Source organism: Pseudopipra pipra, chromosome 1 (genome assembly GCF_036250125.1).
Source record: "Pseudopipra pipra isolate bDixPip1 chromosome 1, bDixPip1.hap1, whole genome shotgun sequence".
Lineage (NCBI taxonomy): Eukaryota > Metazoa > Chordata > Aves > Passeriformes > Pipridae > Pseudopipra > Pseudopipra pipra.
The window spans coordinates 61,463,868-61,608,046 of NC_087549.1; the positions used below are offsets into that span (position 1 = coordinate 61,463,868).

Below are 144,179 nucleotides of genomic sequence, written 5' to 3' on the forward strand. Positions count from 1 at the left end.
CAGTTGCATGGAAATGGTACAAACTGATGTATTATTTCTAACAACCATCCCTTGTCCTCTGGGGTTTCTCTGGGCATTGTGACCCACGATTGCTACCAGCAGACTGGATCCAATCCAAATATTCAGATCTAGATGTGACTACAATAATCTACTGAGTTATGTCTATCCAGTTGTTAGTAACTACTTTTATGTTTGACATCGTAGTTTACACATTTGTAACAGCTCCTTTTTCTGGCTGCAGTGTGATATTTGAGCTCTGGTAGGGGTTATTCCAAACCCATAAGTGAATGAATCCCTTCCACAAGAGTTACCCTCTTAAAATAATTATTGTAAAAAATGAAGGTGTAATCATTAGTCCAACAATGACTCTAGTGGAAGGAAACATAAATTAAGTCATATTAGTTCTCTGACACATTAGATTTAGGTAAATTAGGCATCTTATTTTTCTTTAGAAACCTAAATCTATAGTAGTACTAAAGCAGTGCAGTGCTGGATGTGAGAGGAAAATAACTATCAGTTGTGAAATATCTTTGGACTGTTTAGTAACATTACCATTCACAGCCACGGAATACATTATATTTTATTGTAAACTTTGTTCCTTAGAGAAGTATAAATCTTGAAAGTGTGTCAATACTTGGCAAAGTAAGCAGCCTCAGGAGGCAAAGAATGTTTAAGACCATCTATCAAGTATAAGAAGTTGATAGCAATTAAAATCAGGGCTGTTTATGTATAAACATAAATTGCAGAGGTAGCTTAAAACTGCCCAGTAAAAATCTTGGCTGGGTGGAAATTCCAATTGCAAAAGACTGCAAAAAGCAACATCTGAATTTTAAGAACTGTTTTTGTAGCATACACCTTTTCTTTTTTCTTTAGGGATGATATTTTCTATTAAATTTTATTACATTAAGGGTAATCCATCTATTTTTTTATTTTCACATCCAGGCATTCTTAAAAAAAACACCACAAGCAACAAAAAACAAAAATCACTGAACAATCAGTAAAAACAAGATATCTTAGATAAAATATTGCTTGTATTAGATGAGCACTACTCCAGATTATATGTCAGTGTTTACTTTTCCCCCAAAGTGATACAGAGAAGGATGCAGAAGTTAATCACTGTAATCATGATGATGATTTTTTTTATAAGGGGATGTGTTTACAATCTTTTTTATTATTGTGTATTTAAGTGGAATTATCTGTGTCTCTTTAACATATGAGGTCCGAAGGAAATAGACCATTGTATGGGCAGCCTGCAAAACTTTATTGCTTTTCATGGTGGTTACAACACTCAAAACTCCAGCGGAATGAAAGCCCACAGAAAGAGTATTGGAATGTCTTCCTCTCCAGAAGAGGAAAGGGGCCAACCTCCGTAACCAAGCTACTGACTACCTAGTTCCTGGTTTGAAAGGAATGTGTCGGTCTTGTTCCAGGTAGGCTGTCAGATCTTCTGAGCTGTGGAGTTCTGCCTTGGCTCATCCTTGCACTGTGTCCAGCAGAACATTGCTGCTGGCTGTCGCACACAGTGCTCAGTGCAAGTACACACAAGCTGTGTAGCAAGAATAAGCTGTGCATGTTTCCTGGTTTTGGATCATTCTGTTTGGGTCAGTCCTTGAAGAGGTGCAAGGAGCATAGGCACAGCACTGATTAATGGTGTGGTGGAGAGGATGTGTTGTGAGGTAGGTGGACCCTGCCCCATTTATAAAAACTTCCACGATTTTGGGGGTCTGTTAATAGGCATCCTGCATCATACGGTAAATGGAATCAGAGAGGCTGTCTTCTTCCTTAAACATGGGGAGGTGTCAATAAAACACCAACTTCAAACGTGACAGTCCTGAAGAAGCTTGAAGTGGAGGGGTACTCTCCCCACAGCGAGTTTTGCTGCAGCAGGCAACAAGGAGTGGTCTCCCAGCCCATGCCATGGACATGGGTAACGTTGCTGGGAGCAGGAACAGTGCCAGGCTGCTGGGTGGAAGGGAGAGGCTGTGGCTACAAAAAGTGAGACTGAATGCTGTTAAACAGAGCATAATGTACAATGTTTATTTGAAATTAATGATGCTTGCATGCCCTCCAACTGCATTTTAATATTTAAATTGCTGCAAAAGTAAATTATTAAAATAAAGTGTCCATGAATTATCACCCCCGATCTCCGAAGCTACAGTGCTAGAAAATGAGAGGGAAAGAGTGTGTAGGTCAGCTAAGTAAAGGAAAGATTCTCCCCTTCCCATTTTTAATTTCTTCCGCTGTAAGAGAACCTCTTTTCACTTCTGTTCAGCTGTGGAAAGGTTACCTCAGGTGGTCTTAAAATGGGATCCAAATGAGGAACTGGTACACGGCTGAGGGATTTTAGTGTTCCAGAAACTAGTATCTGCCACTGAGGGAATGTAGTGAATCCACTACATGAGTGGATTGATTCTAGCATTAGACAGGGAAGAAACATCCATGTCAAGAGCTTCCTCTCATCTTCCTTACTTCCAGAGGAAGATCAGTCCAGCAACTATTTCTACATCTCCTCCAGAATGGTGAAAGAGAGGAAAGATTTGTTAAGTGTTCCCAGCTTTCTTAGAGTCTGAAATTCCTCCCAGATTCACAGGGCTCCTGCTGCATGCACGTACTGTGGAGAAACCATAACACAGGTAAGATGGTGAGGCAGCATTTCATTGCAGATAGCTGTTAGACCTTGGATCTCTCCCATCCCTTGTTGGAAGAGTCCTTGGACAAGGGAATATTATTCATTCTTTTGCTTCCAAGAACAGAGCTGCTGTGGCTCCCTTACTAAAACAAAGAATAAAGGGAAGCCCTGGAAAATAACAAAATTGTTCTCATATTTTTAAACTTAGGTTTCTCTTACACTCTCTCCTCCAAGAATTTGTGAGAATTTCATAGAACAAGACTTGAACAAATCAACAGAGGAAACAGCATATAAACCACAATGCCGGAATTTATTTTCTCCTTGTGCATTAAATTACCCAATTAATGTTTCCTGTTGCCTTAGCCTGTTCTAATAAGGCTTGACTGTCGCTTATCAGCCCCTAATCTTCTAAATGATGAGCAAGAACTGCAGCTGGATTTACAAGAGCCTTTGGGGCACAATACCAAACTCCCAGAGTGCCAAAGATCCATCCTTGGAATTATGCTTATTAGGGTTTTTAATTCATTATCATTTACTTATAACAGATACCCACTAATAGGATCAGATTGACTTCATTATTTATTAAGTACTATTAAAATAGACTGGACAACCAACCTCTGTGTACAAATCATTCCTCAAAAAAATAAGACTTTTTCTTGCATAAAAATGTCATTTCAGATATCAATACTTCTTTGAGTTAACTGAGTTTGCCTCCTTTTTGGGCTTATTTTTCTTGAAATGTTGATCTATAGGTTCAAATATTTTGGGGTACGAAAAGATTTTCCAGAGTAAATGAAAGTGATTTTTATAGGCTGCGTGCATGAGTTAACAAATTAGAATAATGGTTGGGTAATGTTGGCTAATGAGTAACTTAGATGGATAAATGATTTTTAATAGACAATGGCAGTGGCTTCAGAATGATAAATACTTTCCTGTTGTATTATAATAAATAAATAAATATATTTTACTAAGAGAGACTTCTTATGAACTGTGAGGCCAGCTGGGGGGAGGAATAGATTCATTTAGATAAAATGCTATTAAATTGCCTGCACAGTGTCCTGTCAGACAACTATCGACCCCATCCCATGGGAGAAATTGATTTTTGTGCGGACAGCTATGCTGTTTTCTGCAGTGTCTTGCTCCAGCGCTATTGCTCTGGTAATCACACACGGCTGCCTCTTTTCCCTTCTCTCTCTTTCTGTCTATTTGTTGTGGAAAGATTGATTGAGAGGCATAAGGGATTCAGATTGCCATATTTGTTGTTATTTGACCTTTTCAATTATATTCTGTTAAATATGTAAATAATTCATTTGTAGTAATGTACATACGAGTTTGCTGAAGCCGTCTGCAAGGAAGGCTTCCAGGAGGATGCCTGTACCTTTGTTCTCCTGCAGACCTATTAGAGCTGACTCAGTGAAAGGAATTCAATTGCAGCTGAGGATGCTCCCTGCTTTGGTAAAGCTATCTAGGCTAGTTCTCAAGACAAGATCTAAAGATGGGAAAATAATTTAAACTAGTAACACCACAATTACATCAGTGCTGAAAAGTGAAATGGTACATGATTAAGGATCTTTGCTTTGGTTTCCTTCGTTTAGGCATAAGTACCTTCTTTCAGCTCTCACTAATGTGAGTCATTTTTTAATGAGACAAAAACACCTCAGGTCAAGTAATGACAACATCAAAGTTGAAATCCAGTTTTAAATCTCCCCCCTCTGAACAAGAAACAAGGTCTTTAATTGCCATGAAACAGTCACACATTTTTTCTCAGGTAATACAGCTTCAATTTATAAAATTGTTTGTCTGATGAGTTATGAATTACTTGACTTTTTCTATTATTTCTTCTTATTCTTACATTAGTTTCATTCTTATGACTCATTTTAGCATCATCAGTGCTAAGCAGCTGTTTGAATGTCTGCCTGTGGGAATCAAGGTCCCTGCTGTTCTCTGGGTCCATAACTTGGCATTTGCACATGGGGGAATCTCTGAATGGGAAAAAGCCAGGACAGACCTTGCTCCAACTCAAGCCAGTGCTAAGGGCGTAGAGGGGAAGAAAGATCTGCTGTATTTCATGGGCTGCTGCATTAGATCTTGGGAGGAAAGTGTAAGATGGTTTATTAGAGCCATATACTAGCCCAGACTTAAAGATCAGTGAACTGCTGGGTCCATCTTTGCATATATGCACCAAGGCACAAGTATCTGGATTCTCAGTGACTTTATTTTTATTCTGCTGGTTGGACAAAGCTGTAAAAGCTGCATCAGTGGTCATCTATAACAATCAATAAAGACAGGATGCACCTTCTCCTTTGCCTTTTACTTGCCCACATCCTTCAGTCTGTAGTAAATAGGCAAAAAAAAGAGAGCTGTTCAGTCAAAATCCCATTGCCTTACACTGACCTTATGCTCCTTTCTTCCTGTGTAAAGAGAGGACAGAACTTTGATGAAGCCAGCACTAACAAGGAACACTAAGTGCCTTAGAAAAATTTGTCTGTGCTCTTGGGCATGTAGCCTGCTTTCTCAACCTATACCCCAGTAACTCTTCAACAGAGCTGCCACAACCTCTTTTAGAGGTGACCTGAGGTCGTGGGGCAGAGTCAAATCCAGCAAAAGTGCTCCAACATAGCTCTCACAGAGGGCAAGCCAAGGCAACAGAGGAAAACAGCATCCTGTTGATGTCCTGCAGCAGTTGCAAGGTTGTTGCCATAACAAGGATGACTCAGAGGAGGCTTGAAAGAGGGGAAGGGGATGGCTTAATTGGAGGGTGTTTTGGTGGGGATGGTGGGAAAGACAGGTCTGTTATAAGTCTGTTGCAACAAAAATTTCATCAGAGTAAAACCAGTTGCCTTTCCCTCCCTTTCCCCTCCAGTGGTTGTTGACACCAGTTTCCAGATCCTATTGTTTGTGTCCAGCCAAACCTTTTGCCTTGTGCTTGGTGACTGGGGCATTCAAAGGTTGGACTTGATGATCTCAGAGGTCTTTTCCAACCTGGTTGATTCTATGATTCTATGTGTGGAAATCACTGCTGTAAAGACGTGGCCGAGATCTGGAAAGATACTAGAGGAAAACGGATGCAGATTAGAGGAAAGGCTGAAAGTTACATCTAAAATACGGTTTCAGAGCATGTGCCTCACATTTCTGTATCAAATTTGCAGACCCTAGAGTCTAGTTGTTGTCTGTGAATACTTCAATTTTTTGAATTGTTATTCCTGAATACTTCAATTTTTTACTTCATAACAACTTTTGGGTTTTTTTCATTTTACCTAGGCATGATGCTCTTCACTCCTTCTCTTTATGTGTTACAGAGTACGACAGCAATATTATAAGCAGATAGATACAATTAGCAGTAGATAGCCAGCATGTAGTAAATGAGCAAGGAAGCTTTCACATGAGTGTGAGCATGTAAACTACCACTCAAGTCAAATTAAAAGATGTCTGATCTTATATTTATAAAAATTACCATGTATGACTATGTTGCTGCATTTCCCTTGCAGTGAACAAAACAGCTCAAGATCCTTAACTATGAAAGCTAATGTATAAATATAAGACACCGCTATTGTGTGAAGAAAACTCTAAGTCTCTAATGGTACAGAAAGTGTGGGAAAAAAGAAAATGTCCATTCCTGTTGATGTGACAGTAAGTGATTTGTGAATAGTGTGTCTGCTCCCAGCAGTAGCACTGGCAGGCACTGAGATCTGCAAAGGATGTTCCTAGTCCCATCTTCACTGCTGAGGGTTCCAGTTCAGGAATGAGTATTTATTGGTGAATCTCTAAAGTAGAAAACTCTAAAATACATCATGACTTAGTATGTACTTAATGATCCAATGGATCCTTTTCAACAAAGGAAATCCTGCTTCAACATATGGAAATCTCAACTGTGAAAGGGGTGAAACTTTTGAACAGGTTACCTAGTATAACATTAGGGTTAACCCTTCCTCTAGGAGAATGTTAGACTAGAGAACTGCTCCCATTCTGGTCACACCAAGGCCTCTTTGAAATGAAATTTTTCTATGATTTCATGACTTCAGCTCCTGCTTACATTTAAGCATTTGCCCAAGATAGCTCCCTGCTTGGACAGCAGCTCCATCACATGAAATGAAGCCCTTATTTTTCACTTCCCTTTTAATGCTTTGCACAGCACAGCAAGCGAAGGTACATTCTTTCCCTCTTCATCAGTCTGTCCTACCTGTTAGCATTCCTCCCCTCATCAAAAAATTCAATTTAAATTTGCTACAACTGGAGGCAAGCACTGACTCTGCATGTCCATTCAGGAAGATGCCTAGGCAGCAGGGAAAAGACCGTATCCGAGAGCATAAGGTGCATGGGTACAAACATATTTCCCAGCTGTGGAGAGATGCAGCTGAGATGGGAGTGCTCAAGGAGGGTGACAGAAGTCGCTGGAGAAAATCACTGACTGCAGCATCACAAATCAAGTCAAGCCTCTCAACTTCTGGCCTGAAGGTGTGAGATTCTTTTCCTCCATCTTGGGATGGGGCAAAGGAAGGAGAAACTGCACTTTGTGGTTTTGTTAGAAATACAGAGGGAGGTTATAGGGCAGGGAGGATGAGGATCCAGAAAGACAGAAGGAATATGGAAGTGTGGGGTAGTATGTATATGGGAATTTGTGTAGGTAACAGAAAATGTTATTTGTATTTGGGGAAACATCATTGTACGAGTACATATGAAAGAAAAGAGTCAGGCGTGGGGAACAGGAAAAAGCCCCAACAGTGACAGAGAAAAGGAGGTCTCTTCCCTGTCTGTTCTCAGGTATTGGAAGTTTATAGGAGTAGTTTCAGTCTGACTGGGATGAAGATGAGACCTCTCAGCAAGCAAACAAACACTTGAAATTGTTGTGAAAGGGACCTTAGAAACACTAGTGGGATACAAATATGAACCGCATCTCTGAGTTATGAAATTTCTTGGGACCTGTTCTCATTTGCTTATGTGTATTTTTTATTAAGTAGAATTTAATTTGATAGCTTGTTAGAAGTAGATCTAAATGGAACTGCTGGATGTCCCTTACAAGTGTTTCTATGCTTCTCTTACACAACAGATTGACTTTTGCACTGTGATGACTTTTTGTAAAATAAACAAAGCAAGCTACTTGTATTGGGAGACTCTAGTGTTGCTAAACCCAAGATTTTCCTAAGACAGCCTTGCAGTCCAAAGTGCCTTAGCTTCCATTGGCTTGTCTTTGTATGTGCCTGTGCTTCAGAGGATGCTTAATCAAGGAAGGAACTGCCCCTCACGTCTGTCCCCACTAATTTAATGCAAGAATCCATCACTTTAACAGAAACTTTATTTGTGCACATGGAAGAGGCTTTGCCTTTTATGTCACGAGGAGAGAAAAGAAGAGGAGAAGTTGTCAAAGCTGTTGGTAAAGAATGAACTGCTTGGGGAGATTATTTCTGGACTGATGTTTTTCTTCAATTCAGCGTCTTCCTCCTTTTCCACCCATCGCTGAGGACAAATACAGAGAAGCATGTGAGAACAATTTAAAGCAACGTTGCAGTACAGGGAAACATTCAGACTATATAAGCATTGGTTAAAAATGTTCCCTGTTCAGAAATCAAGGGTCTGTGTTATGCTTAGAAAGACGCTTTTTTGAAATTAAGAACTTCAATCCTGTCTCCAATTCTCTTTGTAGCCCCATATGTTCCTGCTACCACAATTGGCTTCTTTACTGATGCGTTCACATACAGACTAGGCTCCCTCATACCTTGGTTTGTTTGATCTAGGTATGCACTGCATTAACCTGGCAGGGTGATGAGGAGAATTTTGGGCTTTTTTTCTGTCACTGGGTGTTTCAGATTTCTGTCTCTGCTGTCCACTCATACCTTTGCAACTTTGTGGCATAGTTATTTCCATTAATTCCCCAGTTTCATCTTCCCACCAACTTTAAAGCAACAAACAGGAGAAATGTTGCTTCAGCTGCAAAGCAGCCACTTCTCTTATTTACATCCCTTCATCTAGTAAATGTACACTTCAGCTGAAGTACTACTGACTTCTCAGAAGTCATTTGTTAATTCATCTTTCTCAGGAAGACTCTCACTTACAGATGGACAGGACAGTGGAAGTTGTACCGCCTCTGGGAATTCCACCTCCATGAGATCTGGCCTCCTGGGACATCTTGTTGGAGGCCAGGGATCCACTGGAGATCCCGTTGCTGGTAAAACCTGATGAATGGGTTGTACCTCTGGCACCTAAAATAGTTACAAAGGAGATGCTACTGACAAAAAAAGGAAGGAACCGTACAGGATAATTATAAAGTACTATATTTTAGAAAAATTTAAGGCTACCAAACATAGCAAAAGACAAGGTGAGTGCTCGTTACTTGACTTGTTCTGTCAGTATACTGCATTTTAGCTGCCACCTTGGCAAAGGACATTCTCAGTGCTTCTGTGGATGCTCCCAGAACACAAAGAAAATCCAAAACTCTTGCATAGATTGTTTCTGATAAACCTGGATCTCCAAAACAGTTTTAGAACAGTTTGTCTCTGCTGAAACTGCACTTTTCTGAGGAGCTGCCTGAGGACTGTGGAACAAACTCCTACAGAAACTAAGGGTTGTTGCAGACCTTACCACTTACTTTTGCAGGTGACAGACATGTTCCTTTCACTTCACTTTCACTAGCATAAACCTGTAATAGATACCTGTAAAATTCAAACACCACAAGCTGTAGTAGCCAGTGGCCAATTTATACGTATATTTTTCATCTCAGTATAAATAAGCCCCAAGTAAAATATTCCATTGCAAACTCTTCTTCTCCTGGGAAAGGCGTAAAGTATTAGTGATGACAAATGTTAGTGATAATGCTTAAAGCATTCCTGGAGGATGCTCAAATATTTTGGTGATGAGCTTGTTATAACATCTTCTGTAAAGTGATACTGAACAATACTCATGCCCTGCTGAAGAATCAGCCGCTCCTTCGAGCATGTTTGTTCTGGGGGGAGGAAGGGTTATAGTCTAAATGAAAAGGTTAAGAAGATGAGTTTGGAGAGATTTCAGTGAGCACCTGCGGAAATGAAATCAGGCCCTTTTAGCTCTCAATCAGGCAAAGAATGTGTGGCAAGCTCTCCTGCTGCAGGGAGCCAAAGCTCACACCTGTCTTGGCAATGTTACAGAGCTAGCATTTTCCACATGGATAAAAGCTCTTTTGGAGTATCTCCTGTTGGCATAGCTAAGGTTTCCTCGAGTCATGCAGATTTTTCTTCACCAAAATGGTGCTTTTCATAAAAGTCTACGGTTAATACAGACTTTGCAAGAAAAAAACTAGGCATGGTTAAATGTTTACTCTGCTTTTCTCTCTTATCAAGTCTTCAGTCTTTTAGTTTACAAACAACAACTTCACATACTCTATAAGGCATGACCACTGAAGTGTTTGCTACTGGTTATGAGTGTGCTGAGAACTGGTGTACCACCCTTATCTGTAACAGAAGGCAAGCTTGTGCAGCTGACTCTAGCATATGACTAGAGTAACTGGACTAGGGTGAGTAACTGTCATCTCCCCATACCAGGATTTCTGCTGCTAAGGAAGCGTGGTGCCTGAGAGCAGCTCTCCTGCTGTAGCAGGTTTCTGTGGCTGGGTTTTGGTAGTGGGGGGGCTACAGGGGTGGCTTCTGTAGGAAGCTGCTAGAAGCTTCCCCTGTTCCATGGAGCCAATGTCAGCTGACTCCAGGACAGACTTCCTGCTGCTGGCCAAGGCAGAGTCAATTAGGAGTAATAGTAACGCCTCTGTGATAACATATTTAAGAAAAAGAAGATTGTTGCGCAGAAGAAATTCCAGCCAGGGAGCCAGCCCCCTGCCCGGTGGGAGTCATGTGCAGTATGTCTCTAAATGATCCTTATATCACTGATTCCCTCACTGTCTAGGGGGCCTCATGCTATGAATAATATTGGTAGCAGTGTAAATCATATCTTAAAGAAAAAACAAAAACAAACAAAAAACCCCAACTTATTCCCCTCAATCAAGTGTATCACCTTTTTTACCATTAAAAGATGCCCCAAATCTGGACCCTGACCAGCTCATCTGGCCAACCACCAATTTTATGGCAGGAGGAGTCATGTTTAACTCCATCCTTCAGGAGATTTCTACCTGCTTATTATGGAAAGTACCAATGGTTGACCAATATGGCAGAAAATCACATTTATAATCAGCCTGCTAGTTGGCATACTTCTGACACATGGGACATGTGGGTCCAAGACTCCTAAGACAGAAAGAATTTTGAAGCCTTTATCCAAGATCAGAGAGTTAATTACTGTGCTGCTGGGTAAAGCAGAATTGTATGGGGCATTCTTCTCTGTTGAGTCCTGCCTGTTTTGAGGATGCCTGATGAATCAGCTCACAAAGGCAGGTCTAGCAGGGAGAACACCTTCTGCATGAATCCCGCTGGATATGGGGTTAAACAAGTGCCAAGCTGCTAAGAGTCATTTGGTCAGGGATTGCTCTGTACCAGCAACAACAGCAAATACCTGCAGAGTTAGCTCATGTGAAAGGCAGCTATGACTTATTTTAGTACTTAGATACGTGCTGTCAAGGATGCATATACACTCCCTTCATGAATTCAACTCTTGGACTGCAGCTAATTTCCCTCTGCTATAGCATTTGCATAAGGTTTTACGAGTTTTCCCTGTATGGATGTGTGGGATTAAAGAGCAAGGAAAATCTGATAATTTATATGAAATATAGGTACACAGATCATGTTCTTGCATAAGTGTGTCGTTGCTTATTGCTACCATGACTCTCCACATTATTGATGATTCCTGGTAGAATGAAGAGAGAACACAAACTTCAAATAAACACTGTCCAAAACCTCATGAATACCACATGTGTATGCGTTCATTCATGCATATGTGCATATACAGAAAACACCCTTAATAACATCGCACTCATAACACACAGTTAAACATAGGAATCTTATATCTCCAGTGCAATGCAGGAATGTAGGAGAGAAGAGATTATCTGGCAAGTTTATTTTCAAGGAGAAAAAAATTGTTTGATCCTACGCACTGAACCACAAAACCACACACTCTGAATTTCTCATACCCATTTCCTGGAGAGTAGAGGTGGGGCCTCCAGAATGCACACCTCCCCCAGATGCTTTCGCTTCATGGGACATCATTGATGAAGCAAGCGATCCTCGTAAGATCCCAGAAGGAGTGAAACCAGCGTTGCAGACATTCTTGTCAGACATTTTTGCTGTCTGGTGGTGAAAGTCCAGTGAAGCACTGCAAAGCTCAGTGCTCACTGCAAAGCCAGTCTTTTTATACACTGTCTAGCTAACAGTGAAGAAATGAAACTGCTGCAGTGATCAGGAAGAATAGAAACTGAAACTCAGCCGAGAAACGAAACTGAAACTCAGCCAGGAAACAAAACTGAACTTTATGAATAGACCTTTTTATTGCTGTTGCCAGGTTGAAATTTAGGCAAACCAACTAATTTCCTCTGAGGAAGTGATACTAAAGGAAACTAGTAGTGCATGAATCATTGTTGAGCAACTGATGTGGCTGAAAACTTTGTTTCTTCACCCTTTTGCATTGCACCCTATTGCACAGAATTGCACATGTTTTAAGAATTCATACAACTCTGAGTAAAGTCAAGAGACAAAAAGGCAGCAAAGTGGCAGCATGCAGAAACTGCAGCTTGAGTTGGTTATGGCACCCAGAGTTCAGCTGCGGTACAGCTACCCCTAAAAACTACTGGTTTACAGAGAGCTGGAAACCAGAACCCAGCTAACAATGGGTGATTGGAATTAATTGCTATGTGGAAGGAACTGTGAGGGGACCTTGCGTCATGTGAGCAGATTGACACAGATGTTTTGTTCTTCCCCATACAAATCCTGTTAAAGCAGAGCCTCCATCTTTAATGAACAGGCCTTTGCAAATGGCACACACTCCTTTATCGCAGCTTTTTTTAGCCAGTAGTTTGAATAAGACTCATTAAAAATCCATAGACCTCCTCCTTTAGGTAAAGAGGAATATCTGATTAAGTCGCACTACCACAGGAATGGTTCTCTAAGTGGAAATATACAGAATAAAACTATAGTGTTTCATGGTAGTATAGTATCTATATCTTGTACGTGGTGGGTTGTAGAACAAAGTATACAAAGTCCTTTCCTCTCTTCTTCCCTGTGCTATTTATTTGAGCAATAGGATATCTGACCCACATACCCCTGAGCAGCAGTGCTCTTTTAACGCTTTTCTTTCATTCAATTTTTCTTTAATTCATGAATGTTAGTTTCCTTCAATTTTAATGGGTTTTTTGTTTGTTTGTTTTCTAATCTGCTTGCATGAGGTCTTCCATAATTATGATGCATCTCTAACCCAATAATTTCTCAAGTCCCTCATTTATAATTTTTAATTACTTAATGCTATAAAATAGCTGAAGTTGAGGCTTAAATGCAGGTAAAATTCTGTGTAAGAATAGGACAATGAGTGCTATAGGCCTTCTTCAAAGTCATAATAAAATCAAAAATGCCACATATTGGTACAGATCCTTCCTTTAAAACTGGTAAAATATTTTGGTGCCTTGTTGATATGATTTATTTAATTTTCAAAAAAGCCCATTAGGAAATGATAGTAAAGTCTGGCAAATCCATGGGAAATGAAAGCTTCACAAGCTGCAGATGACATTTAACTCAGTCCAAAACCACAATTCATAATGGATACATACAAAGTTGTTTAACTAAAAATAATTAAAACTTGCAAGTTTTATTGCAAGCAAAGCGTCTCAAGGCAATTCAGATTGTTGGAGACATCAGTAAATAAGCAGGGAAATAAGAAATTACTAGTAGTCTCATGAAAACAAGATGAAGAAACTCAGTGTAATAAGGAGAGGGAAGGTACTGGTCAGGAAGGAGGTGGCTCTTAAATCTGCCATGTGGTTCCAGTGAGTTGGATGAGGCACGTGTGAGTAGGCACAGATGATACAGTGCTAAGTGCTAAGCTGAGTTCTGCTTACCTCCATGCTCTTACTGTAGTGGCACAGCAGATATAAGTTATGAAGAAATTCTGACCTGGAAGGTGTTTGGTTTTTTACTTGTTTTCAGCTTATTATGAAGACTTAGGACAATCTCTTGTACGAAAATGAATGAAAACAGTGTCAATCTCTTGTACCTGTGTCAGGGTTGAGTCTGCCACTAGGTCCTAACAGCTGTGGTCAGCCTCCCCTGCGACTTCAGTCCCTGCCTGAACAATACTGTCAGTGCACTTGTCTGCAGCTCCATCACAGCCATACTTCATTGATCCAGGCTGAGCTACAGCCTGCCTTCATGGCTTGACCTTGGACGTGCCTGGTTAGCAAGGATAGACTTGCCCAGCAGTCACTACTGACCATGGCTACTATCACCAGACCTGAACACGATTTTTTGATTCATGTTTCTGGCTTGACCTTGGACCTGTCTCTACAAACTTATCTGATGATTTGGACTCTTAGTTCAACCCGCTTATTGTCTCTGAATTGGCTGGGCTCACCTCCCTTGGTGGGACAGTATCTTGCTGTGCCCTGTCAACATGTGTCATGAACATCACAGCCTCCAATTTAAAAAGACTCACTGTCACTGCTGAAGTGGGACAGGGAATAAGAACACTGTCCTTGAGCCTGAAGCTTCCAGGAGTCCTCTCTCTCTACCAATTCAGAAAGACGTGCTTCTCCTTTCACCTGCCAGTTTTATGTGAAATATTTGTCTAAATGATCCCCTATATTTTTTTCTTTTTCTTTTTTTTTTTTTTTTTCGTTATTATACTGGCATTTTTAATTAGAAAGGGCAACTTCCAAGATGTTAGGCAAGCACAGTTGACATTCACCTGTATTCGTAAGGAGACTGGTACAGAAGCAGTAAGGCTTGTGGACTGTTTGCCAAAAATCCAAGCAGTGGTAATTTAAGAGCCAAACTGATGCAACTTCTAGTTAAAGTATGGAAGGAAAGAGTAAACAACTAATGTGTTTCACCAAGCCTGACATTATAACAGTAAATTAAACATGGGAGAGTATCCAGGTAAGCTAGCTTCCCCATTCCAGAAGGTAAAAATCTGAGGAGAGTAGATTGGTGCTGTGAGCTGACCTGAAAAGCATTCAGTGGCACTTCTAAGCCTGAGAGAACAGTTAAAGCTATGAATACCAAGAGTAGGACTGTCTTTATTTTCAATATCACTACAATTTCAGTAGCCTTAGGTGCTGAGGCACTTAAATAGGTAGCTAATACAGTTCGATGTTTAACTCTCTGAGTTTCGGGTTCAAATGAAATCCTTAGGTACAAAAAATCTAGACTGTGTGCTCTTTGAAATGATTTGGAAAAACAGGGACTTGATTGGAAATGCTCTAAAAATTTGAGCTATGGGGAACCTTCAATTAAAAAAAAAAAGTGTTCTAAGTTGCAAACACTTAGCAAACCAATGCAACCAAGTGTGCAGTCAACTCTTCTATATTTTGCTTGGAATGACCTTAGTTACTTGCATGTGTGGATATAAACTGCTGTGTCTCTTCAGTATGTTCTCCTTGCAGTTCCCACTAGCGTGCTATTAAGAGATATTTACCTTATAGTGAAGCCCAGCTGATCACAGACATTAATCTCTGCTTTTGGTAGCCACCTTTTTCATTCCAATAATATGTCCATTGAAGTCACTTTTTCATAAACATTTTCCCATAAACCTCTGTTTCAAAAGAGATTATTCAAACAGCTTTTAAACAATTACTCTTTTGAAGGGTCTAATTGAAGGAAATAAACCTGTAGAGAATCTGACTGAACCAAAGATCTTCAGCATCCAAGATTATCTATCTGTCACCCTCTGACCTATTTCGTTTACACTATTTTTTAATTTTTGTAGCAATTATAGTGTATATGGATAATACCTATTAGCATATTTATGGTCATTGCTTCATATTTATTGTCTGCACAACTCATTAATCTTCATCTAGTGTGTGAGGCTGACAGCTCAATCTATTTTGCAATCTCTGGGCAGCAGCCATATCCAAAAAGCTTTTGTTTCTCTGTAAATAAACTGTGTTCAGGACCAGAGGACAATGGTACATCATGCAGTGATTGACACAAGCCATGGCTGCTAATCAAAAGTAGATTTTATTACCAGCTGAGTCAAGTGCATTATGGGGCCATTGTTCTAGTGCTGTCAGGGCAAGAGCATACGTAGTCAGTCACCTTCTCAAGATGGGTTGATTGTTCTCCAAGATTAGACAGAGTTGCCTTATTATCCATCCCAGACAACAAGGCATCTCACCCAAACAGACGCCTTTACAGAAACTGCCTGTACATTGAATTCATTTGAATTGCTAATGCATAATCTGTCCAGCACAGATGTGCAATGAATATTTGGATGTTGTTTTGCATGTCAGTTGAGAAGACTGAATGATGAGGTGATGATCGTTCAGTGATGGGTACTGGACATTTGCCAACAATTGAGTTTGAGCACTTTCCCTGACAGTAATCAGATCAGCTTCCAAAACGTCTTTTCTTCAATTCACTGACAATTTATGTTAGAAGATAATGCAACTCTCTCACAGTTAACACAGTTGGCAGCAATTTGCATTTTTTTCATATAATTAAATTTTCCATTTCACCCAAGAAGAAATGCATACAAGCCGCCTATAACTGATATACATATTCCAAGACACTTCCAAAGTAACTCCACTTGAATAAGAGGCCACCTAGATAAGCCAAAAATGGTAAAACTCCCTATAATGGAGTTAGGTGGCAAAAATCTTACCAGACGTCCACTGTGCACATCCAGATTCTAGTCTGTACTCCTCAGCAATGTCCCCAGCTGGATCCCACCCCACACTGGCACCTCTACTTTTGACCTTAATATTATATCGGTGAGCAGAGTCAGTCTGGATGTTGTAGCTTATGCTAGGACTCTACTCCATACTCCAAACATACCAAAAGAGACCCTGTTCAAAATAGACTCTGCGGAAGAGGGAACAGTCCTGCCTTGAATGCTTAGGCTCAGAGGATTCACCCAGATCAGGACTCAGCCCTTCAAGAGTGGTACCATAGGAACCAGGAGTAGAAGTACCACTCAACGGAGTAATGTTCCCATTTGTTCTTTGTCTTCATGGAAGTCTTCATTATTACATTGGGCTTCCCACTGATTCTTTGATTTCCTATCCTGAGCTGCCACATGCCTCTGACAGACTGAAATGGAAGCCTGGGCATTATTCTCAAGGCTGTTAGTTTCTGCTGTAGAGACAGTGGTACTTGAAAAATGTCACAGAATAGCCTATGTTTGTGCTCTTAGTGAAGTGATTTTTTTGTTCCAAAGACATTTAACACGAACCTGCACTGAAGGATCTTTTCCTTAAGTTTAAAAGTCTTATTTATCAAAACATGGAAAGTTATTTCAGCTGACAAATAAGTGTCAATAGCAGGGTCTTTGATTTTTGGAGCCTGAAAATAGAGGTAAAGACAAATTGTTCCCTTATATATTATTCTGTAAAATGAAATGCATACATAAGTGACAAAACTGTGTCATCTGCTGAGTTAGAGTTCCATTTGATCTTGAGGTTACAGTCTTCCTATGTACAGTTATGTTAACAAAACCTCAGAATACAGGAATACAGACTATTCTAGACTGTGGGAAACAAGAGAGTCTCAATCAGTTCACACAGTTTTCAAGATGTATAGATGTGAGGGAAAATTTTAAGTCTTTCTAGGCAGCATGTTCATGAAGACAATAGATGAAGTATATAAGCCACTAATAGGTTATACCTCTCCCTTTAAAGGAATATAAAATGATTTCTTTTTCTGGAAGAAGTGTGGTGAAAACAAAAATAAGAGGTAAAGAATTAGAATTAATGGCCAAAGTGCTATTGTTAACAATACCGAGTTCCCAGTGCTATTCAAATGTAATCACAATTGCTGCCTTAATAAAGCCATTTCAAAACACAAAATCTACAAACATTAAGTATGTATATATAAGTATGGGAACCTTTTCTAGTTCAGGGATACCACATGGATAAACACAGTATGTGCTCCAGGGTAAGTGCTGAGCAGTTCAGAATGGCTCATATCCCTCAGGGCAGCTGCTCCATCAGCCAGGGAACCTGATCCCCCAGGCGCTCCCAAGGGCAGGCCTGGTAGGTTCAGTTCTACACAGGAGCAGCTGGCAGGAAAGGAGGCTGTGATGCCTACAATCTATAGTCTGAGACAGAAGACATGAGTTCAGTGATGGTGTCAGCTATGTGAGTTGTCAGCTGTCTTCCTCATCTCCCATGCTGCAGCTTCTGCATCCCAGGATTGCACTCTAACCATGTGAGTCTGGTCGGCATTGCAGGGTCCAAGTTCTGTTTTCAGAAATGAAAGTGGAAATTGTGTCAAAAGATGAAAGCTGAGCACAGAGAACTTAAAATATATGGACTTCTCCTTGCCTGTATTTTCCTATTGCCAGGCCACATATATTATGCTACTCAGGCATTATGTTAATAAGCATAGTATAAGCATTTAATATAGACAAAGAGGTTTCAAATGCTAATTCAAGTGAGTACCTATGAAAGCATAAGTGCTGGAAATACTTTTATGGGTGCTTTGAAAAACAATTATTGACAAAGTGGCCAATCTATTACATGGGCAATGGGGCCTGAAGAGCAGATGGCCTGATTTACTTCTCAGTTCTGCAAGATGCATGGATAGGTTCCAGGCATGCTTAAAAGGACTGAGAGGTTTCCTTAGAAGAGCAGTAAGATTGGCTGCTTCTTTTAGACTCTTCTAGGCCTTAACAGCCTGTTTCAATGTTTTTTGGAAAATTTTTGCATCTGAAGGATGTTTGGATTTGGCATTAATCCAAATCTTTCCTGGTTTGAGAATGCAGGCTACACGTTTACGTGACTTACACCTTTATGCTGAAGAGTGAATGCCATCTGATTGGAGCTGGTGAGTTTACTTACTGTCATTGCTACAAATAAATGTAATGCAGAATCTGAGTATTGTAAAGGATGAAGCAGCCTGAGTAAGGGTGAAGCACAGTGAGAAAAGCACGCAGTGAAAGCCCTCTATGTAAAGATCATAGAGCTCATCATCCATAACTAAGCACGTGAAAGGTGAGAAAGCAATCATCACTATTCAGCATGGATTTGCCAAGGGCATGTTGTCTGTGGCCAATCTGACTGCTCTTTGTATCAAAATGCCTGATATCCCAAGTGCTGCGGAAGCTTTTGTAACAGAAAGAAAATAAAATTTTGGAAAAAAGAAAAAAAAAAAGGTGTTGGTAAAGAAGTTTGCAATTGTAAACAAAAGAAAAAGCTTCCTCATCTCTACAGTATTTAAGGAAACATGTCTGCCCATGGATAAATGCCTTGAAGCAAGAGTGGCTGCAGCAATTAGGTAGCTTTCCTCATTACAAAGACGTCTGTAAGCTTCTGAACATCACCCATTTATGACAACATAAGGCAAGCCTTACGGAAAGGTTCATCAAGCAGATCTAAATCCTTGTGGCTAGTTCTTAAATGGGAAAGAAAGTGCTTCCCTATTTATAATGCTAAAGCTGCTGGGCAAGACACAGTGGAAGACTTAAATTAAATGTCAAATCACGAGGCACTAACAATAACTAATGAAGAGATTTCTGTTGCTTGTGGTGGCTGCAGATAAAACACTGGATAAACTATTTACTGAAGGTTGGTTGAGCTGTCCTGGATGGATCATTCTGTCCTAGACAGATCATCCGTGTGTTTTGTTACTTGGATGAGTGAGCAGACTGGTCTGAGCCTGTGCTGCCCACATCTCAGGGCTTTTATGGTCCCAGGCCCTGTCTGTACTGTAAAGTAGCTGGGGGTGTGCCAAAATTTCAAGAGCAAACCCCTCTCACCTCTTCTCCTTAAGCAATATAGGCCCATCTACTGCACTCGTCTTCTCTTTGTGCCTGCATCATGTGATGATGAGAGGGGCTACCGGGAAGTCATCCTGTGGTGTGGTTCATCTCTATGCATCAGCACTGGGTAGACACTATTCTGGAAAAAAGTAGGCTGTAGGTCCTGTTTAGTTGCAAGAGATCACAGTATCCACCAGTGTATGCTTAGTATGTGACTGTGAGGGGAAAGAAGCTGGAAATTTCCCCATTGGCATATGGACACCATGACCTAGTGATACCTAAATTTATCTGTTTCTTATCAGTATCTTCCCTTTGTGCCCAAGTCCACACTTGTTGGTTTGTCCTATTAAGACAGTGGCATGAGAACATTGACGTTGCTTCTTGGGCTCAAGAATCTGCACAGAAAACCCAGTCCTGATGACAGAGCATTGAGTAACTCTTTATTCCCCACAGCAGAGTGATATTTAGGAAGGTGTCTCCATGGGGAAAGACATGAAAAATTCAGTTTAAATAGCAGCTATTCTAAGTGAAAGAGAGAATTGGACATGCTTACAGAGTGCCAATGAAGCAGCTGAGAGGAGTTAGTGTCATGGGAAAAAGCTGAATAAATGTGTAGTATTTGCTGGCTCTTCTTTGGTACAGAGGAATAGGACTTGAAATCTTATTTGTTCCACAAGATTTTGACACTTGTCAGTTCCTGCCATGGTTATGTCACAACTCATGTGAAAGTGAGTTTCATCAGCTTAAATGAGATGTTGTCTGAAAGTCTATGGATAACTTTCTGGCTGTAGGCCCATCTCCATCCATTTCTCGTGCTCTTTTCCTCGGTAGGGGTTGAAATATTCTTTGCAAAGAATTAGCAGTAACTCCCTGTTACAGAGGGAATACAAACAACATTGCAAATTGGAAAAAAATGGTTTTATCCTTCCTGTTCCTGTTCACCAAGACCAATACCAGTATTATGTGTACTTTGAATATTCAGGGAAAGTGAGATTTTCGAATGTAAACTTAGTTACTTTGCTCACCTTGTAAAGGCCTGTCATTTTGCAAGCACTTTAAGAATCAATTGCTTGGCTTTTTGTGCATCAATTTTTAACAGCACAGTTCTAAGGTGAACTTTGAGCCTAGAATCACTATGGTGGAGGAATCATGTAGAGCCTGATTAAAAGGAAGTGTTTTTCTTGAAACCCACTGTGGGAGTCTATCAGACTCAGATCCTGCCTTAGTTTTGTCTGTTTAGCCCTCTTGAAGTTTTTTTAACTTGCTGAAACTACAGCCTTTGTTATTTGTTCTAATCAATTTTCTATTGCCATTGTAAATGACCTTGTTCTTTGCCTGGGTGAGAGAATCTGATATAAAAGGGTTCTAAAGGAGAGAGCTGAAAACTAGATGAATCCTGCAGGCAAGAGAGAGGAGATTTGAATTAAGTTGTAGAAGGAGTTGATCTTCCTACCTGTTTATCATCTGCTTATTATCCAGAGGAGCTCCCATCCAAGCAGCTGCAATACTGCAGCGACTATGTACTGAGCACCAGGGGCTCTTTTTTTCCACATTTATACCATACCGTTGGAAGAGGTCTCATGGAACCCAGTGTATTGTAGATTTAATCTTTCTTTCACTCTTCTGCAGGGCTTTCACGTGCTTATAAGAGAATAGCATCTCAATGCCACATACAATTACAGGAAGCATTAATCACAACAGACAGCAGTTTCTGCTCCTTTCTTCTTGCACATGGTGACCATGCAGGCCATTCTAGGATGAAGCTGAGATGGGGAGAACAGATTCCTGAGTATTTTGTAATAAGAAGGTGCCTCTTGATACAGAGATAGAGAGATTGAGGAAATGAAACCTGATAAAGGCAAACAGTAACTGTGTTGCATGGGGCGGGGAGAGAACATGACAGATAGCGAGCACAAAAGTATCAATGCCAATATAGCCACTACTTACCACAGTGCGACTCTGGACTTGAGGTGTGGCTGTGAGTGATGATACATCACGTTCTAGATGAAGATAGGAAGAATATTACTGTATCAGCTGAGTTCATAAGAAGATCTGCTATTAAATATTTTCCTAAATCAGAATATATTTATCTACTTGGAATTTAGGTTGAAGAGGATGTGCTGTCCTCCAGTTCATTAAAATGACCCAAATATATGTACACACATGCATATAGATTCTGATTCATATTACTGTGAAGAAAATTATGTGTAATTTCTTATATATATTGATGTTTTTACTCCAAATTAGTCCCTTAAGAAATCGGTAAACACCTTAATCAGTGGTTAAGACCTATTTTATGTCTGATTGAGAAAAATGCCTTTTAAGAGACTGTTTCAAGGAGGAAGCCACCTTCACCAGACAAAAGCACATTTCTTGATGAAAATCCTACCATTGTTAGGATTGCCTGTGGAAGTCTTGGTTTCTCCTGAGTCTCAGTTTGAAGAAGATCCTGGCAAAGAGTGTCCTGGCACAAAGGCCTTTGCATGTCTTCCTAATCCTTTTTATTAGATATTTATTTTAATATTTTTTTGACTGCTTTGTGATCAGTGGATCTGCTTCAAAATGGATCTTTCTTTGAAATTTGTTGCTCTTCTGTGTACAGTGGTCTCAGGATTCACTTTCTCTTGACCTTTTATAAGGATTGAGAGAATAATGAATTATTTTGTGGAAACTGAAAGGTCTGGAGTAGACAAAACTCTCTCCTTTGCTCAACTATAGATTTTTGATTTAATTTACTTTTTGGAGAAATACTCATTCTTGGAACCAAATAAAAATCAAGGAAGCTCCTACAAACAGAGGTATCAGATTCTTTGTACCTTAAAGGAAGGAATGTTAATGCTTCTTCGTTCCTATTGGACTGATGCATGTTTTCTAATCCTTCTGGACTGCTGCCTATTAATTTTTAAAAATTCCACCTCTATTATTCCTCATCTTTGAGATGACCATAGTTGACAGTTTTTTTCATTTATATGTTGGAGAACCTTTTCACCTGTATGAGTCAGAGTGTGTTTTTCCTGATTTTAAACAGGTACATAATAAAAATCTCTTCTGTCAAATATAGAAGTTTGTTAGAGCTGCAGGGTTAGACGACTATGTTAACGGCTCACTGCAAAGAACACTTCAAATTCAACTCTAATTAATATCTGCTTCAGCCTCTAGAAATGTAGTCTCACTAACAACCCCATAACCTCGAAGTTCTAGGAACTGACTTCCCTTTAAGAATATATAGGCAGAAGGTAAACTTATGTCAGCATTTTTATCCCTATGGAGGACAACCTGGACTGGGTCTCTGCATTCAAAAGGTCAGATCTCCACAGTGGATTTGTGTATATACAAGTACTTAAAACTTGAGCATCCCAGATTATTTATGAAATATAACAGGAATGCAAGATAGGGAATTTTACCCTCTCACCTATCATGAACTTTCATATAGCTTAATCATCAAAAATTCATAGACGATGTTTTGCAATACTATTCACTTTATTCACAGTAAATCACAAATTGGTATATTAATTTAAAAGTGCCAATTTCTTGTCCTCAATTCCAACTAAAGTGTTAGAAGAATACTTCTATGCGGAAAATTAGATGCTGATGGAATAGGTGATAAAGCACTATTTATTAAATAATAAATAAACTATTTAATAAATACTCCTTTAAGTATTATTAAATCACACACTGGCACTGGGTGAATGGAACATCCCCTCTCAGTAGAATTCTCTTAGAATATTGTTTTATATGACAATGTATACATTTTTCCTGAGACAGGAACAGTTTCAGGAAGGGAGTTGTCTATTTTCATGTCCTTCGAGCACTCTTTGTGTGCTCTTTGGCTGCTTCCTTGATTCATTTTTCCATGGTTTGGTGCACTTAGAGATAGAGAGGTTCTGCCTAAGAACAGAAGAGGTCCAAATATGGATCAGAGATCAGATCAGATTTATATTCTGTTTTCAGCAGAATCTGAAAGGAGATGCCTATGTCTAGTATTATTTGTGTTTTCTAATAGAGTTTCCAGCTCCTAATTACCGATTATTGATGGACTTTCTAAGAAATTACTGTATTTGGACCATCACTTTCATTGTTTGCATTTTATACTCCATATTGGTCTGAGCTGTGCTGGTATATTCATACTGTTTTTATTAAACCAATAAAACCAACAGCTACATGGCCAGTTCATTCACCCAGTTGATATAGCGATTTGCCTGGAGCAAAGGCTACCTTCTAGTTTCCTTTCTGGTAAGTTCACAGCTGGGCAAAAGCTATGCTCAGTAATCCACACATCTCCAGGCCTGCCCTGCTCACCTTGCCTGAATACTGTGGGATGCCCACCTCATGGCACACAGATCTTGGCTCCCTGTCCTTAGTGACCAAACAGTCTTTGCTGCTCCCTGGCAGTTTAGCTCTATCCTGACTGGATCCAGACAGGTGGTGAGAGGTAAGAGAAAGGTTTGACTGGAGGTAAACTAAGCTATCTGGGGATGGAGATGATCCTGGATTTCTCCATGACCTCTTTGAATGTCATTTCCTTCATTAGCACTGAAGATGGTTTCATTCTCCCTGACCACTGCTGAGCCTCCACTGGAGCATCAGGTATCTTCATTCAGCAGCTGTACTGCCTGCACTGCTCTGGTAGGAATTCTGCTTGGATCTCTGTCACTTTGGTGGAGGGTCAAGTGCCCTGCCAAACTCCAATCATGGCCCTTTGCCATGTTAGGCTTTTTGGCTTTCACTTTTCTAAGAAAAGGAGTTTAAGAAGGGGATGAAGGAGGTAAAGAGTCTGCCTCATGCAGAGGTGCTATAAGAGGGGTGACAATGAAAGGTATATTCCTGCTAGATTTTATGCTTCCGTAGTTCTCTGTCCTCTTGTCCTGTGTTCCTAGAGGAGGTGATGGTCAGGATCAGCTGTAGGTTTGTTTACAGGGCTAATCCTAGGCCAGGATGAAGATTAAAAAGAGTAAATCAGACAAGATTTTTGTCTTTTACAAAACTTGCTATACAGTGCAGGAATTCTGTGCATAATTGTGAGGGAAAAGTTCATTAAGTCAAAATATGGTGTGTACCTGTAGTTGTACAGTAGGTTGTTTGAAGACCAGTTTCCCAGAGATGGATTATTTTACGCAAGGGTTCTTAAACTAAGCAAATTTTGCTCCCTGTCTTCATGTAAAACAACTCCAAATGATTTCTATTTCCATTTCCTCAGTCATTATACTTTTTCTGTCTTTCAGTGCACAGGAATTGGAGTCATAAAGATACTGTAATGTTAATAGATCTGTCCCAGAGTTCATGAGGTCAAACTTGTTGTTCTTATCATATGACTAACAGTGCAAAAACCTGGAGTCAACTCATTTAATCTTGGGCATAAAATAATCGGCACTAAAGAACTGCATATCCATAAATCAAGAGACTAACCTCTAATTCATTTCTTTTTGGGTCACACGTTCTACTTTCAGCACAAAAGCAGATAAGGTAACTATAATTAAAACGTCTATTTCCTTCCCTACTATTTGTGTTAACATTCATGCTATTGAATATACCCCTTTCATAATGCTATATTTTTTCAGTATTCTACAGTTATTGTTTCATTAAAAATACCCCGTGATATTAACTATATAATAAATTACAATTCAAAATAAAATATCAGCCATTTCATCTATGAGAGAGAATAATAAAGCAGTAATAAAAAATAATAAAGTTTAGCAATATGATAATGTAGCATGAGGTTTTTATAGACTCCATGTAAATATTAAAATCTATAAATTTTTTATATTGTGTAAAACTGTAAAAAATAGTAGCGAAGGGGGAAGGGAAAGGAAAAACAGCAGCAGTAGCAGGCTGGCTTAAACATGAAATTTTCTGATTTCTTTTTATAATCTGAAAAGTAGTGTATAAAAATTACGCTTATTATTTGTTTCTGGCCTATCTGATTGACTAGAGATATTAAATGTGAATTGAAGAAGGAAAACTCCATCTCTGCACTTTCCAGCCCACCGTATCGATAAGTGAAGAAACTCTTAAGCCCAATCACCTCTCTCCTTGCCTTCCTTTGCTCACACCTAGTACCCTTGTACATACTCTGCCCTTATTTTTCCAACTATGCTTTAAACAACTTCTTCATTTGGTTTCTTTTTATGCATTTGGGATTTAACAGAATGTAGCAGATTATGCAAATATGGGAAGAGGAGAGGAGAGCAGAGCAGAGCAGAGGAGACATGAAATCCTCCTTGCAACCATTTTCATCTTGTTGCATCACCCTTCACACCACACTGGTGGGATATGAATTTAAAGCCTTAATTTCCTTGTAGACTAATGATAATTTATTTAATTGTACTAGTCCAATACTTAATATTTCTTCTGACAGCAGATTGCACATGACATATGCAATTTGATTTAAATAAAAAAACTGTCTTAAATGTTTTTTATTTAAATAAAAGGGGAAGGAGGAAAGATATACAAAAAAAGAGTATGGATTTCTGAAACAGGTTCAAAACAGGTACAAACAGTTATCGTTTAAAAACCTGCCTTTTTGGAAACTTGACACTGGTCAGCCTTGTTTTCTTGTATTGTGTTGGTCTAGAGACAGCACAACAAAATGTACTTGATATACCCTAGAACATGCTAATTAGTAAAATATGGGGGGTAAAATATGGGGGTACTGCTTCCATTCAATTAACAGGCAGCTTGTCACTGACAAGGACATCGTGGACTCTATGTTCATAATCACGATTCTTGTTAAATTTCTAGAAAGGAGGAGAGAAAGTAGAGAGGAAACAAAGCTACACTGTCATAAAATAAGGAACTAGCTAAGCATCTGCATTTCTGAATCAAGAAGTCTCTTTCTTCTGTAAGCTTAAAACTTTGTTTACCATGTGTGGGTCTTTGAAAGAGCTGTATGGAAAGTCCAGGTTGGATGGGGCTTTGAGCAACCTGGTTTGGTGGAAGGTGACCCTGCCCACAGCAGAGGGGTCAGAACTAGATGATCTTTAACATCTCTTCCAACCTAAACCACTCTATGATTCTATGACAGTATGAGGCTAGATAAAGAGATGCTCAAGGGAACATAAAAATAAGAGTCACAGCACATAATCTGAAAACATTTAAGGACAACCACAGACTTAATCTCTTGTTCTGCCACACTACCTCCACTGCCAGTATTCCATACTTTTTGTCAAAAAGAAGTATGGGGGTTCCTAGTCCTTCACAGGAGCCTGCCAGCTTAAGGTGGCTTCAACCTATCTGGGACCAGCATGCCAGCAACTGAGTTCCACCAGGCATCCCAGGAACTCCACCTTGTGCTGTTGAAAAGAGTCGATCTCTGGGGGTTGGTATGGAATCACCACTGCTGCAAGTGACTAAGGCTTCCCTGGCATTCCTGTTGTGCCTGTTGAGTGCTGGAGGACATGAAGATGCCAAGAATGCCACTACCCAGTTATCAAGAAGGCTCTGCAGCACATTATGTACAAAATGATGGAGGTGGTCAGAGACAGGAGAGACCAAAAGGTATCACAAGATCCTCATAGTACCTGTATCTGGTTCAGAAAGCAGTTTTCTGCTCGTACCCTTCCAGCACGCAGGAAGTGCAGAGTTTGTTAGAATTTGCCAACTTCTTTTGTTGATTCATAAGAGGGCTTCCCAGCATCATGGCTCTCATAACAGCATCTACTTGAAAGGGGCTTCACTTCCTATGGGCATGAGAAGCGCATGCAGTGCCTGAGGGACAGTCATTCACCACAGCTTGCGTTACTGTCCTGCTGATGTCTTGGCTGGGATTTCATTATGGAAGCAAATGTCTCTGGGCCATAGGGCTCATACTCTCCTAGAATCTGATCCAAAGCAGGAGCCATGACCCTATGTTTTTTTTCTTCTGGGCAGATCACTCCCACAAATAGGAATTATGACATCCAAGATAAACAGCACCTGAAAATCAAAGTTGCCTCTGAGGAGTGGTAGCGCACTCCTGAGGCAGCAGCAGAACCAACAGTGGTGCTGACCTATCCTCAGAATACAACTGAGGGATCAGCTGCTGCTCTCCTCACCTTGTCTGATAGACTTCCCTCTCTCCATAATTTAATTGTCCATTAACTGTCACTAACTTTGGTTTCCAACCCAGAAGTCTGCCAGCCCCAGCAGCTGCCTCATATGTGCCTGCACCAAGTGACTGTCAAAGCAGGCAGTCTGTTGATGCAACCGACAACACAGTTGCCATTTCTACCACAATAAAGCAACTGCATTTTCCCCATCTGTGTTCTCATTCTTGGGCTGAGTGAGATGGGTGGTACCTATGTCCATATCCCCCTCTTCTGTGGACAGTATGGAAGGTAGAGCAAAACATGATGGAGATCTTCCAAAGGTCTACATATGCTCTTCCTGGCAGAGACAGGTGCTTCTCCAGTGACAGGGCAGCCTGGTAGACTGCCCCAAGCTCTAGGGTAGGCCAGTCCTAGCCATTTCATTTTGAGGGTCACAGACAGACAGACAGACACGGACCTTAAAGGGCCCTAAGGGGCTTGCTCTTCAGACCTATTTTCCAGAGTCAACTGATTTATGTATTTAGTGGCCAGCTACTCCCCCTGATGGAGTTCCAGCATTTCAGTGTGCCAGGTCACTGCACAGTTGTGGTCCCTCCAAAAACTGCTTCGAAGCAGTAAGTCATCTCATTTTGGACCACAGGGCCATTGTCTTCCGCATGGTCACAATCCACTCACAGGTTGCTCTGGGAGATTGCTGCTGCTGAGTACCTAATGTCCCTTAGCATATACAGCACCTTGATAGGCTGTAACAATTAGCCACATCTAACAAATAAATCCCAGTACAATTGCGCACTCCCCACTGAATGGTTCTGCGACCACTCAGTAACCACAGAACCATAGAATGCTTTGGTTGGAATGGACATTTAAAGATCATTTAGTCCAACCCTTCTGCCATGGGCAGGGACATCTCTTACTGAGGTTTCTCAAGACGGGGAGCAAGAGATCTTGAAGCAGCCTTCAGTGCTGTGTCATAGCTCTACATACTGCAGGAATCTGAGGTTAACCTGCAGACGATGGGGAGCCTGAAGGCCAGGTTCCATCATAGTCAGCCTAGGACTTGAGGCGGCCCATGCTACCTGCCACGAAGCAGCAAGACTGGGGCTGTTCTGCAAGGGATGACAGTGAAAAGCTGGAGGAGATCACATCACAGGACAGTGATCTCACCATCCAGGGCACAGCACCCAAATAGGGCAGTCTGGTGACAGTAGCAGCTGTTGACAGTCCCAGGGATCACCAGGTAAATGTGAGATGGCAGGTCAAGTCTAAGTGCAATCCATGAAATCCAGTGAACAGAAGCTGCAGGGTACAGTGTTAGGCACATGCCTGCCAGCAGCACAGCTCAGGAAAGGGCTGGAGGCCAAGGCTGGAGCAGAAATGGAGCTACCCCTTGCAGCTACGCTGGTGAGGTGTACTGGCATGTATCTTAGGCTCTAGGTTAACTCCAGTGTAATCAGGAGAGAACAATGTAACACAAACATCACCCCAGCGATCTTGCACCTTCTCACTGGAGCTTAAAACCCAGACCAAACATGTTTTGAGGGCATTCATCTGACCACAGATTATCTTCACACTGTCTCTCCAGGTCCTTCAGTCACCCATTGCTACACCCATCCTGAAAAAGTTGCACAAAGATTTAGGAAAACTTTTAAGGGGTGAGGAAGGAGAAGAAATGCAGGAACAGGCAAGAAAGATGATAGAATTCAGGGTCGCCAGTTCTGACATAAACAGAAACACTGGAAATAGGGCCTGTGACGCCACCTGCTCCCACTCCATAATGAATAAGAATTATAGTATCCCAACTTCCTGATTAAAGACAAGGACAAACTTTGTTTGTGGATTTTTGTTTGTTTTACTTCAAATAAAGGCCCTAGAATTATACTAAGACCTGGGTTGCAGTCCTAAGTAACAGAAAGAATGGTCTCTCTGTTGTGAAGTACTAAATGCAGAAATGCCCCAAACTACCTTAAATAGAAATTGCAGATTGCAAATTGTATTTCATATCAGATACAAATTGTATTTTATAGATAACACTGGATTTCAAAGAATGAGGAAACTGCAGTTACTCAATCTATTTTCAGACTTAAAATTCAACTGTGCGGATTATGTAAGTATGTCATAAACAAACAGAACAACCAACTAATAAAGATGTTTTAGAAGAGAGGCAGATGGAAAAAAAAAATAAATGAAGATATTCCTTCCCCCAGACCAACTATTACGCTTGGGAGGAAAAAAACCAAACACATTACTGTCACATGTACACTCACTGCATTAGGAGAGCCTCAAGTTACCACTAAATAAGGCAAAATAAAATGTCTTTATTGCCCGTTCCAGATTAGGACCTTTTCAAAAGTGTGCTGCTGTTAAAAATGAAATGTTAAATATAGGGGATATCATTTCAGTCTCTACAAACCAGAAACTCTCAAAAGTAAAACTACATCTTTAAGCACTGCAGATATCGAAGAAACAGAATATCAGCACTAAACGTTTTTGCCTGAGGTAGTCTGATATCCTTGCTGTTACTCTACTCTCAACTTCCTTCTGCTCACACACTTGGATGCTTTTTTATGACACCCAGTGTAACTACATGATGCAATTTCACAAGTACAGTAAAAGGTTAATCATTTTAAAGCCATACCATTCATATCTCTAACAGTGTTTGTTTTTTAAAACGCGCAGTTGGTTGGACTGTGCAATTCTGTCCTTAAGTCAGCTGAGACAACTCTTTAGGAATTACTGATGAACATTTTAAATACATAAAGCTGTGCCTGTCTTATCTGTACAGATCTACATTTTGGAAATTGAGTCAGCCATACCATACCATATAGTAATAAAGTAAAACATGCAGTAATTTCCTAGTAAGTTACTGCCATTTAACAATGCATTTTTCCAAGGCACAGTACACAAAAGAACTCCTGCAATGGCAGATCAATGTACCACATGAAAATTTTAACCTTCTAATGAGACAGTGCGACATGTTTTGCTCATTCTTTGTGTCAAGTGACATAAGGCAGCATAAGCAGCACAATGAGGAAATTCAGACATCCCTGGTTCTTCATCATAGTCACAGTGAATACTGGTCGTCTACACAAATGAGAGATACAAAGTTGTAAAATATAGGAATATAATTTTATTCTGTTAATTTGCAAATGTATTTGTACAGCTGTTCTGAGAAAGCTTCTGAGGAAAATTTTTCCATAACTCTCACTCTCCCAGCTGCTCCCATTGCGTCCTTTAAGATAGGATCTCTCACAATTTTTTCCATTGCTTCAGCGAATTGGGTTGGTTGAGGATCACACAAAAATCCTGTAACACTGTGCAAGATTGATTCTAAAGGACCACCTGAATTAACTGCTATAACTGGACATCTCATATACATTGCCTCCAAAGGCACAATACCAAAATGTTCATTGCTTGGTGTATAAAGCACACATACACAGCTACTAAAAAGGGAGACTTTCTGTTCATCTGAGAACGATCTCAGAAAAGTCACATGCTCATTAACACCAAGCTTGGCTGCAAGTCTCCTCAGCTCTTCGTAGTGCTCCACATTTTCCAGAACTCGTTTATCATAACCACCTGCCATAACCAGGTGAACTTCATTCCACTCATGAGAATCAAGTCTTCCTCGAAGTTCATGCAAAGCTTCAAGAGCCAATGCTAGATTCTTTTTTCTCTCATACCTATTAATGGAAAGAAACAAGAACTTCTTCTTTTTCGGTATCAGGTCAACTATGTCTGCAGGAACGATTGTTTCAAAGCTATCGACGTTGAGTGATGGGTAGAGGACATCTGGGTTTATGTGAGACAGGGACTTAAATGTGTCTTTGAACACGCTGGCAGTAAACTTGCTGTTCACAACAATACAGTCTGCCATGCCAGTCGTGTACTCTTCCAGCCAGTCGAGTGGCCATCTGTAGAGACGCTTCAGGAAAGATTCTCTCTTGGTCAGAAGCTGGTCAGGAAAGTGACAGTAAAACAAAACCTTCTTACGGGTTCTGGCCAGTCTAAGTATGGGAATGCAAGCAGACACCTAATGCAACCAGAAGAGACAGGACAAGAGGAGATATTAATTATTTGTGTTAGTGCCACCGGAGCGTACACGTGATTTCAAAGCCACACCCTGAGGGTCAGTCCTTTGCAAGCCAAGTGCCTTCTCCCTCTCTCTTCCACAAGCACTCCCTCACCCAGGACCTCTTGTTGAGGCCCTAGATCTCCTTCCTCACAAAGACAAGGCACCCTGCTCCCCACCCAGGCCCCACCAAGCCTCAGGACTTCTCCATGCACTTCCTCCCTGCCACTACCACAGGAGATGGGAATGGAGCCCAAGCTGCAGCAGCATCCTCCCTCCAGCTGCCCTAGAATGCAAGAGTGTTGCATAATGTGGAATATGTCAAGATTATCTTAGGTGAGGACATTCTTTGATGTACAGTCTTTGTATACTCTCAAGGCTAATCAGAAAGAATGGAGACCTAATCACAGTAACAGGCAGAAGCCAGCATCCCTTAGTGGAAAGACATCCCGGAACTAACAAGCTTTATGGATGTAGTAAATCAAGATGTTGTTGCAGGAGAATAGAACAGATAGCAGCTAGCATCCCTTACACAAGGACATCCCGGAACTAACAAGCCTTAAGGCTGTAGTAAATCAGGATGTTCATGTATGTCTATGTCATTGTCATTGTTATGTTTATGCCATTGCTAACGTGGCAAAATACTCAAGGTCTTATCGCTGAACTGTTATGTTCATTATAATACTAAAAATCATGCCTACAAGACAAAAAGATCCCTACCCAGGCAAAGATCCTTTCCCTGAGCACATGTAGAAGTTAGCTGGGGTTATGTAACTTGTATGGAGTCACAGAATCAATTAGGCTGGAAAAGACCTCTGAGATCATCGACTCCAACCTATGACTGAATACCACCACGTCAACTAGACCATGGTACTGAGTGCCACATCCTGTCTTTCCTTAAACACCTCCAGTTACCTCTCCGGGCAGTCCATTCCAATGTCTAATCACCCTTTCTGGGAAGAAATTCTTCGTAACGTCCAACTCAAACCTCCCCTGGTGCAGCTTAGGACTATGCCTTCTCATCCTGTCGCTTGCTGCCTGTGAGAACAGGCTGACACCCAGCTGGCTACAACCTCCTTTCAGGTAGGTGTAGAGAGTGATAAGGTCACCCCTGTGCCTCTTTTTCTCCAGGCTAAACACGCCCAGCTCCCTCAGCTGCTCCTCACAGGACTTGTGCTCCAGACTCTTCACCAGCTTTGCTGTCCTTCTCTGGAAATTACTAACCAATCATAATTGAGAGGCTGCACTTGGAAAGTGACTAACTGAATCTCTGTATAAATAATGGTGAGGAAAGCCCAGTGGGATGATCTTGATTTGTGGAACACCACTAAGCAGCCAGCCTTGCACAACTCTGAAATAAACAATCAATGTCTTTCTCTCTCTCGTGTCTAATTATTGGCTTGTTGCACACCACGTAACAAATACGATTTTGTAGGGATTTGATGCTCCAGAGGTCTGGAGCATCTCTCTTACTAGGAGAGACTGAGTGCAGATCTGATTAATGCATATAAATATCTCCAGGGCGGATGCCAAGAGGACAGTGCCAGGCTCTTTTCAGAGGTGCCCAGCGACAGGATGAGGAGCAATGGCCACAAATCAAAACACAAAAAGTTCCACCTCAGGACGAGGAAGAAATTCTTTAGGCTAAGAGTGGCAGAGCACTGGAACAGGCTGCCCAGGGAGCTCGTGGAGTCTCCCTCTCTGGGGGGCACTCACCAACCCATCTGGACTCATTCCTGTGGGTCGCCTGCTCTAGGTGACCCTGACTGGGCAGGGGTGCTGGACACGGTGATCTCCAGAGGTCCCCTCCAACGCTAAGAATTCTATGACACTGTGAACAACCTGCCGGGCCTGCGGCGGCGGTGCGCCCGTGCCCGCGCCCGTGCCCGCACCTGGTCGCAGACGAAGGCGTCGCAGCTCTCCCCGCTGAGCAGCAGCACGTACAGGGCCAGGCAGGCCATGCGCAGGGCGGCGCACAGGGCGTGCCCGCGGCCGCACAGGGAGCGCGGCACCCAGCCGCCCGCGCTGCGCACCGCCAGCCCCCGCGTCTCCGCGAAGCAGCGCCCGGGGTCGTAGTGCGCCGTCCAGATCTGCACCCGGCAGCCCCGCGCCCGCAGCGCCAGCGCCGCGTCCACCACCAGCCGCTCCGCGCCGCCCAGGCCCAGGTCCGGGTGCAGGAACAGCACGGTCGGGCCGTCCCCGCCCGCCTCCTCTTCCTCCATGGCGCTGCCGGGCGGATGGGAATCGCATGCGCAGCCCGGCAGTCCCGGCGGGACACGTCAGCCTTCCTGCCGGGCCTTCGCGCCCGCCCCGCCCGCCGGCGCCGGCGGCGCTGCCCGGCCCGTCTCTCCGGCCGGTCTCACTCCGGTCCGGCCGCTGCGGGACAGCGGGCGCAGCCGAGCCGTGGCGCGGGGGAAGCGCGCTCGGGAAGCTGCAGCTGAGAGAGGGGGAAAGGGATAAGGGGCCGGTGCTGCTCAGGCATTATCCTGGGAAGCCGCGCGGTGCCGGGATGCGCGGCGCGGGGGCGGAGCCTGCAGCGGGCAGGGACGTGGCCAGATCTGCCGTAGCGGAGCGTGTGTGAGACCGCGCCGACCCCGAGCCAGCGCCGCAGCCATGGTGAGGGGCTGCCCCGAGGCGGGGGGCGGCTGGGGCGCCCCTGCTCCCCCGGCCGTGCCCGCTGCGTCTCACCCTCTCCCGGTTCTTTCCTCTCTCCGCAGCCCGGGCCCAACCCCAGCGCCACCAGCGTCGGCTCCTCCGGCCGCTCCCCCAGCAAGGCAGTGGCTCCCCGCGCCGCGGGATCCACCGTCCGGCAGAGGTGGGTGCCCGCCGCGTCTCCGTAGTGGGGGCAGCTCTGCCCTCCGTCGTGCCCTCTGCTTTCCTGGCTGCTCAGGCTGGTGCCCTCTGCTTACGTGGTAGCACAGACTGATGCAAGTCCAGAGCTGGTGAAGGGTCTGGAGCACAAGTCCTATGAGGAGCAGCTGAGGGACCTGGGGTTGTTTAGCCTGGAGAAAAGGAGGCTCAGGGATGACATCGCTCTCTACACCTACCTGAAAGGAGGTTGTAGCCACATGGGGATCGGCCTGTTCTTCCATGCCATGAGCGACAGGATGAGAAGGCATAGTCCTAAATTGCACCAGGGAAAGTTTAGGTTGGACATTAGGAAGAATTTCTTCACAGGGCTATTAGACGTTGGAATGGGCTGCCCAGGGAGGTGGTGAGGAGTCACCATCCTTGGAGGTGTTAAAGGAAAGACAGGATGTGGCACTCAGTGCCATGGTCTAGTTGACATGGTGGTGTTTAGTCATAGGTTGGGCTGGATGATCTCAGAGGTCATTTCCAACCTAAATGATTTGTGAAGTGTCTTGTTTCTGTAGAGTCTCTTTGGGATGCCTGGTGCTAGAAGCTGGCAGATTGCTAATGTGTTTTGTTCGGTCTTTGTTTCATTCTGTTGTCCCTTAAAGGAAGAATGCCAGCTGTGGGACAAGGAGTGCAGGCCGTGCCACGTCCACAGGTACTGGTGGGATGTGGCGATTCTACACTGAGGACTCACCGGGGCTCAAAGTGTAAGTTGGATTAATGTGTGGTGGCAGACACAGGGTCTGTAGAGTTCTTCTGTTTATATAATCTTTCAGTCTGTGAATTACTAATAAACTATCAGTATCCTGGTGTGCATGGGAAAACATGCTGAATTGATGGCTGGGTTGACACATTTTATTTATTGTGTAAACCTGGAGAAGCACTTTTTAAATTTATACTGGTTTGAAAAAGGTAGGTACAAGTTATATTTTGTAATTGCCTAGGCTTACTTTAAGTGGTCTTTGAAGACTGCAAAGTTGCAGTCTTTGAAGTTGAAAACTTAGGCATCTGTGTGCATGTTTTTGTTCTCTTTTAATTAAAATTTTTGGTGTTTTCTTTATTAGTAGCTATATTGTGATCCTCTGCACCCACTTGAAAATACAGTATAACTGATATACTGTATGGTTGCATAATCTCAGGTGTCTCTATTAAAAAGCTGCAGATAGACAACTTTAGCTAAGCTTGCAAAGCAAATAGCATTCCGATACCTTGTATATCATTGCTTTTACAAGATAATATTCCAAGATTATGGTCAAATAGCTGGTGTTGTCCCTTAAGCTCTAAAGAGAGCCTAAGTTTTTACTTTTTTGGGCATTGCTAGTCATTCAGATCAGTTTCCCAAACAAACTTTGCAGCCTAATACTTGGGTAACAAAGGTGGAATGTGTATTTCAGCTGATGAGTGCACGCTAAGTCATACCCTGAGTGGGAACTTTTGCTTCTTGTAGAGTGATACTTCATGGCCTCTTGTTCTTACTGGGTTGAGAAATCTCAAGACACTCAGGGCTGTTTCTTGGTTTGTTGTTTTTTTTTTGGTTTGTTTGGGTTTTTTTTTTTCACAAATCCATTAGCATTTACTTTTGGAGCTCTTTAAGAGGACTTCTGCTGGCTGCAGAAACAGAACATTTGGGTAAGGGTTGGCGATAGTCTAGTTAACAATAGTTCCATGAGTAATCCTTCTTTTGAAGTTGTCTTATGTGTTTTCATATGTACTTGACACTTTAAAAGCCAAAACCTATACAATAAACAAAGTAGTGATGTTGTCTTGCTTTCTCCATTCTGAACCCAGAGAGGAGACAAGGCAAAGAAAAGACAGTGAGCAGCAATAGTGTTCTAGAGCAAATCTGTGCAGATAGGAAGGGCAACTACTTTCTGTGTTATTTGGTTTACTAAAGCTCAATTTAAAAAATGAGTGAAACCAAACTGAGAAAAAAACAGAAGGGGGCTACCATTAGGTAGATTTTTAAAAAAATAGATGTGTGATGCAAACTGTCAAAGCACCTTTAACAATTTTGATAAGTTTCCTTGTGAATCCTTTGGTTTCCCTTTTGATATTGAATGACCACTGAGTTTAGTGGCCATTCAACATCAACTTGAATTCAACATCAAGTTGCTTGTACTGAGTTTGCACTCAAGCTCAGTACAAGCAGGTCAGTAGATAGATTTTCCCATCTGTTTGTGTTGCAATACATTGGTTTTCAGTTTTAACGCTTTGGAACACTGCGAGTGTTTCTTGGGTTTTTTTTTTTGGAAGCTGCTGTGGGTAGCTGCATGGTCAGGCTTTTAGTGGAAGAATTAAAAGTAAAAGTGAGTTGGTTTTACAAATCACTTGCACATTAGAAGTAACGTTTTCTGAACCGTGTCTTGGGAGCAACTTTCTTGCTTACAGCTTTCCATGTATTTTTCTGTATGTTTTTTTCCATAGCAACCAATTGTTATGATCTCTGTCCTATTTAGTAGGCTTCAAGATGAAAATGGCCTGTAGTGGGGTTGTGTTTGCCTCAGGAAAGTGCTTCAGCTGAAGTTGTTTTTAAAAATGGTTGGGATCACTACTGCATGATGTAATGTGAAAGCTTAGCCTGATAGTGGTGAGTGGTTGGTGTTTTTTAAAATTTTGTTTAAAATATGAGGTCCTTGCTATGAAAAAATACATAATCCACCTGAGAACAGGTTAATTCATACTAGCTAAGATCAGGAGAATTTCTAGAAAAAAAAAAGTTCTATATTTCATATTTTGCGTAATTATACTGATGCTTCACTTATTTATTATCTGTATGCAACATCCAAAACAGTAAATATGTTGAATAGGCAAATTGGTTTGGCCTCAGGAAAGATCATTTCTCTGTAGTACAAGATGCTATAAAATGTATGTCTTCAAAAGCAGTATTAGCAAAAGGGAGTTGTGGAGTGTCTGGATGAGAGTGGGATATGACATTTTTCTCTTTAAAGCTCAGATCAAGCATCATAGGCTCTGGAAAGAAAACTAAACCCAAACTTTTCGCTCTTTTTGTGGCACTTGGTACTTGTTTTCCTGTATCTTGTTGTGGGCTTTCTTGCTTAAAGAGGTACAGACAGTGTTTCCTGTGGATAGGGAGTCAAATTAGGCTTGTGGTATAATATGCAGCCTTGTGAAAGATGTTCTGCAAATGCACAGTACCAAATCTTTAGAGGTGCCTGAATCCATTTATTTATTTAAACTGCATGGTGGGCTGAGAAGGTGCAGGTGTATGGAGGAGAAGTGCAGGGTTTCAGCAGGTTATCTTTGGGACTGAAGAAAATGAGGTACATGTGTCTGTATTGGAGAGCTGGTTATTCTCTAGGGGTTCAATGTCATCCGCATGTGTGAAAAACACTGAACACACAGTAAATCCCCACTATTTATTTTCATGTGACTCTGTTCTGATTAGTGGTGCTCCTTTATTCCTGTGTGCCTTTGGCAGAGCAGCTTATGTATTCCTACTGCTACAGGCTTGGATGAATTAAGTAGTAATTCAGATGCAGTGTAAGGACTTCATGCACTTGATATCATTAAGATTTACATTGTGTGGGATATAAACTTCAAATATGTATAGAATGTTGGTGATTGAGAAGTGCATTTTGTTGCTCAGTGAAAGATACCCCTTGACAGGGGTTGCTTATGTAGTCACTGTGTGTTCAGACTTTGTTTATTTTGCTCATTTTGCTATTGGTTTATTTGCTAAATACTTTGTCTGTGTTCGGGGTTCTCCCTACTCAAATAAGTCTGATAGATAATAATTGAGTTTTCAAACTCAATGTAAGATTACAGTTATGACCATTTGAAGTTTGTAGACCATCTTCTCATAGAAAAATGTGTCAGTTACTTCCAGTCTTTTCAGTTTCTTTCTTTACTTTCTAGTCAGATAACATTTACCTGCTTAAAAACAGTAACCTGTAGGGTAATACAGGCTGGATAACAGATTTCATGGTGTTTCTCCCAGTAGCATGTTGAAAATCAGAAATGAAATTGTATGAAGTGAGTGGTATGAAGCACTGTTGAGTGTGTGTAATTGTGTAATAGTGCATGTAATTGTGTCTCAGAACAGCATGAAATAGCTGGTTTAATCTATCGACATGCACCCTAAGGTTAACCTGTTTTTTAAAAACATCTCTATACAATTTCTAAACAATATATAAAAGTGTGAAGGAAAAAAAAATAAGAAATTTGTTAATTATGCATTTTAGGTAAAGATTTAATGTTGTTAACTTTCACATTTCATGTATCTTTTTCAAGAAAAGAGAAGTCCCTGTCTCTCACCCACTGCTGATGTTGTTTTCAAATGAAATAAAACCTTTAAAAAAACCCAGCTAATGCGAATTTTATGCCAAAATTTTAGTAGCCGCTAGAGGACTCTGTTGGTTTTTGTATCAGAGTGTATCTCTGCTCAGGTGGCTATCTGAGTAGTAAACACGGATGATAATTTTCCAGAGATTTTCACAGCGATGTGTAATAATGAACCATTAAGGGCTTTTTAAATAAGTGGTGTTTTTGTTACTCTGTTACGCTTTATTGTGTAACGTTTAGGGTACGGAAGACTGTATCTTTAAAAACAAGAGCAGCAGCAGTTTTGAATAGAGATGGCTGTCTCATTTCTATGTACTTTAAGTTATTTCTGTGGGAATGGAAGGAGAGTTTTCTTGTACAGTTGCTTATGAACTGATGAGCTCACTTGGCTGATAATGACTGGCCTTTGGAGAAAGCAGATTTTTTTTTATGTTAATGCATTTTTTTCTTTATTTGTAGTGGGCCTGTTCCAGTTTTGGTCATGAGTCTTCTTTTTATTGCTTCTGTGTTTATGCTGCACATCTGGGGTAAATACACTCGTTCCTAGACTCAGCTGCCAACTTAAAGCATACATCTTGGACCAAAACTATGGTGGATCCTGGTTGTTCTTGGAGAGAGACTGGGGAAGCTTCCTATCACCTGTTGAAGTCCTGTCAACTTTGGCTATAATACCGAATTAACTTCTCAGTTCACTGCTTGGGCAGCTTTCAAGTCTGTCATGGGTCATTTTATATTTGTATCTGTACACTTAGAATACAGGTATTGCAATAAAAGTTGTATATGGAAATAGAAACAGTCTTAACTGTATTTTTTCCTCTTCCAGCATACCACAACTAGCACATTATACTTGTGGTTTTCATATATAATCATATTTCTGAGTAACTGTCATTTGACAGTTCAAGCCAGATTCTTCTATACTATACATTCCTATATAATTTTATACTAGAATATCTTTTTTTTTGAATGGGAGAAGCAAAATCAGGTTCACAAACACGTGAAGGTAACAAATGTACTCGTTGAAATAAAACTGAGGTACCTGAGCTGAGCTGGTCATGTTCATCTGTTAACTCCAGGAAAATGGCTGGATTTATTTATTTCCTAAAGGCAAGTTAAACTTTAGGCAGTGCTCATACATAAAAGTTATCTATGTATGCTTGTTTTTTCAAACAGTGCTTGAGGAACAACATGAACTAGTACCTAACTGATTTAAAAAAGAATAATTGCATGGCTGTCAAAGACATGTTTCGCTTTCAGGCACATGGTGTGATTCTTAGGGCTGTCCTGTGTGGGGACAGGAGTTTGGACTTCAGTGATCCTTTTGGGTCCTTTCCAACTCAGGATATTCTGTGACTCTGCAGGTCCAGACTCTTTCAAGGAGACTTAAATGGAATGGGAAGACTGGAAAAGCAATGACTGCATTTTAAATAACAGGACTTGTGAACATGTTGAGATACAGCTAAGTGGCTCTTCAGATAATCACTTCAGTTTACTTCTGGGTGTTATTTTCCTTTGAACAGTCAGACATCTCTTCCTTCTCTTTTTAAAGGTATCTACGTGTTTTCACAATAGCATTTCTCACTGCCAGTAAGGTCTTGAAGTTGGATAGAATTATTTTAGCCTGTTTTTCATGTTGTTTCTTGTTTGACTATCAGCTTGTAATGGCAAAACAATATTCTTAGTTATGCAGCCTTGATACAAGTGTTGACTGCATGTTATAGGAGCAGCCCCTCTTACTCACCACCTTCCTTTAAAGCATTTCTTAAATTAGCATTACTTCTGAAAAGACCAAACTGTTCAGAACAAAACCAAGAATAAGAAATATGATCTTGAGGCTAAAAAGATAATCGCTTTGAGCTGTGCTTATGCCAGGTACCTAGTGTAAATATAGAGGGAAAGACAGAAGACTTGGAACAGAAACTGAAAATTATCTTACAAAATGTAATAGTAGGAGAGTTATGTTTTTAGAGGGTTGGAAGTTGAGGAAGAGGGAATTCTGGTGACTCAAAGGCAGTGGGGTAGCAGAATACATTAAATTGGTAGAAACTGAGACAAATAAATCGTTTATCAAAGGGAAAAGGATCCATAAATTATTTACCTCTATGCATATGGAAGTTAAAACACAAGGGAAAATAAAGCAAGTAAGGGGGTTAGCTCACTGCTTCAGAAGGTGGAAATAAGTATCTCTTACTTAAATGCTTTGCTTAGCAAGAAAACAAAATCTGTACAGTCAGCGATTTCATCTTAAGGCAAGAAAATGCTAAGAGAAGACCAAATGCAAGTCAGTTGTTCTGCTGACCATGTGAATGGACTGTGTTACTTACTTAATTTGTGGGGCTCAAAGAAAAAGGAATAAAATATTCTAAAATAGGGTAAGGGTAAGGAATAATAAGTAACAGTAATATCAAAGTATGTAAGCTCTTCTTTCTTATTTTTTCTAATGCTCTGTTTAACTGCTTTCTAATACAGCAGGCAACAGTTTTCTTTGAAACATTTCCAGTCCTTAAAAGCTGTTTTCCCACACCAAATAATTCAATTTAAAGCCTTCCATATTTTTGCTTGTTTGGTATCCTGCTGCTTCTAAAGATCAGTATCAATGACAAACTCGGAAAAGTGATGGGGGACAGATTATTGCTGTACAGCCTTTTAGTATGTTTTTAATGCATTTAAATACGTTTTAATGCATTTAATTCAACTGAGTATAAAAATGTTGACAATTTTGACAGTGCTGTCCTTGCTTAAATTATTTGTTTTCTAGAATGGCCTGTATCATACATTTTTGTATGCAGTGTCAAAAGAGTTTAATGTCTCTAGTTTTGCAAAAATTAGCTCCCACCCCTTCTCGGCTTTATATTTTGTGTCAGCTTAGCTGTGGTGATACTTTAGTTGGATGCAGCTAGGTGAAACATCCATAGCTTTGTTTTATATTCATTGTACTTGATTAAAACACAGATTTCTCTATTGTATGTTTTCAATTTGGGATTATTTTAATGATTAGCATAAACCTGTTGGATATTCATGCTCATAATTTTAGTATTTTGTGTGCACGAGTTGTAGTGCAATCTTGCATTTGATATTTATCAAACTTCAGCTCCACAGAAGTACGGACAAAGAAATGCAGGTTGCAAAGACTTACCAGAAGTTTGGCTGATATTGAATGTGAAATTCTGTTTTACCTCGGTTAATAAATTATAGCCATATGAATAAACAGTAGCTAATTCAGTGTAAATCTGAACCTGATGCAGTTGTAGGGCTTGGTAGACCTAGCTTTCTAATTTTGTTCCATTATTGTTTCCATACTCCTTGCTGAAAAGCTTTTTTTAATTACCTTTTATGGTGTTTTGGGAATAATTTAAGAAAGAAAGAAAGAAACAACAAAAACTTTACAGAAGGTTGAAGACTCATCCATGGAGGAACTCACAGCAGTGGTAGAGTTGGAGCCTTTCTCTCCTCTCTTCTAGTTGGAATTAAATAATACTCATCTCTCTTTTGTCTGTGTGCAAAATTACCTAATGATAGGATTGCTTTCATTGAATGAAAGAGTTTGCAGAGTGAGAATGTCTCTCTTGTTTCTGAACTTAGAAAGAACCTCACAACATCTTTGGAAGGAAGAAAAATGTTATTACTGGTTCTGCTTCCAAGAATATTTTCCACTTCCAAGCTGAAATTATTTCTAACCACTTTCTGCCGCCTGGCAAACTCAAGAACAGAAGAGAATCAGATAGGGCCTCTTGCCTCAGACCACTGCATGAAGATTGACCACTTGGAGGGGAAAACTTTTCAGTAAAATGACTTCTTGCACCAAACCTTATAGCTCTGTTGTTTAGACTGTTGTAGCTATAGCAGTGTAACTTCTCTGAAAAAGCATCTATGTTCTGCAGAAAGCACAGAGGTATTTTATTTGTCCTTGTGTCGAAGAAAGGTGGTTCACCTGCAGCTGTTCCTGATATTTAAGGAACAACACTACTTCACACAGTGATAACCCTTTCTCTCCATTTTTTCCTGGCTTTTCTTGAGGATAGGTATCTTGATGAATTCCTTTTCTCTGTGTGAGTGACACTGAAATCTCTCCTCTCTAAGGTGAGATTTATCTTCAGATGAGTTAACTTTTAACAATGTGTCTGCTAATCCTTTTGTGCCTTTTGTAGGCAGTGGTGACAAACCTGCATTTCTAGCCTTTAGTTCTGCTAACCTGTTTTATTGTCAGGTGAAAAGGTGCTATATAGGAGCCTGTACCTCCAGGCAGTTGAAGAACTGTGGACAGCAACTCAGAGTAGTTGGAGCATTTGTCAGTGCTATAGGTGTCAGATTGAGATGAAATCCAACCCTTCATCCCAGCTGCTGCTGACAGAGCTACTGATCTTTAACTGTATTTTGGTGATGAAATGATCTGAGAACATCCAGTGCTGCTGAAACTCAAAAACCTCATGAAGTCACACTTGGCAAGTTACATTCATCAACAAAGACTTTACGAAGAACAAAAATTATAGCTCTGCAGACCCCAAGAGCAGTTTTGGTGAAAGCAGGCAGCCTTCAGAAGTGACTTGGCAGGAAAAGAAAGATGGCAGTAGATGTCCCTTTCTGCTTTCTGAAGGCATAAATAAATAAGGCTGGAAATTGTTCTTTTTAACCTCCCCCACCCCTTTCAACCACTGGAATCTGCTTTTCATCTGCCTTAGAAATTAAGGCCTCTTAGCCAAGCCTTTTCACAGGAGAAGTAGAGAAATTGTGAAATTGAGAAGTTCTGTCCAAAAGGATGACTAGAAGATGTTTTCTTCCTTAGAAAAATGCATTTAAATCAACAGATAATTAACAGTTTGATGAAGGATGTTTTCATGTTCAGTAGCCTCAATTTTTTATGTCTCTACTGCACTCTCAGTAAATAGCCATGAAAAGACAGAAGGTTGTCACAACTTACAGTATATGATAGATTGAAATAAAATAAGCCACATCTTCCCCCAAAGCATGTTCACATAGTAAAAAAATTAGTCTTCTTCCTAAAAAACAAAGTTAGCACATATGCATGCTATTTATAATGCTATTATAAATTTATGATATTTTTAAAAAATCTATGTATAAAATTAATTAAATGTAATATTAAATATATATTTTTAATTTAATATGCTTAACTTTATATAATCTCAAAGCAGTCTTTTTTTAATTTTTAATTTTTCTGGGTTTGTTTTGGTCAAAATTAAAATGAAAAGTAATTCCCAAATGCCAACATTTTCCATGAACTGGAAATTCACGTTGGAAACATCACTTAACACTAGATAGCTAAGACAGTGTGAAATAGTATTGGAAATATAGGTGTAGGTCATAGCAAAATGTACTTTGGTAGGAACTCATGATTGTCTTTGATCTAGGCCCCTGCTCAGAGCATCAGGGCTTGATCAGGTTGCTGAGGGCCATGTGCAACTGCATTTTGAAAATCTCCAAGGGAGGCGATTTGAGAGTTTCGGTGTTTGCCTGTCCCTGTGCTTGACCACTCTCCGGTGAAGATTTTTTTGTTATGTCCAGTTAGAATTTCTTTTTTTGACCTTGCAGTGATTGCCTTTCAACCTTTTGCTGTGCACTGCTGGGAGAGCTGTAGCTCCATTTGCTCTCTAACTTTGGCTGAGGTCAGCAGTTAGTGTTTTCACCTTAACCCTCTTGAGCTAAACAAACCTGGTGGCCTCTGTCCCTATATGTCATGTGCTCCAGCCTCCAACCATCTAAGTGTCCCTCTCCTAGATTCTGCAGTTTGTTAGTGTTTCTTTTGTATTAGGGCACAAAACTAAGTACAGTTTTCCAAATGAGTGTCTAATAAATGAGTATCTTTACAAGTGCTTCCCTTGACATGCTCGTTGCACATCTTGCTACGTGGTTAGCCTTCATTGCTGCAAAGGCATGCTACTGGTTCATGTCCCACTTGTCTGATAGGACATTTTATGGAATTGCTCTCTGGTGATTTGGAACCTGGTCTTATTGCATGGTGTTGCTCCATCCAAGATGAAGAACTTGGCATTTGTCTGTCCTGAGCTTCAGGAGGTTTTTGTTGGTTTATTTTTCCATACTGCTAAGGTTCCTCTGATTGCTGTGCTATTCTCCACTAGCTACCACTTTCCGAAATGTGGTGTCCTCACAAGCTTGCTGAAGATGCAGATAAAGAGACAATTGCCTTCCTGCCAGCAGCACAACAGTGAGTCTGCATCACGGCAGGAGTGCTTTAAGCTTCTGTCCCTGTTTATGACCATCCTCAAAAAAACCTGATATGTCTGGGCTTGAGTGTAAGCCTGGCACTGAGATACTGGATTTCACATAAGGACAGGCTCTAGCCTCATGCATGGAGGATGCAAGTGAAAACTCAGACGTGCCTGAGAGTGCCTTCCCAAAATTCGCTAGGCACTGTTCCCAGGCCTTCTGCTTATTCATTTCTCACTCACCACCTGTGCATTCAGATCTATCTGCTGGCTCATAAACTGATTTATATAAAGTTCTTACTTCTCAGTAGTCTGTACCATTTCTGTTATGTGTAGATATCACACAGACTATCCTAGAAGATGCCTACAGCATGCACTAGGTGGCCAGACCAATATGTAAAAGTTAATTTCTGGTAAGATTTCAGTAAAAAAGTGTGCTTTTCTGAATTTCCTCTCAGCATTCCCAGTGATCCCAGTAGAAGGAAGAAAAATTCCAGTTATATACTCGTCCTTTATTCTTCTGTCAAACTAATTCTCTGAAAGGACTCTAGGAATACAACTGTAACCATTCTGCCAGGCACTTCTGTGCCAATAAAAAAGGGGTTTTAAGATATTTCATTGAAATGAGTTAAAGCCACTGCAAGCTGATACCTGTTTGTTCAAATGCTCCAGCTGGTGGACAGCTCCTCTTCTGTTTGTCTCCAAAGACACAAATTTTTAGGTAACTGTACCAGTGGCCCTGTCCCCCATAACTCTTATGTACTCTCTGGCTTAAGAATTGGTCCCACCCTATGACAACTGCTTCTGAAACAGGGCATTAAGGGGTGTGTTCTTTTTTCACATTAATGAAGAAATAAATAAATGTTTGTCTCAGGTCAGACTTGCTGAGTTTGGATGAAACTTGAATATATATTTCATGTGAGATGTATGCTGTCCTTCCATGGAAGCAGTGTAGAAAATAAAGAATTCAATCTTCTCACAGCACTTGAGTGACACAAGTCAGGCTAGAATTCAGGATTTCAGGATATCTTAAGTTATAGATATTCCTCTATGTAATGCTGTTCTTGGCATAGAAGTATGAAGTCCATCTGAGTTATCTTATGCATGAGCTGTCAACACTAGGAGATGTGGGTACCAGAGAGTAGCATTAGATGACCTTTCAAGGTCTATTGCAACCTGAATTTTCCTTTGACCATATGACTCTTGTGGAGCCTTTTTGACGCTGACTTGAACGCATCCTCTGAAACTTGTGGTGTTTCTGCTGCACAGCAGTTGATGCAGAGAGCTGAAGGTAGAGCAGAACCTCAATAAAAACCTACTTCAGATTTTCAAAGGTCTTGTAGAGTTGTAGAGAATAAGAAGATTCTTAGTTTTATCTGTTATTTTATTCAGTCTTTGGAGATTGAATTTTTGATTGACTGAACCAAGTAGAGATAGTTTCATGATATTAACTAAGAACACAGTATTTATTCCAAATAAATAAAACCCATGTCTGCAGGAATCATCAAAACTGTACATACTACTCCATCTGCTGGGGAAATCAATAAAAACTTCCAGTATTTAGAAGGTGGAGACATTCTTCAATCACAAAGGCAGAGTATTTCCAATCTGTTTTGTATTTGTAGGCAAGTGTCTTTGCTTTTGCAATGCTCACACTACACAGGACAGACAGGAAATCTTAACTTGTTTGGAGAAATTTTGGTTTTTCAAAAATTCTGCAGGTATAATTACTAGTTTTTCTCCTGTTCCCTTTATTTCAAGATGAATAGCCCAAATAGATGTGTGTGGTGGTTTGAAACTCCCAAGAATCTAATTTTTAAGTTCAAGCCCCCCCCCCCCCCCCCAGTTTGCCCCTGTGAGAGGGTTTGGTGATGGTATGGACTTGATATTTTTACCCCATGTGGAGAGTTTTCAGACAAAACACAACCATTAGTTATTGGGGGAAGGGGAAAATATTTACAAAGGTTTATTTGCACCCACATATATATTTACATTAAATTAAATTTCTCCTCTTCTTCAATAAAAGTACAAGAAGAAAAGAGAAAAGTCTTTCTATCACCTCTCAGGCCACAGTTCCTTCATTTCAGTTTTTTGTGGCACTGGTTAGTGTCCTTCATTTTCCTGAGGCAGCAGATTTACGTATGGCAGTCAGGATTTTTGTTCTTACTTTGTGGAAATTTCGAGCCCAAGCCTTCGGGGGATTTCCTTGTAGATCTTCACTCCTCTTGGGTTAGAACATTGAAGGCAGCTTTCAGTTCAGTCTTACCAACACTCTTTTGCTCTGTCCCAGCTCGACAGCTTGATAGAAACAGCAACAGCAGCAGCAGAGGCCACGTCCACCTCCTCCGCATTCTGTCCTGGCTCAGCTCTCAGGACAAACTCCAGGTTTTCAGCTCCTTTCTCCCTCTCTCTAGCTGCTGCTGCGTTTCGGGACTCCCTAAGGGTTTGGAAGTCCACCCCTCCTCTTCAGAGAGTCTCTGGTTTTGGGAAAATAATACAGTCTTACCCCAAACCAGCTCTGTTGAGTTTACCTCTGTTTTGTTGCCAGCTCTCCCTCCTGCAGGAACATCTCTGTGTCTTTCAGCCGGCTTCACATTATCTCGTTGCTACTGACTATCTTTTGGCTTTTAGCCATCGCTGTTCAGGACTGCTCCAGTGCTCCACTGCTCCACTGCCGCTTTCAGTGTCTTCTGCTGCTGCTGACAGTAAGGAAACTTCTCCAGCTCTTGATTACAGGACCTGGTCCAGCTTTGACACAATACCAGGTCTCCCATAGCCTCGGCTGGGGTCTGGGGGCCCTTGGCCCTTGGCCCCCAGAGGGGCTCACTGGCCCCCTGCCTCCTCGTGGCTCAGATCATGGCTACCTATCTTCTACACTATCTTCACTACCTTCTCTTCCGTTTCTGTGGGTATGTAATTTCCGTAGGGTGCCCATGGACTATTGATTGGTCCAGTAAGAGTATTATCAGTGGGGCAAACCATTACTACCTCAAAAAAGGTTTTTCAAACCACCACAATGTGGTTGACAGTTTTCAAATAAAAGACAGTCCTGAAAAGTTTGGTCTTCTCTTTTTTGGGCATTGTAGACTCAGAACATGAGAATGTTTGCTAAAATATCCAGAGCAGATCTCAGAAGTCAGTCTTTGTGGTCCAGGATTGCATTCTCTCTGTTTTTGAAGGGCTTAGCTCAGTGGTCCCTGATAAATACCTCTCAGCATCATCAGCTGGAATTTTCTTTTCCAAGTTCTGTAATGACTCTGCATAGGGGTAAATGAGAATGACGGTGTTGATGGTGCCTGAAAATAACATGAAGCATGTTAGCATGAAATTAAAATCTCGTATGTTTTTGGAAGGTAATAGGTGTAAAGGTCTTGCCTCTTCCTTGAGCTATGAGATTCCATGTCTGATAGTAACTTCTCTCTTGAAATAAGAGAACCTTATAAGAAAAAAAAACGTGAAGGAGTAAAGTTATGTGAATTTCATTACATAGTTATGTAATTTCTTTACATAATCATTAACAACCATTTTTTTCAAAGTAACACACACATTGAAATGGAGAGAAAAGTTAGAGACAGTGAGCCACAGTCTAAATCTGCATTTGTGTTTGGATATGCAGGCAGAGACTGAGGATTATCTTGACTGTCCTGAAGACTCACATCTACTGTTTATTCTTATATTTTGAACTAGAGGAGTAGTGAGCACCTTTCAGGAGTATGATCACTTCATTTTGGTGAGAAATGAGCTTTCATTTGTATTGAAGAGGGTGTTAAAGTGCTCTTCGCAACCATGAAATCTTCAGTTTTGCTCTTCTTTTGCAATGAATAAAAATGTGTGTTTGTTTCCTGTATCATGGCAAATTTGTAATTCAGACATTTGTCATAGAGACTGACTGATAAGTAATGAAATCTAGTCCCTTCTAATCTAGTCTGAATTGAATATTTGATCTGGAAGAAAAAGGGTTTGCGTCACAGTCCCTACCACTTGCCAGAGGCCCACTTGATCTGAAGACATGAATTCTTGAGAGGTTTTTTCAAGCTCAGAATTTCACTGGAGACGTTTCTGTTGTAGACTTTCAGATCTCCTTCATAAGGCCAGCGTTCCAGGAAAAGCTGTAGCCTTGTAGCCAAGTAGAGATGGTCTTGCGTTTATTGTAAGATGCCACAGGCTTTGTCTGAAGTTAACAGTGGAGACCTCTGAATCTATTGGGTTTTGTATGGACTTGTCTTGGCCTGCCTGTAGATTTATTTTACCTTGTTTACCTGTATTAGTGACTATCTAATGACCAGGTAACTATTACTTACTTTGTTTTAGCTTTTGACCACTTTGTACAACTGTGTGGTATAACATCTAGTGCTATATATTTTTTCTAACTAATAGTTATTAATAACAATTCTCTGTAGAATGAACTGTTTGTGACTGATCCTAGAATAAAACACCTCATGAATACAGGGACAGGATGATACCAGAGACCCCAGGGCTATGAACAACTCACAAAGGTCCCTTGTTAGCAATCAGAGGATGGCAACCTTTAGAAATGGGTAAAACCAGTTAGGGATAACAAGAGAACATATACTAAGTATCCAACAAATGTAATACACACCATATGTACACGTGTAACATAGAGTTGGAGAAGATTGAAGGAAGACTCAAGAAGAAGAGCACATTAGAAAACATGTAAAAAGGACTCCAAGCAGATTCAAAATTGAGGAGGAAGAAACCATCAACATCATACTGGCAAAAGAATTGAATACTAAAAGCCCACTGTTCCCCTCCCCCTGCACTGCAACTATAATTGTTAAGACCCTGAGGTGCAGTGGAAAGGTAAGCACACTGCCAAAAAAACGGGTAGGTCATGCAGCAGATCATCCTGAGTGCCATTACACAACATACGTGAGACAAACGGGATTGGGCCCAGGCAACAACCTGGATTTATGAAAGGCACGTCCTGCTTGAGCAGCCTGATTTCCTTCTGTGACAAGGTGACCCACTTAGCAGATGAGGGAAAGGCTGGTTTATCTAGACTTTAATAAAACCTTTGACACCATTTCCCACAGCATTCTCCTGGAGAAACTGGCTGCTCATGGCTTGGACAGGTGCACTCTTTGCTGGGTGAGAAATGCTCTATATGGCCAAGCCCAGAGAGTGGTGGTGAATGGAGTTACATCCAGCTGCCAGCAGGTCACAAGGCGTGTCTGCCAGGGCACAGTGTTTGGGCTGGTTCTATTTAATATCTTTACTGACAACCTGGACGAGGGCATTGAGTGCACCCTCAGCAAGTTCACAGACAACACTGAGTTAGGTGGGAGTGTTGATCTGCTGGAGGGCAGGAAGGCTCTACAGAGAGATCTGAACAGGCTGGACTGGTGGGCTGAGGCCAACTGCATGAGGTTCAACAAGACCAAGTGCTGGGTCCTGCACTTGGATCGCAGCGACCCCGTGGAGCACTGCAGCCTGGGGGAAGAGTGGCTGGAAAGCTGCCCAGCAGAAAAGGACCTGGAGGTGCTGGTTTGCAGCAGGCTGTGTGCCAAGAAGTCCGGTGGCATCCTGACTTGTCTTAGAAGTAGTGTGGCCAACAGGACCAGGGAAGCGATTTGTCCTGCTGTAGTCAGAACTGATGAGGCTGCATCTCAAGTACTGTGTCCAGTTATGGGCTGTCCTTTCAAAAAGGACATTGAGGTGCTGGAGTGTGTCCAGAGAAGTGCAGCAAAGCTGGTGAGGAGTCTGGAGCACAAGTCTTATGAGGATCAGCTGTGGGAGCTGAGGGTGTTTAGCCTGGAGAAAAGGATGCTCGGGGGGACCTTGTTGCTCTCTACAGCTCCCTGAAAGGAGGCTGTAGTGAGATGGGTGTCGATCTCTTCTGCCATGTCTCAAGTGTGAGGATGAGAGGAAATGGCCTTAAGTTGTGCCAGGGGAGGTTCAGATTAGATATTGGAAAAAAACTTTCACTGAAAGTGTGTTTAGGCATTGAAATAAGTTGCCGAGGGAAGTAGTGGAATCTCTGTCTCTGGTAGTGTTAAAGAGGCATCTGGATGTGACACTTGAGGCTATGGTTTAAGGGTGATTATGGTGGTGCTGGGTTGACAGTTTGACTAGATAATCTTTAAGGTCTCTTCCAATCATAATGATCCTGTGATTCTGTGAAATTAAAATGTTTGTGTGTATACAAATTTAACCAATATAATTTGAACTGTGAAGCATTAGTGTCATTGTAACTAGATGAGTAATTTTTTCATTAGGCTGTTAAGATTTCAGCTAGACTCACAGTAAATTTATGGCTTTGTATATATGGTGTGTTCCCTTTGTCCTTAACTTTTCAAGTTTATCAGACTGATGGGAATTCAAGCAGTCTGTAATATAACCTAAATGCAATGATTTGGTAGCAAGGGTTAGAAAACTGTCAAGAGCTGTATATCCCTGACTGATATAGCAAAAGTATCTTGGGATGATTTGCCATGAAGTGGTACATACCCACCTTTTGTGGATATGTTAGCTGGAGCAGATGAATCTGTTTCCAGGCAGAAATGGGGAAAGCTGAACTCCAGGAGGGAGTGTGGTTATGTCACAAGTTGATCTCATCCTAGAGAGGCAAGCCTTTAGGAAAACACAGCTTACACGCTTCTCCAGATGACACTACTGGATTTGGCTTTCATGCACTTGACCCAAATATAGTGAATATGTGGTTTAATTTATGAGATATTATTTAAGGGTGGTTCAAGCAGTCAATATCCTCTGATACCAGTATCTGCCATCTTTCAAGAAAACCTTTAAGTGCTTCTGGAATCAATCTGGTGAAGTCATCTGCTCTTGAGGCTTCCTAGAAAGAAGGGAGAAACCTATTACATTTAGAGCTTATTTACTTTGTCATGCAGTGTGTACAGTGATTTGGGTCATTACATTTCAGAAGTTGTACCAAGACAGCTTAGCTTGGGAGCAGATCTGTGAAGGAGAAGGGTCTGTGATGGTATTTAAAGGAGAGTATCAAAGATAGAGGAAATTAAGCTGTTACTGTGTTGTTTTAAAAGACTGGAGAACAAGCCACACCAATATTAAAAGGAAATACTGTAAGCTGCATACATAGGCTGTTTCCTCTGAGGCCAAAATGCAATCCCTACAATTCAAATTGCTCTTCATATGTGTGAAGGACAGATTTAGACCCACGAGGGAAAGAAAAGCTGTGAAGAAGAGGAGGAGGGCTAACAGCTTACTTCTTGGCTGTTAACATTGAATAATTAAGAACTAACAGCCAAAAGGAAAGCTGTTGTTTTCCTAGTCCAAATATCCAGCCAGGAATAAAACATTAAGCAGTAATACAAATTATGTCTTTCATTTTCTTTTCATAAAACAAATGACTAAGTTAAACAACATATACTTTGGATACATGGAATATAAGTGCATTTCCTATAGACAGAATTGTAATTTCTGAAATTTGTGCTTTGCATTTCATAGGTAAACTGAACATTGCTTAGTGTACTGAGTTTTTTCCCTTAAAATTTGTTGTGCATCTGTGGAAATTAAGGCTAGTGTCTGGAATGCTAAAGCTTTAAACCATGAGTACTTTATGGTAAATAAGCCCTTAAAGGGCTTGTGTATACAAAATCTTACCTATTTTGGTTTTGTTTTTTCCAGCTATGTTATTTGGTTCAAAAATTTCATTATTTACTAACCTTGTCCTGCTTCCAAAAAGTGAGTCCTCAGTCTGTGGTTTTACTGATGGAGGGTCTTAAGGTGTTGTGGCATTAGGCTCTGACCCCTGCTACTTTTGTAGTCTTCTCAACTTGTAGCTTAAGCTTACCAGAGAGGAGAATAAAACAAGTTATTTTACTGGTAGCTTTTATTGTGCCTAAAGCAAGAATTGTAAAAATTTGAGTGAAACAGAGACACCACATTCATGATTTAAGAGTACAACCCATACCCATTCACACGTTTTATACTGTAAGAAAACTCAGAAGAGGAAAAAAAAAAAACTAAGGAAAAAAAAACATATGAAATGAAGGAGATATGGCACTTAGAATCCAGCATGTCTGACAGAAGAAATAGCCCCCAGAGCCAGAAAATTGTCATCAGGTAGCAATGATATCAGTCTAGAGCTCCTTCCAGCTTTGGATCACGAGGCCCATCATCAGAGCTCCCTGTATACAGCACCCCTTCACAGTCACTCATCAATCAAGCAACTCTGAAAATAAAGACCACATGTCATCAAATTTGTGGAATTCTTCTCTTCCTGTTTATGCAAGAACTGCCAGATCACTTATGTTCTGCACTAGCTTTCTGTCCTCAGAGAGGTGGGTGATTTTCTTTTCTTAGTGTCAATGTAGATAAGTCCTTTCACTTCTGGTGTGAAAATTAAATGTTGTTGTTATAAGAAGCTTTCATACTACATGGGACACGGGACTTGGTAGGAATGCAAAGGTAATTGCTTTGAAAGGCTTTTTATTCACCTCTGTAAAAATCCTCTGCCACCAAGGATAAGGAGGAATAGAAGGATGGATCCAGAATACCCCATTTGCCTAGGAAAAGCCTTCATACTTTTTTGTATTGGTTGGATTCAAGGGCTGGAACTGGCAAAGATGCAGTGTGTGATTGTGTGAAGGCCACAGGAGCAGTAGAGAGGCTATTGACCTGCATTAGCTCTTGAAGCATTACTGGAGATTGTGATGTCAGCTGGCCTGGGCCAAAGCTGTGCTAGAAACCATGCTCATGCTTTGATGGTAAGGCTGATTGCTTGTTGAAGCTCAGGCCTGTGCCCATACCCTGTTCAGTTTACTTGGATAGATGCAGCAGGTATGGGACAGAACAGTCCTATTTCAGTGAGTTGTCCCCTGTATGTAGCTCACTACAGCTCAAGCTACATCTTCAAAGGTGCCATAAGAAGCACAGATCACTCCTTGTAGTAACCATCACTCCTTTCTCTAATAAAGCTGCATAGATAAGGAAAAGGTTGAAATTCATATTAACAACATTCAAAAAATGCCAGTACTTTTGCTGGCAGTTTTCCCAGCAGACCATATGTCAACCTTTTCTGGTCAACGTGAAATCCACAGTTAACTGTTACAGAATTAGTGTCTCACCTCAGATACATCACCCTATGCTTTGCTCTCTCACTGATGCCACCCTGCTATCCTTTCCAAGTGGCTTCAGGCTCCCTTTGTGTGACCTTTTGCTTGAGGCTATCTCCAGTGTGTGTTCTCAGAGAAGCCATCATGGGCACGCAAAGCACAGTCTGTCTGCATGTCCCCCAAAGCCAGGATTTCATTTGTTCCTCTGCATTGCCGAGGCTAGGGCCCTGTTTTTCCAGTGTTGCTTGTCCAACCTTAAAATTTTCTTTACAAAGCCTTTTTTTCTTTAATTCTAGGTTTCTTTCTTTGATTATCAGAGTAACATCCCCTTCCTCTTTCACATCTGTCTGTGTTTTCATTTTCTTAACTCACAAGACAAATTTCAGAGGGGTCTCTACCCTCCTGGCCCCTGAGGACAACCTGATGCCAGTTCTTTGCTGGTCTTCGATCCGTATGCTGAAGAGGAAGGCTTTGTATATTTTTCAGTGTTCTCCCATAGCATTAATTCTTTATATCCAGTATGAATTATTGGCAGATTAACAGCAATCTGGAAAAACAGATGGTGCTTTCCAGACCTCCCTCCTCCTTCCCTGTCATGGTTGAAAGGAAACTAACATTAATTCAGCCCCAACCTTCAGTCAGAGCACAGGCCTACTCAGTGTGCCAGGCTGCCAGATATTTATGTGCAGCTTCATCTCATGTACGTACATCCTATCGCTTCTGGATATAGAAAGAAACCTCTAATATATATCAGTGTTTTTATACTGTGCTAAAATTTTATCTATAGTTAGATGCAAATATAAAACCATCACTTAACTACGTCCATGTATAATCGCATAACTATGTATCAGTGGCTCTGCATTTGTACTCCTAAATATGTGGATGTGTATCCACAGAAATACATATGTATGTATGTGCATACATGATACATCAGGTGTTTACTTCCTAAATCCCTGGGGCATCAATATTGACATGTTTCTCTGTGGATAGTCTAAAATTTACATCTGGTTGAAATTTGTTAGCATGTCTTGGAATGGCAAATGTCCACCAGCTACTTATTAATCACAGACATCTTCCCTGACTAGAAACAGATCCTTGTATCACTTTCTCTGCACAGTTGCACTGTGTCCTGTCTTTATGCTTGTATCATGTTTGGCAGTTTTGCAGTCTTCCTCTGCTGGACGATGTTCTTCAAAGATTTCTCATCAAGCAAATTCAGCATACTGGTTCTATATGTGACCTTTCCTGTACCACCAGTATTATTTGTCACCAACTGTACTCTTAACAATGGATAAGAAGTAGTTTGCATGTGCACTAATATACCTCCAGCTCTTTCTTCAACCTTCTTCCAGGAAAACATTAATTGTTTTTAACAATTCTTTCATTTCACAGGAGATAAGAGTAGTATGAAATGCACTAAAACCAGCAGAAACTGGTAGCAAATAATATACACACATGCCAGGCAGAGGTTTCAGTCTGAGACATGTAACCTCCTTTGGACTGATGCTTTCCTCTTGTCTTCAGTGGGCCATTTTTTGACCATCTTTTCTCCCAGCCTAATATTAATAAAATCAGTCACCACAGACAATGAAATTGTTTCTTCTTCATTCTTTATCATTTTGTATATTTGTAGTCTGTGCTGTTTCCTACTGTGTTACCTGTAAGAAGGATTTTGATGGAAACCTTTTCAAGACAGAAGGGATCCAACAGCACTGGTTAATGAAGCCTGTGGTACCCTCTTAAATTCTGCACTTCTGCACCACTTACGATATTTATTTTTCAGGTTTTTATGAAGAGTAGTGTTAAGTCACTTGGTCACAGCTCCCTTACATTGAATGGCAATGGATATGTAACATCAATGAGTACAGCATCTTTGATGGAAAGCACTGCTGGGATGTGTTGGAATTTTATGAGGTTTTGTTGTGGTTTGTTGTTACTTTGAGTTTGTTTCTCTGTTTCATTTGTGACATTCTGGATGTTTCGGAAGTATCAAGTGTACTCCTGGCCAATCTTAAAAAATAACTGTATTTTCCTCCATCCGCGTCCAAGTGACATCTCACTTAAGGTCAAGCACATTAATGTAAAGTTTACCAGGAGAACTTGGAGCCCTGTAATGGAAAGCAAAACTTATTTATTACTAGTGGCTTCTGGTGTCATTTCAGACTGTTTCATGCTCGTCATATAAACAACCTCTTACATTTACTCAGCTATATACTTACACTCCAAAAGGAGTAGCATATGGTGTGAAAACCAGATGCCCCTGCCCACATAAAAGCTCTATACATTTGTTTGAATGTAGTCAGGAAACAGTCACGATCTTCTTCCCACTCTCAGAGGAGTCAGCTGAATGCAGCCAAGACCCTGTTTAGCTCTCTGTGACTGCTGGTGTTGCCTAGGCTCTCCTGGGGGATAATGGGATGGACTGTCTTGTCTCATGGGAGCATTTCACCATGCTTCTCTGAACTTCCTATGCTTTATGAGTTAATTCTCTCTACTGACATAATTTTCCTCTTCCCCTAAAAGGCTGTCTGGATTCCTCCGCACAAACTTATTAATCCGTCCCTCTCTCACATCTAGCTCTGTGTCTCATTCTTTGTGTCCATGGAGCAGTTAACATCATCGGGGACCTCCTTCCCAATTGCACTCTATATACAGCGTTGGCCTCTGCTTCCAGAAGCCAAGTTTGCATCCTACCTAAAAGCTGTCTTTAATTCCCCATCTTTTTAAATCAGTACTCAAAATGAGAACCCATCACAAAGCCTGTAATAAGTCACAGATTTCAATTCTGTTGCATCTTTACTTCTGACCACTTTGTTCGGAGGTCAGTATTTATGTCAGCCACTAATTTTTCATAGGCTCCTTTCATCTGCCTTGCTCCTACAACTGTCTGGCACGTGCAATTGTAACAGAACATGATGCACTGAATGCTAACACGGGTCCCTTCCATGTGGCATAAAATCTTTGGCATGCTTTGTCATGAGATGATGGGTTTGTCAGTGTGCAGTGGAGGTCTGGTTCTGTGCTCTGCCAGTGACCTGCCATGTGAGGGCAGAACAGCTCCACCTTGGAACATGAAATTAGTTCTCCCAAAGAGCCGGTGACTACAGCTCCTCTCTCCACAGGAGCAGATATTCCACTGAGGAAACCTGCAGGATTATCTGAGTTGCCTGGAAGACCTTTAGGTTCATGAGAGTCTCATCAGTCTTGTGTTGTTCTTCTTCACATTTGGAATAGCTGATTTGGCTGCTCTTAGTGTAGTCCCAAGTCATAGGAAACCCACAGTTATGAGAAATTTCATATCTTCTTCTGCACCTCAGTTGTCAAACAAGCCAAATTCGGCTCCAGATATTTAGTGAGGATCAGAATGAGCCAACAGTACACATGACTCTTGTGTGCTGGAAGCATCATTATGTAGTCTGGGTCAAGCGTGACACCAGTAGGAATTGCATGTGCAGAAGAACTGCAAGGCATGCAGCGGTGGTCTCCAGTGTAAGGACCTCTGCATCTCCCTTGCAGACTCCAGTTGTAAGATATGCAGAGGCACAGCTTTCTGGCAGAACCTATATTATTTTAATATTCTACCTTTTTTGAGATTTCTGGGCATGGACAGTAAATCTTCAAAGACATTGATTCTATTTTTAATGATGCTATTCTGAAAGTCTTCCCTGCAGAAACTGCAAATACTATTTTAAAAATTCTCTACAGCTCTAAGTCATATGAATCACAAAAAAGGGGTTATATCTTTCTTTTTAGAATTAAAAAGAATTTCTTTCTCTCTTCTGTGCTCTCCCAGAAAAACTGATGGGTTCATTCTTTCATTCTGGCTAAAAGGTGTTGTTGACGGCCCTTTGATATGTTTTTCTCATGTACATGAGATAATGCAAGTAATGAATGGACAGTACTGTACCTGATGTTTGACTTCAAAATACCATTTAATACTGGGCTCAGACTGTCATTTCTGTCTTGTTGGTGAAGCTGCACTTACTTCATGCCACTTGATTCTTCTTTGTTGCATGTGACTTGCCATTAAAGGCCAGAATTCAAGCAAAGAATCTTTTTATTTTTAATCTTTTATTAAAAAAAAAAAGTCTTATATGGGCATGGAGGCCCTCCATGCCTCTCTCCTCCACTTCCATCTAACTAGGAGCTTCCCTTTTGAACTGAGCAACAGTAAATTTCTGGTAACACCTGAATTTCCTGCTCTGGGAAAACTTCCCACTGAAATCAGTGAAAACTGCTAAAAAACTTTTTTCGAAAACCTGCAAGAAGTAGTGCAAAGCCTTTAAAAAAAATCTGAGTAAAATCCAATTCTTTAAATCCCTGATGGAAGAAATCTTATTACCTTCAACACTATTATATACAGGACAAAGCCTGTAAGGCTTTGCAGAGAGATTGAAAAAGGCAAATAAATGACAGCACTTGAAATTACCTGTAATTATCAGTGACACTGGGTCAGCATCATTGCAGTGAGAGTCTCACAGAGTGGTGATTCTGACTGGTTTGGGACTTAGACAAAACTGAAAACAAAACGTGACCTCCACAATCAGTATTAACGTATCTCTGGAGCATTTAAGCATCTGAATTCACAATCCACTGTGTAGCTGCTTTCATCTTTTGAAGAGCAGTTAAATTCTGAAGGGTCCCGAGCGTTTTTCTGGTCAAAATCACCTCTCCTTTCCCATTCATATTTACTCAGGCCTCTCTCTTCACTGTCACTGTCACACAATGTCTCTTCAGCAGCTATATCAACTGCTTATATGGAAAAGTAATAATAGGAAGGCGTTTAATGAATTTTAAGCTGACTTTAATGTAATTTAGCAGCTGGAAACAAGGAGAAGAGCCAGCACAGTGTGACCTGCCAGCTCTCTATGGATTGTCAGTGGTCAATGTAGCACATATTTCAGCACTGCTCTCCAGGGTATGCTGGCAATGTTTCTTTTCTCCAGCTACATTCCTGATTTCAATTAAATCAGCATCTGAAGTACTCTTTCTGATATAGTTAGTGCCTTCCAATAAATGCTCCTGGCTTTGTTTCTCCCCAGACGCTGTCCTTCCTCACACTTCTTTTCTCAGTGAGTGAAGCAGACATCACCTGAAAAGCAAAGATGGTTTTTTTAGAGAGACTAGAAGTCTTGTCTTGAGAAAGCAGGGAAGAAAAAATAGTCCTTTGGTTACAGAGCCATAATTCCTTCGTTCCTGGGGAACGTCTCCAAATCTTTCTTTTGTTCTCTCTGTGTTACTATTTCAATATTAGATCTGGAATGTTGTTGGTTTTTTTACTCTATCTATAACTATAAAGGAATTTCCACCATAAAGCCAGTCATCAAACTATACAGCTGAAGTTTTTAGTTTGCAGGGACCAAATGTACCTTGAAGTTCTTTTCTCTTTATTTTCCACTAAGTATATGAATCAAATTGTTAACAGATTGACCCAATGCCTTTGAGGCATTATAAGGCTTTTTATGACAGCCTACAATTAGTATTATATGGTTTCTTTTGAAGGAGGCTTGCAACAGGTGTCTTAGCTTTCTTCTCCTTGTTTCCGTCCCCTCCAGTTCAATGAAAATATGCAGTTTACCACCTTTTATTAAGATTTCCCTTGCTTCCAGTTCAGATGTATCTGTGCTAGGACATGGGAGGAAACTGCAATTATACACTAAGCTGGACAAAGGACTACATTGGCCTTCACTTTTGCAAAACTTTATTTTGATACGAATGCATTTTTTTCAGTTTTCAGCTGTTTTGACCTTTAAAAAAAAATCACAAAAACAGCTAACCACAAAACCCCTCTGTGACATTACTGTGATGAGCTCCACAAGCAGCTCTTTGTGGTGACCCTACTACTGAGATACAGAACAGCGCAGAGAGTTGTGCTGGTGGCATCTGGAGCCATTCAGCTTCAGAGCTTCGCAGAAACCATCCCAAAGAAGACGGTGACCTTCTGACAGTTTCCTTTGCTTGCTATGGAAGGGTCTTTGCAATGACTTCAGTCAGGCTCATTTGGCCAGATAGCATTATAATCCTTCATTGCTTGTTGACACTCTCAATTTGCCTGTTTGGGTGATAACCCAAAGCTGAGTGCAGCAGATAGCTGTAGTTCTAGGGATTTGACTGCTGATGACCACCATGTCTCCAAAGGCGTTCCATCAATTGCAGATTGTACTAGCTGAACATTTAAGGTAGGGTGAGGACGCCTGTACCTCCCAGCCTTTACAGATTTGTGTGTTGTATGAATCCTAAATGCCGGCAGCTGTTCTGCTTACAGCTGTGCATTGGGCTATTCACAGCCATATGGCAAAGGTTGCTCAGGGTTTCTTTGTACTGTAAACCTAACAAAGTGTTGCTACCTCCAAAGTGAGATGCTGGAGTAGGACCCATGCTGCAGGAAAAGAGAAGGGAGGAAAAGGAGCTGGCTCAGAGAGAGCGCACAGAGCCTGGGGAATGCAACTTGTTGCCACTGTTAATTGGGATAAGAGTGAAGACCTCAGTTGAAACCCCTGACTCCATCCCCTCACTGGAGTCAGCAGCTGTATTGGCATGGCTCTCTGTAGCTCCAGTGTATTCAGAGCAGGCATCAGGGCTGTGGTCATTTGTCAGTCTGCTGCCTAAGGCAGCTGCATCCTCTCTGCTTAAGATTGGCCCTGCTGTGCTTGGAAGTTGAAGGCAAGCAGGCAGAGATGCCTCAGTCCCCAAAGACAAGGTATGTAAAGGCCATTGAGCTCTGACCTATCATTTATATCCCTTCACTGCACTTTCCTGGATAATTTCACAAGCTGTAAAGACTCAGGCTGCAGATAAACAACATTTAAGTTGGGACACTGCTGACTATCCCTTCCCAGTTACACATTCTTGTCACTTCTCTTGTGGTGTCTCTGGCACTCCTACATAGAGTCAGGAGATCAGAAAACTGACCATGTAACAGAAGTGAACCCAAGAGCAATAGTATGACACTTGCCTGAAAAAAACCCCCAACAAAAAACCAAAACCCTAAACCATAATATTTCCATTCCCTTTGTCCTTTTGAAATTGGCCCTCTCTCCCCTGACATTTCCCTTAAGCATCAATAGCTTGTTGACAGATTCAATGATTGTTGTAATTAGTACCTATAGCTGGAAAAGAGCTTGATGCTTTCAAAAAATCCTTGTGATTCTGATAGTTATGCATGCACATAGGAGTTCCCTGGGAGATTAAAAATTCCACATGCAAATTTTGAGAACAATTGATTTCAAAGTCTGTAAACTTATGCTATCTTGTACTATTACTCAGTCTTGATATATTCAGTTAATAGATGGGTTATTTTCTAAACTATATACTAAATCGTGAGCATCATGTTCTAAAAGTAATTCTTATTAATATGAAAAAAAGAGAATGTTTGACTAAGCCTGAGGGTTCCTAAGGAGTGGTGTCTAATTGTCAGGGCTATAAGAGCCTAAAAACACCGCTCAAAGCCCAGAGCTGAGGTGTGAAACACATCACTAAGTGCTGGGGAATTCATAGTTACTTGCAGACCACAATGTGAGTGGGCAGACTTATGAGCCTTTCTGAAGGGAGGCATGATGCTTTGATGTGCCCAGTAATGACATTATGATTTCTAATTGATGTAAGCAGTAAAGAGAGAGTGCCTCATGGCATGGAAAAAGAGACTGGCAGATACTACTAGTCGTTTGTTGTGCTTTGGTAAGAGATTGTCCAAGTGAACATCTCTCCATTCAATCACATTTTCCACTGGAAATTCCTCTTTCCTTCACATATCTTTTAACATATGAGACTCTCTGTGGGCTCATTTGAATACGTTGCCACACAGGTACACCAGATGAAACCACAGGCTGTAGCCTCAAAAGGAGCGGAAATACTATTTTAAAGATCTTGTCTCTCTGTGAGAGTCAGGCTGGCACTCTCTGTTGCTTTCCTGCTTTTACAGGTACTGCCCTAGAACAAACTTTAAGGATTTAAAAAACCCAAGTAAATAAATAAAAATCACTTTCAACACCCAAAAATGTGCAAACCAAAATTTGCTGTGGTTGTGCTGTAGCTTCTGAAAATCCAAGGTAGTTTTATGAAACCCTGCATGCAAGAGGTTGGACCAATGTTTAAAGCCTGAGATGTGACATATGTCTAATTACTGTATCTGTCTCTGCATAACGGTGCCAGCTCTGTGTGAGCAATTGGGGCAGGAGATGGTGTCTAAAATCCCCTTTCAGACATCACACAGGTGAGGAATCGGTGACAGTGTGGGAAACATGACTCACATCGGTAGTGATCGTTGAGATTAGACTAGAGAACAAACCTTCCAGCTACAGTGCTGGATGGTGACAGAGGGATCTCTATGGCATTTGGCTCTGTTGTTTGCCAGCTTAATAAATCACCTTTTGGGGCTTCCACCAAATGCTGGGTAGGAAAGTGGGACAACACTATTCATCTTGGCAAGAGCAATGAAGAGCTCTGCACAGAAACCACCTGCTTACCAGAACTGTATCCCTGATTATTATTCCTCACGATGAAGACTAAGGAGAAAAAGTGAGGTGAAAAGATGCTTGGTTTAGGCAACAGAGTGAGAAAAGAGAGCTTACCAGAGGTACAGATGAGAGTCAGTAATGGCTGTGACAGTGAATTCTTTCATCATGTTTGCTTTAGTGTTGCTTCTTGAAGAACTGTGTTTTAATAGACTTTTTACAGTGGGGAAACCAATTGCAACTTGGCAAAAAATATGAACTGTACCATAGTTACATCTTGGAAGCTTGTAAGAAGTGAATTAAAATCTCACTGTTGTTTTACTGCTTATTGGGTCTGAGAAATGCCCTTCATAAAAATAATGATCCAGGATGCAACAGTTCAGCTGGATGGGTCATTGCTGGCTCAATAAGAACTTTCTCTGAAGCTGACAAATGCCCTCTCCTGTCCCTAACTCAGGTCGGGGGAGAAGAGTTGGAATGGGAGGGGAAGGTGAGCGTGGGAGGATGGGTACAAGAAGAGGCATCACTTTATGAACCTGCAGGCCTTATGGTCTGTGGCCTCCTCGATCTTGAAATGCACACCTGCCAGCAGCACAGGATAGGGAGAAGTCAGCATGGAGCACCTGCTTTCGCCCTCTGGAGACCACAGAATTGTTAACTCCTTTGAATATTCTTTGAAATTTCTGTTCAACAACAGCCAATAGGGCATTCTGTTGGAAGATTAGCGCAGAAACTTTGGTGTCTTTATCTGGTTTTGTCCTCTTAGGTCTCATAGAAAGGACTGTAGGATGTAATCAGTGTAAGTAAAGGATATTTTAAAATTAACTTTTGGCTTCAGTAAAACATTGGCATAATTATTGCACATAATTTTGTAATGAATTTTCAAGTAAAAGTAGTATAATTACGGTCTATTCACTCTTCTTGATCACCTACAGATCTATCTCCCAGTAATTTGAATGTATTCAAAATTAACTGTTTTTCCTGTTCCTAATAATGATAAATGACTACAACTAGATCACAGAGTTTTTCTTTCATTTGTAAATTATGCTAAATCGTTCTGAGTCTTTCAAGGCATGTTCATATTTTTTGAATTTGAAGAATTGCAAATTATGAGTACTGGGAACCAGTTACTGCTCTTTTCCTGCCCCTCAACACTCACCGCAGTTATATTATGTATCACTTTTTAAAGGATAATTGTTACACTAATGCCAGTGAGAACAGGAATTCAAGTGTATGGAATACAAATGTAGAACGAAAGCTTAACCCTAAAGAGCTGAAATACTAGATTATAGGAAGAGGTGATGAAGAAAAGATGGAGAAAAAAGTGAAAACAGAGCAGTAATATTTTTTTGTAACACTGTCTTACACGAAACACTTGATATGCAGACTTCTGATGGGAGGTCTTGTGAAACATATATGAAATATTGTGTTAGATCCTAACTGGAGTGGTCTCATGACTGAGCACAGGCTGTTTAGGGAAGATCAGTGGGATTGCTGTGCCCTCTGTAAAGGTGCTCCATCAGTTAGCAGAGCTCTAGCAGAAATCCAAGGATGTGTCTGCCAACAGTCAAGGTCTAAGGGCAGAGTGCCACCAAAGATGCTGTGATGGGGTCTGACCAAAATGACCTGATGAGATTCATCTGACAGTACTGAAAGTGTTACCTCCTGTCTATCACATGTGAAAAATCAGGATGATCTGCAGAAGTCCATGAAGACTGGAAAAAGGCTAAGGGCTAAAACTCCTGTCTTTTGTAAAGGCAGAAAGGAGAATCCAGGGAACAAAATGATTGTTATTGTCACCTCAGTCACTGAAAAAGAACATCATCTTGAAATTCATTTTCAAACATAGCAAAGACAAGAAGGCAGTGGCCTATATGAGGAGGCAGATGGCACCGTTAGCAAATTTGCAGACTGTGTTAAGTGGGGGGGCGTGATTGACACGCAGAATGGCAGAGCTTTAGTCCAGAAGAATCATCAGAAAGTTGAAGACTGGGACAACAGAAATTTCATAAGATTAAGCAAGAAGAAATTCAAGTTTCTGCACTCAGGGCAGAATAACTCCTGCACTGGTACAAAGTGGATACTGGCTAACCAGCAGCCTGGATGGAAAGGACCTCAAGGTTATGGTAGATTGGTTGATTCGTATATGGCTGAGCCATCATTCATTGTAAAGTAAGGTACCCACTGGTCTAGAAGGAGCATACCCAGCAGGTCAAGCAAAGCTGTTGTTCTCATCCACTTTTACTTGGCACTGGTGAGGCTATACCTGGAATCATGTATCCCACTGTATTGGCCCTCCTTCCTCCCATCCCTGTTCAAAGAAGGCTATGAAGAAGCTAGAGAGGGCCCAGAATAGGGTTGCCAGGATAGCAAAGGACCAAGAGCACATGCAGAGTTCAAGGGATTAATCCAGTGAAGACGAGGCTGTAGGGTGATCTTAGCAATAGCCCACAGCAACTGGAGAGGGAGCAGCAAAGACAATCTAGATAAACTCTGCCATTTAGTGGCAAATAATATGACAAGGAGCAACAGCCAAGAACTGCAGTTGGAAGGTTCATGTTGGATGGCTGGGGAAACCCATGAGAGGGGTACTGCAACCCTGGAACATGTTACTGAGACTGACTGTGCAATTTCTACCATAGGAGATTTTCAAGGGTTGGCCAGACAAACCACAGCTTGATGGGAGCTAGTGTGGGGGATACCCACAGTATCAAGGAGGAGGGTAGACTATTTGATTTCCACAGGTCCCTTTCAAACAACTTCTCTATGATTTTCTATGATAAACATCATCTGTAAGTAGTAGGAGATACTTGTGTGATTGCACAGATGCAAAGGCAAGTATTATCAAGATGAGACAGACGGGCTTCTGGGTCAGGGCAAGAGCAAATATCTCTAGGAATGTTTTTAATGATGTTGTGTCTTTCTTTTACATGTGTCCTGTCAAAGGAATGGTCATATTTTTACTCCCTTCAGGAAATGTTTCCTGAAGCATTGCTCTTTCTGTTCCTGATAGACACTGAGAAGAGTATTAGTCTGCATATGGTCCTGTGCAGGGACCATAAGGATTGGACTCAATGATCTGTGTGGGTCCCTTCCATCTCAGCATATTCTGTGATTCTGTATGATTCTGTGGGTCTATGATCTTGTCTGTCTACAAGTTCTTCTCATGCTTCTTCAGGGAGTTTGAAGTCACTTCTGCTGAACTTTTCTTTGTTATACTCTTGTAATATCATTGGGTACCTGAGTCATAACTCCTGAAACTTTGTCTCGATTTTTTGCCTTTGAGTGTCTTTATTGGGTTTGGTTGTGTTTTGTTGCTTTTATTGGTTTTAACAACCTTTGTCCTAAGATCATACAACTTAATTGAGCATAACTTATAAAAGTCTAACTTGCTTCAGTTTCCTTCATCCTAGGGAGTACACAGTTCCTGTCCTTCAATAAAAAGAAGACAACAAGAGAAACAAAACCAAGCCATTTTTTTAAGCAAAAAACCAACTTGCTTCAGCTAATGTGTTGCTTCTCTGAGCTCTCATAGGAGAGCAGGCTGTAGTGGTGCTACCAGAATTGTACATTTTTTGAGGGCTGTGAGAGAGGAGGAGCATGAAAGTAGATGCAGAATAGCCGTCAAATTCACTGAGTATTTATAAATATACCCTCTGCATTTCAACATAAACCTGAGGCAGTTCAATAAAGTTGCAAGTGCCAGCTCAGCTGAAACTGGGCTTTGGCCTCCCTAGTCTCCAGACAGTACCTTTTGCAAAGGAGTGTGTGGGGGACTTTCTCAGGCTTTCCAGTTGCGTTGGTTCTGTCTTGTATTAGTAGTCACTGAACCACAGAAAGACTGACTTGACTTCCTTCATATTCTTGTTGTGAATCAGGCAGAGCTGGGACCTGTGTTTGGTTCTCTCACATGTGATGTGAATTTCCTGGCATTCTTTTCTTCCTAGTTTTGACCAAAATTTATGGCCCTCCTCTTTGATACTGTCTTATTTTCCCCCAGACTTTGTATTTGACTAAGTAACATTTTCTAACAATAGCATTCAACAGATAATTTGCCATCAATTTCTGAAGACAACAAAGAAACTGCAATGTAGGGTATCCTCTTCAAGAGATCCAAAGATGTGTGATTTCAGGTCTTAATTTTACAGTAACTTCTTGAGGCATACTGACCTCTCAAATGTCCTTTAGGGTTTGTTGAACTTCACCTTTAGCTCACTCTTTGTAAGTAGATTTTTTTGTAGCCACATATCTAGGAATCCTAGCAGGTTCTTTGGGTTATTTGTACAGAAAAGGAACAAAAACTATAGGAGACCCCAGATAGAATTCAAAAGGCTGAAGCAAGGAAAGACATGGAGAGTGTGTGTGCACACATGCATAAGAGGGGAAGGATATTGATGCAATGGTGAAATGAACACAGAAGATGGGGAAAGTTGTTCTTTGCTTTTGTTTGTCTTTCTACCTATCCTCCTTTTCCCAGTCTGTCATTGATAATAAACAACACTCTTTGAATTCAGCTTCCAAATGTTGTATAAAGTTTTCTGGAACTGACTTGGACCTTTGCTGGGATTATGAATATTGTTATCTAGAATTTTCTGTTACAGTTGGTGGTTTCTGCTCCTTTGTGTCATTGTTACATTATCTTCCTTGTTTTTTTTCTTATGTGCTTTTTCATATTTGAATGAGTGCTCCTCTCTCAAGTGCCATCTGATTCTGTCCTCTCTGATCTTTTTTTTTTACATATTTCTCCACCTTCACTTTCTTTTGATTGGCTACAACCTGGATTATTGCTTTCCTGAATTAGTTTCTGTTAATGATTTGAAAGTTTGCTACCACGTTCAGCTTTTTCAGCTGCTTGTTTTGGTTTTACTTTGACACTACTTCTCCACTTTCCCCTTCTATCCTGAAAGAGTCTGATCCTGTAGTGACTTCTGTGATTCAGCTACAGAACAAATATTGCTGTCAGTGATACTGAAAGCAACCGTGGTGGTATATTCAGAGGAAAAAGAGCTGGTCTTAGGCAGCAACTACATGGTGGCCTCTCACTTCACTGTGTGAAACTAAGCTCAAGTATGGCAGTAAGTTCTTACCTACTCAAGCAGTCTCTCCTTGACTCCAGCAGAAAGCAGCAAGATAGAGTTTTAATTGTGTTTGGCTGCTCTTTTGAGCGTGCATGTGGACCGTCAGTGGGCTTTGCACACTCCAGATTGGAAATCTCGGTTTTAGAAAAGCTGGCAGAGGAGTGCTGTAAATTTTGAACTGAAGTTGCATAAGGAGCTATTCTTGGTTCAGCATTGCTCAATACCTTTATCAACAATTTGGAAGGAAATGTATAATCGTCACATAGATGCGGATGATATAAATTGTGACCCAGTAGGTGGATGCCAGTGTTTAAGACCTTCTGGCCCTGAGTTCAGCTTGTTCTGTTCAGAAGAAGGGAATTGTTCAAACCACTTCTCTCATCACTCTTTTAAGGGCAAGTGGTGAATTACATAGCTTGGCATTCCCCCTAGCCCCTATCTATACTGTTCTACTGGAGATTACTGTACTTTCATGCAGTGCTATTTTATGAAGGAAAGGGTTGGCTTCATTTTGTGAGATCTAAGAGACTACAAGAAGTTCACTCTCTGCAGGTGCCAGTGGGCAGCCACTGGCAGGCAGCCAGTATAGGTGGGGTTGTGGATTCTCCCTTCCCTTCCCTACTTTAAGAAATCTAGTATTGCCTGTGGCTTATCCACATGTAGGCAGAAGCAATTTTTCATGGGATCAATGCTGCAACAGAACATAGCAGAGCCAGAGGGCAGGATGCTGTTCACACTCTCTTCTTTCCCTTCCCTATTATAACACACACAGCCAAGTGTGGTTTTAGTTCAGTTTTTTCCTAGCAATTAATACCCTCTGGTTCTGGTAACCACTCACCTATAGCAGATGTGATTATGGCTGATTCCACATAGTAAATCAATATTTAATGTCAAGGTATGGATGGAAAAATGTAGAAGCAATGGAGTGTTGATCCAACAGTATAGATATAGCTCATGAAGCATCTAGTTTTCATGTGGATCAAGCAGCTTAGTACATTCTCTAGGATTAGATCTTTCAGAAGATTTGGCTATGTTTGCTGTCAAGTTTTGTTTGCACAAGCAGAGATTTCTGGTGGCACAGTACCATTATCTTGACACAGCCCAGGAAATATTTGGGTGAGCTCTGCATAGACTTCTTACACTCCCTCACATAGATTTGTAACTAGGGAATTCTCTGTTTTGGTGGGCAGTTTCAGCTAGAAGGACATCTTTAAAGGAGTTTGTTTCTTCTTTGGCAAACACAGAAAGCAATGTGTTGCTCTGAAAGAATAGTACAATCTAAGCAAATGGATGGGAATTTAAAGCCTTATGAGGGCAGAAGAGATAATTGTAATAAGACAGAGGGCCCTTCTTTTCCCCTTCCCCTTTTTATCCTTTCCCTCATTGTAATGTCAGGCATTCCATAATAAGGTGGGCAAAACATTTCTGCTCTTTTATTGCTACTCCCATCCCTTTGCTTGCTTGCAACGTCTTATCTGACATTCAGTTACTGCCACATGAAGGAAAAGTTTGATATCTTTTTACCTCAGTTTGACTGTGACTTTCCTAGTGTCTGCCTTTATATCTAAAAAAAAGCTAAATAAGGTGTTAATGTTCATCTATACTGGGCACAAGTTGAGTTTTGCTTAAGGTTAATTAAAATGGTGGTTTACCTCTAACCTAATTACTATCTTTTTCCAACTGGAAGGATGCCCAACAAATCTTTACTTTTTAAATTTTGGTCTCTCTTTTGTTTTATTTTTGCACTGCTCAGTATAATAAGTCTCTGATATAAATCCAGGTTCCACTAAAATATTAATGTCATTTCTGTCAAGAAAATCAAACAGTAAATCAAGATCTAACCACAGAGAAGTCAAGGTATTTGAGTGAGCTTTATAACTTTCCTGAATAATAACCATGCATCTAAATGTATATTTTAAAATAAAACATTGTGTCATGAAACGAGAATTCTCAAATGCAGTTCAGAATATAGCAGTTCAGTTTTAGCATATAAAGCTGGCATTGAATCTAACTTCTTTTCAAGGTGATGAGTGCAATATCAAAATATTAATATATTTGTGTGGATAATGCAGACAGTTATTACTAGCCCACCTTTTGTTGAACTGCACAGTCACTTTGTGAATCAAATGTAAAAATTTGGTTTAGTCAGGAGATTTTGCCAAACAATGTATTAGTAATAACTGCTTGTCATCTTGTAGTGTTTTGAAACTGTAAAACTCGTCAGACACCACATTAATCAGGACCACTTACCAAATCCCCTCTCACTGCACGCTCTGAGCAACCAGCTCATTTTTTGTCTACCTGGGTTCACACCAAACTACTCTTCAGCAGGCAGATGGTATGGTAGTTATGGCACTGAGGAAACACTGAGAAACAAATTACCCATAAGAGAAGAGCAGATAAAAATCTTTCTGTGACATTTCCCATGCTTTCCTCACTCTTGTTTCTCTGCACACATACAGGCACACACATGTGTGTTTGTGTGCCCCACTCTCTGTGTCCAGTGCCCTGCTGCCAAGCTTGCTCCAAGACAAGCAGCTGGCATTTGCAGAGTCCTGCAGATGGGTCATGAGTGATACAGACACACACAGTGCAGCTGTCTGGACCTGGCACTCAGGTGATTATTTGCTAATCAACCAGCAGCTCCATTAGAGTGGAGTTGGAGGTTTGGAGAGGGTGATTAAATATACAGAAAGAGAAGCTGTTGTGTAGTTGTGGGTGAAATGTTGGGTGGTAATTGCAAGAGATGTAAGGATTGTTACTGTAACCAGGGCTGGAGCAAAAATTAAATCTATCTATTCAAACTGTTTGTCACTGAATACCCAATAGCAGTTTCCTAAAGCAGAACAAAAAAACAAACCCTCTCTGTTTTGCAGTGAGAATGAAGAGGTATCTTCATGTTTGCATTAAAAAGCTGCAGTCACCTGCGAAAATGATCAAATTTCAAACTGAATCAAATATGCAGTTTCTCACAACTGCTTGCAAAGGACGTCAGGAGTTATGTGTGAAAAGAGGAGTGAAATCTGATAACTGTGTGCTGCTCAGTTCAATTAGTTTAGCTAGCTGACCAAAATTGCAGGTATTAATTCTGCAGGTGCCAATTGGGTCTAATCAATCTGTAGGTTTTATCTGATGCTTAGTGTAGCTCAGCTGGCCAAGCAGCAGGCTTAATGCCTAGGTCACCTGCTAGGGTATCATTTTTTGCTGTATTTTATGCAGCTTGTAATAAAACATAACTCTGTAATTCATTGTGGGTTTATATGAGCATTTTACCTATATAGAATGAGGAAAAAATCCTCAAATGATTTTATCATCAAAATACTCAAAGTGACATCCTGAGGTCATTGGTTTTGACCTCTGTAGGAATGGAATAGTGTCATTAATTTTGAGTAAAACGCTCCTGTGCTTTGGGCATGTATGTAACAGTGAGGTGAGCTGAGGGAACTGAGGGTATCTGACCCAGAGAAGAAGAGGAGAAGGGGAGATGCAATTGCTTTGCTCAACCATCTAGAACATGGATTACAAAGAAGGTAGAGCCAGACTACTATCAAAGTTGCTCAGCAAAAGAACAAGAGGCAATGGTCACAAGGTGCAGCATGGGAAGTTCTAACTGTAGGAAGGAAATTCTTCACCAGGAGACTTAGCCAAATGCTGGAACAGGTCTCTTTGAACTACTGTGGAGTCTCCATCCACAGAGACATTGAAAGCCTTCTTGCAAGGCCACTTGCTCTACCTTGAAGCTAGCTCTGCTTTGAGTAGGTGGTGGAAGTGGAGACCTCCAAAGACCCCTTCTAGCCAAAATCTTCCTGATGTTCCAGGTTGTACTTGGCCTTGCTCTTGTCTCTGATCTTTCAGAAGGAGATGGAGCTTGTCCTCACCTCAAAATCCTGTTAAGAAATCAGAAAGGACAGTGGAAAAGGCTTACTTAGAAAAAGAAGCTTTTAAGAAATGATTGTGGCTTTGTTAATTTACTGTTTCTAATTGAAAGCTTATGAGGAGTATGGTTTTGCTTTCTAGTGGTTAGCCAGCTGACTCATGTGCTGTCTTTTGTAAGGACCACACAGGACAAACTGCCCTGAGTTATGCTCGAGACACCTCATAGGCTTCATCATATTGGGTCAGCAATAGGGGCTGTGAACAAATAACTGGTTCAAAACCACTGTTTGGTTTAAGTTAAGTAATTCCAGAGGTTTTGCTAAATAAACAGCACTTGTCCCTTGGGTGCTTGTGAAAGCAAGAAGGCATCTTGGAATTGGAGAGAGCCTGTGGAAGCAGAGGTTATCTGTCCCCTCCATTGACTTACCGAGTCCTGCCTTCAGCCAGGAAGTGCAGTGTCATTGATTGGGGTGTCACTGGGACTCCCAGGAGGTTTAGTTGGCCACAAAGGAGACAAGACTTGAGGGACAGAGAGGCAGTCATAGATGCATGTCTTTGAGAGCTAGGTGAGGTTGTTGTTGGAGTTTATCCTGGCAGAAGGAGTGGAGTAGTGTGGCATTAGACACAGTCTTAGAGAATGCTGTTTTGCCTACTCTATAAAGATTATTTTATCACACATGTCAGGGCAAGGTGAGCTTTTGATGCTGGTTCCCCTGGCGTTTCCATTGTCTGCGGTATTTTCTGTGGTGCTGCAGGTGTGTATGTGCAAAATGATGGTGCACTGGCCATTTTAACATACTCTTTTGCAAGAGAATGCATGAAGCCTAGACACTCCTGGACTCACATACAGCCTGCCTAGTGCTGGAGTCACTGGTGTCCAAGGCAGTATTGTTCACAGGTTTCCTACAAACTTGCCTGTCACGACACTGCAAATAAGCCAAATCCCGGTTCCTCTTGGGCACTTTCAAAATTAGTGACTTAGGTATATATGGGGGAATTGCAAGATGTTTAAAAGACAGAAAAGGAGCTGCACAGTTGTACATTAACTTTGTATGCCTTGGTCAGACCTTGCTCTTCAGCTTCCTCTGCTTTGCTCACAAAGAGGAAGACAAGCCATCAGCATGCCTTGAACCTTCCAAAAAGCTACCTCTGTGTGAGGGCCCAGGAGCTTATATGTTCAACTCACCTGCTTTAGAGGATCTCTTCTTCCTCCTCAAACCTGCATGCTCCTTTTAGAGAAAAGAGCATTTTGGCCTTTGGTGGCAATGAGATGATAATAGATTGAGTTACTCTTGCCCCAGCCCTGGCACACCTGCATGTGATCAGCTAGCTCTGCCTATGTGTGATCGTGGATAGCACTCAGTAAGGCAGAACCCCTTTTTAGGGCTTCATGGTGAGGTTTTAGCATGTCTGTGGTGCATTTGCCTTGAGGATGAGGTGACTTGAGCACCTCCATGATGGATCCCTTCCCTCTTGAAGGGCTTTGGAGATTGACTTTAGGCCAGAGAGCACAGAGCTGGTCTTTGCCTGAGGAGGTATTTGGGGCACCTGAAGGCCTTTAACATGGACGGAGGTAGGTTCCTCTACTTCAGGAAAACCTGAGTCAGGCAGTCTTAGGAGCAATCTAGCAAGGCTCTGTAGATGCAACCAGTGTTGCTTTTCCTGGCTTATGTGCACAGCTATGGAAACCTCTTCTCCTATGTAATTCTTCTGCATGTTTCCAAGGCTTTTGCACCTTGCAAAAATTTAAAGAGGTTTCTCTGCACAGGCTGATCTGCTTGGGAGGCTAGATTTGGGAGAGCTACTAGTGAGGCTCCAGCCCCTCTGCCTAACTGCTGTGCCTGCAGTCAGCCCGGGAGCTCACTAACAGCATCGGGTCCTCCCAGGGCTCAAGGAGCCACTTTCCCTGCACACATCTTCATTTAATGAGCAGTAGCTTCCCCCCATGGACAAGCCATCGGGCTGCAGCAAGCGGCCATCTGCTATTCTGTGTTTGTAGGATGCCTGGCAGGGCCTCGCTTTAGATTGGTGCTTAGACAGTATTGTAGTAAATTATAAAAGATCCTCTCTTTGATGCCTTGTGGGAGAAGGCACTGGCCCTGATTTCCCCCTGCCTTGTTCCTTGTGTTGTGATTCGCACAAGATGCTATAAACTGCTACCATGCTGATTTGGTAACCACTTTGCCGCAGGTATAAATTACAACCCAAGGTGCACAGCGGTGGGGGAATGAGGCCAACCATCTCTAAAGGTCAAAGGAGCATTCATCACACCGCCAAGTCTACTGTGACTTCATTGTGAAAGTCTACTGTGACTTCATTGTGACTTCGCATCAAAGTGCTGTTGTTGTTAAAGAATCTCAAATCAATATAAAATAAATATTTTTTTAAAAAAGCCACACTTTCCTTTTCTGCTCCTTTGTTCTGCCCAGAAATGTCTTGTTGTCCTCTAGTCTTCTTAAAAACTGTTCCTGGGTGTACAGGTTACGGATATAAGTGTATTTAGTCAGAATCAGAGTATAAAGGGATGGGATCATTCTCAGCCAGCCTAAAATAGAAGGGAGCAGCGGTTAGAAACAATTGCTGCATCTGTGACTTCCTCAAACAGCATGGCTCTGATGTCAGATACCGGGAAAGAGGAAGGAACGGTTAGCATGCGTGTTGGTTTAACCAAAGGTGCAATTTGTTCCAGCTTTCTGATTAAGTCTCTCCCCTGTAAAAAGGAAATATGAGAGGAGCAGGCAGAGTACTGTTAGAGCTCTCCAGCTGTACAGAAGTAAATGAGGAGCAGATTCTGTCACCCTCAGCTGCCTGACACCGACTGCAAGAGCACATGCTCTCAGTTCTCTCCTCATATGCCTCTGCTTTGATCTGGAGAGAGCCTGTGCCCCCCCCCCCCCCAAAAAAAAACCCCAAACCAGAAACTCCTACTTAACAAGGTTAAATTACAGTTCCTAAAAAAATTTATATATGAAAGAATATAAAAGCTAAGATTATGCTATGTTTAATAACTGGATCAGGATTTTTATCTTCTGGTTTTGTTTGAATCAAAGCATTAAGTTTCCTTTGTTCAGTTTGTTACTAAGTTTGAACAGCTTACAATTGCTGGGTTCTGGGTATGCTCCATTTACCTGAGAGAGCTGATCATGAATCAATGTCTCATTAAATTTTTTTTTTTAAGTTAAAGTAGTGGTTAAGTGAGAATGTACTTAAGAAATTCTTATGAATTCTGCATTTGATGGTGCACATCCAACACACATACTCATCCCCAGTGTTTCTATTGTGTTTCATTTTGTTGTTAATTAGCCATGATCTAAGTCTGATGTTGGTCTTCTTGAGCAGCAGGTTGGACTAGGTGACTCCCAGAGGTCCCTCCCAGCTGAAGTGTCCCATGCCCACGCTGGTGATGGCTGGCAGACCAGAGTGGCAGGCAAGAGGATCTGTGGTGAACCTCACTGTTGCTGCTCTTGTGACCCATGCTCAGCTGATCCTGGTGCGTGGTCTGCACTCATTAATACAAAGGAAAGTGAGAAACCTGAAGCTTCCTCTCCATCAGTCCTATAGAATTACATTTATAACAAAGTGCAGACAATGGTAATTTTCCTGTGGTGTTTATCAACTATGTGATTGTGTTTACATGTTTTATAGACCAGTTGTTTGGGAAGTTCAACAGAAAGGAGATCTTTCAGTATCAAAACATAAAATCTACTGACTTGTCACAAGTCTCTGTGTGATCACATTGATCTTATCCCTGCTACGTTCCTTAAGACTCTTAAATTGGCTGGGCCTTCATGACCTTCCAAACAACTGAAGCCATTCTGCAATGCCCAAACTGGAGGCAACAAAACATGGCTTCAGTTTCTAGTAGTCTGTTTTAACACGCTTGCCTGGCATCACCTCTGATTCTTTTCTCTGCAGCAATCTGTGTGTCTGGATTATGCTCAATGGACAACCAGGGGACAGTGACGCTGATGTAGTCACATGCTGTGAATGATACAAAAAGGGTTAAAAAATAATTCAGTAGGAGATGGTAAAGAGAAGAAAATTGTATCAGCAGTTTGTCAAGCATCTCTGTTTTCCTCCTTCCTTCCTCTTGTCCGAGGAGCCCTGGCAAGAACTGTGTTCTCTTTTAGGCATGAAAGTAATGCTGGCCATAGGACTGATGGACAGGCTGATGTGCCGTCAATGGAAGGGACCACTTTAATTTTGGGAATGCTTGGAGCACGCATTGCTGCTGCGTGGAGTCTGTGCCCTAGAACTGGAATCTCACTCTTCATTCCCATGAACAGTCTTGTTTACCATCAGTCACAACTTTCTAGTGGGCTAACCAGTCATCCCCGCTAGTTGTGTGCTGCCTGTTGCTTACTGCCTCCTCGTGCTGTAGCATCTCTTACAGCAGCCCAAGTAGCTTTTGAGAGAGTGGATGGTAACAGCAGCAGAATTGAATGAACTCCCTGCTGTGACAGGTGTTGTAGAGATAAACTAACAGTTTGTAAATCCAGAAACCACAAACATGTCAAGGAATGGAAAATTTCTGGCAGTAGTTTACATGTGGGGAGTTGATATGCCTTTGCAGGAGCTCTGAAATCCCCCTGCCACGGAAGACCTGCCCTCTCCCTGGACAGGCAGAACAAGGAGCCCAAAACTGAAAACTGAGTTCTGAGGGACAGTAAGAGAGGATGAGGGATCTCAGCTTAATGGCTTCTTTTTCTTCATTTCTATGAACACCTCTTTAAATTCAAAGCCTATTCAGCACTTGGTACAAAAGGCAAACCTAAAACTAATCATAGAAATCATAGAATCATAGAAAGGTTTGGGTTGTAAGGGACCATAAAGATCATATAGTTCCAACTCCCTGCCATAGGCAGGGACACCTTCCACTAGATCAAGTTGCTCAAAGCCCCATCCAGCCTGGCATGAACACTTCCAGGGATGGGGCATCCACAGCTTCTCTGGACAACATGTTTCAGTGCCTCACCACCCTCACAGTAACAAATTTCTTCTTAATATCTAATCTAAGCCTACCCTCTGTCAGTTTAAAGCCATTCCCTTTGTCCTATCATGACATGCCCTTGTATTGTCCGTCAAAAGCATTTCTGATGTACTTCTCAACATAGCATTTAGTCACCTGTTGCTCATTTATAAACGTTTTAAATGGAGTCCTGGCTTGAATTAAGTGGGGCTGCAGGCTCTATTGCCTGTGAGAGTTACAGATGGAGATCCATGGCCTTTTGATGAAAATTAAATTGACATATTTTTATTTAAACTGAGCCATCATTTATCCAAGATAAAAGCTACTCATCCCCAAGTTTGGAAGCTGCTGGACTATCAGACTTGCAGTCTGTAATAATGACTTCTCCATTCTCCTATGTATGATTTTAAAAAGGTACCTGCATTTTTCTACCGATGTGAAGCCTCGGTTTCATAACTCAAAGACAGTGTAGCATGCTATCATGTGATGTTATAATTATCAAAAAATCATGCATAAGGTTGAGAGAAATGTGCTGAGTGAACTGGGACATTTGGAGTCCATAGGCACACGGCCTTAAGGCTGCAGGAGATTAATCCTTTTGGCATCACACAGAGCCAGTATTATGTTCATGCTGCGGTAGGGATTTCTTTTTCCATAGACCTCCTGATTGTAAAAGGGGATTCCAAAACTCACATGCAAGCAGCAAATGTCTCCAAGTACACTGTGGCACCTGGCCAGGAACAGAAACCCCCATTACTGTCTGCTGCCACAGTACACTGATTGGAAACCAGATAGCCATCTGAGCGTGGTGTATCACGGCATTCAGGAGTCATGTGAGAGAGACATCAGGAAACAGTAGCTGACAGTCACATCACTGCCAGTCAGAAAGGGATCGGTGCTTAAAAGGAAGCCCTGGATGCTTTCAGCATGACTGAACCCACTGCTAATCTGCATATGTCTGGATTAGAAGTCACACCATCATAAAGATGCCATGAGCCAGGCAGTACCCATATGTCATTCGTGTGGTGACAATTCCTAAATATCCCATCCCACACAGCTCTATTCCTAAGCGTAAACAACAAACAGGAGGCAAAAGGCAGAGTGCACAAGCTGTAAAGCATCCCTGTCCTGATCCCGGGATCCTGTATCATTAGGATCGCTAGGTTTTTATACTTTGGGTGTATTTGCATATCCTCTTCAACATTTGAAAGAGAAGATTATTGCATTTGCCAGTAGTTTTTCATTTTAGTCCTAAAACAACATTATTATGTGGGTTGACAGAATATATCATCCTTAATCAGATGCAGAACTGCATACCCTACCTTCCTGACAGTGTTATGGACCACATACCATTTGATTTAGTCTAGTGACAGGGTTGTAAATGTGGAGCCATCAAGCTCCCCACCAGGGTGGTGCCTCCTATTCCAGCCTGAATGCAAATACTACTGGAGGTGGGGGCTTGGCTCAGAGTAAGCAGAAGATGATGATCAGTGCCAGTGTGTGTTTGCGTCTGGTTCTGAATGCAGGTGTGAGCTTGGGACAGAAAGGCAGACAATTTTGGACAGATTAACAGGGATCATTTTGGCCATGTGGCTAAAATGAATCAAAGGTCAAATTTGATGAATCCAGATCTGTGCATAAGGGATGAGCAATATACATGATACTTGGTGTTTTTTCAGTGCATTGACTTCTGGGGAAGACCTGTGTGATGTGACCTCCCAAAATACTTTTCACATGCTAGTGATGAGTTCAGTGGTGAACTGTGATTTCTACATCAGATTGAAATTAAGAAACACAGAAAGGCTTTTGTTTAATATAACAATTAAGGCAAATGAAACTTTCACCATGAAGACAGCTGTACTATGCATATATGAACAAATACTTCTTGAACCAGAACTGACTTTACTGAAAGTTGTACTTCTTGCAGGTCTTCATTTTCTGCTGTGGCAGAGGTAAAAATCTTTGTTCAAGAGGTTGTTGATGAAGATAGTCTCTGGCAGTGCCTGTGGAGTGGCAGGCAAAATGATGCTGAATGAATCACAGCCCACAATTTTGTTAGCACTCCCAGGTACAAGGCCTCTGGAGTGTAGCTTCAGGTTTCAGGCTACCTGGCAGAGGTACTCCAGGTTACCAGGGTGGGAGGGGGGAACAAGTTGTGGAGATGAGGGGGGAACAAGTTGTGGAGATGCAGAGCCTTTCTTTTTTCCTTCTTCTTTCAGAAACCAAGTACATGAAGCAGCTGTTCCAAGTGCAGGTGGTCTCCACTCATCAATCCCGCTTCACGTGCTTGTTGCTGTTAGTGTGGGGGTGCTTTGAAGATGCTCAGGCTTCAGTAAAATAGTGCTGTTGGGTCTGAATCCACGATACAAAGCATATGGAACCAAAGCTAAAGCTGAGTCAGTATGTCTTGTCTGGAGCAACTCAGCTGTTCTAAGCACTCTCATGTACTAGGTACTAGGTAGGCTCTAACCAGTTTGGGGAAGATTTTTTGTTTGTTTTACTGTGTGTCTGGGCAGACCTCATCTGTTATTAAGGCCAAATGTACCAAAATTCTTAGTTTTTCATAGATGCTTGTGGCAAGGGTTCCAAACATGACTGAAGAAATTAGGTACCCAACTCTTAGTGATTTCATGAAAGCAGCGGGAGTCAGCCAATTGGCCTGTTTAGTCACATTTGAAAATCCCACAAGATACCTATCTATGTCTTTCAGCAGCTTTAGAAACCTCTCTCCTAGTGCTTTCTAGAGTGTGTTGTCATTAATATTGAAAGGTCAGTCAGGGTTGCAGAATTGTTTGGACAGGACTGATGTGTGTGGAGTAGACACATTCACATCATACAGGAAACATGAGGACTGCACTGGAATGTACAGCTAAGGCTGTACTGGGCTTAGCTCTGCATGGCTTGAGGCAGATGGGCACTTCTTGCTGGAGATAGAAATGTAGACTGAGGGTATATGATTTAAATACAGGCATAAATCCTGGATCAGCACCAAGATATTTCGAGCTGAACTAACTGATTTGACTGTATACTCTTCTTTTTGAAGTACAAATCACGATACTGGACGCGAAGTTTGCTCTAAATTATTCAGCGGTTGTGGGCCCTAGTTATGATTACAAGGTAACTAGCTTTCCTGAACTAAAGTTGCTTATTCTACTTTTGAACAAAACTAAAAAATTAATTGTTACAAGCTCAGAGCTTACCTTGTTTGATCTCACATACCCTCCCTGCTGTAGAGTTGCAGCTACAGTGACTTTTGAGCATGGGGTACAGTGCTTGTCTAAACTCATGAAGATGAATAAAAAATAATATATGTACATACCTCAAGGACACACTAACAGGAGGCAAGCAAAGTCACCATGATGTTGATACAGATGCTCCTAGCTGAAATGACATTCCTGGGCTTAGGCATTTATGTTTACTTTATGGGCTGTTAAGCAAGTACATAATGTTTTGCCCAGAAAATAAAGACTTACATGAGCTGGATTGCTCATTCTCTGTCTGCCAAGACATCGGACAGCTTGAAGGAAACAATGTTTGGGAACCTTTTGACCTGTCCTTTCCATGACAGCCATCCTCTTAACCCCTCTCCTCATTCTCCATGTTCTCTACTTGATTCTTGAGAATTGCTTTCTCCTCCTTCAACCTTCCAGTGTAAACTTCCTATGTCGGAGAAGGAAGGGTGAGACAATATGCATACATGTCAGAAGGAAAAATAGTATAAAGAAAAGGAAGGCCTGCAAATTATGGAAGAGTGGTATCCAGGAAGAAGGAGAACCACTGGACAGCAGAGAAGGTGACAGGGAGAGTTGGCAACATACAGTTCTTAGCCTAGATGGACAACAGTATCAGCTGTGCAGAGTTTTGTGCCAGAGCAACTCAGACAGCTCAAGGGTGAGCTCAAATTTTCATCCCTCTTGACTTACAGAGTCATAAAATGGTTTGGGCTGGCAGGGACCCCTAAAGGTCATCTTAATCCAACGCCCCTGCAATTAGCAGGGACATCTGCAACTAGATCAGCATAAGGTCTCTGTATCTGTCTTAGTGGTGCATTGCCTACCAAACCTAATCATAAGTATACAGCATATATCAGGATATGCAAATCTTCCCTTGTTAGCATCTCTCACCCTGATCTGCCTGTACATTTACCATTTGTTTTCAGCACCTCCGGGTGGTCCCCTGAGGTCAAGGTACTTATCTGTGCATTTTTGGACAAAGCGCATGTGGGATGATGGGGTGTCTGGTCGTACAGCAGGGATGGTAATATGCATAGAAACCTTCGGGAAGAGCCCCGGGGCCGTGCTGGGTGCGGGCTTGGTGGCAGCAGAGGGTGCCCGCGGCTCGCTGTGCTCTGCTGCCGCGACAGCCGCCTGTGTTGGTGTAAGTGAGCATCCCCTGCTCTACCCCCGCACATTCCCTGGCTGCATCTGTGCCCCGCTTAGTGCTCCAAAGGGAGCTCAGCTTCTCCTTTGTTTTGTTTTTGTTTTTGTTTGTTTGTTTGTTTGTAGTTTGTTTTTGTTTTTAATATTTTTTAATACTTTTTTAATAACTTTTTTCTGAATACTTTTTTAAAAAAAGCTTTTTAGAGTTCAGATAGTTCTTACGCCAACCCCTCTCCCCTGCCTTTTCTTTTTTCTTTTTTCCTTTTTTTTTTTTTTTTCACATGTCCTGGAGGTTCTCCCTCTTCCCTTCTTCCCCAGGGACATCAACAACCGCTAGGGAGTTAGCCAGGAGAATGTGGCAGAGGACAGAGATGTTTGGACAATTCTCTTAATAAAGTAATCAGAATGGCTGCCTTTTCTTTAGCATGTTCACAGAAGCTCTTCCATCTTTCCAGAGCTGGCCCGTATAGCAGAGCCATCTTCATGCACACTCTGTGTTCACAAAAGATCAGCTTGTTTTCATCAGGCATCTTTTCACCCAACTGAAAGGCAGTCCCAAGGAAATGGGGAGGGGGTCAGTCACTGGATTGGGGTGTCCTAATGTCAACACCCGGAAAAAAGTAATGAGAGAGAAGGCAAAGGGGCAAAAATGTACAAGGAATAAAATGGAAAATGCTGAGTACACTGTAGCTATGAGATAATGGAGGAAAAGTTATTTGCTAGAGAAATGTGGAACCTGAGGTTAAGGGGTAGCAGATGTTAAGTAAACAAACACATCTGAGCTTATATTCTTGCTTTTCTACCATCCACTGAAGAACTAATTAATGAAAAATCTGGCAGCTTGGATTTCATTGTCTGGAGAACAGACCACAGGAAAATGTGTAAAATTTTGGCAATGTTTTAGTTATAAGGTCAGTCCAGGCAAAGGAATACTGCAGCCCATTTAGTTACTTTGGCTTAGGAATTTACATTAAAATTATCTGCATTTTTAACAATCAGCAGAGCTGAAACTATGCCCTGTGTTCAGAAGGTCAGAAATCGGCTCACAATTCTAGGGGGTTTTTCACCTTATACCAAAATAGCATTGTAGCTCTCTAATAAAAATCTGGTTTTGTTTGTATTTTTGAAGCACTCTGGTAATATGGCAAGAAAGGAGAAATAAATGGGGGGATATGTAAACAGGAGAACACTGACATATTCTATTAGTGGAGACAGTAAATGCAAATTGTCAGCAAGTAAGAGCAGAGGCAGCATAGAGATCTCATATTTAAACCTAGAAATGAGGACACATTATTAGACCAGTTTTTGTTATAAGCGCTTTCTCATAGTTTTAAACAGTAATATCTTTTTTATAAACTATCCTGTTGATTTTGCCTGGGGGAGTGTTCCTTAAAAATGCCACAATGCAGGCAAAAGCCGCTGATGTAAAAAACCTCCACCACTGATGTTCTGAAAACCGAGGTTACTAAATAAAGGAAAAGGAATATTTGGGGGAGTAACAGAGATACCATTACACTGTCCTCATTGTTAATCTTGATATTTATTTAATTAAACATATCCTTTGTTGCAGCAGAAAAGAATCAGTGGCAGAATTGGCTTTTGCCTCCACCAGATTGTTGCAGAACCTGGGAACTTTGCCAGTACAATTGCAGTGAAGTTGGCTGTGTAGTATGTGAGGCCTCAATCCCAAATCTGGATAAACTGAGGCATAACCACATCCTCAAGAAGAAGGACAAGGCAGTCTTTCCAAGCATATACTTACTGTAGAATTTTCAGTGGGAATTGCAATACATTGTCTTTGCTCAAAACATTAAGTCCGAGTCCAGGTGCAAGGTGCTGCACCTGGGCAGAGGCAATCCCAGACATGAGTACAGGCTGGGAGAAGAACTCATTGAAAGCAGCCATGTGTAGGAGGACATGTGAGCTCTTAGGGACAAATTGCTTAGAGGCATCTTCTTATACAGAGGAAGACACCGGGATGGAAAATCCATGTATTAGCATCTAAGAACAAGAAAAATACATTCAGCTTCTTCCATAACACACTGTGAAGACATCCCTGACAGGTGAGAGAAAGGGGCATGGGCAACTGCAGGGCAAGGTGTTCTCAAGCATTACTAGAGTCGATGTTCCCTAATAATTTAAACATTAAAATGGAAAACCCGAGGTCATTCTCCCTCTCTGTGGTGTGAAGCAAGCGGTATCGCTATGTTTCTGCTCATTTGCTTCCAGTTTTCTCAGTGAACGGCCCACAACAATGATCTGATGCTCTCAGTGTCATTAAAATGGAATCCAAGATATTCATCCCTCATGTGCACAGGGTCACATGTTGGTTTTGGGACACCATGGGTAAGGTAAAGAAGGACAAGCCTGAACAGACTGCACAGCTGAAATACAACTCTTTGTGATCATATCCATCACATGTTTTTTCCAGGGGGAAAGGCATGATCAGCAGGGATGCTAAGCTTTTTAACCTTGAATGACATCCTGTGATAAGCCCAGGCACACAGGAAAAGAAAGAGGCAATGGCTTCCACCCACCAGAAGTCTTATGTTTCCACAGTGCTGAGGCTGTGATAATTATGATACATCCAGCTGGTGCTATTATTCAACCATTCCTGAAGGAGAGGGTCGGTCTTAAGCAGCATAAAGACTGCCACAAAACTTCATGGTGGCAAAAAGTTAATTAATAAAAAAGCAGATAGCTATTCATATGAGTGGCAGGAACAACTTCCAGAGCAATGTGATTATATCTGCATTCAGTTCAGTGCTTAAGATGCCTTGCTGGTGGGCCAGAAGCCCACTGTGCTAAGTGCTGCATAAAATGGGTGAATGGAAAAAGGAGAGAACAAACTCGTAGTGGCAGTTGTCAGCCTGCTCTTGGAGGAACAGTTGTTGCAGTTGAGCCAGTGCCAGTATAATACTTGCAGTGGGAAAAAGGGGGGAAAGAATCACAGCATCAAGAGAGCATCAGCAAAACTGTTGATAGGGGGAAAGGACAAAAGGATGGGTGCAAGTGCTGATGGACTGGAAGATGTATGAATACCAGGTGAGGGTTAGTATCTGAGAGCAATGGATAATGCTGAAAGAGACTTGGTTACAATAGGAGGGGGAATTTAACAACAGAGGGCACAAAGAGATAACATGGTTTGATGAGTGGCCTATTAGGTAAGAGGGAAGGTGGAGGCATGGCTGCAAACAGTAGAAAGACACAGGTGTGAAGAAACCGACACCTATAGGTCTGGCTTGTCATCAGCGCACAAGTATCCACATTCGAGGGTGAGTGAGGGAGGAGAGTCATGGCTTAGACATGGAGAAGGAAAAGAAGAAAGAGAAGGGAGTGTGAGAGAAGAAGAGGCATCTTAATGTAAAGGTGGCATTAGTGACAGTGGCAGTGACAGGAGAAGAACCTGTCTCTGTCAGGACTGGGAGATGATGGAGAAAATGGTTAGGCTGTCTGCAGCATGGTTAGAAATGGTACGGTCATGCAACAGACAAGAGGTAAAAACTGAGTAGACAAGCATGTGGGGTGGACGGGTTGCCATGAAAGGTTATAGCAGGAGAAACTTGTGATGGCAGCAAAGAGGAGCCTGGAGATGGACAGGCAGCCAGCTTGGTTCAAGTGTCATCAGAGATGCGACAGAAGAAGGCCAAGGTGGGGTCTGGGTTTGTGTTACAAAGTGAGGTGAGAGGTGGGAAGAGCAGGAGACAGAAGTGTGAGTGGAACAGAAATCAAAGAAAAGGACTTAAGCAGAGCAGGCAGGTGACTGCTGCGAGTATGTGAGGAGAGCTGTTTTAACAAAAAAACTAGAAAGCTGAGTGAGTCTCTTCTGTGGGGAAAGGGGAGCACTGTGAAGTTTATTCTAGTACTTGTACAGCCAGAGGGTGGTATTTTCTTTGTAAGGAGAATGGAAGTGGCATAGAGTGAAAGGGGTAGTTAAGATTTCTTAGCAGGGGTATATGAAAATTAAACCTGAGGTAATAAATAATATTTGATCATTTAATCTTAACTGTATGTTTTGTTACATGCATCTTTGTGGAAAAATTGTACATAGTGACCTTTTTTACAGTCTCCTGTCCAGCACTGTGCTTTTCGAGCTTCTGGAGAAAAGGAATGAGGCTTAAATGGACCACTCCTCAATGCTCTTCTGGGCTTCTGGGCTGTAGTAGGATGGATGGCTGCATTTATTTTTAGATGATGTACAGATTCACATTTCTTCAGCTGGAATTTCTTATTATTAACCATGGTTTTCAGCCTTACTAGATTGTCAATCTCAGATCTTCCCCAAATGCCTGCAAATGTTCTTAAAACATGCTCTGAAGACTTTTCATTGATCCCACTGTTCATACAGCTTCTTCTCTTTCTGCCTGTAGACCAGCTGTACTGGCTAGGATGTCATTATAAGAATCATCACACCAAATTTCTGTTAACACTCATAAAAATGCATGTTCTGTCAATGACTAAAAGTGTTCATTTTCCTTGCCTTTGTGTTCAGACAGCTTCCTACATTCATACTTTCATTTTTCTTCTAAATCTTTTGCCTCAGACAGAGTTCATTTTTTGTCTTGCTTTTTATGTTAGAAACACACACCACGTCATTGGAGTTAAACAAAAAAGTCCCCTTCTCCTCTTCCCCTACGCTGTTTGAATAGAGGCCTGTGTAAGAAGCCCTGCCAGCTTTGAAATGGGAAGGCTGGTAATTTTTTTGCTTACATGGAGATCATTTTAATCCAAACAGACTCTCATTTCGAAAGATATAAAGGACATTCCATTGCTTCTTGAGTCCAAAACACTTCTAAACTGACACATTTACCACTTGGTCTCAGTTTGCACAGCACAAAGCACATAAGAGTGCTTTGTCTGCAGTGTTATAATGCTGTTCTTTCAGAAAGCTGGTAATTCTCTAGCATGAGCTTTGGCATGATCTCACTAACAAAGCTCAGCACATGGGCAATAGGGTACATATCTGAGGGATGCCTTGTGTCAGAGGCCTTAGTTTGTGATAGCACTAAGTGACCCTTGTCCTTTCTACATGCCTTCAGCCAGTTCGAGACAACGTGAGCTACAATCACAAGCATCTCTTACATGCCAAGACTTCAAGCCCAGATTACTATCATCAACGAATGCTTGAAGAGCCATTGCAAGCTAATTGGGCTGCAAACACTACTTTCCTATCTAGAGGAGCCTGAGAAATTCAACCTCAGCATTAAAGAAAGGCCAAAACCAAGGAGGGAATCTGCTCGAGACACCATTTGTCTAATCACTAGCCGGTCTCTCCATGTTATTAATTGTAGTCTCTAAGAAGAGGATTATTTGGACTGGGCAGCAACTGTCAAGCTTCCTGAAGAGCAGAAATAACTTTGCCTATCTGAGGGTAGTCGGTAGTTTTTTACCTGACATTCATACTCGTGAGACGGTGATCCTGCAGCTGTCTGCACAGACTGCTCCAGCAGTTTGCAACCCTTATTAGCACATAGAGTATGACACATATGTGCTGTAGTTGCCAGGTACTTTAGCTTTTGGACAGCATACAGCTTCTGAACCGTACCAAGTGAGAATGTATTTGTGAATTCGATGAAAGCATATGGCTGGAGAGTAGCTGACAGGCCATCTCCCCTTTGAGATGTGTGAAATACCTACCGGTCCTGTAGATGGGGCAAGAACTATTCATGGAAGATCTGCAACAATGCTCATTCTGAGTGGTGTGGAAATGTGGCTGAAAGACCTTTTAACTGACCTTACCTAAGAAGTATGAGCTTAGTTTGAGGGAGGATGTTTTACTCCTTCACTTCAAGCATTAACGCATTCTGAGCCGGTTTACCCATGTGGCATGGATTTCAACCAGTTCCCAACCTACTGCATTAAATGAGATGACAATCAGGCTTTGAAACATAGAATAAAATATTTTTTTATCTCAGCCACTCCCTGTGGTTTAAGAGTAGATGGATATGGTTCAAAATGTGGATTGAAATGGAAAAGAGAAATTTTCACAGACAGGACACCCCAAAACATTGCCTCCCACAGTATGAGTTAGATTGACAGAATAGAGGCCAGAAAACAAAACTGTGTTGAGAAAAGAAAACAACCCTGTGGTTCTCTGAAAGGGGCAGTCCCCCCTGATAAAGAGACTCTGGAGGCAGCTGTCTCCCCTATCTGTGCCATGAGTAGGATGCACTCCTACTTCCTGTCTGAACGACAGAGAGATAACGTGAAAAAGCCACCGTGACATTTGACATTTCTTTTAGTTTCCCTTTTTATAGCCAAACAATGTGATTCACTGGGGTTCTTCTTGAAAGTGGAGAGCTGTGAAAAGAAAATTCAAGCATTGGACTCAGATGTTGAAAGGTGACATTCCTACCCTTATGAGTGCCTCCAGAAGGGCTGAGGGTAGGTCCGGTTTGTAGCAATTAGTACCTCATCTTCTGCTCCATCATAAGAAGAAGAAAATTCTCTTATGATTGCAGTTCTTCTGCTTTGTTGACTCTTGTTGCATGGGTGTCTAATCTAGGCCAGACATATAGGAAAAGATGGGTGTCTTGGTTTTTGTTCTGGTGCATTTGTTTTACAGTGCTCTGGAGCAAGCTCGGCACATGCTCTCTCCTTTCAAAGCTATAGAAGGGGCAGATGAAACACTGGAAGATGATGAGTTAAGTGGTGGGCTTTAATAAAAGAAGCCTACAGAGGTTCCACCAAGCAAAGCTTTTGAGTTACATACAATCCTTTGATGCATATAAAGTATTTAATTTATCTAGGTAGATCTTAAAGATCTAGTTAAGACTGGGCTGGGAGACCTCAAGTATTCGTGATAGGTATGTAGCTAGAGGGAATTTCAGAAATTAGAATAAGGTCATTAAAACTCCTAGTTGTGAGTGATTCCCATATGCAGCATGCATATCCATCACATAGTACCTCATTCAAGTCCTTTAAACACCAGACAGGACGGGATGAACTATTCAATGCCCAGTGTGCTGAGATTATCAGAATGTGGAATGGCATGACCTGTGTGTGAACATTTCTGTGTCTTTGCTGCTCCTGCATTTTGCATGAGCATGTTGACAGATCTGCCCAGTCAGTGCCATGTGCAGCCGCTCTGTCTTTGTTCCAGGCCACATGCCCTGTAGCTTTGCCAGAGATTTTCCCTGTGTAGACAAGCTGTGGGTGTGTACATGGAGCTCCCGAAATGTTTCATTAGTGAGGCGCAGAGTATGTAGCTGATGAGCTTATGAAATTGTACAATAATTTAGGTTGGATGTGACCTCTGCTGGACACAAGTCCAACATCTCTTTCAAAACTGGGCTGGCCTCTGAGCAAGGTGAGGTTGATCAGGTCCTTGTCCTACTGCATTTTCAAAATCTTGAAGGATGTAGATTCCACAACTTAGCTGGGCAACCTGTTTGACCATGGTCCAAGTCTTTCATCTGTGTGTGTGTGTTTCTGTGTGTGTGGTGTGTGTGTGCAGAGAATAGGGGTGGCAGGAGGAGGAGGGAGTGCACTCAGAGGTGTGTATGTGCTTGTTCATGAACGGAGCCGTGTCCCCAAATTCTGTTTCCTCTTTGGCAGGTGAAAAGAGCACACTGCCACTGGCAACCAGGGCAATATCTGGATGACTTTTAGAAAATCTTCACATTAAGCAGAATTGCATGTTGTGATCAGTGAGATAGTTTTTTAGAGAATATGCTTTTAGTTTGGGGTTAGTCTTGCAGTTATGCAAGGATTCACTGCTTTTAAATTACTGGAAAAATTAGTGTCTTGAATCTCTTTCACTTTTAGATCTATTGTCAGTTTATTAAATTCAGATTTATCGCTGACTTTCCTAGCCAAAAAATAGCTGTTAGCACACTATAACAGAGCATAAATTTGAGTTCACTGAATCAAAGACATTATTAAAGGAAAAAAATTACTTAATGACCTGTCTGATCTAATAAATCCTGCCATTCGCATAAAGAAGATGACAAGAATTTATGTCCGCTAGATGTGTAAAATGAAGGCAGTCATGGCTGGGTCTTGAAGTGGTTTCTTTAGCCAGCTGGTCTTTACTGTAGAATCTTGTAGGTAAAGATGAGGTAAGGATTGAAATGGCTAAGTAAGATGCTATTGAGATGATCAACACATTTTCTTAGGTAGCATTAAAATCAAAGTAGCCAGATGGTTTGAGACTTCTGAGGTTGTCTGCGGGCCACCATGCTTCATGCCTGGCAGAATCCCCTTGACAAAAGACCTGCTTTTAAACTTCAGGCTTACAGTGTGAAAGGGAATTATCGTAGTCTCCATTCAGGAAATCCCATTTAACAGTCTGACATGAATTTGCTGACCACCAGTGCTGGGTGCTGGTAAATCTGTAAAGTGACTTTTCTTCTTATTTACTCATGGATAATATCTGAGTGGAGATGTCTGTTTGTAACCTGCCAACCACTTGCCTTGCAGCTGCTCCCTCTAACTACTGTAGGGGCCTTCATTTGTGGAAATAGAAACCACCTTAATGACAGCCCGTTCAAAGCCTGGCTGAGATTTGCCTTATGCTCTGCTCTGACCTTCAGTGAGCAAAGAACACAGGGTTGTCGATTCCCTCCTATCCTTGGTAAGCTGCCACTTTCATGGCACACACAGGTTCACATACACTTTTCTGTAATGAAGTAAAAATAAGAGAATGCTTTTGCGTCTGCCATGTACTTTTGCATTTACCAAGCACCTATCATTCGTTGTCAAGTCAGATAATTAGCTCTGTAGTTTCATAATTAGGCTTGATGATACAAACATATGATTCAGATTCCCTAAAATATGCGTGTGTATATACACACATATATAAATATTATATTATATATAGGGAAAAAGTAATTCTGAAGACCAGTTTCTATTTAGTTACAAAGCTTACATGTGCCTAGAAAATTTCATACACCCATGGGCCATGCCTAAACTTTAGAGTCAAGCATGTATTTGTTCAGACTCAGACATCAGTCTTGTAACAGATGCCACAGAGAATCAAGTGAGTCTCTTCTGTTCTCCTGGAACAGCATTGCCCCAGGGCCATCCTTGGAGGCATCAGTAGAGATCCAAGTTTCTTTGTTTGATTCAAAGCATATCAGCATATTTTCATTGATTGAAATGTACTTTGGTTCCATTCATTCCCACTCACGTAGTGCTCCCTCATGGCAAGGACTTGTAACTATGGCTCAAGCATTGCAGTTTCTGCTATCACATCTGGGCTGAATTTTCTCAGGAGCATAAACACTCCAGGATGGGTTTCCTAGCATAGCTTCAAAGTGGGCACTCCCATGACAGCATTTCAAAGCACTTTCTTTTTTTTCACCCAACTTCTGTGAGCAGCACAGTAATTCTTTATCCCCTTAAAAGCAAATGTTGTGCAGCCCTAAATGCTTCATCAAACCAGGCCCATGGAGTTTTAGCATGCTTTCCATTTATTCCACACTTTACAGCCTTCAAGAAGACTAATTCATGTGCATCATCATATTCTCTCCTCAAGACTCCTGTGTGTATGTCTGTGTTGGCATGTTGTGCCTGGGATAAGTGTAATGGCAAATCAAGGAGAAGGGATCTGCTCAGAGGGAAAATGAGAAAGAGAGGAAGTAAAGCACTTTTGTAAAGAGGCACAGCAGGTAACTGGACTCTTCAAGGCTGGGAAGAAAGGGGAAGAAAGTGGATAACTTGGGTTCAAGGAGACGGTGCAAAAATATCTCCACTTTCTTCAAGAGTGTAGGCTTTTTATCTGGATGATTCCTTGCAATAGCTTTATTGCTTCTAAGGCAGGGCATCCCCCATTTGCCCTCTTTACTTGCATCTATACAATCCTGTAGGACATTTGGGAGTAGAGGAATTTTCCACCCATAAGAAAAAAGCCCAGATGGCCTGGCAATGTTGAACTCCCTTGCCTCAGGGGCTGCATTGCTCTGTCTTTTCTGGTGATAATATGTCAAAATGCAAATATAGTTGGATTTCAGGCCCCCATGTGGAGCTTTTGCCTAGGAAATGTAGCTGATGCTCACATCATACTTTCATGTATTTATTTTTGTTGGTAAGTTTGAACATATTTTCCTCAGCCTGTGGTTCTCTCCCTGCTGGTTGTACACATGTAGTGAATAATTCATTCCCGAGAATATAATTTCGCTTCCTTAGTCCTGATGTTTTTCTGCTACATATCCAGATGTGCTGCTCCATCAGTTAAGTTCTTCTAATATTAACATTAATGATAATAGGGTTTGCCACTGATGGCAGCTGCATCTGCTTGTTTCAGCTTCAGGTTCTATCAGTGGACATCTGTGTGCCTTGAAAGCATGCCTCACAGGCAGAGATGTGATTTTAGGGTTATACTGGCTATCGTGAAATAGGAGACTTTGGGGAAAGAGACCAGTTAGCCCTCTGTGGCTTTCTCATTTGAGGTTAAGATATGACCAGCTAATAGGTCAGTGTTGTCTTTGTCCAGTTAGTTTCAGCATGTGTCTTCCTATGTTTGAATGAGATGGGGCATATCTAAAGCTAAGTCTGTGATACATACCAGGACAGGGTAAGCAAACTCATTTTAGGAACTAACTGCTATGAATTTTCAGTTGGTGGAAATGAATATGAGCATCTAATTTTGAAAAAACATAGCCCAGCATCTAGTCCATTTAGGTCTATTCAGCTCTTTGCTGGAGCATCTGTAAATCTTCATAGGCCCTGGACACAGGCTCCATCAAGCATGGTACCAACCTTAGATGGCCCCTAGGCTCACCCTGCCAGCAGCAGCAGATGGAGAAGTTAAGGAAAGAAGAGATTCTCCTTGAAGGGAGTCTATCAGGTGGCTCTACAAAGTAAGAGAATGCTGACCATGAGAACAAGAAGATTCTGAGAGTTGTCCCCCATCACAGAGGCTTGTCTGGCTGGGCTTAGGGGCAAATTAGAGAAAGCACCTTTGAGGGGTTCCTCTCTTCCTTTGGTGATCTTGAAGAAAGCTCTCATACAGATCTGGCCCTCTTGACCCAGTCACTGGTGGTTGTTGCCCTGTTATAAAAAAGAACACTTTCACAAATTAGAAATAGACCCCCCACTCCCAAAAGCCATATTAATTTTGTTTCTTTGTTCCCAAAGTTGACTGTGCAGCAGGATTCCTGGGTCAGATCTACATTTAGTAATGTATACGTGTATACTAAAAATACATTGGTATAGCTTGATTTTTTTGTGAATATAGGTTTGCTGTTTCTGAGGGAGCAGGCATATGGGATATAAGGAACATACTGTGCATGAAACATGAGTAAAGAAAGCTGCCACCAAGAGTTTTAAGACTTACCACTTGGCTGATTCATATTCATGGGGTGATCTTTAACTTTTAATGAAAGTAAAAGCTCTCGTCCGGAATTATCTAGTCCTCTAGTTAACAAAAACCATAGGAAATGAAAGGAGAAATGTAATGTGTTTAAACAAGAGTGCACACAAGCTTTGTGGGTAGCAGTCTTCTCTGGCCCTGAGAGAAAGTGGCTGGTGGATGCAGAATACAATAAACATATATAGAATTGTATAAGTACTGGCAAAGGAAGCTGATACTGTCTGAGAGTCTCGGCTGCATCCCCTACACTCACCATCACTCTGTGTCTGAGTGAATTGAGGTGTTGCCTGAAGAAACTGTGCTAGAAAAGACTGTCACAGGAAAGATACATGATAAATTGAAAACACCAGGTTTTACAAGCTTGTACCAGTATTCCGGCCACTCAGGCTATCTAAAGAGTCTCTCTTGCTTTAAAAAAAGAACCTCTATTAAGACATCTGAGTTCTCAGATGGTCCATGCAAAATATTCAACAGAGTAGGGCTTTGCCTTTTGAATCTGGCTTACACACTATGCTTATGGCATACTTGAAGACACCCTGTACATCACATAATTCATTTGATATGACTCCATTTAGGCTGTCTCACACCCAGAGACACGCAGTTGATCAGGTGCTGAATATGCATTATACCAAGAGAAACTGCAGACATGTCACACATCTAGACAGCCTCCAAAGAATAAGTGATGAAAATTGCATGCAAGGTCAGATGGGGGAGCAGTTGGATCATGGGCAGCAATTAGAACATCAAGAGAGGAAACAAAACATTCTTGTTGCAGGTCTCCTGTGTGGTTGCAGTTGATCTGTGAAATTCAGGTCACTTGCCAGGTTTGTGTTGCTACATTAAACAGCATTACAGGAGGAACAACACTGTACTGCACAAGGCTTAAAAATGAAGTTTGTTGCAATACAAAATGACTGTGAGAGCCAAGAACGAAGAAAAGGGACATGTAACCTTTTGAAATAAATATATGCTCTTCATTTCTAAATTAAAAGCAAAACCAACTGGGAGGAGAGTTTAAATTTGCCTTTCCCCCTCTTTCTGGGAGAAATTCTGACGGTTTGGTGGGGCCCAAACCTGGACCAGAAATGATCAAAAGTAAACTAAGGAGCATATGCCAAGCCAGAGTGTATCCAACGGCAATCAAGCAGTAGTAAAGGAATTTAAAACAAAAACTTCCAAAAAGAAAAGGGAAGACAGCTGTGTCCACTGAGCACGGCATTAAGGGAGAAAGGCTGTGAAATTGGAAGACTCAAATGATGGTGTACCAGTGTGTGCAGGGCTGGGTTTCCGAGGGGACCTGACGGCAGGATGCTGCCCTCACAGCAGGGAGGGAGAACAGGAGTGCGGGCTCTGTCTGCTCAGCACAGTTGAGCGGGATCACAAATAATAGATTATAGACATCTGCCTGTTTGATGTGGGTGTGAAATTCTAAATTAGCTAACAAAATGGTGTTTTGTATTAATAACATGCATGCAATTTAGTCCATCATTTCCCTGAGAGAATGGCAAAGTTAAATAATTAATCATGCCTCAAAACAGGATTATTATAGGGATTAAGAGGAAAAAATATAGCTGCTAAAATTAAAAAAGGAATGTAGAAACAATGCCTCCCAACCATGGCAGTTGTACATAACATTTTACGTTAGTTAAACTAGAAACAGCTGAAAATGAGTAATCTGGATGCATCTATTAACCTCGCTCTTTAGTGAGGAGACAGATCTCTAAAACGCTGCACAAAGATCAATTTATGTTGTTAATCACTCCCAAAGAGTCTGTCTAGAAAGTTTAGAGCATCTTTTACTAGGGAGAAGGATGGGCTTTCTACATCTGTTTTTCTTAGAGATGCACCAGGTGAGAGTGATTTTTTTATACAAGTGGTTCTGCTGATCATTTTTTGTTTCCTCAGAATAATTGAGCATATTTACTGTGTGTTAATTTAACCCTTCTGATCTGTGCCATGTACTTGACCATTCACTTCCTGTTTTATCTTTTTCACACGTATCATTTGTTTTTAACTGACATTTTTTTTTAACATTTCAGTGAATCTGAAAGCAGCAGTTTTTAAAGTTTCCCAAATGGGCAAAGCCAAACAAGATAAATGTAAATCCAAGGTGAATCAAAAATAGTTTTAATCACAGTTACAGAACAGGTAGATTTGAAAACCATGACATTTATGTTATCCAGTCAATGTGCATACTTACCTTTTCTGGCCACTTTGTCTTTACTTCTTAGCTCTGTTTACTTCACAGTGATAGATAAATATTCCCTGGTGTCTTGTACTTCCTATAGAGTGGATCATCTACTCAGTACATGTAATTCACCTCCAGTGTTGCACAGAACAGCAGCAGAACAAATTTCATTTGCGGTGTTTCTCTAAAAGGAAAATACTTTTAAAGGAGAACAAAAGGGAAGACACTAGATTTAGTGAAGGCATGTACCAATTAACCCATGAAAGTCTCTCTTGCTCATGATCAGAAATCACACCACAGATGCTCACAGTTGCTTGAACAGCTGCATGCACAAATTCCTTGGCAATTACTGGAATTGCAGTCCTGCTGAAATCAGTGAAAGTTTTGTCGTTGATTTCAATGGAGCCAAGATCCCATGATATGTTTCCTAGGGCTTTTCTTTCCTTCCAGATGTAAATCCCTAGTCTTTACATTTGGAAAAAGAATTTTGTCCAGGAAGCAGAGTGGCAATAATGCCGGCTCTAACTTTAGACAATCAAATATTTCCAAAAGAAGAATGTCTTTGACTCAAAACAATTTTAATTCTGAACATACTCATATGAATATAAATATTGCAGGTATTTGGCATGAAGACCAATAATTATTTTTCCAAATTGTTTCGTGTGGCCCAAAACCAGGAAAAAGAAAGGATCTGCCTTTTTGTCTTACCTTACTGTCTCATTAGTCGTGCTCATGCCCAGTTCTGTTTTGAGCATGTTCACCATCTTCTGGGACCTGCACCGTGTAGGGGGAGCTCACACGTGACATTTGCATGCTGTGTGCAAGGGCTCTAGTGAGGGCCAGTTTCACTCTCAGTTGATGTGTTGGACATCAAAGGGAAGTATAGTGTTTTACTTACCTTGTGACAAAGATAATCCAACCAGAATCAATGAATAGGACAGTGCAGTCTCATATGTAGGTGCATATACCTACGGTATATACCTGGAAAAGTTTTCTTCCACAGAGAATGCTTTTTTCCCAAATCAGGAAAGTGTAAGGGAAGAACTCATTCCCCTGTGACCATCTAAAACTGGACTTTAGTGTATGTCAGTGATCTCACCTTCCTCTTTAACTAATACAGAGAAACAGGAGATGATTCATCCCATCTGCATCTCACAGTCTAGCAGCTAAGAGGAGCCAACCCCTGGAAGTACCTGTCTTTCACTCTGGACTCTGATAAATGAATATTTGACTTCAGGATCTGAGTAAGCCAAGTAATTTCAATTTTTGTTACTGCACACATTTGAACTACTTTGCAAGGTTGTTTCAGATAGGTCTTTTAATATTCTTTGACAGGTCAGAACACATCTCCTTTAATTATTAATCATATAAGCAAGCAAAGTGTTCCAAAAGATAGCATCTTCAGAAAAAAAAGTTTTCCCTTTGGTTGTGTACTGTGACAGGCCAGTATCACAGGCCCAGAGGTGTCATCTCTTAGATCACCTAGCTTGATTGCAATTATTAAGTCAATATCATATATTATGACTAAATTTCTCCATCATAATATGATCAAGTCGAGCTAAACCCCTGAATGATTAATTTAATTGTCCCAGTTCCTAAAGATTTGGCTTTGGTGTCAGATGCATTCACCTCAGAAAACCTTTATTAATAAAATCAGTTGAAACCTGCAGGAACATGTCACTGCTTCCCATGTAAAACAAGTCGGCTCTGTGGGGTTTTAACAATGTACAAAAATATATGGAAGTTATATTTCCTTTCCAATATTTGGTTGCAATATATTTAAGCATTTTATTAGAATTTAGATTTTAAATTTCTAAAACTATTATTCCTAATTTACGTAATTTCTAGTAAATGAATATTTCCATATTTTCTGGTTAGTGTCCATATTTATGTCTCCAGCTCAAAGGACGATAGTGTGTTTTCTCCCTCAAATGAACTGTGTACTGTTTCCGAAAAAATCAGCCTTCTGTTCAATCCTGTTTGCAATATGGACATACCTGAAGGTCCCAATGTTCCACAGAAAAGCTGAAATTGAGCAGTGACGGTCACAGGTAATTTCAAAGGGGAGAACTACTATATACCCCAGAAGAGAGACATGCAGAAAGTTATGTCCCTTGACACTGATTGATTAAAAACAAATCTCAAAGAACTCCTATGTCATTCAATCTCCTACTTCTGGATGGCTGGTAGCAGTACTTCTTTAGTTATTCAGACACTAGCATGATACCACAAACCAGATCAAAAAGTGTATTTGAAACAAGATCTTGAAACTGACCTGTCAAATCAAGGGAAAAATTGTTTGTTCATTTTATCCTTTTTTGGCAGGAATCACCTCTTTCATGGGTGTATGAACACATGTTCAGCCTTTCCATGACAAAGTTTTTTGTTAGAGGTAGAGCCAATCTGATTATTGCTACAATCATTTCTTGTTGCACAGTTCCAGCTGTTTGCCACAGAGAGACATGGCGGGGGGAGATTTAGCTTGTAGATTTAGACTTTAAAATTTAATGTAGCTTTATAGCTATTCAGCTGACCAAATGTAGCAATTGAGTTTTAGGTGTGTTTGAATAGCCCTTAAGTTTCCAGTGACCACAGTGGTATCTTTGACAGGTGAAAAACTAAGTTTAGGTATCTTAATGCAGATCCAAATTTCTCACTGGATACTGGATTGAGATTTGTATGAAGAAAAATATGCTGCATGCTCTTTGCTTTTCAGTTCAAGGGCTAGTGCATGAACCATCTCAAAGGACTAGTTTTCAGCAACCACAGAGTACTTGTGATCAACTGCTGGTGCTGACTTTACATCTAGCTCCCATCTTTCTGTTTGGTATATGGACAGAAGCTATCTTTGGGCTTCCACAAATGCTTGTGATAACGAAGACTTGGCATCCAGGTTCCTCATGCCTGATGGAACTCCACCAGTGTTTCAGGTCTATTACTTTATTTATTTATTTGTTTTCCAGATTCATTAAGTTCACTTTGTAGTTGTGAGTGATCAGGAATTTTCCTGTGTGAGACTGGAATGGAGTTTTCCCTCTGTGGCTGCGCTGAGCTGCACAACAGGTATGAACATGGTGTTCCCCTAAGACTAGAGATATTAAGATCAAGAGGGACCTTGATGCCTCTTCTCCTTCATCAGCATGTGTCTTTGGACAGAGCCTGGAGTAGCCATTGCTTGATAAAAAGAAGGGGAGATGTAGGCAGGGTTCTTTTCCAAAGACCCAGGAGGAAATAGCTGTTGCTACAGATGCTACTCTTGGTTCCTCATCAAACTAAGCTTGTAAGCATGCTTTTTGGAGTACACCCTTGTTGATATTTGATCTTTGCTTTTTGTTGTCAATAGAGACCCTAAATCGCCATTTATTTTGTGGACGCTTTGCTGTCAGCTGAAGTCTTTCAACGGGCTTTTCAGTCTTGTGCAAGAACTTAAATTCCAGCACTTTCCTTCCTTCCCAGTTCTACTCTGCAAGTTGGATTTCAGAGTAACTCTGGGTAACTGCATCTGTGGAACAGCACTCTTTCAAAGGCTTTACTTTTCTGACTTGTATTCTGTGTAACCTTCTTATGCCTCACAAGGTTTGGCAGAAACGCACTTTTTGAATCCCAGCCCAGCATTCCAGGGACATGGATAGCCCAGAAGAGCAATTCCCAAAGTTACCGTGCTAATGCGACTGCTGTCAGCACTCAGAGTTTCTTGTGAGATTGCTGGCATTGATCTCACCAGCTTTTTAATTAAAGACACTGATCAGTATGGAACAACTTTTGACCACCAGTCAGTCCTGGAATATGGCTTAATGTCAGACCAATACACCCCATATAACTGCAGATTATAGAAGCGGGCGGAGAAAAAGAAAAAAAAAGTAGCATAGTGCCACAAAAGAATTTCCAAACCCTGAAGCACCTTAGATGGTGGTGTAAAAATCAATAATGGAATTAGAAATGCTGGATCTGTGTGAAACTGAACCAGAAAATGTATTTCAAAACTTGCTGAAGGGAGCAGTCGAACAATAATGGGGAAACGTGGGCGGATGGAAAAGGCTTCCCATGTCTCTTTTGTATGTTTCTGTATCAAAATGACAAAGGACCAGTTGTCTCCAAGGAATTGTATTTGCAAGCTTGGAATGCATTAAAAAACCATCAGTAATAAACCAGAAGAGGGAGAGACCACAAAGTCTAAGGGTGAGGCACTGGAGAGAACATAGGTCTGGACCTGCTACCTGAGAGAACTGTTTGCTTATGTGTGCGAGCCTGTGCATGAGGTACCAGGGAGGCAGGGGGATCCAGGGGCCACCCATAGGATAGTCTGAGTGTCCGAGGGGGATCTTTAGTGAGTGTATATATGTGTGTACAGGTATATCTGGCAAAGAGGAGGTTTGAGTACCAGCAGTTGGAGGAGGACTGTGGGTCTCAGGCTCCTGTATGTGCAGGTGCCAGAAGCTGGGGTGACCAGGGATCTAAGTGCCAGCTACTGCATAGACTGAGTACCTAAGGAGGGATCTATAAGGCATGTATCTGTATACATGCATATGCTATCCAATATGCTATTGTATTTTCATCTTGATCAACCAGAGAGGGAAACAGAATCAGGCTGCTCAGAAAGTTTTTATTTGTATAGGTGTTTCCTGTGTACATTGGTCTGTATGACCAGTGTGTGTATCATATATATGCACATTGACAACATCTCCCACAGCATTCTTCTAAAGAAACTGTCTGCTCATGGCTTGGATGGGTACACTGCTGGGTAGAAAACTGTCTGGATGACTGGGTCCAGAGAGTGGTGGTGAATGGAGTTCCATACAGCTGCCAGCTGGTCACAAGGGGTGTTCCCTGGGGCTCAGTGTTGGACCCAGTTCTGTTTAATATCTTTATCAATGCTCTGGATGAGGAGATGGAGTGCACTCTCGGTAAGTGCAGATAACACCAAGGTTGATCTGCTGGAGGGCAGAAACATTCTACAGAGGGATCTGAACATGCTGGATCAATGGTCTGAGGCCAATAGTATGAGAGTCAACAAGGCCAAGTGCCAGGTCCTGCACTTGGGTTGCAACAACCCCATGCACTGCTACAGGCTGGAGGAAGAGTGGCTGAAAAGCTGCTCAGCAGAAAGGGACCTGGGGTTACTCATTCACAGATGGCTGGATATGATCCAGCAGTGTGCCCAGGTGGCCAAGAAGGCCACTAGCATCCTGGCTTGTCTTAGGAATACTGTGGCCAGCAGGACCAGGAGAGTGACTGTTCCCCTGTCCTTGGCACTTGTGAGGCCGCACCTTGAGTACAGTGTTCAGTTCTGAGCCCTTCACTACAAGGAAGACATTGAGGTGTCCTGAGAAGGGCAAACATGCTGATGAAGGGTCTGGAGCACAAATCCTATTAGGATTAACTGAGGTAGCTGCCTGGAGAAAAGGAGGTTGAGGGGAGACCTTATTGATCTCTACAACTACTTGACATGAGGTTGTAATGAGGTGAGAGTCAGACTCTTATCCCAAATAACAAGCAATAAGACAAGAGAAGAAGTCCTCAAGTCACACCAGAGGAAATTTAGCTTAAATATGAGAAAAAATTTCTTCAGTGAAAGGGTTGTCAAACACTGGAACAGGGTGCCCAGGGAAGTGGTTGAGTAACCAGTCCTGGAGATATTTAAAAATGTGTAGATGTGGCACTGAAGGACATGGTTCAGTGGTGGATTTGGCAGTGCTGGGTTAACAGTTGGACTGGATGATCTAAGAGGCCTTTTCCAACCTAAATGAGCCCATGATTTTATGATTGTGTGTATGTGTCTGTGTGTACATCTTGGGAATACATACTCAGCCTCACTACTGGCAGGACCTGGTGTTACGACCCGCCCCAGAAAAAGGGAGGGGGGTAACCCAGGTTTTATCAATAATTCCCTTGGGGTGGATTAGACTGAAACGACAGTGAATAATAGGTGTCTGAAAACATATACTGGCAAGGTTTTTTTAACAATTCTGTATCAACAGGCATGCTAGCATTTCTGTGTTGTCATAGAACAATGTGGCATAGAGATAGAAAATGCATAGGGGACAATTTTGCATCAACAGGTATGCTAGAATTTTAGGTGCTGTCATATAACAATGTGACATAGAGATAACCTTTGGGAGGGGGGGAGAAAATGCATAGGGGAGAGAAAAGCAGGATAATAGTAAGGGAAAGAGAAGCTGAGAATGGACAGATGTATATAGTCACTGCCCACAGGGTCCAGCGATGAAACTTGGTAGTTGCAGCTTCCATGTCTGTCAGTTGAAGTGGTGGCCTTGATCCGCCGGAGGTGAAGGAGGGAAGCCCCCACACTCCAAGAAGTTATGAGGTATTATATCCATGGTCAGTGTCACGGGCCATGCCTCGAGCCTCCAATCTCTCCCTGGGCCCTGCGCAAGAGCTGCTGTGTCTGGCCTGGTTCCCGCCCTTTTCCCGACTGCCAGAGGGGGGATGGGCTCCTATGGGCCATCAGAGGTCCTGCCCCTTCAATTGCCCATCAAAGGTCAAAAACCTGCAAGCTCAGCTCTTGCCTTTTCAGGGCTTCACACATTCAGCACTGGAGGGAGGGAGGGGCCGGATTGCTCATCAGAGGTATAATGCAAGTCAAAAGCCTGCAAAAGTCTTCTAGAATGCATAAATCATCAAACATTTCAGTCTCTGACACCTGGAGACAAAGAGCTGCAGCAGCTTCACCTCTGTTGGGCTGTAGATGTTAGGCAACCCCTGGTTTTCCCTGTTTATCTCAAACAAGTGAGTTTGCCCATTCTTTTTTGTACAAGGCATCTCTGCTTGCCTGCTTTTGAAGTTTTGCAGAAAGGAGTCAAATATGTAGTTTCAGCTCAGAATCATTTCCAGAAGAGGAGAGAGAAATGTTTTGGAGCCTCACAGCCACAGGCTTATGCCTGTCTTCTTAAGGCAAAGAAGGTGGATCAGAAGCCTATGCTGAAGTGAAATAAAAGCTTAAATTTAAACACTACCTGTCATGGGCTGAAAGCATTGGAAAGTTAGGGTTAAAGACTCTCTGTAGTTGCCCGCAGAGAGCTAAATGCCATGTTGAGGTGACAGTCAGGATCTATTGTGCAGTGAAGACACTTTGGAAATTTGGGGAGTTTTTGTCCTAAAAGCTCCTCAAAATCCATAAATCGCTGTCATCTCAAGTGTATTGATCCAGTGTTGACATGTGTTGTTTACAGGGATTGGAGCAGCCACCAACACTAGCGAAGACAGATCCATATTACTGCCTCACCCTAGTCCTGTGTGTAACATGTCAGCTGGCACGTGTTATGGCCATGTTGTAAAAACTCACCCTTTTTCCTAGGTCTGCTGCTCTGTTGCTGAACGAGACAGTAAATAACAGGGACCCTGTTCCTTGGGATTATACGAGACTTCACCAGGCACAAACAAATACGAGTGTTGTTACCTTCAGTCTTCATTTTCACAGCTCTGTTCTCATGATGCTTTAGCATTTTCTCTGAACTGTTTTACTAGTATCAGTCAAAAGAAAGATCATCATAGCTGATTAGGCCCTTATGTAAGTAGTCCAGCATCCTTGAGTAAGGTCTTGATTTTAAGTGCTGTGGCAAAGCATGCAGTATTTCCAGTGTGGACGACTGTCAACCAGAAAACATCTTTTTTCTTGAAAGCCACCAATGACTAGCTAACACTAGCTAGTTACACTGAGGTGTAACAGGTGGCTATATGAAATTTGGATAGATGTAGATGCATTACATCTCTTTAATATTTAATCTAAGTGTAGTTAATACATGCACTACTTTATGAATGGAAATCAGACAAGGATTTGGAAAACAGCCTGGTTTTACCCACGTAATAGCCAACCAAATGGCCAACAATAGAGTTTTCAGAGATTGTAAGAGAAGCAAAATGCTTACAGTGGAACTAAACTTACTGAAGTAGTTCTTATTAGTAGTTACACATCTTTTTGTGTTTTGCACTCAGGAACAAGAGCAGACCAAAAGAAACCTGTTTTACTCAGGTCACTCCAGTTGCCTTTTCACAACAAAGTACCTATGCTCATTTTTCAAATACCCAACAATTTTCTTCTCTCCCTCTCTTCATGGAAACAATTCCTCCTTCCCCCCTAAAAAACAATCAGAAAAACCCCACCCCCAAGCAGAAAGCTAGTACTAAATGATCAATAAAATACACACAAAAATGTGTGGCTTATTACATTTTATGCTTCATCCTGAAACCATTATAAAAGTTCTTACAACATTTTGGCAGTCATTTCTAAAAAGCTGCTCTGTATTGGAGAGGGAGCATATGCACCATGTGATATGACATCTGCCACAGTAAGTAAGCTTTTAATTGAATATTTGAGGAAATAAACATGTAAAACCCATGTAACTTGATGTCAAATAAGTTATTGTTGCCTCAAGGCTCTCTTGATTTTTTCCATTTTTATTTTTGGCAGGAAAGTTTGAAATATTGTACATATTGGAGACAAGAGCACTTCACATACAATCGTCCATCAGGACAGAAAACATAACATCGCATTATTGCTGCTACAGCAGCACCCCCCCCAGTCTTGGCAGTTATCAAAATGGCATTTGGGATCTGAGATTAACAATGTCTCTGCTCACATCTAAATATATATATTGAGCGCACAGAGGAAGAAAGGGAATTGACACACATTCAATTGACTGCTGTACCAGTACTAACTAGAAACATCTTTCTTACATTACCTCTGTGTTTCTTTGCACTCCTGTAACCTTTCACAACAAGCAGTGTGGCGTTTTCTCTCTCTCTCTTTTTCACATACAGGTGTACAGCTCAGAAAGCAGCACTGTTGATCCATCCCTCCCTGACCTCATCATCTTTCGTTGTTCTGCGTCTTCTTTCCCCTGTGCTGCACACTCGCTTCAGGTGGAGCATGTGAACAGAGCCAAAGATCAGCTCTTCAGATGGGAATACCTCCCTCTCAAAAGACCCTCCTAGGTCACTTTTCAACTTTTCCACTCATCTACAGTACTCATTTGTTTTTTATGTCCTCAGTGAGACACCTGTCACCTGGTAGGATAATTGATTTAATTTTTTCCCACCCATTCAATATCTGGTGGTGCTGAAGATCTCACATTCTCATTTGAGTAGCCTGTGCTGGTGGTATCTGAGGGCAGTATGCTCCTCACTGGGACTTCACTTGACAGGATCAAGCTTTCTCTTTGACTCTCCTCCAATTTACTCACAATGATGTCAAAAGGGATGGTCTGTACAGCTTCCTACAGGGTGATTTCCTGCATCATCACTGCATTTATATCCACATGGTGAATCTGTACAAGCCCATTTAAATTAATTTAATGCGTAAGATATTGAGAGACCTAGATGCTTTACTAAAAAATCTCCAGGCTCTTGATATTTTAAGCCTAATTCTCACCTTGTATGTGTGGATCTTATTCTGTTGTAATTCTCTTGGGCCAGGTCTTCTTCTCGCTTAAAAGTACTATAAACTTTGATTCCCACAAGCTCAGATGTGACAGGAGTGAAAGCCTGGACCAAGGGAATTCCTCTTCACATTAATTATGCCTTTCTGCTGTAGAATTGCCTCACCCATATTTGGCATGGATTTGTTGTCTACGAGCCCATGATACTTATTGGTCACAAACCCAACATTTCTTAGCTGTTTAAAGAGTCTTTGCTAATAGTTACTCCATTTTTTCACTGAGCTGTGAAATAAAAGACAACTACTAGGCACTCACAGAAAATCAGAGCATGATGGCCCAGTAATACCAAAAGAAAGAGACTCATTGCAGACAAGACATGTCAAGCAGTTAGATCAAGGGAAGATGAGCCACTGGTTAGAGTTCTCTGGAGCAGGATCTCAGTATGCTCATATGACAACATGCTGGATCTCTCTGCAGAAGAGAACATAGGGGATCTGTCAGAGCTTCAAGGAGGCATAACAAGATGACTGACTTCAGTTTGAAAATGAGAAACCTACACATTATGGTTCCCTCTGTAGTATGTAATTGGTTATGAAATTCCATCTGTTTTGCTTCACTTCCTATTTTCAACTCGGCTGATAAGCTTGTAGCAGGGTCACATGCCTGTTCTGGAAAAGCAATTAGGAGATCTAGAGGATTTGGTAACTGTGTAGGTGGAGCATGGGATGATAATGATTGAGAATGTTTTTTTTAGAATCATAGAATGGTTAGGTTTGGAAGGAACCTTAAAGATCATCTAGTTCCAACCCCCCTGACATGGTCAGGCTTTTTTCTAGGAAAAGGCCAGTTGATAAGCTGCTAAGAGGTTCTGTACTGAGACAGACATCTGAGGTTAGGGATTTAGATATGAATAGTGACACTGGGACAATGAGTCTATGCACTCACTGTGCCCACTGTTTCAGGTCCTTGTCTAATTATTTAAGTAGCATCATTATGACTAAAATTGATTGTGGATTGGGGGTTTTATTTCTTCACAGCAAGCTGTGGTGTGAAGTATCAGCATTTGGCACTGGCCAGCACCACCACCTGAAGAAGCTGGAGAGATCAGGAAAGTGATGGTAGTGCAAAGAAGGAAGGGAAGGAAGGGAGCTCATTCCTGAGATGGGTTACTGGAGCATAGAGCAAATTTTCTGATGGCAGAAGCCTGAAAATGAATGATAAAAATCTATACCGGAAATCATGGTGAGACTTTAAATGATAGACAACTCATGGTGTAAGGAATTCTAAGTGAAAACAGAAAGAACAATTTTTTCTTCAATTTTATGATTAACAAAGCAGAGAATTCAAATTATTTAGATTTTATGGCAGTTTTGTGTTACCTTGCTTCTGGGAAACCAGAGCTGAAGATGACTAGGTTGAATATTTAAGAACCACCCTATCTACTGTATCAGTCAGGGACTTGGGAAACATTTCAAATGCAGAAGAAAAAAGTCTCAAATATGCTGTTGCATTGTTTAGTCAAGTGTATATTTTGCCAGGTTTATTTGGACCCTCACATCTGTTTATTGAGGACTACTTCAAAGCAATCTATTTCTGCAGGACACAGTTGGCACTGTCTAAGTGTATTGTCTACTGCAAAGGGGAGAGAAGACATTAGAGTGTTAGTTTGTCATTAAGGGAAATGCTGAAATTATTTTCTTTAGAAGTAAATACAGATGACGTAGCAGGTGCTGCTAATATCCTAACCACAAAATAAATAACATGGGCATCTACAGTCCTGATAAGACCAAATAACCTCTCTCTTAAACACACACATTTTCTTGCATGATGCAAGTGTTATTATGCACTTGAACATCCTTATATGCCCACTTTAGCATGCTGTGGAAGGTTACAGAAGACTCTGTGTAGCATAAGCAGACAAACAATAGCCTTATCCCTCTTTATTTTCAGGGGCAATAGGAAAAAAATCTCCTTGTCTGACCCAGTTACAGTTATTTGTCTTTCCAAAAATATTTTCCATATGGAGATCTCCAAGTCTGAGTGCCATCTGTGAGGACTTCTTGGGTTTCTTTTACAGAGAAGTCTCTGGAGAAAGCCCAAGTGCAAGACTGGGCTAGGCTGACAAGATTTTTTCACTGAGAAACAAGGACACTTGTGTGCGGTGGGTCCTACTTCCCAGTCATTCATTTTTGGATAATTTCTGAGTCAGGACTATATGGCTCACTGGAAATGCTGTGCTGCAGATGGACACATCTTGTACTTCTGTAAGAATATATGTAGCCAGGCGATTGCCTCAGGGTCTTCAGGAAGGATGTTTTCAAATGGCAGTCAGGCTTTCAGGTGGGCATCCCATCCAGTCACTCCAGTATAACTCAGTTCTGTTGATCATCCCACTCTGTTCTCTTGTATACTTAGCTATCTTCTGAGAGGCAAAGCTACAGAGGAAGAAACACCCAAATTTACTATGAGGGCATATCTTTCTGAAGACTTTTGAGAAACAAGAACTGAATATTGGATCCATATTTTTGAAAGAGTCAGGGAAGCATCAGCATCCCCAAAGAGATGCGATGTGGTGTGTTCTATTAGCTGATGGTGCATCAGCTCATTCGTATGGGATCACTGATAGTATCAGGACACAGTGAACACTCAGTGCTAGGACCAAAAAGTCCATGGCTACTTTTTTGGATATGATCTAGAAAACATCCTGCTTAGGTTGCACAGCAAATGTGTTATTTAAAGAGACAGTGAGTAGCAAAAGGCACAGGTATTAGTGTCTGGCTTTTCGTTGGCTTTGGAGAACACAGTTATTGTCCTAGTACTACAGGGACTACAGGGACTCCCCAGTTTGTGAGAAGATCAGACTCAGAAGTGGAGGATGTCACTATTATTGCCTCTACAGAAGAACTTTACTGTGATGGGTTCTCTGGGTCCCAAGAAGCTGTACTATCTCAGAGTCCTACAGCAGGAGATAATGGTCCCTAGAGGAGAGCAAAAAATTTCTGGCTTGACAACCAGCTATCTGGCAATCTCTAGTCACCCCACTGAGCATGACTTAGGACTCACCTAAATAGGCAAATGTGTAGGCAGTGTTGAGCTAGCATAAATCCTGGTGCAGACACTTTGTTGTTGTTGCAGCACGGCTGTGCCTCTTCTGTTCTGTCACTCTGTCCTGTCATTCTGTTCATGGTGGAAAGCTTGGACATGCAGGAATTCTGACACCTGCCCTTCTTACGCAAAGTGGCCCAGTCTCTAAGTGTGCCCTCAGCATCCTTTCCACTACCTAAGTAGGTGAATTGGTCTCTTCCAGTGGTTCAGGTGCTGTCCCTGAAACATGTCAGCTCTGCACCTCTCCTGCTGCCAAGTGGTCTCTCACAAGGCACATTTGCAGATGCAATAAATAATAATGAATTTGGATGGACAGAAAGATCACACTGATGTCAAGCAGAATGAAAGGGACCCCAGAAATTTGCCTGTTTTTTTCTAAATAATATTATGGATGCTGTTTTTGCACAAATTAAAGCACACAGGGGCACAGAAGAGTAATGATTGCACTTAATGAGGGGCAATTGAAAGGTATGAAGTAGTTCTTCCAAACAAGTTCTAATCGAAGCTGGAACCATACAGACACTGCGCTCAACAAGCTTTCCTATGAATAATGCACCTAATTACCATCTGCTTTTCTCATAACATGGATAAAAATGTGATCACATATAAAATTCTCACTGTGTTTCCTAGGATACAAGGTGATCCTCATTTCAAACTAGCTTCAAAATGGCAAATGAGCAAACCTAATTTTAATAAAAACAAGGAAACTCACATGTGAAATATAATCTGGGCACTTCCAATTTCATGAAAAAGTCTCTTTGTTTGATTTCCATACAAAACCTACTGAAGAACTTGATAGTATAGCACAAAAAGGCACTTCACACTTGTGGTTTAGACAGTCCACATGGAGGATAACAGCGTTTCTCCTAATGGACAGTGTGAGAACAGTGTGAGAAAGCTTCTGACAAAACAGTAAACTCTACCGAAAGCTGATTTTCAACAATGTGAGTCAAAAGATGAGCATAAATGACTCTCATGATGCAGCTTTTTTTAATTACCACCACAGCTAGCTAGCATTTTATGTAGTGGCACTAGTAAGTACACTACTTAGTGAAAACAGAAAAAGCTAAAATTATACTTCTTTTACTTGCATCAACCTCCCTGTGAAGGCCCCCTATCACAGAATAAAGCTTTTTTAATAGTGTGATATTTGCAAGACACATTCATCCTTATTCCATGTCAGAAGTGTGCCTTGTCCTGGATTAAGGAGGTCATCTGGGATTTTATAATTTGAGCTCCAAATCCCTCCAACATCTGCTGTCAAGCACAGCATGCACTGTCCACCACAGTATTCCTCTTATTTCAGTGATATTTCTCAGATGAATTGAATGGGATGATGGAGAAATGAAGATATTGCTCATCTTCTCATGTTCACCAGCATAACCATGATAATTTATGACATGATAGACCCATGAGAGGGCATACAGCTTCTCAGTGTTCATGGCTTATATGCAGCACTAAAGGTTAGCATGCATCTCCACACCTATGACTTCTCAGTACCATGTCTGTTACCAGTAGACGGTGGAAGTGCCAGTTTTGATGGATGGGAGTGGCTTCAGACAATACAATCACTCCATTTCATTTCTCTCCATCACTTGAACAGCATTAAAAGCATTTGGCTGGCTACTGCTAACTCCTCTTGACTTCAAACGTATCCTAATATGACATTAACTCAGCTTACCAAACAAGACATAGTTGGATTAATCTGCTCTCTCCTGCTCTTAATTAACAGGAAGCCCAACCAAGCCATTCCCACACTGAAGACAGAGAGCTGCAGCTCTGGCCTTAGGGACTTCCACTTCTGCCTTGGGTCAGAGGGGGAGCAGTGGAGAGGAAAGAATAAAGCTTTTTCCTTTCTGCAGCTGAAGGGAAGCTCAGCCCTCATGCTTTGCAGAGCTTAGGCAATGCTCCAAAAGCCAGAGGTCCTGTTTAAAGAACAGCTGTTTCTGAGACATCCCATGTGATAACTTCCCATTCTTTCCATTCTCTCCATTCCCCAAGGTGGAGAGGGAAGGAAGAAATTACAACAATGCAATAGGGATGATGGGATTACATACTCTGCTGATGGAGCTTGTGCATACTAAAGGCAAAAGGCTCATCATGGACAATGACTGTATGTATCTCTCGAGGAAGTGTTGCAGATAATGCAGGGTCTGGTAGCCTTCCAGCTCTCCTCCCACATTCTTCTGCGCTGAGAATCCTGCCCTTCATCGGTCATTCTGGAAGAGGACTGAAATTTGGGCTAATCATGATGGTGACTGTTGACCCTGGCTTCCCAGGACATCAGGGTCCTCTTTGCTGCACTCTGACCCTCCCTACTCTTGTGAGGCAGGAACAAGATTCATGTGCACACTTCTGCCCTCTTTACAATCACTTCTTTGCCAAGGACTGTGTATTTGTTTTAGTTAAAGAAGCTTGTGACTGAAAACAGCTGCAGACTGAGTGGAAAAATAACACCTAAAAATAGCCCCAGCCCGAGAGCACAATGTGCATTGATTTTACTATGAAGAGTACAAGAGCAGGGAGATGGTGACTAGGCTGGTATGTTCTAATACGTCTCACCCTGCCATATTTAGAGTACATGTAGTAATCCAGGCAGCCAAGTCAGTCCATGTAGGTATTTGGCTGCTTTGGAAGGGTTCCCAGCAGAGCCACTCCAACTACAACAAATTAGTGTTGTATTTTTATAAGCTGACAGTGAGGAAATCACCCCACAATATTACCATGTTCTGCAGAGAACAGAGAATACGTAACTGCTGAATAAGGAAGACAAATCTCTCGCTGATTGTTTCCACTCAAAACATTTTCCTAGAATAAATTATAAAGTAGATAATATAATTTTTCTCCTGTCTGCTGTATGCTGGGATGTGACCTGGAGTATAATCCAGTTCTAGATGCACATCATGGACCCAGGTGCATTAATTTCTTTTACAGTTTTGCCAGCTTCAGCAAGCCACGCCCTTGGAGCAGCTCAGTAGAAATATCTGTTCAGATTCACTACCACAGACAACATGGGTGCTAAAAGAAAGCACAGCTCCAACAGAGACATCTTTTTATGTTATGACCACTATGACTAACTACTTGAGAGGTTGGTGGCAGGATCATATGCTACCCTCTTAAGAGAGGGCAGCTATAAAATAAGGACCCTCATCAATGAAGACTGATTCCAGCACTAACCTGCCCACTGCCTGATCACTTTCGAGCCTTAAAGCTGTGGAAAGTGAGGGTGAGTTGAAGAACCATGTGTTTTTCAAGGCCAACCCAAGTGATGAAATAAGTCCGTGTTTTAAAGATGAAAGTGATGTCGGTTCTTGCACCTGTGCATAACAAGAGCTGTAGTTCTGCCTTCAACCTCTTTTCTCCTTTGGCCTTGAAATGCTACTGTTTCATTAATTAAGCAGTGCAAATCCATGCTGAGAGGCAGAAGAGTGCCCTGTCAGTTTTCAAACTGTTTCTGTGCCGGCTACAGGTCTAGTATCACCCTAACTCCTAATAGAAGGATCTGCTGCCTGAAGAGTGAATCAAGAGGATATCAGATTCAGAGGATAGGCCTGGGTGAAGAAGTTCAATTCTGAAAAGTTTAGTGCTGTTAAACACCTTTAAAGTCATGTGTTTGTTATTTATTTATCTACATATTTCAGATAAATTGAGATTCAGTCAATTGCAAGATAAGCTCCACACCTTGCAGGTGTTTTTACTATGACCATATTTTTTTCCCTTTAAACAACTACGTTAAAACTAACTAATCTGTCCTTCTCACTATATGCATGGGAGGGGTTTAGTTTATTTATTTAGAAGATACAGCTTGCTTGGTCTTCATGAAAACAGGAAGCTGAGAGAAGCCCAGCACTTTATCTGTGGTTGGCAGACTGTCCCTCACCAAAGGGATATTCAGAGTTTGTACTTTTGGAGAAGCACCCCAAGCTCCTCTCCGTGATTGGCACAAGAGAGACCTGGCTGAGTTTACAAACATCCAGGCTTATTTCTGACTTACTTACAGGTAGATTGAAGCAGTTTTCCTGGTATGCTGCCTTCAGGGGAGCCACTGAGGAGTCATTGCTACCCTTTCCCTGGAAAGCCAGTAGGGGAGAGTAAGGTGAATTAATGCCACTGGTGATCTTGTTCAGGGGCAGCATGCTGAGGCAGGTGTTGATCTTTTCCAAAGACAGTGTGCTGGTTTGGGTTGGGTTAAGAGTTAGCTTTCTTCACAGTATCTAGTATGGAGCTGTGTTTTGTATTTGTGCTGAACACAAGGTGGATAATACAGAGATGTTTTTGTTATTGCTGAGCAGGGCGTACACAGAGCAAAGGCCTTTTCTGCTTTTTGTACTGCCACGCTGGTGAGGAAGTGAGGGGTGCTTGGGAGGCTGGGAGGAGACACAGCTGGGACAGGTGACCCAAACTGACCAAAGGGATATTCTGTATCATATGACATAAACTGGGGGGGGGGGGGGGGGGGGGAGAAGGAGGGTATATTTGGAGTGATGGTGTTTGTCTTCCCAAGTCACCATTACACATAATGGGACCCTGCTCTCCTGGAGATGACTGAACACCTGCCTGCCCATGGGAAGGAGTGAATTAATTCCTTGTTTTGTTTTGCTTGCATACATAGCTTTTGCTTTCTCTAATGAACTTTGTCTCAACCCACGAGTTTTCTGGTTTTACTCTTCCAGTTCTCTCCCCAGTCTTGCTGGGAGGGAGGGGAGTGAGGAGCTGTGTGGTGCTTGGTTGCTGTCTGGAGTTAAACCACAACAGAAAGATATGCCCTGGTTTCAACTTGGTGTTGCCTGAACAAGCACCCATAGCTCAACCTTGATTTCACTACACTTTTTTGAGGGAGGTTGGACATCTGAGGCCCACACTCGGAGGATGCTAGATCTTGAATTTTGTGTTGCTCAGACTTATAGCAGATACTCAAAGGAGCCTCATATACCAATGTACAAATCAAGGCCTCATTCCCCTACTGCGCCCTTAGCATCCTCACAACCTGATAATATAAATGTGAATGAAAATTGTTATCCAAGACACAATCGATTTACCTGGAAAGAAATAGTTTGTGGTTTTTGGTAAACATTCAAGGGCTGTTCACTTTACTGGCACTAGTATTTTCATTTTTCTAAATAAAGAATGCTTGTGCATGACATGGCCCAGGGATCTGAAACAAAGCAACCTGACCTGGCTGACTAATTACAGTGAAGGTAATTAATTTCTGTGTAGGATATCTGTAATTGATCCATATAGTAATAAATTAATTAGTCAGTGTTGGAAAAATATAAATAATTAATAATTGAGAAATAGGTGCAATCTGGCCACAGATTTCCCAGAAGGAGAATGAAGATAAAGTGCTTGATGTAAATTACTTGCTCAGCTTTACCATTTTGATAAAACATTTTTTTTTTACTGAGAGCAAAACCAAGTGAAACAGAAATGCCTGCATGGTTAATGAGTCAGACATAAATGATACAGTACTTATTGGAGTAGCTGATTGTGAAAGATACACCAAAAATGGCAAAATGTGTGCACACAGCAGATAAAATGAAGCCACGTGACAACATTTGTGCTGTAGGAGAGACAGCTTTAAGCAAAATTGCTAAAAGTTAAAACTCATACAATACTAAAGATAATACAAGACCTAAGGCTAAAACAAAACAAGAGCACTATATGTAGCTAGAAAGTTTTTCTGTATATGATTTGCATGTATACACATCTCAAGTTTTCTACAAGGCTTGTAGATTACTTTAATTTAGAAACTATCACTACAAACTGTTTTCTGTGAAAATGTCATGAAGCCATTGGGTTCCTGCAGTCCTTGATAATGAAAGTAAGTGGTAGTGTGGGGTTTTATGAAAGGACCAAGTCCCTGTAAAATGGTTAATGAATCTAAGAAAAACTTTGACCATGATCTAAGTCTGTGGTGAAACCCAAAGGCATCTGAGTTTCACTGAATGCTAGACTTTATTTGTTAAGATGAACATCCTCAGGGAGGTAGCTTCAAAGCTAAGTACTAGGGAAAAAGCCCTCTACCAGAGTAGAGAATCGTGAAGCAAAGGAGAAATGGTTGTCCAGGCAAGGAGGTGTGAAGACGCAGAGGCAAAAGGAGAACTGTCAATAGCATTAGAGGCAAGTTAGAAAAAGTTCATCATAACAACTGAATTCAGTGCCTAAACAAATAAACAGAAACTTCAAACAATGAAAGTCCTGATTTTAAAACAATAATGAAATTTTTAATATGAGAATAAATATATTTCCATGTGTTTATCTGCAATCCAATATGAAGTGTTACTTCTAGAATGCATTAGACACCACACTAACCTGAATATTAGGTATCAAGGTCAATTAAATATATATACAGTCTGAAAATCCCATGTTCTGAACTGTATTTAGTAAGACCTCTTAAGATTGAGCCTCTGGCAGTATTAATTCAGCACCTGAGTTTGTAATCTGCCTTTGCATTAGTCTGCATACTCTTGAAAATGTCTCTTAGGGGCTTAGTAGTCCTGATGCAAAAAGACAAGAGATGAAGAAATTGTTATAAAACAAATCCTGCAATTGCAGTGTATGAGTGTTTGGTTTTTTTCCTTAGCATATTAGATATTCAAAGAATATTCTGAGTTGGAAGGAATCCACAAAGATCATCAAATCCAGGTCTTGAGTGACTGGCCCGTATGGGGATTGAAGCTACAACCTTGACATTATTAGTACCATGCTCTGACCAACTGAGCTAACCCACAGGTCACAACAGTTTACCCCTTGGGAAAATTATCTTGTGTAGGTCTATGGGAAGTAGATCAGAGTCCTATACATCTATACACATTGTTCCAAATCTCATTTCATTTGTCTCACACTGTGGAACAAGCCCTGGGCTGGGCAGCTGTCCAGAGGGTGCTCCCCTACCATGAATACAGGACAGTCTCTAAAAATGCAAAAGGGCTTGGGTGATGGCACTGGAATGCCAAAAAACAGCCCTTGATAGAAGCTACAAAAATCAGTTTCCTCTGATTCATTTCCACAAACTAGTGACTCCAGGAGAAGAGAGTCTCTGAGGGCAGTTACTCACCAAAGCATCCTGAAAACTGGCTGTTTCCCGTGATACCTCCAGGCGCTCCTGATCATGGATGCCTGGTCATACCCTGTACTCAGACTGTGGACTGTGGCAGAGCAGTGAGACACCACCCCTTGGCTAAAGTCCTTGTCTCTGTGCTCCATTCGGTGTGCAAGTGGAAAGAACATCAATTTCAATATCAGATGAAGGGTCCTTTGAACTGAACAGCAGCTTTGCCAACCTGGTTTGATTAAATAGGAGATAGTGAATTTCTGGTGAAGTACTATGTTAGTGCTTATTGCTCTGACTTACCAAGACTCAAATTTTGTGGTTTCAGATTAAAAAAAAAAACTGAAAAATATTTTTTTATTAATTTAGATTTATCTTAATATCCCACAGAGGTCTGTCTTCTCAAGTAACTGAGTGAAATATGTCTAATATGTGCCTCCAAAAATTTTCATGAAGATTAAAAAACTAAGTGTTTTTTTCCCATAGTTTCTCTTCATATTGCTTTTAGGTAAGCACTGACATACGCCTTATATTGTATATAACTAAATAAATGACATATATATTTATGTTTGTGAGTTTAGTGCATCTGGTTCTTCATTTTTTCTTAGTTCCACTGACCTTTTTTGAGCTCAGTTCCACAGAATTTTTTCAGAATGGATGTCTGTGTTCTAAAAAAAAATATTACTCCCATGCTCCTTTATACCACAGTAAATCTCTAGGTTACCTCTGTGCTTTTTTTTAAAATTTGCCCTTTCTGTAATTTCTCCTCTGGTAACTTTGAATAGTCTTTGCTGTAAGTTTCAGGACTTTTATTTTGTGTCAGAGTTTGTGCCAATATTTTAGGGATTTTTTAATCGGTTTCTTTGATTTTCAGTAATCAGTCTTTTATGACAGTACATCGTCTTCCCTGAGAATGACAATTGAATCTTGGTGGTGTCCCCAACAATAACTCTTTCTTTCTTCCCTGTAATCCTGCAGTAGCCCTGGATTGGCTTTTTCCAGGCAAAGAAACATGCTGCTAAGTCTTAACGAGCCCACACATACGGTTTCAGAATTGCTAATCCTTTAGGTGCCACACAGGGCAATGAAATTTGCCATTATCGCAATGTGGAACCAGAGAGATGTTGTAGCAGATTTGGATGACAGAAGCTCTTTGGTTCAAAAGGTTTCCTTTAGCTTCAGTTCTGCTAATTTCGAATCTTCTCAGAGTAACTCTTCTTTTCTTTTACTTTTTCTCAATTTGCCTCCTCTCAGTTTGATTCTATTTGGTATATTGAAATCTTCTCAACTGGTCAACATCCTCTCTCTTATGTTGAGCAACATAACATTGATAATATGTCTTTGTTCTTTGTATCTGCAAAGAAATAGGAAATTAACTGTTACTTTTATAAATATCAAGCTCCTCAGGTGATCTGCCTGATATTTTCTTGTCTTAATTTGTAGAATTAAATAAAAGGACTTTTAAGGGGGAAAAAGTAAAACACAGCTGACAATGGAACAAGGTGCTTGTCTAGCTATAACAAACAGGTGAGCTTTTTAGAGCTGACTTAAACTAATTCAAAGCCATATTGTCTTGAAAAAGAGTCTTCCCATGTTTCTTTGATCCTGGCTCTGTGTTTCTACCCTTTCCTTTGGGTTAGCGCAGCTGATCACAGAAGTGGATGGTGAGTTAGATCAGCTTTTCACTAAGAGGAGCTGGCACAACTGGCTGGACGACACACAGCTTTTGGCTGACTAGGTAGGGTTAAATGGGTGTCTGTCCCAATTAGACTTGTGCTTTTCTGAGCTGTTCGATAACAGACATATACAAGAAGAGTCGGCATTACCAGGATGGGTGAAAGGCTTAATATTTGTAAAGTCATCTTGGTTTCAGATTTGTTTGGAATTAAATGTACTGTAACAGTACAGTTATTGTTAATCTTCCACTGAGCACTCCCATTTTGCTTCACAGCCTAATAGCCACCAGAAAAGACATCTAAAAACTTATTGTATTATTATTTATGATACATACAAAGCAAATAGAGAAGAAATGCCGCAATAATATTTTAAACATACACAGTTTTAGCACAGAAAGCAAGATCAAACTAATTAAATCCGTATTATCACTTTCTGTAAAAGCCACACACTGTTCTAATGTGTTGCAAATTCAAGTCCCATTAAATAAAGACCTGATTTTGCATACATATGTATGTATGCATGGGGGGGGGTGGGTGGAGAGAGACGAGACACAAAGAATCCTTCCTTCTCCTGGGACTTGTTGGAAACCCCGTGTTGGGTCTGAGAAGCATTGGAGCTTTCATGCCTTTGTGCAGTGTCCAAGTATAAAAACATGAGGGTGGTAGCACTCTTGTTTCCTAAAAGAGGTCTGGTGAGATGGAATAGGTGAGAGTTAATGAGTGATTTGGCACAAAGCATTCTTCTATGTTCTGCTCTGAATCTCCAAGAGACATATTGGCTCAGCTGATCAGATTCCTTTAATAACACAGCTTCCAGGTCTACACGTGCTGCTCCTTCTCTGCTTCATAGCCAATGATGGTCATGGCTTGAGGCCGCAGTCTAACACTGTGTCTCCAGAAAGAGTGTTGTTTTTAATGTCAATCCAATGTTATTTTAAAAGAGAGACAAAGAACTAATGCGTTTCCTGGGGTTCCCAGCTTTCCTGGATACTGTTCAAGCTGCTTCAGAACTCAAGTATTTGCTAAAGGCTGTCAGTAAGGTTGTGACAATACTGTGGCATCTCAGATGCAGCAGCTATGGAGCTATTTGACAGAAATGTGCTGAAAAATGACAGTTTGTTGAACTTAAAACATTGCCTTTAAAAGACTTCCACTAATATTTGCCATGGTGATAGCCAGGTATCAGTCTTAACCACCTCTTCACAAGTTTGCCCAACCATTTGGGTTGCTAAAAGCTGCTGTGCCCACAGGAATGGACCAGGTCTGCCAGACTGATCTTATTTGCGTTCAGTTGGGTGACTGTGCAACTAGAGTCTGCAAGAGCACAACAGATAGAGAGATGACTGAAAAAGAGCTAAGGGAATACCTTAAAACACTGGTAATTTTAAAAAAAAAATCCTAAGATGTCATCCATAGATAATTTGGAATCAAAGTTAATGCAGAAATTGTGTATTTGCTATAAGAAGCTTGCTCATTTATAGACATATTTCCTTTCCCCAAACTATGCAATAATAGTGGCAATGCAGAAAAACACTCATTTACATTAGCTGTATACTTGATACATTTCTGCAGTCCTAGGCAGATGATTCTTCAAGGCTAAAAATTTAGTTCTTCGTTATTAAAAAATACCAGTCCTTGCTATAGGAGTTGAAGATTCAGTGAGAATTATAATTATAATCAAAGCATAATAGGCATTTTGAGCCCCTTATTATTGCTGCCAAGAAGCTATTTATTCAGCTAAAGAATTAAATCTTTGTTTGTAAGCTCTTTCTTGTTCACAATAGAAATAGAAGTGTGTGACTTGGCTCATGAGCAGATACCAGTCTGGCTGTTTTACTCAGAGTGAAAAATAGGCCTTCATACAGAAAGACTTGGGATACTTAAAACAATTATTTATACATATTTGCCTCTATAAAATCCAGTGTACAGCACCAATGAAGCTACTGATTGCTCTTTCCCTTTACTGTATGTTGAAGATTGTGTGATATGCTATATGTTCAGTATTGCTTGCATCTCTGACACCCTCCAAAAACAACCCACAAAACTAGAAAATAATTTAGGAAAAAATGAACAAGGGAAGAAATGCTTGAAGCCAAGAAAAGCATCAATCACACAGATGAACTGGGTCATCATTCTTTTTCCCTTCAACATTATAAGAACAATAAGGTTCCTTGAAGCTACCTGATGATCTTTCTCAAAGAGATAAAGGGGAGTGAAAATGATGTAGCTTATTCTTCTACTTCTCACAAGAAAATACAGTAAGAAAAAAGATTTTTCATGCAGGTATAATCAACTTACATCATCAGCAGAAATACTCTGACTTGGTACAGAGTCCACTACTGTTCTTTACTTTCTGTCTGCTCTAAATGTGTGAGTAAATTCAGCATGCAAAGTCTTTTACTGAGATTACTGGGCAGCTTCATGTAGAATCTCTTGGCTGAAAAAGGCAGATCCTTCAAAAGAACATTGCAAAGTAAGTTCTTTTCAACCTAAATAATTTTTAAAATGTTAAGTTTGTTGTCAGTTGGTCTAATGGAACCCATAGCTCCATGAAAGGAAATAACATCAGTGAAGATAACCTGAATGAACTCACCTTAGCAGCTGTACCTTTTCACAATGTCTGCTATGCTTTTCTAATTAGGTGAGATATCCTGGTTTAACTTGGAAGGTATTTAGAGCATTTCAGCCTTAAAATTCATTCTTCATACTGCAGTAAGAGAACATGGCATAAAGGATACCTCATATCATCAGATCTTTGCCTGATAATTTTATTTGGTTGGGGAAAGGAATGCAATGAATGCACATCATGGTATAGGCACAAACATAACTCAGTTTGGCTCTATCTATACAATTACTCCCAATAGGGAAAACTTTTATATTAGGGATCCAAAGTTACAGAGCTTTGGCCAGCTCCTACAAGAAAACAGTAGTTTGCGTAGAAGCCTATACTTGTCCTGAATCAAGTGCCTTTGCTTGTGCCTTCTATCATATGTGCTTTGTACAGAGGTAACTTATTTTAAGGTAATTTATTTTAAAATATCCATGCCAAGTGTTTCCATGAGTGAATGAGAATGTGCGCTGTACATCTGAGTAAGAAAAAATGTTGTGAGAAAATGCTGATTTGAAGTTATTTCCTATCCCACCAAAATGAGGGGTGCTATAAGGCTGTTTTTTATTTCAAGTTGTGCTGCTGTTTGGGTCAAATTCTATGTCAAGTCAGTAAGAATTCTCCCTTTAACTTCAAGAAGATCAAGATTGGAGCAGCCACACTAGCTTTAATAAATGTAAATCTTATTAGAAATACCCTCTTTTATAACAAGTGCCAAGATGTGCAAAGCTCCAGGCTACATTACGTTACAACACTGACTGAAATGGCAGAAGAAGCTACCATCCCCACTAACGAATTTTTTTAATTACTCTTTCCAAAGAGGATGGTACCAAGCCTCTAGTGAGAAGCAAATTAATCCTTGAATTGAAATACGCTAGGAAGGCTTAAATTATATTTTTAAAAGTCTTTTCTGGTTAGCAGTGTTACTTCCTAAATCAGCCTAGGAAATGCCAGATTTTTTGTAATCTTATTTTTATCAATCTAATTTTGGGAAAAGAGCTGCTAACACTTTTGGAGGGCAACTACTTAGTCTACTTACCCATTACAGACAATGCCCCAGCACAGACATCAGAATTAAGGTTTTCCCAAATCAACTCTGCTTATCATCCTATTAGCTAGGGATGCAGGACCATTCCAGTGGTCTTTTAACTCCACATCCCCTTGGGCTGTTACTGAGAAATTAAGCTTCCAAGAGCCAGTACATGCTTTAATCTTCCTGCTGACCTCGAAAGATGTGTATCTATGAAAGTGGATGCTAGAATCATAAGCCCAGTGAAGGGGCTCAAGCATGGTGAACTCTTTGAGCAATGAGCAGGAGACTAGTGCCTCATTCAGTCTTAGGCCTGCCTTGTGAGATGCTGTGGGGTCAAAATTATCACCAGTGATGATAAACTGATGATAAACTGGCTTTCCAGACTGATGGTGCCCATTCCTTAAGAAATGGCTAGCTGCTGGTGAGGTCATTGTGTGCAAACTTTTACTGGCAGAAAAAATAGTGGGAATTGAGCCAGAGGAACATGGCTTTCTACAATCCTTCCACTAGATATGCCCTGGGAAATTCAGGTATGCCTAATGTTCATGCAAAGAATGGGTGGACAGGTGGGAGAAAGATTTTTTGCTAGGGATGTATCATAAGGAGGGGTTTATAGTCAATGTGAAAGTTAATATGATGCTTTCATTTCTAACAAAAAAAGGCAAGTGAATCAATGCAGGATCATCAAGAATGAGCCTCATTTTTTTTCCCCAAATATGAAATTAATTTTGTGATTTTTAATGTTTTAATTTTTTTCCTGAATTTCTGAATTTTCTGGTCATAGAAACAAATATGGATGCAAAGTTCCTAAATTTTTTACAGTCTCATTAGAATAAACAAATATCTATTTTCATTTACCTTCTCCTATGAAAACATTTTGAGTCAATCAAGAAGTCTTTGAAGTCTCTAATCTGTTTTCTAAAGAAAATAACATTAATTCAGCTGACTGAATTAAGCTAGCACTCATGCATGCAAAAGCAGGAAATGCTCCAGTATGTTACAAAAATATACTGAACATATGACTAAAAGAAACAACCACTACTTGGATAATTGGTTCAGCCATGACAGGTTCTCACAATTTTTTCCATGCTCCTATTACGTACAACAGAGTACTTCTCGCATCCAGACCTGACTGATAATCAGATACAGATCAACAGTGAAATCACAGGCAACCCCTAGAACCATAACAAGTAGCAGAAGTAGAATAAATCCATGGGAAAAATATTTTCTCCTCTTTTAGCTCCATTAAAAAATAAATATCTGAAATAGACTGCAAGTCTGCAGAAAGAATGGATATGATACATGAGATCAAAACATGATCATGAGATCAAAACATGAGATCAAAAACTTTATGTTTTGGGAAGTTTTGGATATTTTACTTGCAGTTATATTTATTTTCAGTTGTCCCTTTTTCTGCCATGGCCCCAGATGGTCTCCTTGACCTAAGAACTGCCACAGAGAGAGGACCAAGGAAGATCAGAACAGGATCCACTCTGTGAATCTGGATTGGCCTCACTGGCCCAGAAGACTTGTACCCACCATTTCAAGTAATCTAACATGCAAAGATAGTGACACAGGATGCTCTAAGTAAAACCTGATTCTGTTGAACTATACAACAGGTTTCCATGATGTCATGAGGATATCATGAGTCATAAATACTTAGGAAAAGAGGAACAAGAGAATGTAAAATGGCCACAAGGATTAGCCAGATCATGAAAAATATTTTCTGATGGAAAATATGCAAACTGTATATGATCAACTTTTGTTACTTTCGCAACTTGTTGCAGAGAAGTAAGTTAGCCACTAAACATGACAAGTTTATTTGTTCTTTTATTTATTTTTAAATTCTAATTAGAGAAAGGAAAAGGGTGTCAAGAGTCTTTAGTGATTCACATTTTAACAACCAGGTTATAATTTATTAATTCCCAACTTATAAAATTTTCACAACGTCTTTCCACAGGAGTCCAAGAGCGACTCAAATTTATTTATTGTTTCTATGTAGGGTGTCATTAAATATTTGTTATCTCCTAAAGTTTGTTGGGAAATGGGATTATTTTCCACATCAAATCACACCAATGCTAATGGGAAAAGCATTAGATGTTGACCCAGCAAATTAAACTGTAAAATATGAGACTCATTGTTATTATTACATACAGACACATTTTCTGTGCTCCTTATTAAAACCATCTTAATCAAACTCATTGTATTTTAGTCATGTTTTAAAATAATTATGCCAGAATATAAAACATATGAATTTATAAGAGGAACAAGTTCCACTTGAACATGTTCAATTTAACTTTTTAAAAGAATTTTCCAATTGGTCTTCTTTGACATTTAAATTGATCACCTACCAAGAAAAAAAAAACACATTGAGAGTTGTTTGTGCTTCTCTTAAATCTTCCTAAGATACTCCTTCTATTTTATTTTCCAACAAAACCAAACAGCAATTCAGTGTCTATGAAGCTCATCTAGAGGATATTTCTGTAAATTCTGATTTCTAGCTATTTGTGTTTTATTGTTTTGTTGTTTTGTTTGTGTTTTTTTTTTTTTTGCTAAGAATGAAAGTGTCCCATCATGGGGTTCAGTGTTCTTTTCCTCTGATGGTTATTCTTTCCTGGAGAATTACTGGGGAAACTGTCCTCCTCTGATTCCCTTGTGGATCTGCACTCCACAGTTTGCCACAGTGGACAGTACCCTTATTCACAGAAGTTGTACTGAGACAAGGTAATTTTTAATATTCTAAACTAGAAGTGAGATTCCTGATGTTGTCTACAAAGTCCACTTGCTTGGTGGACTTTCTGTGTTTTTCCTTTATCATCAGTGGGGATAGATCCAACATAGAAACTGGAGTTTAGTGGACATTTCATCTGGCCAAGCATAAATATTTACCTCAGGATGAGACAGATCATGACCTGGGTTCTGTTGATAAGCTCTGAGCTGGGTTTAAAGAGAATCTAAGGTCTGGCTTAAACTGCTTACATTTGCAGATGTCACAGCTCACCCATTAAATCAGAACACGTTTCATGTTGTCACTGTTTTGTGTATTTGGTGACCAGTGAGGAGCTGAGGACCTCATCTCCTCTGCATGTCTGATGAAAAAATATAAGTACATTTTTGACAACTAAAATGTTTTGTACCAAATAAGATTCTTAGTAATTTTGTGTAAGGAATCAAGGAGCCAATGACTACAGCAGATCCAGCTGGTTACTCATCCTACTCCCTTTGGAAACACAGAGCTTTCCCCACATACCAATTCCTGATCAAAGGATATAAATTATTGATCCTTTATGTTAATTCACATTTAAAGAATGCAAAGCAAAGACCTTTTTTCCTGTGCCTTGTGGTGCACCTCTGCATGGGAGGAAATGGACCATCACCACAATTCCTGATACTCAGCACACACTGCAGCTGGTAAACTCCTTAGTCACAATGCTTCTGGCCTCTTTTCACTAGAGTGACTGCACACACTCAGCAGTGTTCTGGCCATAGTCAACACTGCTCTGCTCTCCCTGGTGTTGATACGTCTCTCCATTTCCTCCTTCATTCACAATTCTACAGATGCACAAGTATCTGACTTCCAAACCAGGGAGTGAATCATTTGTGCTCTAATGCTGCTGAACATTTATTTGCTGCATTAAAGTGGCACTCCTATTCCTTTCTTACCAAATGCTTCATAGTCTTGCTAAATTTTGCTAAATTAATATCTCTTCTTAAAAATGTAACATGTTTGTGCACTTCCCCTGCTACCTGAAACGTGTAGTTTTTCAAGACAGACTCTTAACTGTGACAAGGAGGAGAATTTGTTATGAATTTTGCGATAAGCTCCAAACTGAGCTCTCGGGTCAAGGCTTGGTTCAGCAGTTCCTGATCAAGAGGCCTGTGTGAGAGCCTCACGGGGCAATAGGAGGTCCTGCCTTCCTGATGTTTGAACTTTCTACCCAGTTCCCAAGGAAAGACAGCATTCACCATGTTTCAGGAGCTTTTTAAGTCAGCAAGAACTAATAAAGTCTTCTGCAATTCTCTGTTAAATAATTGACTGTTAAGTTCAGAAACTCTACACGAAGGCTCTATGCACCCACTTGTATGGATTTTCCATGTACAAGTCCCTAACTCTTAAAGAATTGGGTGGAAACTGAATATTAACTTTTACAGTGGAAATAAGAATGTGAGAAAAGACAGAAGAGTCAGCCTAGAACCTAGGCTAAGGGGTCAAACCATGAGATCTCTAAAGCAGGTATTAAGTAGTAGGTACAGGAAACAAACAGGGACATTTGCCTGGACTCTGTCCATACCCCATAAAAATTCAAGTGAAAGATCCAATGTCTGAGTCCTTTCACAGCAGGCTGGTGGGCATCCAAGAGGTAAAGCTAGTCTAGATTCTGTTACATGGGTGTATTTTCACACTGTCCTCATAACTGGTAGCTTTATAATCCTCTGGTCTTGGTGGCAAAAGCTCCGGGAAAACCCTCTGGAATTTAGCCACGTACATTTGCTGTAGTCACAGGAGTAGCTTCTGGCCTGAACTTGCAGCTGAGGTATCGCATAATTATTTCTCCAAGCAGAGGAGCAAAGTATGTCCTACTCTTACCTGAAGAACTGAGATATACTTAAAAATTGAACACTGATTTTGATGAAATGCATCCGAAGATGCTGGGAAATTTCTGTCTTTGAAGGTTTTCAGAACTCAACAGGATGAAGCCCTGAGCAACCTGCTCTGCCCCTGGTCCAGGCAGGAGGTGGGACTAGAAACCTCCAAATGTTCCTTCCAATGTAAATTTTTATATGGTTTTATGACCCTATAGATCTTTTATTTTGAGGACTAAGGTTTTTTGTTGTACTAGATATTTTCCATTAAATCCATTTCATCTCATAAGCTCTGGTGTAATGAGACATGCTACATGTGCCACACTGCTCAGAGCAGCACTCCCAGTCGTGGTACATGCATAGAAGAACCACCTATTGCCATTTAACAAGACATTGAAAACACACGAATACCTGCCTTCCAAATAGCACTTGCTGTAGTGGCAGCAGCAATTTGGTATGGTAATCAAAGTGTAACACACAGATAGGTCCTAAGAACCCTTTCCCAGAAAGGAATCTTTTACCAAGAAGCAGTTTGAGCTGGTGTGGGATTGGTGACCAGGCAATCCTGCCAAGGCATGCTCCGCTCGGTGACACAGACTCCATGTGGGTCACACGTCCTGCTGGCTCATGCCGCTGTCCTGGCCACCATGCGTCCTTCTGTCCGTCACTCAGCAGCTCTCGGGCAGCCAGCACAGAGTGTACAGGAGGGACATGCAGAGGCTGTAAAAAAAAACCCTCATAAAAATAACTTGGGAGACTCCTCACACCAAAGCTGGAAATAGCAGAGAAAACACCTCCCATGCTGGTTCAGGGATGCCTGCGCAGTGGGGAGGAACCTCTCCTTGCTGCAGCTCCCAGTTGTCAGTCTGCATTTCGACTGCAGGCTCCCTGAAGCTGTGAGTGTTCTCTGGGAGGCACCTCACGCTTACTAACAGTGTAACAAGGTGATCCCATCAGCCATTTAATGCTTGCAGCAAGTGGCGTGGGAAAGAAACATCTCCATTTGCTTCCTACTGGAGATGAACTGTTGAGGTGGAAGGAGATGGTTAGATGTTGTGTTGCCCTCGGATGATAGGAAGAGATTGATGGAGAAGTCCTGGGAGGGAGGAAGGAAGGGCAGGATAAGATCATAGGAAAGGTTAATATGAAAGGAGATGCAGAGTCTTGTACAACTTCTTTTACTACATTTATTGAGAAACAAGAATACCTACTGAAATCCAGAACCTGTTCTAAATAGGAAACAGGTGTCATCTTTAAATGTGCTTTCTAGTTCAACCTTGTGGTGCCCCGGAGAAACACTGTAATTTTTTTATAATCTACATGATAGAAGACAGAGTGGGTGAGGGGGAGCACTGAGGAATCAGGACAGGAGGTGTATAAAAATTTGTATGTTGTTTACAAGGAAGAAGAATGTGGTTACGAGGTGTTTTTTCTTCTTTTTAACCCCATAACAGATTAGGGATAATACTACTGCTTATGAATTTTACCAGAGGAGTGAAAGAATGCATTCCTAAGCCCAGGGGTTTTTCTGTAGTTTCAGAAAATGTATCGAAGTGCCAGGATGTCTGATTATTCAGCCCTTGCCTTAGCATCATACAATACAAATGAGTGCCACACAGCATGGATTGAAGATTCACAGAGAAAAAGCTGTTGGAGTTTGATAGTGTTTTGGATCTCAGAGAAATCTAAAAATACCAAATACAGCCGACAAATACAGACAACACATGTGCAGTGCTTTAGCAAGCCGAACATCTGGGAGTATTTCAAACGCTTCCCTTTTGTGTTGCTTATTATGCTACCAGAGAGCAGCAAAGTGCAAATGAAAACTTAGCAGATTTTTGTAGTGCTTCTAAGTTCAGCTACATAGACATCACAAACAATAATGGGGAAAATTACTATATGTCAGTTTACAGCCCCCATGTATTCTAGTCTTAGAGGACACTTACATGTGCTGTGCTTTATCTCTCTCTAGTTTTCTGGATGAGTTCTTATATTGTGGATGTATATGTACCTTTTAAATGTATACATGGATATTTCCCTTATGGTGTGATTTAACTGAGACTTGCAGAACACTTTGCAAACTCAAAATGAACTTCACATAATGAGGTAGAAATAGTAATCATGTCACCCACCATTCAAAGACATCACTTCTGTTGACACAGTACTTGCTTTTCATACAGTTATGTCTATGCAAAAAGCTTCCCTCTAAGTCAAAATCGGCAAAGTAAAGATCGAGGTCCAAAATAAATAAAGCGGTTTTGCTATTCCGTGGAAGTAGTTTTGCTATAGACTTCAGTGAGATGAGGATTTCACTCAGTCATTTCATTCTTGCTCATTGATTTATATTACACAGTCTTATTTAATAGGACTACTTAAGGGGGTAACTACAACTGCATATCTCTTTGTGTCATGCTTAACAGATAGGAGTCAAAGAGTATGCTACCTGCACAAGGCTGCTTGCAAATCTAGACAAACAGCAAACAGCAAATTTTCTGGATCAAACAGTAACTTTCCGAGTTATATGCATATTAGGAGCTTTTATAAGTTAGAAAGGAAAACGATTTTGTCAGGATGGAATAACAATAGGGGGCAAAGGGTGTTTTTCTGCACATACTCAGATGGGCAGTCAGCACTGTCTCCTGGAAAATAAACACTCGTGGAAATACTACTCAGAGGACAGATCAGCACAAGTTCACACTGTGTTGGGCTATAAGTACACACAGAGCCATGAAGGCCAACCAAAAATCTTCTGGATAGTCTCTGCTATATAGTTTTAACAAAGAAATTACTTCAAATATCAAAGGGATGAAGACAAGGTAAAAGCATGAAGAAGGATCCTGCTTATCAAGAGCTTTGACTTCCATATGGCCAAAAAGGTATTGTAAGAAATGCCATCATCTTGTAAGGTGAAAATAAACCTTATTGGACAGAACCATATGAGTGAATACTGACCATATAAACTCGCTGGCTCGTCTTTCGGCATGTGGAGACTGTCTGCTCATATGCCTCTAGGATTTCCTTCTTGAAGAATGACCAGCCTTCCTGGATCCTTTGCCCTTCAGGACTGCCTCCTAAGGGACTCTGACAACTGGCCATATAAACTCGTTGGCTCATCTTTCGGCACGTGGAGACTGCCTGCTTGTACACCTCTAGGATTTCCTTCTTGAAGAATGACCAGCCTTCCTGGACACCTTTGCCCTTCAGGACTGCCTGCCAAGGGACTCTGACAGCTGGACGTCTAAAAACAGTCTGCCCTCCAGAAGCACAAGGTGGCAGTTCTGCTGGCACCCCTCCTAACTTCTCCAAGAATCAAACCCTGTCATTTTGTGATCACTTTTCCCAAGACAGCCTCTGACAGTCAGAGCACCCACCAGACCTTCTCTGTTCACAAACAACAGATCCAGCATGTGCCTTACCCTCATCGGCTTCCTCACCATCTGTGTCAGGAAGTTACCTTCCATGCATTCCAGGAGCCTTCTAGACTGTTTCCTCTCTGCTCTATTGTATTTCTGGCAGACATCTGGTATGTTGAAGTCCCCCACAAGAACAGGGGCCAGTGATTGTGAAACTTCTCCCATTTGCTTATAGAGTGTTTAGTCTTCCTCTTCATCCTAGTTGGATGGTCTATAAAAGACTCTCACCAGGATGTGGATCCTGTTGGCCTTCCCTCTGATTCTTACCCATAAACACTCAACCCTGTCATCATCATCACTAAGCTCTAGACAATCAGAACACTCCCTAACATACAGGGCTACTCCACCACCTCTCCTTCCTTAGCTATCCCTTACGAAGAGTTTGTAGCCACTTACAGCAGATCTCCCACTGTGCAAATTATCCCACCATGTCATGGCAACTATGTCATAATTTTCCTGCTGTACTGTGGCTTCCAGTTCCTCCTGTTTGTTGCTCGTGCTGCAGGCATTGATTAGATGAACCTCAGTTGGACTGTTGATCCTGCCACCTTTTTTGGGGAGAAGCCCTAATTCCTACTTGACCATTCTCAGCCACTTCCATGGTTTCTAACACATCAATGACCCTTGCAGGGATCTTCATCCTCTGCCTCCACTGAGACAGCAGATAAGGACTTCACTAGCACACTGTCCCTCAAACACTGGTGTGCTGCCCCCAGGCTTATCTCCGGTGAGCCTGGTTTTATCCCTTTCCCCCTTCGAATCAGATGTTGATCAGAACATAGTAACTCACAAAGACAATACTTCTTGATACTCAAGTATTTTATAATATCAGTTTCGGGTCTCACAAAGGTTGAGCTAAAGAGGCAAGGTACCCTGTGCAGTTGCATAGGCTAGTATACCCAGCTCCACACCATGGGACACCACTGATTGAATGTATTCCCTGGCTCAGTAGAACTTCTCTGCAGGCCTATATCAATCATTATAACTATTTTAGTAATCTAAATCTGGCTGGGATGGATTTTCCAATGGTATTTGCCACCGATTTATTGAAGAATTTTAATTAGGTCATCACCAAACAGTAACTGGTTAGAAAAGCAGCTAATAGTTTCTGTATGTTCATCCTTACCACGGTGCCCATGGGCACCATTTACAATGGTCATTTTGCGCCACAGCCACCAGCACCTATTAAACTCTATGAATCAAACCCACAGAATTCCTCCTGTCATTAAAAATAAGGAGGTTCTGGGAAGCTGTTATGACCAGCTACAAAGCATACTTCAGGTATTGCATCCTCACACACAAAACAGTGTCCGGGGAGTTACAGTTTTGCTTTCTCGGTCCCCTTTCCCTAAAATGAAAATAGAAATAAACAAACAACCTTTTCCTTTCTTGCCCTTCTGCCACCAGTAAAGACATCAAAGTGGGATCAGTGCAAAACTAAGCAATAAATGAAATGGAATATTTTGGGGGGAACAGGTGTTCTGCTTACAGATCATCTTTAAAACCTCAATAGGGAGAGTTACAGGCAGGCTGCAAAAGCTGAAGAATGGCCAGATCACAGGATTTGTAATTAGAGTGAGTACATGGTGCTTCCTCGCTGGGAAAAAAAAAAAAAAAGGATGAGCAGCTGTCTCAGCAATATTGGAGTCAGCGAGGACTCCCAATGAAATCAGATACTTGTCTGCAGAGAAAACGAGCACCATACATCCATCAGGCGGGCATGTGTCACAGCTAGTTGAAGAGAAATGGCTTCTAGAAAGTTAAGCTTCTTCTGAAACCTCAGTACATCTATTAATAAGAGAGAATGAAAAGAAGGCTAGAAAATAAACTAGAAATACAAGCAGTAGTCACCTGAGGCCTCACATGATTAACTTCACTAAAGCACATTATGTGCCTCTACAAGGAGAAAAAAATCAAAGAAATACTTTATTGCATTAGCTATATATTTTATATATTGCAAAAATAAACTGATGCAGCTTACATACATATGTGTAACAATTTCAGGACTTGAACAATTATTTGAGACCTGATTCTGACTTTACGCCCATTTTATGTTAGATTAACTGCATTTATAATGGGATAAGTTTCAGTGAAGTAATTGCACACATCCATCAATTTAAACAGACAGAAATGCTCCCAAGCTTTTGTCCAAGCTTTGAAAAAAAAATACTAGGGCTTGTCTGAAGAACGAAGAGTTCCAAATTTAATTGTGCACCGTGCAAATATTATTTTACTGTTGCAAAGCAATGTCTTCAAGACAATCAGTAAAGAAGCCTGAGAGGCAGAATAATAGGCAACAGCTTTTTCAATAGATGTTGACCCAAGAGGTCTCGAGACAGGGAAATTCACACAACCCTCACAATTCTCTCTGTTCTGCTGCTAGCGCTATGCCTCATATCTATTCTGCACAGCAGACCAGCTTTACTCTCACTCCAGGACCCCATCTGCCAGACATAACTGGTCACTGCCACATCGGCAGCTATCCCTGGGAGACAGCAGGGAAAACATGTACCTTTCCACTGGCACATCCCAGTTGAGACCTGCTGTTATCACCACTCGACGAGCATGGCAGCAGCAAGAGGCAGAGGCCTCCCTTCTTGCCTCACATGCTCTTTCTCTTCATGTTTACTCAAGTCTTATCACCGTTTTGAGCTATGACTCAGAGGTCTTCTTCGCTACCGCCTAAGTGGGTCCCATAACGTGCCTACAGCTGCATCCACCTTGTGAAGTCACAGCCTGGGCACAAGAGGCAGAGGTGCTAAGAGGTACTCAGGGCCAGTGTGCTGGGTTTGCTCTGAAGCCAAGCAAAGGGGCCATCAGTGAGCAGCAAAGATGAAAACATCAACCTCTCTTTTTTCAACCAGAGAGCTTTTATTGTGTCTGTGTTTCCATAATGTTTCTAAACAATATTATGACCTGAAAGTGAAACAGAATTAAGTTGAATCTAATTTAAAGTGCTTTAAAAACAGGTAATTGGGAAAGCAGACTAACAAAATTAGATACCTGCAGGACGAGGTGCTTTTATTTCTCCTCAGCAGGGAAACAGACTTCTGTGCAGTACCGTGCCTCTTTCTTCCTCTCACAGGCAGGAGAACAAGAGAAGTAATAGTATCAGGCAAATGTTATTCTTCCTTTGGCTTGGAACAGGCAGCACTTCCCAGGCAATTGAAATTGGTACCATTCTGCAACAGTCAGATAGCAATTAATCTGCACTCCCTACACAGCTAGATCCAGTGGGGCTTCCATCTGTCCACCCTAAAATGCACAGTGGGCTGGGATCTGTGGGGAGATAAGCCATTCTCACTGTTCCTGCTAGTAGAGACTTCATCATTGCAAAGCCTTATGCAGCAAAGAGAGTGAATGGGCCATTGTAGCCCAGCCCTGCCCTTCTCTGTCCTGGGAAAGGAGGACTTTGTCAGCAGGACTGTGCCAAAGGGCTTGGCATGATCTCCTTTTTGGTTGCATAATACAACTGTTTAGAAATGGGTGCAGGGACATAAGTTGGGCCTAAAGGCAGAAAACTGCCCAGAGCTATGACTGAGATAGCCAGCACATGTCCTGTGTACAAACTCTTCCACCTGAAACACAGGTAACAGCAGACTGAAACACCTGTACACATACAAAAAACCCTCACTGATAATTTATATCCTTCCTGAGAATGCCCAAATTATAGATGTACAACCTAATAAAACTACTGCACCTCTGGAAGAGAGCCAGCGTGGCAGGCTCGGGTCCAAGGAAAAAGGATTCACCCCACAGATTAGCCTTGGGTAAACTCAATGTTTCTCCAAAGCCAGAGCCTAAGCCTCCTCTGCGGCTGCCAAGGACTGAGCAGCAGCTCTGTGGGATGACCCATCTCACAGGGACTAGTTCTCCAAGGGCTAGGTGAGCCACACTTCTAAAGACATTAATTATTCATGGCTTGGACTAAGGGAGATGGACCCTTCCCTTCTTCTGCTTGAATCCAAGCTTCTACAGCAAACTTTCTTTTCTTTCATGGATAGTTTTTGACCAGATTGTCATTTTTGGTCTCAGTTTGGTAAGCTGACATGGCTTGGTAGCAGAATTTTTTGCAGGGCTTTTTATTAGTAGTTCTTTTTAATGGAATTAATTAATAATATGTTATGAGTTTACACTGCATGTCACAAATTTTAGGCTTATGTGTTTCCAGCAGAACAAACATTCTGAGTTTCCCAGACAGACAGCTGTCATCTCACTCACAGGTCCACCCATGAAGTCCACCCAGCCCCAGCAGCAGGCATAGTTACAACACCCCAAAGCAGCAGAATTTTTTCGGTTAGCACAATGCAACAACTTTATTTCTAATGATCTTGTAATGCTGTGCTCTAATTGAATTTTTAATTTCTTTTATAGTATTCAATCCTGCAAACTGCTAAGCTATATACTTAAAGAAGCTGCAAGATGAGCTTATAAAGTTTTCTACATTTGCCTGTTTTGTTTATAAAAAGAGTGTATAATGACATATGTTCTTTGAACCAGTGCTTAGCAATTGAAGTTGTTTACTAATAAAAGTCTGTTTGTTTCATAATACAGACAGAAATGTGTAACTGGACTATTCAGGCAAACTTAAACTCATACTTCAGTCTGATCGTTTGTGTTCCTTACTTCATCTGTAATTCATTGCAGAATATTTTACAAAATTTTTACTTATATGAAGCTACAAAAGAATGCTATTAATATTTAATGACTAAAAGACTCATGACACAGTTTTGCAAATTCGTGTATACAAAATGTCATAAAGATACCACATAGGCAAGTTAGCATGCCTGTGTTGATAGACTTGCTCAGAGGAATGATTTTTTATGATAAAAGCCCTTATTGCAGCACTGGCTTTATCAGCATGGTACTCTTCCAAAATAAAATGGACCTCAAGAATGCTGAATCTTAACCTACAAGAAGACACTGTCAAGTGAGAAGTTTGTAAAAAAATCCAAGTGAAGGAAAAGGCTTTGAGTGAGACATTGCAATGAAGGGAAACACCTACATACATCAACCAAGGGAGGATTCGTTCCTTTGTCCAACAAGAAGAGGGCATATTACAGAAGCACGCTGCGTAGTCAGCTGAAGGAAATGCACTAGTTTGTGTCCTTATTGATGAATAATTAACATGCAGTTAATTAAAAGGAAAAATGTATGCTAATGCAGTTAAGTGAAGTTTTTAGCTATTCCTATATATGTTTTAGAAAATTAATATGTGCAAAACAACGTATTTTGCAGGAAAAGGGTACTAGTTGAAAACATCAGCTGTGCTTAAATATGATGCCCATTATATGTTACCATTTCGTGACTAGAGAAAACTTGTAGTTGCAGAAAGTGTACTACAAAAATTCTGTATCCTCCTGTACTGAATTACATAAAAGCAAGCAGAATCCAATTGAAATTCAATTAAAAATGAGATAAAGCAGAAGCATAGACCTCACTTATATATGGGACTTTCTCCAGCTTCATCCTTTGCATTGTCAAAACTCAAACAGACGGAGCAGAAGGAGTGCATTCAGTTCTGAAACTGAAGCCAGAACAACAAGCAGAAGATCCAGGCAATCTGCTGTGTTCCTCACAAGGAGAATTTACAAATAGTGAGAGTGTTTTTAATTGTCCATCTCTCACAAAAAGAGAGGAAAATAGCCTAATGGCAACACAGGTTTTTAAAGTCAGACACATCTGGGAGTGTGTTAATACTCTGCGTACAAACATCAGGTGTAAAAATTCAAGCACCAAAAACTAACATACGGCAGACTCAGGAGGGGAATTAAAAGGAGAATCAAACTGAGCGAAATATGGGTGGAGATCTATTTCTGTCAGTAGCCATAGATCCATTGAGTGATATGGTATTAGTTGCATCAACCCTTCTTGTTCACTCTTATTCCCTAGGCAGACCCTTCCACACGTTTACTTGTGACCCGTGCAAATATTTTCTATTTGATATGTGTTGGTTATAGACATATTAACTGCAACTTGTATGTGTGCTTTTAGTTTGTGTATTTCATGAGGCAACTGTGAACCTCACTGTCTTCCTGAATAGGTGAGCTAGGCCCTCAAACTTTACAAAATAAAGTGGCTATCTGAAATCCGATTCGGAAGTCCACAGTACCATGTACCCTCTCCCCTGCTGGCAACCAGTGCCATTTCCCTTCTCTTTACTAGGTATAACCCAATGAACTCACTGTTTGCAGGGAGAGGATAGGTTTCTACCTTTGGCAAATATGTTGGATTTTGCAGCTGTGCTCAGAACAACCCTCCATGTTGTAAACAGGCTCCATGGTACTCCACAGCATTAAAAATGTGGGTACTGACTGAACTTTGATATAACTGTGACACTTATCAAGGAATGGGAAAACAAACTTTTCCCCAAACCCTACTCTGGACATTTATTTGGTCACAGCTATGTTCACGTACAATCCATGTGATTCACGTATGCTGTGGCACAGGGCAAAGCATGTGTAGCTAGTACACTTGTGACCTTTTGTGCCTAAGCAAATGCAGATTGAAAAGGGAGCAACTATCAAACCTATATATTTAAATGTGAATATTATAATATCGTCTTCGTAATTATCATTCCCCTTGCTAGTTTCCAAGATGCTCTGGGAGGATCAAAACACAGCTGCTTCCCTACTGAGAATTTTCACACTTATACCAGCCCCAGGTTTGTTTCCGTCCCGGCCAACAGACGGCTCGGAGCTGCTGGTCCCCGGGCATGGCAGAGCTACGACTGTTGACTGTTACTTTTGAAAGAAGGCTAAAAACTGACAGGCTGTTTGAATACAACTAAGGAGGAAAAAGGAAAAGGACTTTGCTCAATCCAAATGATGGTCTTGCAAATCTTGACTGTTTTCCTTTAAGCCAACTCCAACTAGCTATTTTTTTCTTCATTTCTACAGGAACATCAGCATTTGAAACACCAATGTGGGCTTAAGGAGAAAATGGATTTTCACCATATGAACTGTATGCATAATTTCCAGATAGGAAATGGCATGTTACTTTATTCACATACATTCACATTCATTTATTCACAAGAAAAATAGTTCATATTCTCAGCTATGATTGACATAAGGTACGAAGAGGATTTCTTCTGTAAAAAAAGCAAACAAATTATGAGGAGTAGGAAGCAATAAGGTTGTTTATTAACACTCTTCTATCTTCACCCTCCTGCCCACCCCATCACCCATGAGATGGCGTTCCAAATCCTTGACATAAAATGATAATATATAATATCAACCATACGTTCTCTGCCATTCCCATCTGAACCTCCAGCACTGCAAATGTAGTCATCTGCTTTCCACAGTGGGAAATAGCAAACATTCATACTTGTGCATTACCTTTATTTGGCACTCAAACCCCCGTGAAGTAGAAATTTTGCCATTTAGCACAATCCCAGCCTCGCAAAATACAGCCCTTCAAAGGATAAAGATAAGCCTACAGTGTCTGAACAGATTCAAGACGCTTTACTAGCATTCTCACAAGGCTCCTGTCTGATCTGCATAATTATTCGGGTGACGGAGGTTAACCACCCTGAGCAACCGGAGGAAATCAAACCATGGTCTTCCATGCACAAATATGCATAGATTGAGAGGGTTTATTTCATTTCCTGGAAGATTGCTGGCAATGCCCATAGTAATGCCTTTTTTGTTAATTTCAGCTTTTATTACAGCCATATCCAGAAAACAGCAACTATTCCCAGAGATAGTCCTTGAGCAGAAAAGAAACTACATTCATGGAATACATTTCTTGTTGCAAATTATTCACCTGAGGCAAAAATGTTTATCAGCCTTTCTAATTTGGTGGCATAGTATAGCTCCTGGTATATGGTCAGCTCAACAATTAAGTAGTCACTCTGATGTTAAAAAAATTATACGAGCAGTTCTGAATGCAAAGTAGTTTTCAGCCGTTTACATCAAGGGACAATATCATGCTGATTTTACTTGTGCAAGTTCTGGAACCGAATGAAAGAAGACTTATTTCTTTCCCAGCATTTGGATCAGAGATAGGGAAAATAAAGTTTAATGACAAATGTAGTCAAAGAAAAATTCAGTTTGTACGTTAGAAAGATCTCAAAGTTTATAAAGAACAGAGGGTAACTTCAAAGAATATTGGATAACAGTGCTGGACTCAGATGGTGTGAATTCCCTATCACATCAAGGCATGAGGAGTAGGAGGAGCGATATCTGATCCTTCAAGGTTCAGTAAACGTGGAGCAATTGTAATTAATCTTAAGTGACTCGTGATGCAGTATCACTGTAGCACAGGTTGGATAACAGGGAGGTGTTCCCAGGAGAGAGAAGCGAGTAATTGGTGCCTCGTGGAAAGTGCTCAGAGACATGAGAGAACTCTGACTTAGCAAATGTCATGGTGCATCTAGAATGACTAGAGGTGAGCCAATGTTCTGCAAGTAACACTGAGGACAGGATTCCCTCCTGCCTGTTTACCAGCAATAGGCACAAAGCACTTTTCCTTGGCCTGCCGGTTAGGGAAATTTCCTCTCCTACCAGCATTATTCCTTTCCGCTTTGTTTTATAGATTTTTAAAATAAACACATCAAACAAACAAAGAAGTGTTCACATGTTTCTGGAGCTTGTGAGAAAACTTGCAAAGGTCTGTGCAAAGCTGAGTCATTTCTGTGTAGACTCTTATGGCACAGAGGACGTGTGGTATGTCCTCAATGGTGAAGCTTCCCAAAGGGGTACAGAAGACAAACATGGGATGGAAGGAGTGGGCTCAACATCATGTGGGAGCAGTCTGAGGTTGAAATGGCAGTTAAGGGGTATTGTCCTACACTGACATTAGGTTCTGACGGGGATTTGGTGGTTCATTTCCCCAGAAGATTTTCCTTTAATACGAACTGAATTTTTTTTTTAGAAGTAAATATGTGATGCTTGGTAGAATTTAATTAATTAAAGCTGACCAGAAACCAGACCATCTAGGTCTGTGATTGTTTCTGCTTTTGTTAGTTGAGGAATATTGGACTGGTTCAGTACTTCCAGTGGGATCACTGACACATATGCCAGGTGCTTGGGGAGGTGATGTTTGCAAAAGAGCTCTTCCCAATGAGTTTGAAAAGGATCCTGAAAAGACTGAGCAGCATGGGGAATAACTGAGGCACTGGGCATATCCTCTTTCAGAATAAATGCTATCTATTACTTACAGTCCTCATAGGCATTCTGGCTGTTTAACTGTGTGGATGAGAGAGACCTGATTCTGCCTTTGAACAGCTTTGAAAGTAAATTATGGTATGGTATGATGTGGTGTCATATGATGTGGTATGATGTGGTATGGTATGGTATGGTATGGTATGGTGTGGTGTGGTGTGGTGTGGTGTAGTGTGGTGTGATGTGGTATGGTAGCATGACAGAATGTGTTTATGGAGGAAGGGCAGGAAGAAAGCAACAAGATGCTCTATCAGTCCTGAAAGATACATATGTATGTAACTCTGTGTATATATATACAAACAGATATGTTATTTGGCTGTTTAACTTTCACTTCAATTCCCAGAAGCTGTTTGTGTTTTTTTGCTGTTTTCTGGTGGCAGGGCCTCATTACATGTGAAGAAGTGTCTGTTCTAGCTCAGAGAGCAATGCTCCTGTGTCTAAAGTCAGTCAGTCCTTAAATTCAAGGTCTGCTCGTGGTGATCTCTCACCCAGAAGTTTTAGGTTACTAATGCTGCCTCTCATGCGCTTGTGGCAGCTGTCACAATGAGCCACAAAAGTACCTGTATTCCAGTTGCATCAGAAGCAATTGAAGTCAAATCATCAAAACCAATTAAAACAAATAACTAAGCACACAGAAGAATGCACTCAGCCTAAGATGCTCTAGTAGACCAAAGCATCTGTGCACCCAGCTGTTTGGTGTACGAAGCAGATGTGACAAGATGTTTGGATCTGGTGTTGTTTATGTATCGGGAGATTAGGGCTGGATGGATTCACAGGCTATAACAAATGTCCTCATTTATCCTTGCATGTTCTTATGCTATAGCTTATTCCAGGGGACAGACATGTAGCATACAGAGAACCTAGTGTATCAGGGACACTGAAAACTTGTATATTTGCTGACAGGTCTCTATGAAAGCCAGCTCAAAGAATAAAAGCTCCTTGTGGAGGTTCTAATTTTTAAAAATTAATTTTTTAAAATCTTATTGGGGGCATGTTCAGCAATATGGAATATAACAAAATTATTTTTCGTGTCCTTACACAACTGTTATTCAAAAAAGTTCCCACAAGCTTAGGGTTATGTGTTCTGACTCATGGGATTTTATAGTGTGGATCTGCTAATATTTAGGATTTCAATTCGAGCACTGATTTTGGAGTTAAATGTCTTGTGAGAATCTCATTCTGCCCTCAACCTTTTGCCCTCAAGTTTTCATCTCTTCTGGTTGCAGAGAAAAGCCTGAAAACATAACCCATATTAAGTCTCGAACACCAGACGGCAAACAGAAATACACAACAATTATTTTTATTTTTTTTTAATCTCCTGATTTTTAACACATAGAGTTGGCAATATTGCAACTGGAATTTGGTTTGAATGAAGACTGAGGGCTGAATGCCAACTTACTCTCTCTCTGAAGAAAAGCAGTGCTTGGAAATGCCTGGAAACTAAGGGCCTGATTCACAACTTCCTTCTAGGCAGCTCCTGCTGCCTTACCCTGTTTGTAAGCCTAGATCCAAATATTCATCCATATTCCAAACTATGCTCAAATCCAAACAGCACGAGTAGTCTTTTTCTTTAGAACATGATAACCTCTGGTAAAAAATGCTTTAATTTCTGTGAGATGTGAAATAAGGCTATCTACTTAAAACCCATCTGAAACCTCTGAAATAGAGTGCATAGGATAATCTGACGTCTTTTTTTTTTTTTTAAATAATGTTTCTACCCTCTTGTTTCTTCTGCAAGTTTTGCCACAAGTAATATCAAGCAGCAACAACTGAAAAAGCACTGATTATACTGTCCAAGTCTGAATTCACATGCCTGGGCTGTAATGCTTCCTCAAAGCCACCAAATACCAGAATTCAATAAAAAAAGAAAAATTGGTTCAATTACTTCAAAAAATTCCAGGAATTTTAGTGAATGGAGTTTCGACCAAAAGCTTCCAGTCTGTTAGTTTGCCTACCAATAATTTAATCTTCCTTTTTGGATCGAAAGAGGTTAATTTGTTGATTTCTTTTTAGTTAATGAGAAATTATCTGGGTTGGGGGAAAGCCTTACATCTCTCCCACACCACTCCAAATCCTCTGTGTACCTAGATACACCAGAGCACCAAGGGTGAACTCTGTGTGTACGTATTTCTGTACTGTCTGCAACTTTTCTTACACTGCTCAAACAGCAAAACTTACAAAAGGCACAGCTTTCGGGTCTATAGCTCAGTTTTGGGGCTCTGGACCTCAGTGTGCTCTGGTCAGCCATAAGAACATTTTGAAGAGTACAAATGAAACGTTTTTACAACAAAGGAAGTTGTTAACAATGTGACAAGTTTGATTGGTCACATGAAATGGAACTGGTGCTACAGGTTTTGAGTATCGTCTCCTGACAACTCATGCATTAAGCCACAATATACTCATGTATAGATTTAATGCATCAAGGAATAAGTGGGGAAGGCAGTACGACATCTGCTCTGAAGGCTCAAGTTTGATTGCAGTGATCCATAAGCACCATCCTGGTTCTCCTCTGTATAATGAATAACATAGGGATGTCTGGGGCTGCTTGTCATGTCTCAGAAAGGCTCTTCATTGTAGCAACAGGTAAATAATCCCAATTTGTCCTGGCCTGGTGCATTTCCCAGTGCAATTCCCTCCACCACTCCTGCAGCATGCTCTCCCACACGAGCAATGCATGAGGGGGGACAGAAGCTGGCCACTGCTGTTCTCAGAACTGTCTCACACATTGACTTTCCCTGGCAAGCACAAGATTCCTGCAGCAGCAGTGTATTACCTCAGCTGCCAGTGTCTTGTGTCACTGAAATATTTTCCATCAAAGGGAAACCTCTGCGAAGCAGCAGAGCACAAGGGCTGGCTGTCAGCTTAAACTCTTGTAATACTTAACCCATTGCCTCCCCTCCACTGTAGTTCTTCAAGTGAAAAAGGTTCTCTTTGCTTTTGATAAGTCTCCTCCTACCAGTCTAGTGCAAATATTTGATACTGTAGAAAATCAGATATATTGGCAGCAGACTGCCTGGGCTCTCTTATGAGTTTATTTTATCTTTTAGTATCCTGCCTGCCATTTATGGCCACAGAGTATGTTCAGTACTACTGTAAATTAAAAGTTTGCTGCTGTTTGCTGGGGAGACATAGAAAATTGTATCAGAAAGAGCAATGAGAGGATGTTACTGAAGCTTCCTGATGCTTACAGACTCCATCACACCCACACTTTCCCTTGTGGATAACAGACAGGAAAACAACCATTCATATATGCATAAACATATCATATCTTCATATACACTACAAAAATTTGCCTGGACACTGCAGTAAAATCGCTGGAGAAAGTACCTTTGTAGCAGAAGGCTGAGGATTATGCCAGTGCGCCTGAAGCAAAGTTTTTGCTATTTGTAACTTGTGACAGCAAACAATAATCACTCTGTTAATGAGGCATGATTTTGTTATACTCATTCCTTATCAGTGTGATGTAACTGATGGATTTACCTTGAAAATACAGATGAGCTCACCTCTGCTCCTGATACGTACAGCCATTGGCCGTATGTCATTGGTGAGCCATGTGCACATCACATGCTTGTGGCATGACAAAGGGAAGATGAGTTCTGCCTCCAAAAGTGTAGTTACATATGTTCTTTCTTGTACAATTTTAGCTGTCATGTGGCAGTGGATATCAGAGACGTTACACGTGGGACAGATTGTTTACAATTACACTCCTATCAAAGGACTGCGAGTTACAATAAAAAAATTAAAATGTGATTTGTCAGCTCAGTAAGTATGATCACCAGTTACCCTTGCTACTGTGCCCCACCAGCATGAACCATGACAGAGCAAGAGAGCCACACAGATAACACACACTGCTGGCCTGGGGTGACCCTTAGGTCCTGAATCCATTTTATTCTCTGAGGGTAATCTAAGCCTATAGCAGGAACTGAAAGGGACAGGAAAAGGCAAGTTTTTTACTAGACAGTTTTTAATTAAAGGTATACAGTTTTGTGTGATGTTTTTTCAGACAGCCTTTCCTTTTCCAGGCATTTAGTTTCAGTTTTTAGTCTCCAAACCATAAAAAAAAGATCATCAGCTAGTAGTAGAAAAATAATTTCCTATGGAAAGAACCCCACATACGGTGCTGTCATCAGGATGACATGTTTTTAAATAAAAGCATCTAAAGACAGGTATGTAGATTCATTCATGTTTAGTCACCTAGGTAAATGGATTAACCTATAGAGCATTAAGCATGTGCAGTTCCCACTGACTCTGAACACCTGTCCGTTACTTAGTGGGGATTTCACTGCCCAGCTTTGGAAGCGCAGATGTGAAATTAGCAGTTTTGATTTTAAAATCCAGACCTTCACTTTACAGACAACCAAAAGTTGTTGGTTTTTTCAAGAAAATGAAAAAAATTACTGTAGTGGAGAAAGAAACAGCACTGGGAAAATTAGTTACAGGAAAATGTAAAAGATTTGATTCTGTTGTGATCAGCATACAGAAATCTTGACTTATGTGCGGCTTATTCAGTCTCACATGTTGAAATCAGTCTGAAAAGGGAATTAGTGCTGCGAGTAGGAAGTACAGAGAGAGATTTAAAAAAAAACCTGTAAGCTTTCCAAAACATTTCAAACTTAAACAAAATCCACTTCTAGGAGGTTCCATTTCAGCTTTCTTCTGTAACTTAGCTTCCTGCTAGAACTTTCCAGTTAAATATGCTGACAGCAGAGCATTGAAGGATTTTCCCCTAACTTCACCCCTTTCTAAGAATTCATTATTTAGTGCAAATAAAGATGTTGCTATGTGTGCAAAGAATAACCTATTCCCTACAAAAGCATGTGGGTAGTGGCTATCTCAAAGTCCTGGGCATATGATGATGACAATATCAAGTGAATCAGGCGTCCTGAGTCAGCATGCTGAATGAAGTGTTCCTAACCTCTGTAAAGGGCAATTCCCTTGGGTCAAGTTCAGGTCACTAGAGCAACACAGGGAAGCCCGTACAGAAAACACTGTGTACAGGGCCCCAATTTACAGGCTTGATTTATGGCTGCAGCACAGTACTTTCCATCGTTTTCAGGGGACTCTTACATTGAAAACCCAAACTAATTATCTGAAAATAACATCTGTTGCATTCAAGTTCCAAAGCATGCACCTATTAACAAGAAGGACCAGAACAGCACTGATTATTTACACATCATCTATTTTAACTACCTGGTAGTAGTACTGGAATCATAATAATTTCCTGATCCCTGCATCCCTAATCACACAACAAGAGCTCATGGTCCTCCAGGAGACACCAGAATAATTAACATACCTTTGAAACATCTTCACTGTTAACAAATGCAGTGGGACTAAGAATACAGCTTTGCAACTAGAACAAGAGATAAAAAATGCTAGCCATTAAAAAACAGGTTTGCCAAATCTACTGCTGAGTTGCTTTTTCTTTACATATCTATGTATCTGCTGTTGTACAAAAGAGCTTTCAAGAACTGGCCTGAAGAAGCATTCTCATTCTTTCTTCCCATAAAAAAGCAGATCTGGCACAGGCACAGTAAATAAAAATAACAAGCATATGATGCCCAAGATGCATGTGAACATTAAGTGACGTTGGCAGCCCCCGCAAATAGAACTCTGGTTAAAAATAGCCTTTGTCTAAATGTGGAAAGTGAGTAAATATAGTAGCAGTTTCAGCTTACTATAGAGGCTTACAGGCTCCAAGTAACCGAGCTTATTATAGAGCATGTGCGTCAGCAAAGGGGAGAAAAGGGAGAAAAGAAAGACAACGCATTCTGCAATTAGTATCTACAATGAGACATAAATTAACTTTTCCCCTCGTTATTTTTCTTGTTGTCCAAGAATTGTTACAGTGCTAAAGAAAAAGAGCTGGGATTGAGGAGAAAGCTGAAACTAGCACCAAAAAGCAACACAGGGAGCTTTCTGCACAGAGGCTGGTTGCACAGAAAATGAGATGTAAAAAGAAATGACAGGACAGATTTTGATCTCAGGTTCTCTGAGGCAAATAATGAGTATTGTAACCTGGCTAGAGGGAGCTCTGCTGGATTTGCTCCCCTCATATGACTGAACATAAGCCAGTGAGCCAATTTTTGCGCTGACTTAAAAGAAAGCAACATCAATGCTTTCCTCTGCCTCTGTTCCCTCCATACTTTCAAGGAACCCTCACGAGTTTCTAGTGATTGCAGAATTTGCTTCACTGAGTATGTAAGTCTGCTCTACCTCGTGTCTCACTTCATAAACAATTTGCTGTGTAGTTGAGACTGGGAAAGCCCACAAACAAGATCTGTGGGATATCTTACACCCAAGGAAGAGAACCTGCTGCGTAACGCATGTATACATTAACTAACATCCCCAGGTCATTATCTCTAAGCACTGTAGGCAAGGGATCCTTCAATATTTTTAACATTCTCTTTTGGTTGAGACAAAAAGAAGAGAAACATTTCCTGGTTTGTGTCTCTGATTTCAAATCAGAGTGAGGATGGGAAAGATCCTTCTTATTTCTTCCAATGCTCAATTCAGTTGTTAAAAAAGAACTCCCAAAACTCCCAAGTCCTCCCCTCATTCATGCAGAAAATGATGCTTTTCACAGGGTTCAGTGGGTTTCTGCTTCTGTTCACGGTTTCTTATCTTCTCACTTTGAATTGAGAAGAATGGGGTGACAGTGCATAACGGAAAAATAAATGTTTGGGGGTGTTAGATGAGATGCAGCATGATATAAAAGTTGTGGCCAGCTGAGAGTTGTCAGCAAAGTTGCCTTATTCAAATGGCATGGTAAATAAATGTTATAAATTCCTAAGTAGATCCTAAATTAGTTTTTGGCATAGTGCATCACTATAACAAGTTAATTTTGCAGCTCCAAGGAATAGCCTTATATGGTTCACTTAAGTAATCATGCTAAATGAATGTTTAAGTGAGAACCATTTGCCAAATGCAAGGCAAGAACCATATATAACCTCTTACACAACTACATAACACAGCAATGCTGGCTGGTTTCCAAAATTCTGGTTTTTTTTCAAATTATACCTGCTAATTCCAACCAACACTTGAGCCAAAAAAGATCTACCTGGAAAATACTACCATGACTGTTTAGGATTAATAATTTAGCATTTGTCCTGGTCTGTTTTCCTCACCATGCAGAAGATTTTGTTCCCCTTCCTTTCCTTTTCCCTTTCCTTTTCCATTTCCCTTTCCTTTTCCCTTTCCCTTTCCTTTTCCCTTTCCCTTTCCTTTTACCTTCTCTTCTCTTCTCTTCTCTTCTCTTCTCTTCTCTTCTCTTCTCTTCTCTTCTCTTCTCTTCTCTTCTCTTCTCTTCTCTTCTCTTCTCTTCTCTTCTCTTCTCTTCTCTTCTCTCTTCTCTTCTCTTCTCTTCTCTTCTCTTCTCTTCTCTTCTCTTCTCTTCTCTTCTCTTCTCTTTCTCTTCTCTTCTTTCTCCTTTCTTAGTTCCAGTACGACAAACAATGGTTTTGGCAATCTTTCTTATTTTCATTGTTTTGCTAAGAAAGAAGAAATAAGAAAGGAAGAGAAAAATTATATGCCAAAAGCTTCATTAGTTATCTTAAAAGAAATTGAACCTCCTTCTAGTCTAGTGTGTTGTTGTTCTAGTATTTGTGCTGTTTGTCTGGTATTCTTGTCTTACAGCTGCACTAAATGTATTCAGGAAAGGCAATTAAAACATAAGCTGTGTAAGCTTAATATTGATCACTTCTTCTTCTCTCCCCCACCCTTGCATCCTCGACCACCTATAAATATGGCAAGTTAAAGTATTAGGGATAACTGAAAAAGTTCAGACAGACATGCCTATGTCTATTAGTCATCATTCGTGCATTATACCAAAATAACCTGCAATAGATGCTGTCTTGTTTCTTGCTAGAGAGTACTGTTGAGTCCTTGCATTCACAATAAATCCGTTTGGAAGACTGCCCTTAAAGAGTTGCCATGGTGATTATTTTGGTACCATAAAGTAGAAGAAGCTAAA

General features: G+C 41.0%; 3 protein-coding genes across 4 annotated transcripts; 1 reads left to right on the plus strand and 2 right to left on the minus strand.

The window, feature by feature from the left end:
• Positions 1 to 7,904: 7,904 nt before the first annotated feature.
• On the minus strand, positions 7,905 to 11,926 carry LOC135415982 (interferon alpha-inducible protein 27-like protein 2B). The gene is made up of 3 exons (XM_064658574.1): positions 11,670 to 11,926; positions 8,680 to 8,826; positions 7,905 to 8,083 (listed from the first exon to the last, which is right to left on the minus strand). The coding sequence occupies exons 1-3, from the start codon at positions 11,815 to 11,817 to the stop codon at positions 8,055 to 8,057; spliced, it is 324 nt and encodes a 107-aa protein (XP_064514644.1). The 5' UTR covers positions 11,818 to 11,926; the 3' UTR covers positions 7,905 to 8,054.
• An 18,640-nt stretch (positions 11,927 to 30,566) lies between these two features.
• On the minus strand, positions 30,567 to 33,833 carry ALG2 (ALG2 alpha-1,3/1,6-mannosyltransferase). The gene is made up of 2 exons (XM_064658772.1): positions 33,424 to 33,833; positions 30,567 to 31,492 (listed from the first exon to the last, which is right to left on the minus strand). The coding sequence occupies exons 1-2, from the start codon at positions 33,751 to 33,753 to the stop codon at positions 30,590 to 30,592; spliced, it is 1,233 nt and encodes a 410-aa protein (XP_064514842.1). The 5' UTR covers positions 33,754 to 33,833; the 3' UTR covers positions 30,567 to 30,589.
• A 154-nt stretch (positions 33,834 to 33,987) lies between these two features.
• SEC61B (SEC61 translocon subunit beta) lies at positions 33,988 to 103,089 on the plus strand. Of its 2 annotated transcripts, none has more exons than XM_064658875.1 (4): positions 33,988 to 34,147; positions 34,249 to 34,346; positions 34,993 to 35,094; positions 39,149 to 39,482. In XM_064658875.1, exons 1-4 carry the CDS (start codon positions 34,145 to 34,147, stop codon positions 39,234 to 39,236), a joined length of 291 nt encoding a protein of 96 aa, XP_064514945.1. In that variant the 5' UTR covers positions 33,988 to 34,144; the 3' UTR covers positions 39,237 to 39,482. The 2 variants fall into 2 exon arrangements, with proteins under 2 accessions (XP_064514945.1, XP_064514934.1); XM_064658864.1 differs by lacking the exon at positions 39,149 to 39,482 and adding an exon at positions 102,960 to 103,089 and having other exon boundaries at positions 33,996 to 34,147.
• The last annotated feature ends 41,090 nt before the right edge of the window (positions 103,090 to 144,179 follow it).

What these genes read in the sequence shown, in the direction of transcription:
- LOC135415982 (XM_064658574.1), bottom strand. Translation starts at nt 11,817, where the DNA reads ATGTCTGACAAGAATGTCTGCAACGCTGGTTTCACTCCTTCTGGGATC. An exon ending in CTCTACTCTCCAGGAAATGG is followed by an intron (nt 8,827 to 11,669) that starts GTATGAGAAATT and finishes TAACTATTTTAG; the next exon opens with GTGCCAGAGGTACAACCCAT. An exon ending in TTCCACTGTCCTGTCCATCT is followed by an intron (nt 8,084 to 8,679) that starts GTAAGTGAGAGT and finishes ATTTGTCCTCAG; the next exon opens with CGATGGGTGGAAAAGGAGGA.
- ALG2 (XM_064658772.1), bottom strand. Translation starts at nt 33,753, where the DNA reads ATGGAGGAAGAGGAGGCGGGCGGGGACGGCCCGACCGTGCTGTTCCTG. An exon ending in ACGCCTTCGTCTGCGACCAG is followed by an intron (nt 31,493 to 33,423) that starts GTGCGGGCACGG and finishes TGGTTGCATTAG; the next exon opens with GTGTCTGCTTGCATTCCCAT.
- SEC61B (XM_064658864.1), top strand. An exon ending in GGATCCACCGTCCGGCAGAG is followed by an intron (nt 34,347 to 34,992) that starts GTGGGTGCCCGC and finishes TGTCCCTTAAAG; the next exon opens with GAAGAATGCCAGCTGTGGGA. An exon ending in GACTCACCGGGGCTCAAAGT is followed by an intron (nt 35,095 to 102,959) that starts GTAAGTTGGATT and finishes TTTCACATACAG; the next exon opens with GTGTACAGCTCAGAAAGCAG.